At 53.9% G+C, this 138,335-nt stretch overlaps 4 protein-coding genes, 2 long non-coding RNA genes and 1 other non-coding gene across 13 annotated transcripts; 3 read left to right on the top strand and 4 right to left on the bottom strand.

The window, feature by feature from the left end:
• Window positions 1-4,659: 4,659 nt before the first annotated feature.
• CYGB (cytoglobin) lies at window positions 4,660-23,417 on the bottom strand. Of its 2 annotated transcripts, XM_051634814.1 has the most exons (4): window positions 22,881-23,417; window positions 13,237-13,468; window positions 12,562-12,690; window positions 4,660-5,228 (listed from the first exon to the last, which is right to left on the bottom strand). In XM_051634814.1, the coding sequence occupies exons 1-4, from the start codon at window positions 23,021-23,023 to the stop codon at window positions 5,172-5,174; spliced, it is 561 nt and encodes a 186-aa protein (XP_051490774.1). In that variant the 5' UTR covers window positions 23,024-23,417; the 3' UTR covers window positions 4,660-5,171. The 2 variants fall into 2 exon arrangements, with proteins under 2 accessions (XP_051490774.1, XP_051490775.1); XM_051634815.1 differs by lacking the exon at window positions 4,660-5,228 and having other exon boundaries at window positions 7,688-12,690.
• A 12,797-nt stretch (window positions 23,418-36,214) lies between these two features.
• Window positions 36,215-38,415, top strand: LOC127391818 (uncharacterized). The gene is made up of 3 exons (XR_007891135.1): window positions 36,215-36,487; window positions 37,018-37,101; window positions 37,912-38,415. It is a non-coding gene; the product is annotated as an uncharacterized LOC127391818 (long non-coding RNA).
• A 17,789-nt stretch (window positions 38,416-56,204) lies between these two features.
• Window positions 56,205-59,614, top strand: LOC127391799 (uncharacterized). Its single transcript, XR_007891127.1, has 6 exons — window positions 56,205-56,390; window positions 56,930-57,007; window positions 58,017-58,106; window positions 58,895-58,966; window positions 59,249-59,381; window positions 59,547-59,614. It is a non-coding gene; the product is annotated as an uncharacterized LOC127391799 (long non-coding RNA).
• Window positions 56,783-56,857, top strand: LOC127391974 (small nucleolar RNA R38). Its single transcript, XR_007891154.1, has one exon. It is a non-coding gene; the product is annotated as a small nucleolar RNA R38 (small nucleolar RNA).
• A 1,192-nt stretch (window positions 59,615-60,806) lies between the features above and the next one.
• On the bottom strand, window positions 60,807-72,694 carry ST6GALNAC2 (ST6 N-acetylgalactosaminide alpha-2,6-sialyltransferase 2). The gene is made up of 12 exons (XM_051634932.1): window positions 72,431-72,694; window positions 72,033-72,085; window positions 70,825-71,212; window positions 65,609-65,701; window positions 65,450-65,507; window positions 64,635-64,809; window positions 63,738-63,903; window positions 63,513-63,651; window positions 63,231-63,334; window positions 62,986-63,069; window positions 62,241-62,340; window positions 60,807-62,051 (listed from the first exon to the last, which is right to left on the bottom strand). The coding sequence occupies exons 1-12, from the start codon at window positions 72,499-72,501 to the stop codon at window positions 61,884-61,886; spliced, it is 1,599 nt and encodes a 532-aa protein (XP_051490892.1). The 5' UTR covers window positions 72,502-72,694; the 3' UTR covers window positions 60,807-61,883.
• A 5,985-nt stretch (window positions 72,695-78,679) lies between these two features.
• Window positions 78,680-90,211, bottom strand: ST6GALNAC1 (ST6 N-acetylgalactosaminide alpha-2,6-sialyltransferase 1). Of its 2 annotated transcripts, none has more exons than XM_051634641.1 (9): window positions 90,069-90,211; window positions 84,091-84,724; window positions 83,658-83,826; window positions 83,292-83,463; window positions 82,793-82,931; window positions 82,330-82,433; window positions 81,501-81,590; window positions 80,229-80,328; window positions 78,680-79,829 (listed from the first exon to the last, which is right to left on the bottom strand). In XM_051634641.1, the coding sequence occupies exons 2-9, from the start codon at window positions 84,571-84,573 to the stop codon at window positions 79,659-79,661; spliced, it is 1,428 nt and encodes a 475-aa protein (XP_051490601.1). In that variant the 5' UTR covers window positions 84,574-84,724; window positions 90,069-90,211; the 3' UTR covers window positions 78,680-79,658. The 2 variants fall into 2 exon arrangements, with proteins under 2 accessions (XP_051490601.1, XP_051490600.1); XM_051634640.1 differs by lacking the exon at window positions 90,069-90,211 and adding an exon at window positions 88,042-88,482.
• Window positions 90,212-96,221: 6,010 nt separating this feature from the next.
• Window positions 96,222-134,807, bottom strand: MXRA7 (matrix remodeling associated 7). Of its 5 annotated transcripts, none has more exons than XR_007891100.1 (6): window positions 134,376-134,807; window positions 127,942-128,037; window positions 125,765-125,834; window positions 121,821-121,920; window positions 107,359-107,554; window positions 96,222-96,255 (listed from the first exon to the last, which is right to left on the bottom strand). XR_007891100.1 is itself a non-coding variant. In XM_051634646.1 (6 exons), exons 1-5 carry the CDS (start codon window positions 134,772-134,774, stop codon window positions 119,231-119,233), a joined length of 699 nt encoding a protein of 232 aa, XP_051490606.1. In that variant the 5' UTR covers window positions 134,775-134,807; the 3' UTR covers window positions 110,460-112,268; window positions 119,184-119,230. The 5 variants fall into 5 exon arrangements, 4 of the variants coding, with proteins under 4 accessions (XP_051490602.1, XP_051490603.1, XP_051490606.1 ...); XM_051634646.1 differs by lacking the exons at window positions 96,222-96,255; window positions 107,359-107,554 and adding exons at window positions 110,460-112,268; window positions 119,184-119,264; XM_051634642.1 differs by lacking the exon at window positions 96,222-96,255 and having other exon boundaries at window positions 107,243-107,554.
• Between the last annotated feature and the right edge of the window lie 3,528 nt (window positions 134,808-138,335).

Below are 138,335 nucleotides of genomic sequence, written 5' to 3'. Positions count from 1 at the left end.
CGGGCGGTCGCGACGGCAACAGGAGCCCCCGACCCGCTCCCACTGCCCGCCCCGCTCACCTCGGCCTTGTCCTGCTCCTGGTCCTGGTCCCGGTCCTGGTCCCGGTCCCGCCGCCTCCACCTGGACCGGGCGAGGCTTGGGGGCGGCACCGGGGGGCGGGGCTTCCTGGGGGCGGGGCGTCACGGGGTGGGCGGGGCCTCAGCTGTGGGTGGGGCTACCCCCTCAGGGCTCCGCCCCCCCGCGCGCGCTCCCGGGGGTCCCCGTCCCACGGCCCCGGGGCTGCCAGGATCGGGCCCTTGGCACTGGGCGCTGCTGGGACCCGCGGCTGGTCGGGCTGCTCAGGCAGGGCTGGTCACTGCTAGAACTGCTCGGTGTCAGGAGCAGCCGCTTTTAGGACCAGTCAGTGCTGGGACCAGGCCCTGTTTGGACTGGTGGCCGTCAGCACTGGTGACTGTCAGCACTGGTGACCATCAACATTGGTTACTATCAGGACTGGTGACTATCAGCACTGGTTACTGTCAGGACTGGTGACCACCAGCACTGGTGACTATCAGCACTGGTGACCATCAGCACTGGTGACTATCAGCACTGGTGACCATCAGCACTGGTGACTATTAAGCCCTCACCCCCACCCCCCATGGCACTGCTCTTCTGTCATTCCACGTTGCACATTCAGCTTCCATCCCATCCCTATGGATGCCAGCAGGATTTGGGGGGATGGGAGGTGAGGAGTGACCTGGATGCCTTTGGCCTGGCATGGCCACCTTGCTGAGGCTTTTACACCAGAAACACGCCCTGGATTTGGCCACAAAATAAGTTCTTGGTTCAGGACTCGCTGCAGGTCTCAGGCTGAATTTACAGGCAGGAGCAGGGATCCACTCTGCCCCCCCTATTCCAAAGTGTGTTTTCCCCTTTATATTCATCTTACCCACCCAGGGACATTTCAAGCAAGCCTGTGCTGAAACTGCCCCTGGGCACTGCAGTTTGGGTCCAGCTTGGATTCTCTGTTGTCTAGTAGAGTGTTGAGCTCCCACTCACGGTGTGTCCCCCCTCCTCCACTTCTGTGGGTTCTTGCTCAGCAAACTGCTCCCAGTGCCTGGTAGGAAAAAAAAGAAAAAGGCTGGAAAAAGCTTTTGGTTCCTCCCAGCTCCTTTGAAGTTGTGTTTAGAAGCGGGTGGAGGAGGGGAGAGCCCAGTGGGTGCCAGGGCATGGACACCCCGACGCGGGCTGTGCTGTGGGGTGGGTGGATGTTCCCTGCCTGTGACTCAGGGGTGAACGAGGTGGCAAGCAGGGACCTGTGCTGCAATGCCAGGCTCCAACTTCTCCCTGGATGGGGACAGAGGAACCTGGTTTCAGGACAAAGAACAACGGACAAAGACATCACTGCCCTGGCCCTGCTTGCATCCCTCACCTAGGCTTGGACCTGCAGGATGTGCCCTTCCATGGAGGAGCTGGGCAGAGCCCTGTGCAGGCTGACAAGGCCCACAGAGGGAGAGGGAGTTGAGTGGTTGCCACCTGTGCAAACCCAGCAGAGCGTTGGGCAATAAGGAAGTGAGAGAAATGACCAAAAAAACTCCCAGGGCAGCAACGTCAGGGTGTTGTGTCAGCACGCTGGGGAGATGCTCTGCAGAGCACTTCCCTCTGTGGGGAGACCTGCCCCACAGCCCAGCCAGAAAGGTCTCAGCTGGCCTGTCCCCAGAGGAAAGCAGGGAGGGGACACAGAGCTGTGCACCCTGACCCTGGGAGACCCATCCTGCACAGGGTGCACCCTGCAGTGGGGCCTCTGGGTGACTTGCTGGGAGACCCCAGTGCCAGGCCCAGGGCTGGGACATCTTGGCAGAAGCCATCCCTCCCTGCTAGCCCTCCCAGGATGGGATACACCCCTGGACATGGAGATACATTGCTGTGCCTGGCAGGGGGGGGAGATCTGAGCAGCATTGAGCCTCATTACAGACCAAAGTCAAAGTCCTGGGGCCTTTTGAAAGAGGATTTTCAGCAACAAGCTCAGCCCCCCTTCCCCTGGCCTTGTTACCCCTGCAGAAGCACTTTTTCTCAAATAATACAATTATTTTGGGAAGAGGGTATTTGCTTTCAGGACTGCTGTGTTTTTTCCTCCCAAGGATGCTGGTGCACAAACCTGGGTACGGGCTCTTGAGAGCCTGGCAGCAGCTCCAGTGACTTTCCAGAGGCAGCATCACAAGGATGTTTGGGGTGAAAGATCCTGCTTTTCACAACCTTGTAGTTTTTGTGTTGTAAAACCCCCTGTGCTCCCATCCTGGGGCTGCACTTTCCTGTCTTTCCCACACTTACACATCTTCCCAAAACATCTCAGCCTGGCTTCTCCAGGAGTTTTTCTCCCCTTTGCTGGCTCTTCACGACCTCCCCCCCCCACCCCATCTGAGTGTGGGACCCCCTGTGTTGCCTTGAGTTGCTCCCACACGCCGGGTTTGTGTCCCCACAGCCCCTCTGGGACCCCGTCCCCCCATCCCCTCATCCCCTGGTCTTCTCGGGACACAACCCGGGGGGGCAAGCGGCCGGTGCCGGTGCCGGTGCCCGGCGGGGCTCCCAGCGCTGCGGTTCCCGCAGCGAACGGCAGAGGCCGGGCCGGGGCCGCGCTGGGACCGGGAGCTGCCCCGGGAGCTGGACTGGCAGCAGTTTGGGTTGCTCGGCCTCCCCCACCGCTCCCTTCCCTCTCTCCTCCATCTCCCCACTGCCCCATCCCCGTGGGGGACACGCCAGATGTCACAGCTCTCACCCCTGCCCCTTCCACCCCCGAGGGACACCGGTCACCTTGGGATCACCAGAATAGAGGGCAAGGTTGTTTTTTTTCCTACCGGGCAAACTGGGAATTCAGGTCTGGTCCCACGAAAGCGGTGGTGCAGGTGGAAGAGCCCCGAGCCTTTCCTGCCGGCCCGGCAGGGCTGGTGGCAGCTGTGCCACCCGGCTGTGTGGCAGATGGAGCTTGTCACCGTGTCCTCACCTGCCTGTCCCCACTGCTCCCCAGCCACCGAGGAGCTGGCAGGTGGGGGGCAGCACCCATCACCCACCTGTGCCGTGCTCCGTGGCTGCTCTGTGCTCAGTCACCTCTGCAAACACGGGGTTGCTCCTGCTCACCTCCAAGTCCACATCCTGGGGGGCCGAGGGACCCCAGTTCCCATCCTCAGAGGCACTGTCACCCCTGATCCTGACAGAGCCACCCTAGCAGCCCACAGACCCCTCTGGACACAGATATTAGTGGGAAATTTGCATTTTTACAGCACTTCAAGCTCGTTCCTCCCACCCTCCCTCCCTCCTGGCTCAGCCTGCAGTGGGAAAGCATTAAGAAATAAAACAATATCAAATGCAATCTAAGGCAGGCTGGTGGGTGTTTGCCTTTTGGGGTTTCCTTCTCTTTTATTGCTTTCCCAAAGAATAAACATCTGGGAGGGCACTGGGGTGATTTAGTGGAGCAGGAAAGGGCAGGAGGCCAGGAGCTGCCTGCTCCCTGTGGTAAATCTCAGAGGATGATGGTCCAGGCATTTTCCTTCCAGTAGGAATGGTTGCCCAGTCAGATGATAAGGCTGGGAAGAGCCTGGCTTGATGGGGAGGCTGCTTCACCCCCTGGCACTAGGGCTGAGGTGGGTGGGAGCTGCTGGGATAGGGGCTGGGACAGAGGCTGCTGCTTGGGGAGGAGGAGGGAATGAAGTGGGTGAATTCACAGGAGAATAGAGGAAGTGTTGACCTTTCAGAAGCAATCTTCCTCACTTGCTGCTATTTATCCAGCCAGGATATTTATTTTAGGCCAGTCTGGGTGGTGCTGGGCTGCCCTGGTGCAGAGTTGGGTGCCCAGGCTGTCTCCCCTCCAGGAATGCTTCTGGTTTGTGGAGCTGAATGCCTAGCAGGTGTCCCCAAGCAGGTGAGCTGGGGGTTTGTCCCTGAGTGTCCTTGTCTTGTCCACCTCCCCCCTGCTGCTGCTGGGGCTGTGGGATGAGCTGTGCCCGGGCTCAGCAGAGGCTGCAGCATCGTGGTTACCTGCACACCCATCTGCATTCACCTTCAGGGAGGTGACCTGCCTGCCACCAGCTCCAAGCCAAGCTGCATCCAGCAGCTGGGCTGGTGTAGGGAGCAGAGCTCCCACCAACCTGTTCTGTGGACCACCAGCAGCCCCAGCCCCTCCTCGCTGGGAAGGGGAAGGACCAGGGAGGCTGCAGCATCTGTCCCTGCAGGATCCTGTGGGAGGTGGGTGCTTGGCAGTGAGCAAGGCTGGACTGCCAGCAGCACCACGGGGCACACGCAGCCACATGTCTCCTGAGCAGCACCCAGACCTCAGAATATGCCTATAGCACTACATGATATGTAGGTAGAGATAAGATATATAGTTGAACCCTGAATATAAGGGTAATTTGCTGGTAGCAGAGCCCTGAGTGATGCACAGCCCTTGGCAGACAGAGGAGACACGGGCTTTCCTAAGCTGGAAAATAAACCAATCTACCCACCCATGCACTGCTGGCCTTTTTGTCCAGCCAATTTTTGACTCTACCAAGAAAACAATAAGAAGAAGTCAGAGTACCTGTAGGTATGTTCAGAAATATCTAGAGAAAGTAGAAGAAAATCACAGTATTGCTGAGAAAAGTACCCCTGAAACAAACCCCTCTGCTCCATACATATAAACCCACAATATTGTGGCAGAGCCTGATGATTATTTTATTTCAGGAGGTGTCTGGAGCACCAGCCTCCAAACTGATCAAACATACAAACAACAGCATCTGTGGGGCAGTTTTCTAAAGCTTTCCCTTAAAGCAGATATACTTGCCAATGAATAAAAAGGATTTGTAATAAACAGCAATAGACGTCCCATTAAAAACCAAAGGATTTGTGATAAACAGCAATAGATGTCCCATAAAACCAGAAAGGATTGGCAAGAAACAGGAATAGATGATGTCCCTTCTGCGTGGGGACTGGGAATCCTCCCAGCAGCAAAGCTGTTCGGTTTGGGTGATCTCGTTGTGTTTAATGCACTGAGCAAGGGGCAAGAGCTTCTTGCTGGTTTGTTCCCCAAAGAGAGGGCTGCCGGGGCTGGTCAGGGTGGGATGGCACTGTCCCCGAGGTCCCAGGCTAAGGTGCGTGGCCCCAGCAGCGAGCGGGAAGCGGAGGGAAGCTCCTCTCTCGGGCACGGAGCCGGTTCTCCAGCTTCAGGTGTCCGGACCCATCTCGGTGCCTTCGGCGCTGCTGCCTCCACCCGGGGGGTCCTGCAAAACCAGAGGGCGATGTGACTGGGCTGGGGGGGGGTCATGGTATCCCCCTTCTCCCGGCTCGGGTTCCTGGCAGAGGAGCCTTCAGGCCAGTTCCTGCACAAGTGTGGTTTCCCAGTCATCCCCATTCCCTTGGGTCCCAGGGGGGAGGAAGAGGAGGAAGCAGCCTGACCCCCCCCGGGGAGCCATCCTTCTCCTCCTCCCAGCCCTCTCCTCCATCCTCCCTCTGCCCTGGGCTCTGCTCTCTCTCAGAAGTGCCTGGGAGAAGAAAAACCTGGCTGTAAATTAGCCAGGGAGCATTTTTCAATCCGAGATGTGCACTTCCCCCCACACAGCGCTGCTATTTCATCTCTCCGGCTGCCAAACTCCTGGGAATTAATCCCGGCCGGCGCTGACAGCGTTTACATTCAGCACCGCTCAGATAAACCAGATCAGCCGGCGCAGCTGAAGAGGAGCCGGGCACGGAAGGAAGGGCCGGCGGCTCCTGCTCAGTGTCAGCCCCCCGGGCTGGGAGGCACTTTTCCCTGCCTTTTTGTTTGGTTTTGCTCCTGTTTTTTTTTTCTCTGCCCAGGGGAGCAGGAGTCTGCCCCTAAACCCCCCCCCACGGCAAGTGGGACAGCAAAGCCAGGAGCTCCTGGCTCTTATCTTGATGGAGATACCAGAGAAGGAAAAGGGGTATCTCCCTGGAGCTAGTGGGAGCTGCAGGCTGCATCTCCCGAGGTTTGCTCACCCTGAGCCACCCAGCACACAAGGGAGGACTTCTCCTCACCACCAGCTCCCACAGGCTGGTTTTTATAGGAACTTGCTCAGCACAGTTATTGCATATCCTGTCTTTCAAATGTTTCGTGTCCTCCCTGCAGGTGTATTTCTATCTGTCCCTCACAGTAACCTCCTTGTTCTCACCGGGTGCTGACAGGAGATGGACACAGGGTGGAGATGTGCCACATCTGAGCCAGACCTGCAGGGCTGCAGCCTGGGAGAGGGGCTGGGAGCACAGCTTGTGTCTGAGCTACCAAATTCCCCTCTCCCTCCACTCCCCAGCCCATAAAACATCATTGGGGCCACCAAGGTGGTGTCTGGATCTCCTCCAGCTCGCTCAGGTGAGGGCTGGATGCAGCACCCCCAGGCTGTGACACTTAGAAACAAGGTGGGTTTAGCCCCCCCTGGGCACAGGGAAGCACTGAGCCCATCACCTGGGTGCCTGGGCCAACTTTCCTGTGCTCTCCAAGCCTCATCCTCCCACCCCATCTCCTTTTCCACCAGTGTTTGCAGAGCACTGGCATGGCCATGGGCTCCAGGTCACAGTGCAATCATCACAGCCACCCTGAAGTGACAGGGGGTAAATATTAGTAGGAAGTGAAGGGCTGTGTACATATTTTCTCCTTGTGAGGTAATGCTGAAATTCCCAGCTCCTTTTCAACAAGCTGTTGGAAAAACCAGCTCTGCGTCAGCGTCCTGCAGCTCAGCCCAGAGTACAGAGGTCCAGGAGCTTCAGATCCCCACCACAACCTCCCAGCTCCTGAGCCAGCCCAGTCCTTTTGCTGGTGGTTTCCAAGCCAATGTTTCCCATCTGGAGCGCAGCAGCGTGTGGGCTTTGCTGGCCATTCACTTCCGCCTGGAAGCACATACAGGATGTGGTGGAGACTCCAAGGGTAGCTCATTAATTGCATTAACAGCACCAAGCACTTTTCTCCCCCCTCAAAAGACATAGCAGGAGAAGACAGAGCAAACCAGGCAGTTAGTCCCCTCCCGGCGTGGGCTGGCCTTTGGTTCCCTTCTCCATGGAAGTGGCTGGTTGGGCTTGGTTTGGCCAAGCTGTAGGGGACCTTGCATGGCCACCCCAGTCCCTGCAGCTTGGGACAGAGCAGCTCAAGAGGCTGTCTAGGCAAAAGCCACCCCACCACATATCTGGCTGGAGAACATCACTCAGCCCAAAGGGAGACAAGGCAGCATCAGGCTCCCTGAGAGCCTGGGCAGCCTCCAAGGTACTGATCTCTGTCCTCTCCCCTGTCAGACCACCCTTAAGGCCTCATCACATACCATGGAGGCTGCCCTTCAGCCTTTGGATGCCTGTTGGGGAAGGACCCTGGCTGGTTCTGTGCAGCTCATCCTCCCCATGTGCAGTCTGGGCCAGCCAAGGCACGGGAACAGCTCCTGATTCAAGAAGAGCCCTCCCAGAGGTTTGCACAACGTACCTGGAAGCCAAGCAAAGAGCCCAGAGGAGGAGCAGACCTTCTCCTTCTCACCTGAGCCCATCAGTGAGATGCCTCCAGCCACCCTTGGTGCAGGAGGGCAGTGAAGGGCACAGCTCCTTCCTTTACTGCTCCTTCCCAGCTGCAAAACTCCCTCAGCTGTGCCCCGAGGCACCCCCAGACTCCACGGAGCAGCCCCCCACATTCCAGCTCCACCCACATCCCCTCAGGCAGCCCACCAGAAAGAAAGCCAGAAGAGCTGGAGGGGTTTGATCGATTTATCCACTGAAGATACAGGTTTCAGTTTAATAACACCACTCTGCCTGGTTACAAACATACTAAAAACCTACAAAAAAAAAAAAAAAAGAAGGAACAAGTTACACCCATCGTACACGGAGCGGCACGTGGAAAACCAGCACGGAAGCACCCAGACATGTACAGGAACAGTATCTGCAGCAGTTAACAGGAAAGACATGGAATTACATCAGACCACGCTGGCTCATGTCTGTGGGTCACGGTGGGACTGGTCAAGACGTACTAACAATTAGAGACAACTTCAGCTATGGAAAATAATTAGCGTCGCAGCCTGTTAAATAGGTCAGAGCCAGGCGGGTGGTTTTATCCCTCCCTTTGGGATGAGTTGGTCCAAGGTTAGTTGGGGGGGTTTCCTTCCCACCCTCCCTCACATTTGCCTGGCATGGCCCTCCCCAAGTGGTCCTCACACCCACAGATGTGCCCCGGGGGTTGCTGCCCCGCAGGCAGGGCTGGGGAAGGCCCAGTTCCCGTGCCAGAGGCCACCCAGCCAAAATCTGGTCCCCACTAAAGTCACTGGGCGCCTCCCCAGACAGCAGGGAGACACTGGGGTGCCCTTCACTGGGGCAAACTGGAGCAAACTGGCAGAGATGCAAGAGGAGTCCCCCTGCAAGCACGTGGCTGGGCTGTCCTCAGCTGTGGGGGGTTGTGTCACCATGAGAGAAGACCAATGTGGTGGCACAAGGTCCTCGGTGGCGTTGGGGTGTCTGTCCAGCTGCATATGGAGCTAGGCTTGCCATGAGTGCTGGACAGGGGGGACTGAGTGGGGTGGGGTCCCATCCCAACCTAATGCTCCCCGTTCCTCCAGTGCCAAGTTCCCTCCGGCCAAAGGCAGCATCAAACCCAGGGTGAGGGGACACAAGCTGAGTGCTAAGAGCAAGTGTCCCCAAAGGGACATGAATTTGGGGGGGATCACTTTGCAAGTTGGCTCCTACCTGCCACTGCCAAGGAGAGCTGAGCCCAAAGCACACGGGCAGTGCCCTCACCCAGCCCAAGTGTGCCAGAAGGTGAAACGTGAAGCCCCAGCGAGCAGGGCCTGAAAGGGGATAAGGGGGGTCCCCAGCTGGCTGTGGGGGGCTCGGGAGGGACCACGGGGCTGGCAGTAAGAGGGAGCAGCCGTGCAGGCGTGTGCACACACGTGCCTGGAGAGTCCCACTCAGAGCCAACACCCAACCTCCCTTTTCTGCTCTTTCCACACAGCATTTATCAGCCCTGTCACGCTGGAATGGTATTTTTGCCTTTTTTTCCCCTCTTCATTTTTCTCTCTCTCCCCAGATGAGAATTTTCCCCGATTTAAACAATTCCTGCTGGGCTGCGGGCGGCAAAGAGGGGGCGGTCGCTTGAGCTCCGTCTCCTCCCCTCCCCAGGCTCTGCCCCGGCCGCCCTCCCCGCTTCATCTTCCTTCCTACAGAGCTGGTAAAAATAAACATGTTTTTGTTCGCATCGATTTGACCGGCCTGTAATTTGGCTGCCGGGGGTGGGACGGGCTCGTGGAGGGCCAGCAGCTGCACACATCTGGATCTGCTTGAGAAAAATGTGCCTGGAAAACAACCCCCCAGCCCAGCACACGCGTGGGCGCACGAGGTCACGGGTCTGGTTTTTAATAGGGATGCAAAAAAGAAACCCAGAAGCCAAGCCCGGTTGAAAGGTGAGGTGTGGGGGGGAACCTCACTGCTGCTCCCCCAAAGCCAAGGCAGTCGGGTGGGTCAGGCATGAAAGTGGGGACTTCCCAGCCAACCCCAAATTTGCTTCCCCGCTGACCGTGGCCGAGCCCGGTTTTGGTTGTGAGAAGGGAGAGGAAGGGTTTGTACTGCAAAAATAAAATCCCCACCTGGAGAATATTAACCTCCAAGGTTCATGTGGGATCTTTGTCTAAGGATGAAACGACCCTGCAGGGAAACATCCATGGCCCAGCAGCCACAGAGCACGGGGAGTACATGAGCTCATCAAAAACACGCCTCGCTGGCCCCAGGCTTTGGCAGCCGTGGGTGAAGCTGTGCTCAAGAGCCCCCTGATGTGCCCCCAAAATGGTATCTAACAGTCTTGCTCCAAGTGATCACTCTCCAGTCTTGCACTGGAGTGAAGTCAACGACTGAACAGGTCTTTTCCCATCTGCCTGGGCCTAACCCTGCCCCAGCCAGCAGCTGATGTTTGAAAGATGCCTCCTCCAGCTGGACAAGGGCTGAGCAGCTGCTTTGATAAGAGCTGGAGGCATCAGCTGCTGGCACTTCAGGGGTGCAGGCTGGTGGGCTGAATTTCAGAGGTGCTGATGCTAAATGACAGCCCACCCCAGCAGCAAAGTGGCATCACTTGTCACCCCATGCCTGTCCCTTTTAGAAGCCCCTTGACATTGCACGTTGCCACGCCAAGGGCAGCCATGTCTGGCAGTTATTGCCACCCAACCCTCTCTGTACACCCAGTTCATGCTGTGGCTCCTGGCCCCACTGCTCCTCTCCACTTGTTTTACTGTGGGAGATGGGGAAGGAAGAACTGCAAGGCCAGAGAGAGCAACTGTACTAGTGTTAGTGGAGTCCTGGAGCCATTCTGGGACTAACCCTGGGCCCAGGGCTCTGCAGGGAGGCAAGGCAGCACTGGGGAGCACAGCCAAGAGGTTGAGAGCTCTATCCAGACTCCCTTTTGCCCAGAGCCAGGGCAGCAGGTGATGGCACAAAGACCTGGCTGCACCTAACCAAGTCCAGAGGAACGGGAGATGTTTTCCCCCAAGCACACCTGCCCTGCTGCTTTGAGCAGCAGTCCCTGGGTCACTGCCCAGCTGTGGGATGGGCCAGCATCCCAGCAAGAGTGATGGAGGGGCTGGGATTTGCCCCTCCATACAGGCTCCCATGGATCCTGAGAAGGATCCTACTGTTAGAGCCAGCAGAAGAAAGGGGGAAACCCCACAGAGAGATTTTCTGGTAGTGGGCACCCACTGCTGACCAACCCCCCTGGCAATGCCAGGGCTGGGGGACAGAGGAACCTCTTGGCACAGAAGCATAACACCAGGAACAGGTAAAAAAACCCAAACAAAACAAGCCTATTTTTCCTTGGGATGATTAAAAGCACAGATGAGCAAAGCAGGAGGTTCTGGCTGGCTGCTCCAGGGAAGGGAGGTGAGCCTGGGTTCCTGCTGCCCCCTCCAGCAGTGTCCCCATGGGTGCCCTGGGGATCCCATGGACTCACTGCCTGCCCAGCCAACATCCAGGAGAGGAGCTGGTGTTCCCAGAAAGCTCCCAGCTCCTGAGGGCAGTTGGGGAGTGAGGCCAGAGGAAATCTCAGAGAAGAACCCCCCTCTTCCCCTTCAACAGGTAACATTGCCCTGAAGATAAGAGCTTCACATGTAAGAGACATTTTGGGAAACACTGGGTGGCAAGGATGCCAAAGCTTCCTAGCACACCTGATGTGTCATCCCTAATCTTTTGGGAATTAGTCCCCAAAATATCCTGTAAATCCAAGCACATGTGTGCAGGAGGCAGCAGGGCTGCTCCTCCTCCCTTCTTCTCAAAGGAGAAACTGAGGCAGAAACCAAGCAGACTCACCCACAGCTTCAGGAGGAGGAGTTGGTGCTGGAGGCAGGATGAGTTCTGGGAGCCACATCTCAGTTTTGGGAAGGAGCCCTTTGGCAGGCATTGGCAGGGGCACTGCCCCCCATGGAGGGACCCACCTCCTGCAGGGGCTGGTTTCTACCAGGCACTTTACTTGAAGGAACCCAGTTTCACCAGGAGGGCAGGAATATTCTCTATGTAACAAGGTATTTCATTTTGAACAGACCAGGGACCTTTCTTCATGCCCAGGAATCCCTCCTCCTATGTCCACTTCATCTTCTTCTCCCTCCTGAACCCCAAGCAGGGCAGAGCTGCCCCAGCCCCACATCTCCACACCATCCTGCTGCTGGACAGACAGACCTACACATGCCAACTCCCAGGGTGCTGGCACACCACCTGCCACCCTTACCCATCCTCACCCACATCCCTGCTGCCAGCAGGAGCTGAGGGGAGGCAGGTGGGCTCACCAGGTCCCTGCACCTGGCACAGGGATCCCACCTGCACACCATGCTCAGAGCCACGAGGGGAGACAGCCCAAAGGCACCTTCCCTGCCCTCCCACACTGGGGGAGCACATCTCTCCCATCTTCTCCATTCCCAGGAGGGTTTGCAACAGCCAGCCAAGAAGAGGGACTGTGGCTGACAGGAAAGGTGAGGGTGATGGAGAGCCCAGAGGGGCTCTGGGAGCAGCCATTGTCCCTGCCACCCAGCCAGGGGAGCAGAGAAAGTGCAAAGCAAAATTGGCTTTGGTGCCAGTCAGTGGTCCCCGTGAACGTGGCACACCCAAAAGCAAGGAGCTGGGCTGACCCAGGGGCTTGGTGTGGAAAACAAGGGTCAAGTTGTTCATCAGTGGACGGGGCTACATGTCACTGCTGTGCAGCAGAGCTTGGGGTTTTGGGGTGGTGCAAGAGAGGTGCAGGATGTGGGAGGTGGTGATGGACAGGCCAGGACAGTAAGATGGAGCCAACAACCTACAGTCTCCCCTTGCACTCTGCATCCCCTTCCAGCATCCCCTGCAACTGCCTCACCCCCACCCACCCACACCCTTCGTGCTTCTATCATTATTATTATTTTTTGGCTGATTTTGTTTGTTTTTAAAACCCCGTGGAGATCAAATTGTGACTTGGCAGCTGACAGAGCTGACCCTACCGGGCTCACCCAGACTGAGCAAAAGATCTTGAGAAGAGACCAGAGTGAAGTCCTGGGGTGAGCAAAGCCCTCCCTGCCCCTCGCCCGGCCCCGTGGCCGCTCACAGGGTGGCAGTGGGGTACTGAGCCCAGCCCACCTCCTTGTATGCTGCTGTCACATGGGTGTAGATGAGGCTCCTCATCTTGGTCCAGGCACTGTGGGCCTCCGGGGTGAAGTCGTTGGCATATTCTTCAGCAATGACCTCCAGCATGACACCGGTGAGTTTCTGGAGGGAGGTGGGCAGCAAAGGGTGAGTAAGTCACCAGGGAGCAGGTAGCAGCAAGTTTAGCTTTTTTTTCTTCTTACAAAAGCCACTTGATCCTGTTGCTGAGTTCTGGGAATAACAACCCTCTGTGGGACTGGCAGATATTCAGGCCTGGTGACAACCCAGGGGGCAGACAGGGCAGGTAACCAAGACCTGGGCACAACAGGGTGCTGCTTGCAGGTTCAACCATCTCCCAGGTTTGGGCACCCCCAGTTACTGAGTCCCTTCTACCATGCTGGAATGCTGACAGGAGGGACACACAGCCAGAGCCGAGGGGCTGCAGGCAGGAGGGTTTCCCTGAGCAGAGGGGAGGTATGTGAGGCTGCAGCATTGGCTGTGTTTGGGCATGGTGGTCTGGGTGGGACAGCATGGCAGTGGGACACTGCAGCTACATGAGGAGGAGCCCCTACGACCAGCCAACCTCCTTTGGGCCAGGACAGGCAGCACCAGCTCCCTCCCTTACTTCTAAAGCATCTCAGAGATAATTTTTTTACTACCATTCTTTACCTTAAAGTAGACGGGCTCCACTTTGTGCTTGAGGGCATGGGCCTTGCCCACCAGGGCCAGAACAGAGGAGACCTTTTCGGAGTCATTGAGGTTCTCCACCACAGTGTTAATGGCCCCCATCACCCGCCGAGCGTGCTTACGCAGTTGCAAGCTCCTCTCCATCTCCAGGGGATCCTCCATGTGCTTGAACTGGCTGAAGTACTGCTTGGCTGATGGGAAGTTGACAAAAAACCTGCAAGAAAGAGACAAAACACCATGAGGAGGGTGAGAGCAGGCTGAGAGGTTAAAGCAAAGCTCAGAGTGGTGAAGAGGCTGGAAACAAGCTCCTTGTATCTAAGGCAGCCAGGGCTGGTTTCCTTGTTGAATTCCCTGGGAGCTCTGGCATTCAGCTGCCTTAAAAATCAGCAGGTCCATGTCTTCCCCCAGCTTTCCCTATCTGCTACAAGGACATCACAGCTGGATATTGACCTTCAAGGCAGAGGCAAAACAGTTGCTGATCCACAGAGACTCCCCCCAGGTGTGCCAGGTGCTGTACACATGCCCACATACATCCAAACATCTGTCTCTGCTCCCTCCTTCCAAACTGGCTCTCCCTTCCTGTTCCTCCTGGGTGGGAGGCAGGGAAGGGTGGTCAGGAGGTGGCAGACAGCTCCCAGTGCTCTCCCCCATTGTCCCCAGCTCCAGACAGACACCCAGCTGCCTCCTCCCTTCTCCCAGGCTGTCATATCCTCCTCCCCAGGCACCTCAAACCATGTGAACTTATCCCACCCCTTTTCCCAGTCATCCCTCCCTCTCTCCAGGACCAGGTGGGATCCTCTTCCCTACTCACCACTCCACAAATAATCCCAATATTGAGGACTGGGCTCATTTACCACTTCTTCATCCTCCTTTCCCCCCCTCCCTCCCTCCCTTCCCCCGCTCCCTTGGCTTGCCAAAGCTTGGGGGCATTGCCAAGGAAGAAGCAGCGCCTGGAGCACCCCACCACTTCTGTCACTTCCCTGAGGCATCTGGGATCCATCAGACAACCCAAAATAGGTTTTGGAGGTGTGAAGAGTGTGCTGCAGAAAGGGTGGGGGAGGAAGGAAGGTGGAAGGGGGAGACAAGGTGTTGCTTTTAAAAGCTGGAAAGGGGGGGATGACAATCTGCAACAAAACTCCTCTTGTTATCGTGCAGCCTCCTCTCCAGCAAAGCTCCTCCTGACACATCTGTTGGGAGAAATCATTCCCAAGCCCAGCTGCCTCCAGCTCCTGTCACCACAGGGATGCTCAGTCTGGGATGTTCAGCTTGGAGCTGTGGGAGAGGCCATTGGAGCGAGGGGTGGTTGGGGATGGACACTGGTCCCCTGGCTGGGGGACAGAGCTGGTCAGTGCCACCCAGACAGAATCATCCCTGGGATTCAAGACTTCTGCCCTGAATGTTTCCCACCAGAAGAAAAAAAAAAATATTCCTCTGTGTTTTAGTGGAACTTTTTCCATCTGGCCCCAGCATCCTTTTACCCCCAACCCATCCTGTCCCTCTGCACAAACTGCTGCAGCCCCAAGATCAATGCCCTCAGCTTTGACAGTGAACACCCCACTGAGGTCTGTGCTAAGGGTTTCACCATCCCTGCCAGATGATCTTTTCCCCCCTCACCCTCTGTCTCTGGCAGGGATCTCCCAGGTGCTGGGTGGGAGCAGGGATGCTGCTGGAATGCAGACCAGCTGCCCACAGACTGCCCTGACACAGGGGATGGAGGCTGCCAGCCTGTCAGTGCATGCCTGAGCCTCTGAGCCCCAAACCACCAGAAGGTCCCTGAAAAGCTCAGTTTGGTCTCAACTCAAGGGTATGACATTGTGAAGATCCAGGGAAGGAGCTGGAAAAAATTCCTGGTCCGAGCCAGGCTCTTTTGGCAGAAGGGGTGCAGCAAGGAGGGGACTTACTGCCTCACCAGGAATCACAGCATCCTTCTCCCAAGAGAAGGACCAAACCCAGCACCTCCCATAGCACCACCTTTACCTCTCTGCTGCTTTTGGAAGCAAAAAGATGGATTAAACCCCAAAAAGCCCCCGACCTGGGTGAGACCAGGCCAGTGAAGGAGCCAGATATTTGGTTTCCAACCTTTCTCCACTTCACAGACCCTCAAGGTGATTGATCTCCCCCGGGAGCTGAGCCCAGCACCTTTCCTAAGGGATCTGCAGGAGGGATGGAAGCAGTGCTGGAGGGAGGCAAATCCATCCACCCCCTGGCTCAAGTGCTTGACCCTGTGAGCTGTCTGCTCACTTCCATTGACATGGATGTGAAACAGGGAAACCCAACCCATCTTTGCTTCAAGCTGAAAGGCAAATCCATGGCTGGCCAGAGACCTGCAGCCACCTCCTCTCAGGGCTGGAGAAAAGCAGGCACCTCCAGCCTGGAGCAAACGTTGGAGCTGTCAAACTAAGCAAAAGAGGGAAGGAGGCTCACCCAGTGGTAGCTGTTCATAAACAGAGAAGATTAATTTAACACAAAGGTTAAATATAACCAGAGAAAAAGAGAGGGAAAAGAAAGGAAGAAATAAAATCACTCAAACAACAGTGAATTAGAAGAGGTGTCTGTTGGGATTTTTCCATCTACAGAACATTTTTCAAGAGCTCAAACATCTCAGGCTCTGGAATTTTGTTGGCTCGTTACGTGTGTGTGGTTTGGGCTCCTTTTTCTTCATCAGAGTCATTAAAAGGATGATCTCTACCATTGCATATCACACCAGATGATGATTGATAGAAACCAGATGCCTGCATCCCCAGCTCATTACATTTCTCTCGAAGCGATTCCATCCCGCACCCGCTCATTTGTTCTCTGCCAGCTACATCTGGACCCAACGGACAGGATGTCAGCTTTGCTTTTCCTCTCTCTTTTGCCCTTTTAACAACTTTAAGGACACAACCATTCCCAGTAGCAGAGCCAAAGGAAATAATTAAGGTGCAAAACCACTGCAGTCGCTGAGAACCTGTTTTCTGTCCGGGAGGAGAGATGCCATGTCTCCTCCCATCTCTCTGGAACCCACAGAGCAAAACCCTCACCCAGGAACCTTCAAGCCCAGCCAACTCCTTCCTCTCCCAAGGGAAATGAGGAAGGGAATTGCTTGCTTGATCCCCTTGAGCACCTAAACCCTCATACTTCACTTACCTTGTTTACAAATTGTGAGGGGAAAAAAAAAAAACACCAGCAAGCCCTGGAAGCTGCACTTCAAGGCTTGTTTTTTCCCAACCAATGCTTTCATGTTTTCTCTCACCTCGTCCTTCTACGTGGGAGAAGCTCCCTCTAAGCCAGCCTGGAGTCTTTCTGTGTCCCTTTTCAAACCTCTCCTTCTAAATCCTTGCTGTTTGGGTGCCTACAAAGCAGCTGAAAAAGGGGAGGCAGGTGGTGTGTGGGGCTGCTATTTATTATGCCGAGGGCTTCACTCCCCCTGCTCCTCCTGGCCACCTGGAGTCAATTGCCCTGTTCTCAGGTTGGGGCAGGGGGTGCTGGGTGCTGCCTCTGCTGCTCCCAGGCCAAGGTGAGAAAGGTCTCAGCCCTGTCAATGCCAGCACCTGGCAAGACAGAAAAAGGCAAATCCAATGGGAGTAAGAAGAGGATGGGGCTGCTTGCCCTGGCAGTGCAGCTCTGCCGGTGTCCCCTCTCCGAGGGGACATGCACTGCTGGTGGGCAGCATCTCCAGAGTGGGAAGGCTAGAGGGAAAAGGGCCAAGCTCCCAGTCCACACACTGATGCTAAATTCGACTTCTTCTACAGCTGAGGGAGAAGAAGTGTAGCTGGCCTTCCTCCAGGTGAAGCCCACATCCTGCTGCAAAGCCTGGGGAGCAGCCTCCAGCAGAGTGCTGAGCTGTGCTCAGAGCCTGTAGTGCCCTGGGCAGAGGGACCAGGACACCCTGGCAAGGCTGGGAGGGGACCTGGCAGCAAGGATGCAGACAAACACATTTGGGCATGAGCTAGCAACCCCTGGGGGCATGTCCTGCCGGCTCATCTGTGCAGAACACACACCTCCAATCCTCATTGCTGTTGTCTCCCCCTACCATATGTGTGGATTCAGCTCAAAGCCTCTTGGCTGTGTAGATGAACCTTTAGGCTTGGGGTAAGGACAATCTTCAACAGATAAATGAACGATCTAAAAAGCTGAAGTGGCTTTCCCACACCTCTCCAGTTTCCTACAGCCTTTGCAATGCCCTTCACTCAGTGCCTTCATCCACAGCATCATCCTCAGCCCCTCCACGTTTGTGTCCCTGCCTCTCTGCAATGCCAAGCTGCTGTCCCTGCCTGTGTCCCTGCCACCAGGTACAAGTGACATGCTGGGATGACTGTGCTGGCTCCCACCATCACACCAAGCACCCTTCCTATGGTTCTGCCAAGCATGGCCCAGCAGGGTCCAAAGTAGTTAGGAAACAATCCTAAAATGTGACTCCTGCCTCCGAGGCAGACACATGGTGAGGACAGAGCCAGATGAGCCTGGCTACACATCTCCCACACCCAGGGACAGCAGGGGGTTGGGGGTGGAAGACTCCTCCAGCATGTCCAGCATGTCCAGCCATAGCCAGGGCAACCATCCAGGGACAGGATTTGACCCCCCTGTGCCTTTGCTCGTCTTGGCCAGGGATGTCCTTGCAGCTCTTGGGGTGTCAAGTGTGATCTTTGTAGCCCCATGTCACTTGTAAGCACGTCCCCAGCACAGGGGGCATGGGAACAGGTTTTCTCAGCCCACCCCAAGAGCAGCCCCGAGGCTGTGCCTGGTGTGGGATGTGCCACAGGGATCCTGGTGTGGCTGCCTTAGCCACAAAGCAGCCAAAAGGGCTGGTTCCAGGTGCTGTGATCAGAGAGAAACCACAGCCCCATGAACAGGGGCTGCTTCAGGACAGAGCTTATTAAAAACAAACTTGTCCCACTCCCTGTCATGGAGGGGTCTGGTGGTTTGGAAAACGTTCCTCATGCGTGTCCGTGCCAGCAGAGCAGAGCCCTGCTGCTCTGGAGCTCTCCTTGTCTCCAGAAAACCACCTCTCCAGCCTGACCCCAGTGACCAGGTGTGACAAGCCATGGGACAGGGCCACCACCACGCAGGAGGTCGGTCTTTTCATCAGGCCCTTTTCAAAGTGAGATGTGGCAGCTGGGGGATCTCTCTGAGCTGCTTTCCTCTGAAATGTACCTGTCAGCAGCCAGGAACTGACCTTCCCCTCTGGACACCTCTACAAAACACACTGGTTTTGGGGGGCAGCTGTAAAAGGATTTCTTTAAATGCCATCTTTGGGTGGACTCGATGCATTTTTTTAGAGTCAGTTGAGGGAAAATAAACCAACCAAACAAACCCAGTTTCTGCAGTGCCAGACTCATTATTCAGGCTTTTTGCCATTTTAACCTACAACTTCCAATAACATCTGTCACCCAAGCAGTGCTTTCAGATTCCAAAGCTCTTTACAAACTGTCTGAATCCAGGTGTGTTAGCTCAGACAAAGCAGCTGTGGAAATCCAGGGGCCTGACTGGCAATCCTTTTGCTTCCCCTCCTACACCTCCCAGGAGGGAAAGAGCACATCAGGCATGACGGAGAAGGTGACATTTCTGGAAATTTGGAAAGCTAATGGGTCTGGAGTGGAGAAGGAGGGAGAAGTGATGGAGAAACCCCCTGGATGTGGCAGAGCCCGCGGTGGCCGTGGCAGCCGCGCTGCCCGTGCCTGGCATGGCATGAACATTTGGTGTGGATTTGTTTGGGAGCTAAAAGGAACTATCCCTGGGATTTATCCCCTGATGGGATCTGTATAGTTCTGTGGTCCCACATCCATGACCATGGTACGTGTGTGTGGGCGTGGGAGTGAATGTGTGTGCTGGTCAGGCTGGGCTGTGGCTTTAGCCCTGGGATTAGTCCAGGGGCTGCACAGGAGTGAGGGTCCCAGGGCTCACAGCCATGGAGGGTGGGAAGGGGGGTGGGCTGAGCCACCTGAACGTTTGTGTTCCCCAGCACAGCCTTGGAGCCTGGGGTATTAGCAATAATCCATTAGGAAGGTGTCAGAGGAAGGGGGATGCGATGGCTGCGGGCTTGAAGGGTTCCTGCCCTGCCCAGTGAGCCCAGAGCTGCTGAGGGCTGCCCTGTGCTCACCCTGGTGAGGGTGCTCTTCAAAAACAACTGCTCTGAAATTACAGATGGGGAAACGGAGGCACAGCGAGGACTCCGAGGGCATGGGGAGGCTACAGGTGAGCTGCAGCCCAGGGCTTCCAGCTGTGCTGGCCAGTGTGCCTGCTTGGGAGAGACCCAACAGAACACACAGCCCCAGGTGGGTAGGTTGGGGCTCCAGCTCCAGCCCCAGATCCAGCAAGGGTTAAAGGCAGCAGCTGTGAGATGGAGCCTGCAGAGGCCCCTGAGCTCCCGAGGAGTAAGACGAGTGGAGGAAGATGAGCGTGGAGAGGAGACTGTGCTTCCTTCAGCAGGAGGCTCCCCTGCTGAGGAAACTGTCAATTAGCAACATAGTTTTAACCACACATCACAGATTCCCATGATCTGGTGGCTGCTCAGGCCAGAAGTCCCCATTATTCCTGTTGATGTCCCCCAGGATCACAGAAGCTCTGTGAGATCAGGACCCCACTGAGCTGCGGGCAGGACCACAGGGCTTTGCTGTGGCTTCAAGCACTAGCAGTAGCCACAAGGGCTGGGAACGTGCTGCTCAGCTCTGTGCCTCAGTTTCCCCATCTGCCAAGCATGGAAAGGCTGGGAGTGGAGGAGAAGGTTATTGGGCAGGGGCTGAAGGAGGGGCAGAGGGAGCTGGAGTGAGTTCCTGGGGGATGCCAGCACTGCAGCCCTACCCATTGCTGCCCTTTGGGTGGGCATCACTTCACTGCCCCCCTGCCTTCACCCTCAGGGCACAGGATCAGACCCCAGATACATTTTGACCCTTCATGTCCAGAGGTGCTGCAACTCCCAGCCCTTCCCACACAGGCAAAAGCAATTCCCTGCCTTTAGCAGCTCCAAAGGGATGGAGAGGGGATGGAGCAGGAGAGCACAGAGGGACCCTCTGCCACCAGACACAGGCAACTCCCCAGTCAGAACTGTGACAACAGCAAAGTGGCTGTGAAGAGATTTGCCTGCACATGGGGCTGCACCAAAGGGGACTCCACATCTCCGTGTCCCCCTTCCCTCTCCCAGGACACCTTTGTGCACAACACTTTCTGCCTCAGTTTCCCCAGCAAGGTGACGAGCACGCCAGCCCTGTCCCAGTGAAGCAGGGAGGCTGGTGGGAGCAGCTCTCAGCCCCTGGCACATCTAAGCACCCCAAAACACGTTGGGCAGGTCAGGTCACACCATATCAGTGGCCACCCCATGTCCCCTCTCCTCAGCCCTGACCTCTGGAGCTGCTGAATCATGTCTGGGAAAGCAGCTGCTGCTCACTCAGGCTCCCAGTGGCCTCCACACATGACCCACTTCTCCTGGTGGCTGATCCCAGCTGGGAAACATGGCCAGGAGACCAGTGGCCACCAGTGCTCCCGACCCTGGCCAGGCCTGCCAGGCTCAGGGTGAGCTGGCTGGAGCTCATGGTGGGGAGCAGGGCTCAGGGCAGCAGCATGAAGCTCTCTCTGGGGACTGGGTGTGCTGCTGGGGGGCAGCCTGGCCACCCATGGGGATGCAGGTGGGTGCCCTGCTCCAGCCCGTGCTGCTGGAGGGGCTGGTGGCTATCCCAGATCACACCACCATCCCTGGGGACATGCAATGAAAGCCCAGACCTCACTTAGAGCATCTGGCTGAGGGAATGAGTGGTGGGTTTATCTGGGATGTGCCAGGACACACACCATAGTCAAGCATGCAAAGGCTCCCAAGAAGTCCAGGGTCACCCTAAATACCAGCTCAGTCCTGCCCTGTTGGCACATCAGGGGAAAACCCCTCACCTTGGAGCCACAACTCTCCCTGGAAACCAACAAACAAACAAAAGCCTGGACCAGAAACTTGTACTGGGAAGGTTGGAGTCCAGAGCAGAGCTCAGCCACATGGTCCCCACTGCCACACCTCAGGGTCCCTCACCCCCTGCCCTGCTCTGAGCCCTGTGACTGTACATGGGGACACCAAAAGCAACGAGCTGCCCTGGGTGAATCCCCCAGGGCATTGCCACGAGTCCCCCAGCACCAGCTGTGGGCACCCAGCCACCCTCTCTGTGCCTGTAGGTGGGGGGCACTGGGCTGTGATTGTGGATGGGCCATGGCATGGCCTGGGTGAGGGGCAAGGACCTGGACCTGCACAGCTGCTGGCCAAGCCCTGTGCCAAAGCTCATGGGATGGAGAGAAGAGGGATTTTTTTACTTTTCCCCCTTCTCCCCCCTTTTTTTTCCCCATACCTCTGCCATGTGTGGGCTTCAAAACCAGTGCAGATGGGTTTGGTGTCCCGAGCCAAGGGGAACTCCTGGGAATGGGCTCAGCCATCAGCTGGGTCTGAGAGGAGAGGTTGGACAAGGAGGCAGTGGGGAGACTCAGATGTCATTTTGAATTCTCATGGAGGGGTCTTACTAGGAAAATTGCAGAGCTGGCAGTGAGCCTGGAGAGGGCATGTCCAGGAGCCTTTGTTATCTGCACATCCCAGGGGCTCGGGGCTCTCAGCCTCTTGGAAAACTTTATTATTAATAAACAGGGTATCCATCCAAGGGGTTCTCCGAGCACCCACAGCCCCCTGAAGCAGCAGCAAATCAGGAAGGACACAGCCCAGCCTCCTGTCTCCCATCTGGGGTGCCTGGGCAAGAGCCTGGTCAGGGACATCCCTGCCTTGCTGGTCCCCGGGATGGGTGGTGGGAGCTTTGGCACTCTGGAGAGCATCTTTGTTCACCAACAGATCGGTGTGTGCATCTCTTCTGCCCCTCTCCTCGCCCTGACCTGCTCTTCCCTGGCAAATAAGGGGAACAGCCCACACCCCACTGACACCCCGAACTCTGGCACCCGTGGGACTCACACCCTGTGCCGTCCTGGGGTACTCGGGGGGGAGCGTTGCACCCCTAGACAGGGCAAGAACACCCACCTGCCTCTCTCCACCTCCCTGAGATCATCTCCCCCGCTCTGGTTTCGGGAGCAGACTCGGGGGTTGCGAGCTGGGTCCTGTCCCCCCCGTGGCGCCCCCTTCTCCTGCCCCCCACAACCTCCTTCTTCTACCACCAACTTCAGCGCTCTCCTTCCCGCCGACGCTGCCGCCGGAGGGACAGATGGTGCCCTGGGAGACACACCTGCTTGGGTTTTATCTTGGCTCCCAACTTGCATTATTTCACCCTCCAGCCTGCTCCCTGCCCGTGCCATCCGCACGCAGATAACCGCAGGGGGGCAAAAAAAACCCAACCCCCAAAAAACCAAGAACCCTCAACCCACCCAAACCCGGTGCCCCTTCCCCATCACCCCCACACTTCCACCATCCCCCCAGCTCCATCCACGGGCTAAGGTCACCTTAGCAGCTCCCCCCAAAGTCCCCTTTGAGGCTCCCCCCGCTGCCCGGCCCCGAGGTGTGGAAATCCGAGGAGTGCTGTGAAACCCTGCCCGGCTCCAAAAGCACCCAGCCAGCTCCCCTCTCGCTGTCATTCATTTCGCTTCAGTTATATATGTTGTTCTGCCTCTTTCCCAGCTTTCTCAGAGATTCAGTTGGATTTGCTGCTTCCCTTTTTTTATTTTTGGTGTTTTTTAAATACCTGATGAGTATGGAGACCCCGACGTCCTCGCAGTTTGCATAGACTCTGCTCCATGTCTCCTGGATCACCTTTTTTTCTGCGTCTGAAATCTCTTCACTTCTTTCCCATCTCTCAATCTCCATTTCTCCCTGGACTTTCTCCATGAAAAACAGCCGGCACGATCCTCCGGGAAGCCAGGAGGAGACGAAGAGAGAGATGTGTGTGAGCCGGGTCTATATCCTGCCAGAAGAGACAAGGTGTTTGCTGAGCGGCTCTGCCGACGTGTGGATGTCAGGGTGTGTGTGTGTGTGCGTGTGTGTGTGTGCGAGAGCAGCTGCCTCCCGGCGTGTTTGGATGTGTAATTTAAAAAATAAATATCCTGCAGGAATGATGCATGCGATTAGATTTCAGATCCCCTAGTGCTCTCCGTGGCTTCAGCTCGGCTCGGGTGTGTGCGGCTGACTGATGGGGAACTGCCTGAAAGTGTAATATTCAAAGGCATCGCAAGACCAGCCTCTTGAGCAATGTGTGAACGTGAGCTCACTTTTCTCCCTCTCTCCTCCTCTCTCCCACTCCTCCCTCCTTCCTTTTTTTTTCCCCTCCCTGAAAGGGAGGGATGAGGGAGATGTTCTGGGCAACATCAGGACGGGGCTAGGGGGGGAGGAGGTAGGGCTAGAAGTTGTGTGGGTTCTGGTGTTTGGTTTGTTGTGGGGTTTTTTTCTTTCTTTTCTAGCTGTTGTAAACAGCTCAGAAGAAAGTCAGGATCCAAAGTGCTGAGTTGAAGTTATCCCAGCTGCTGGCTGCGCTGAGCTCTGCCCCGGTTCTCCCCCTCCCGAGCTCCCTTGGTTTTGCTGCCAAGTTGGGTTTTGAGGGACGGACCCTCCCTCGCTCAGTGTCTGCACGGAGAGCCGGGGAGAGCGGGGAGCACCAGGCACCCCCACCCACAAGAATCTCTCTGCCACCCAAAGGAGCTCGCGTTCCGTCTCACAGGGGCTTTTTATTCACGAGGAGAATTTGCTCTCCTTGCTCTTGGCAGGACCCAAATGGGAAGGGATCCGGAGTTAAGGCACTCGTTAAGGAATATGATTGCACCGCTCCTGGGGGTGCCTTGGCAGGGCTGAGGAGCACGGGAACACCTCCACGCCAGCCTTCCCGCTGCCTTCATGTGTGTGCTTTTTGGGCTGGGTTGTTTGTTGTTTTGGTTTTTTTTTTTACCCAAATGCCATTTCCAGCTCCCTGACAATCCGGCATATTGAACCCGCAGCACAGCCCGTTTGCACAGAGAGAAGGAAAATCCTACAGAGACTTGTAATAACCGACAATCCCCCAGAGGGGGATCAGAGACAGGAGAAGCAGCCTGGTGTGCACAGCCGCCCCCCTGCACGCCCTCGCAGGGCAGACAGACAGACAGACAGGCTGAGGGTGCAGCTCTGACACCCAGGCAGGCAGGGGCTGGGGGCGGCTGAGCCCCTTTGGGGGCTGGAGCTTTGTTATCGCAGAGCTGCTGAGGCTTTTTGCTGCCTTTCTCCTCAAAACCAGCCTCAGTTAACAGCAGCCAGACTGGTGGTGTCAGCAAATTTGCTCTTGCAGATCTAACAGGAGCTGGTGGAGAAGATGCTCCCCCATAGGACTTTCACTGTGGCTCTCCCACCAACTGTGCACTGGGACAGACTGGGAGCCCCATGTGCCCGTGAACCCCTTGGCTCAGGGACACAAAGCTCAGCCTAGCTGGGATCTGCCAAACCCACCATCATGCAAACACCAGCACAGCCAACCCCACCTGGCTGGAGACTGGGCACCATTCAGGTCACCAATAACACCATCACCAGCTTCCAAATCATCAGATTTCACCAGCCAGCTTAAAATTTGGATTTGCCTCCTGCCCATTAACCACTGGAATTAGCACCAGTGAGCCTGAGCTCAGTTATTTATTAACTACAATGTCCCCAGGTGGCCACCATGCAGCAGAGAAACCCCTCTGACCTGGGCTGACGTGGCTGAGTTTATTGCCCTCCCATCAACACACAGGGCAAGAGGTGCTGTGCTTAGACCCAGCTTAAAACTGCAATGCAGCCCTTTCAAAAAGGGGGAAAAACCTCAAATTCTGACAAATATGAATGCTTAGGTGATAATCTAGGTGGAGCACTGGTTAGGTTGTTACTCAGGGATTGCTTAAAGTCAAGGACTCTTTGGAGCTCTCCTGTCTCGTGCTTCAGCCCATACTGGGCTCACAGCCTGGTGCCTGGGTACGTGGTGAGCCTGGCTGCAGTGGGTGCTTCACCTTGCTCCCCAGCACCAGGAGTCAAAGGATCTTGGCCCAGGAATCTCCATTCAGAAATGTTAAAATACTAGAAAAGCATGTGCGAAGTCCCCCAGCCTTTTCAAGAAGGTTCCTCCTCCCTCTCTGGGGACGTCACATCTGGCCCTGGCAGGACCCAGCCCGGTTCCCATGTCCCATCTGGCTGCAGGAGGTGGTGAGTAAAGGGGTGATGATGTTCTGCTGCCTCAAATCCCAAAGGAACCCCAACAGCCCTGAACTTCTGCATCTTGTCCCAGATGTGGGACATACATCAGGGGCAGGAGCACAGGCACATGCTGTCATGTGCCAGCCGCTGGTTTCCATGGTTTCCCACAACTGTTGCTCTCGAGGGGTCAGGGTTAGGAGGAGACTTGTTCCAGAAGGAGAAAGATGCTGCTTTGACACCCTTGCTGCAAAATCCTGGCTGGTGATGGCAATGGCAGGCAAGCAGCATGGCCCTGCCATGCCCTGACAGCCTGTGCAGCCCCACAGGGACTTGGGTGACCCCCTGGTCCCTTTGGTGCACGGTGCTGCACGGAGGGAGGTGGCAGCCCTGAGGGCTGGGGTGACATTTGCTCGCCCTGCCCAGCCCAAGCTGCCCATGGTGGCTGGCTGCTGTCCCAGCAGGGAGCTCAGCACAGTGCCTGCCACCATGGCAGGGTGGCTCAGAGACATGGGGCTCAGGGATGGGGACAGAGGATGTGGTCCCCAGAGCCAGCGGGAAGGTTGAGATGGAATCAGCCTAGATAATCCATATGGAAGAAATCGCTCAGATTGGCTCAGATGCCAATTCATTTCAACACCCTGATCCCTCTCCCCTCTCCAGTCAAGCATCACAGCTCTCCTGCTTTCCACCTCCTTCCACAGACCTGTCCCTGTGATGAGGTGGCACCACAGTGCCAGCCCTGCCAGCGGGTCCCTGTCCTTGCCAAGCCCCAGCCTGTGCCTTCTGCAGCTTCTGCATGGCGGGGAGAGACCAAGTGTCTCTTCAAGCCTTCCTCCATCTGCAGGGGCTGAGGATGGGTTTCCAGGCTCTCTGAGCTTGTTGTGTGCCATGTTCCTGCAGGGTCTGTACCCACCTGCCGACGGCTTCTCCCACCCCCCTGTGCCCTCCCACATTTGCCTCTCCTCCTCCCCATGCGCTGGGTGCAATGAGAAATGTACTTGGCTCCCGATCCTCGAGTGGGAGGTGAAGGCAAAAAAACCCAAGACTTCAGCTCCACGGCGTGTGGGATGTGGATGATGGCAGATCCCCACCCTTGACTCCTCCACTGTCTCTGGGGCGAAGGCAGAAATCCCAAACCCAAACCCTTGGGGATGAGCCCACCTTCTCTCATGTGTGGGGACAGCCTCATTATTTGGTTCCTGAAGAAAAGCAAGGGACTTCTTGTGTCCCCTGCAAAGTCATCTCCCTGGGACCTTCTGACAAACACTATCAGTTGAGGTGGCCCTGAGAGGAGACCCCCATGAGCTCCCTCAGGAAGTTATTTGGGAAAGAGCTGCCCCAAGCCCTTGGTACTGGCATGATGCTGGGAGTCCAGCAAGGATCCCTTCTCCAGACCCTTGAGACACTGACCTGACCAGAACAGAAGCAATCCTGGGATTTTAAGTGAAATAATGCTGAAGGTACCAATGTGGTAAAGCCAAGGCATCCAGGAGAGCAGCCCTGACTTTTCCCTCTGAGCTGGACAGGGTGGGAGTTGGGAGATGCTGATATGGCTCATTGTCATTTTTGGTCCCACCAGTGTGGCTGTGCAGGGCACGTGTGCATGCCAGGTTGGCTGTTCCTCTTTAGTCCTCCTCCTGGAGCTGCTCCAGGCTGCTGTGCTACCTCACTTGGAGATGCTGAACTTGTCACTGCTGAAACCAAGCCCCTGGTTGCTAGCCCAGCTCACCCAGCATTGCCCCCAGCATGCAGTGCCTTTCTCTCTCCCTTCTTAATCCAGCTCTGCTGCCAACTGCAAAATCCTGGCCTGAAAAGGAATAACAGGACTTTAGGAAAGGGCTTTGCAGCTCCTGCTGCAGCCAGCCACCCTGGGAGGGAGGGATTTAGCCTAAAGCCTGGATAAATGCTTTGTATTTATTACAGGTTTCCTTCTCCTGGCTTCTCTGATCCCAGGAGATCCGTGCACAATCCTGATGCCCCAGCTCTGTGCCAGCAGCACCTGTGGCCTGCAAGCCATCACTGTGGGAATGGGCTGGAAGACAACATGCTGGGAGGTGAAAGGGGGCTACAGTCAACAGGACCCCCCCAGATCCATCACGTGGGGGTGGTGAGCCCACACGGGATGTTGTGGGACCCCAGTTTAATCACACAGCCCTTGTCCACCTCATTGGCACGCTCGGTTGTTAACTGACTCATAAAGACTGGTAGTGTCAAGACCCTGGGATTCCCCCAGCTCCATGTCCTCAACACAGCTGGGAAGAGCTGAATGAGGGAGGTGACAGTGCAAGGAGCTGCTGTCCCCTCCACCTCAGCCCGGGACAGCCCTGAGGAAGTGAAACCCCTGCTGCTTGTTCAGGGCAAAACAGGGGCAGACATTCCTCCTCAGACTGAAACCAGACCTCAGGGGGTGCTGCCAGAGCTCATGGGGAACCTGCTTAACCAAACCAGCCCAGACTCCCCTCCTTACATGGAAACAGGGTTTGTCTGCTTTGGAGTCCAAGTCCAGAGACTGAGGTCTGTGGTGCCACCAAAGTAAAGCCCCCAGTGGGACCCTGCCTCATGCTTCCAGTGCCCACCCAGCTCTCACTCAGCTCTGGAGGGGACCCCAACCCCTGGGGACACTCTGATCTCCAGCCTGACACCCCTGCACATGGAAGCAGAATGATGTGGGATGCTGGGGACACTGGTTTGGGGACCAGCATGGCAGCAGGGCTGGAGTGATGCCTGAGATGGAAGGACAGGGTGGAGAGGCCCAAGGAGGACCGTCAGAAGCAGGAAGCAGAGGGGAGGTGGGTGGATGAGATGGGGACAGCACAGCCTCCTCATGACCTTCTCAAGCCTTCTGTCGGCTTTCCACTTCCCTCCCCAAAAACTCCCTTCTAACCCACACAATCTGAAAAAACCCAGGGATTAGGAAACTCATGGGAAGAAAAGGAAGCAGAGAGGGGCCCTGGGCACAGGGCTGGGTGCTTCCTGGTGCCTGCAGGCAGGGCAGAGCAGGGTGAGAGGCTGCTGAGGCTGCCCTGGAGAGCCCTTCCTACCCACACCAACCTGGTGTGTGGCTGGGAACTGTTGTAAAAAGCCCCACCTGGAATTAGAAGAAATGGAAAACTTGTGATGCAACTGGGAGGGATGAAGCAACAGGCACTTTCTCAAGAAACAGCTGACAGGTCTGGATCACGGTGGGGCAGCCTGGGCAAGGCATCAGCCAGCTGCTAAACTTCCTCAGATGGTGAACAGCCTCTGGTGTCACCACCTTCCCCTTCATCCCTGTGCTGAGCCCTCTTGCCAGCAGGAACCAGCCACCCCTCTGGGAGCACAGCCCCTGTCACAGCCACAGCCTTCACGGTAAGCGAGGATGACAGGGTTACTGGGAAACAAGTCCACACTTCCAAACAGATTCTCTTTGCTGCTCTTTTCCTTCCTGAAGCCGGTCTGAGCGTGGCAGGGGTTGCTCAGGAAAGCCAGCAAGCTAATATATTCATGTCATCTTGCATTTGGTGCCAGGACATGAAGTAAACACCGTCAGGGACCTCGCTCTGGTTCAAAGACAAACCCTGTTTCTTATTCCAATCACATTATCCGTGCTCCCCGTACAGCTTCATTGATTCATATCTTAAAAAGAAAAGCCTTCAAAACCCATTAAGTCTGCCTTGCCATTCCAGCCCTGCTCTCAAGGGCTAGGGCAAGAAGCATTAACTAATCTGCTCACATTACCTTGCCTCTGAACCAAGCATCTCTCGGTGTCAATCAAGAGTGTTTGGAAGTGATCTGCTCCCACGTGGGACCACTTTTGGCCCCCGAGGTCACCCAATGTCAAGCTAGAGGAGGGACCAGCACTTCAGCATTGTCCCCTGCTCCAGGCTCCCTCTGGCACCCAGGGAGCACCTGGGGCTCAGGACACAGGGAAGCAGCCACCTGTTATGGTCCTCTGGTTCTGGAGGGGCTGTCTGGTTATAAAAAAGCCCATGACAGAACCAGCTCCTGTGACTGCTCTTTCTCAGGCCCTCAGGCAGCATCTGGGGTGCAAGAGCAGGGATGTTCCTGGTGTCAGCCTGGTTGGGTCTCAGTGAGGGGAGAAGGGTTTGGAAGCAGAAAACATCCTCCCAGGGATTACGAAAGCCACCCTGCCTGCTGCCAAGGAAGGATGGTCCTTCCAGCCCCTTGGGCTCCAGCTCAGCCAGCAGCCGCTGTTTATTTGGCTTCAGTGATTTCACAACATTCCGAAACATGCTCCTGGGAGCCCCGTGTGCTCCAGCACGGCTGGCTGGGATGCAGGCTGGGCCACCCCCTGTGCTCCCTGGTGCCCTGCGTGAGGCAGCTCTGCACCCTCTGGCCTGACTTCCACTCGGGAAGAAGCTGTTCACTCTCATGTCCATCCAGCTGGAGAACATGCTTGGGATGTTTCTTCCACCTCTCTCCCAAAGGTTTCCCCTCCTGCCAGTGCCAGCGGTGAGGTTGGATCTGTCCCCTCTGCCTCTGGCTGACCCCCAAGGTCAGGGATGGAGACTGTTTACTGGGTGGGTTTAGAGGGATTTGGGTTTACTGACCTTTCAAGTGCTCCTTGTGACTGTTGTTTATAGGGCTTGGAGCACTTTGAGAGGCCATGTCAACCAAGAAAAGGGGATTAACCACAATCATTCCAGGCTCCTGCCATGGCTGGATTTGGGATCTGTCCCATGTCACCCCCATCTTGCTCCCCAGGGTCAAACTGGAGCCAGCAAAAGAGGGAGAACCCACAGGGCTGTGTGCAGGCCCCTGGGCATGGCCCCAAAGGGAGACATGTTCCATCTTTGGTGACCACCAGTGTTGGAACCACCCAGGGTCTCTGTGGCTCGGAGCCCACTGCTGCAGTGACCATTCACCCGAGATCCCTTGTGGGAAAACCCCACCTGGGGGCAAAATCCCTCATGGGGGCACCGACCCACAGCTGCCCAGGAAGCCAGGGCCTGTGGTTCCCTGCCTGCTCCCAGGCTCTTCCCCAGGTCAGCACCTTCATACACCATCAAACTCCATGTGTGTGTGTTCATGTGCATTTATGTGCACACACACAAGGCTGTGTTCCCTGCCCCGGCTCTCTCTCAGAGAGGTTTCTTTCCCATTTCCTCTCCTTAACCTAAACTCACAAAGTCCCTGGACTTCAGAAGATGTTTTGCATTGCAAAGGGCTGAGCTGGCTGGCACAACGTGTGTGAAGACACTTCACTGCCTGTGGATGGGGACATCTAAGCAGCTTGTAGGGCAGGGAAAGACTTCCCTGGTGAGACACTGGAAATGAGCATAGAGGTCTGGGGGGAGACTGTGGGGCTGGAGCTGTGCTGTGGGGAGCAATGGGAAAGGGGGAGGAGGAGGCAAAGGCAGCCCATGAGAAGGGAGGATGCAGACAAGGTCTTGGGATCAGCTGGCTGACACACATCCATGGGGAATTACAGGCAGGTCTGAGCCTGTCAGATTACTGGAGCCAGGAAGGGGGGAGTGAGTGGAGGGAGGTCTGGCAGGAAGAGGGATACTGGAGCTGGAATGAAAGAGAGGAGCAGGGGGAAGGTGAACAAAGAGGGGAGGGGGAGGCCTGCAGAAAAGGGGGAGCAGCAGAGGGGAGCACCCAGCCCTGGTAGTGGTGGGGCTGATGGGGTAGGAAAACAGGCTGGGAGAAACATGGGGTGGGAATGGGTCCCATCACACATCACCCCCAGCACCCACCTGGCTGAGGTGCAGCTAGGGTGGGAGCACCCCATGCCAAAGCCAATTAAGTGCTCAAGGGGTCACGTACCAGCTGGCCAGCTCCCTCCTGTCCGAAGGTCAGAGGAGAGCATTCTCATTTGTCATCTCTTAATTACATCTGATCCTTCTCTAATGCCTCCTAAAACCAGTCCTGAGAGCCTTCAGGTGGCTGCTGGGGAGAGGTGCCTGCCAACTGGGCTGCTGGGTGAGCTGGGCAGGGGTGACAGCCCCGGGCTGAGCGGTGGCTCTGGGAGGGACACGAGGGGCTGTCGGTGCTGCCTGGTGATGGAGGAAGCACCATGTGCACCACGGTCCTGCTCCTCGGCATGGTCATGATGCTGCGGCGCCGCTTCTCCAACAAAGTCGAACCGTACGTCCTCTCCCCTTCCTGTCCTTTCGGGGTCCTGGGGCTGGGTGAGGGGTGGCCTTGGGGTGGAGTATCTCGCTACTCGGCCTAAGACCCATCCTTGGATGATGTGATCTCCTTCTAGTTTCAAGTCCTCTGGGTGACACCAGAGGATGTTCCCTTGTGCTGGGCAGAGGGAGCTTTCTGTAGTGCGCTGTCAACTCCTCTCTGCTGCGTCAGGGTGGAAACGCAGGGTTAGTCCCCCATCTTTCTGGTGCAGAGGGACAGGGCTGAACTCCTGGGTTGCTTTTACATGCACGGATCAAGGCGTTTTCCAAATGGAGCAGTCCAGCATCCTGCTAATCCATCCAGCCTGGCTGCCTGTTTGTCTTCATGTCTTGGCTGGGGAGGAGACTGAGAGGTGCCCTGGGCCTCGGGGACATCACCAGGCTGCCAATGACACCCAGGGGCACCCAGTTGGCAAACCTCCATCTGGCATGAAAGAGCTCCAGGGAGGTCCCACTCCATCCCCGGGGTGCTGAGAGGCTGGGTACGGAGGATGCTTGAGGGCACCAGCTAAACGTTGGCCCACAGAAGAGCCAGCAGCCACCACCCTGCAGCCGTGGCCCTGCTGCTCTGTGCTCCGTGCCCACGCACACAGCCACACACGGCCTGGCTCCGAGGCGATGGCAGGCAGCAGATGGGAAGGGACTTGCTGCAGTCCCACGTCAAGGCGATGATGACAAAGCCGCCACCGGAGCGCTGGGTCAGCTCCCGCCCGGTGCGTCCCCGCTGCGCCACGGGCCCTGCGCCGGCAGCTCCCGCGGCTCCCTGTGCCGTTCGGGAGGGAGTTTTGTTGTCCTCGTTTCAGCACTCGCCTGGTTTCACCTCGGCCATGCAGCAGGAGGTGGGACAGAGCACGGCCCTGCCTGGCTCTGCAGCTCCAGCGCCAGGCTCAGCTCCGGGAGGTTTCCGCTGGAGACGCACAAATCTATTTACCAGCGGAGACTTGGAGACATCTGAAAGTGGGGAGGTCAAATTGGCACTTAATGAGCCAATTAAGGCAGGGGAGGGAGAAACAAGGCTCGAAGAGGGAAGGCATCTCCTGGCTTGTGTGGCCCCTGCCCTCCCTGTGCTACCTGCAGCACCGGCTGAATTAACGAGTCATTAAGTGCCTGAGCAAACACCCGCTCCCTGCAGAGCCAGGGGTGTCCCTGGGCAGGGGGTGCGGGGGTGACTGGTGAGGCTGGCGGAGCAAGCAGCCTGCAGCTCCATCCCCTGGGAAGCTGCAGGGGGAGTGGGAAGTGCTGCCTGCACACAGGAGGGCATGCCTCCTGTGCCTGGGGGACAGGCCACTAGGAATGATGGCACCGGGGGTGGCAGCGGTGGGTGCTGCTGCCCGTGAGAGCAAGTGTGAGCTGCCCTCAGGGTGGCCAGGGCAGGAGCGTGGAGCAAAACACTGAGAAAGCACAAAACCTTGCAGGAGTAGGTAGGACAGAGCCTGGAGCTGAAAATGGTGGGGTTGTGAAGGACACTGGGGCTGCCCTAGCTATCTCTGCTGATGGCAGGATCAGCAGCACTCCCACCACACCTAAACCAAGGTCCCCCAAGCCTGGTCAGACCTTGTCCCCAACTGCCGTCCCCACCACCACCATCACCAACGTGTGGCTGGTGAAGCAGCCAGGGCTGGCTGTGCCTGGAGCCAGCAGCTCCAACCTGGACTCCTTCACAAGAGCTCCTCAGCATGGGACCCCGGGGAGCACGAGGGAGACTCACAGCTGGGTGGGCAGGAGAAGCTTCCTCCCAGCCCTGCTGCAGCTGTCAGACAGGCTCTTGGTCTGGGTGCAGACACCAGCTGACATAGAAGCCAACATGCCACTAGATTAGCTCTTTCGGTGATTAATTGTTCTCACCACCAAAGACCAGTGGCTGTTAACAGGTTTTTTACTTGCTCTATTTTGGACATTCATCTACTTGCCTTTCTCAGCACTGGCATAAATCAGAGCAGTTTCACTGACAGCTTTATACCAGGAGTGAATTTGTCTCCAGCCTTTCACATTTTGGAAAAGTAGAAGAAGCAAGAGAGAAAGAAGTGCAGCCAGCAAGTGGTACAGGTGACCAAGCAGAACGGACTGAGGCTTCAGATGGGTATGGTGGAGGGCAGGCAGCATCCTCCAGACCACGAACAGACCTGAGGCACCAGAGCCCCTATCTAGCTTTGATCCAGCTGGATTTCGATGAGTTACAGGACCAGGCTCAGGCTGGGCATGCACCAGGAAGCCATGCAGCAACAAGACCAGGCTTTTCCCCACATGCACTGACCTGCTGGATTAAAGACATCCCCGAAAACCAGCACATAGTGAAGAAAAAGACAGGAGCCCACATGTTCCGTGGGATAAACGTCCCTCTGGCTCTGACGTCCCCATGTACGAAGCAGAGCATGTGTCCTGTGCAAAGGACACAAATGAACAGCACAGGCAAGATGAGATTATGTGAAATCCCCTGCTCACTTGACCTCCTTCACGTCCCACCTTCTATTTATATGCCTTGGGGCTGTTAGGGACAGCAGGGGTTGTCCTTGTCCCACACTCGCAGGGCTGGGGGGCTCAGCCATGGGTCCATGGGGTTAGGGTTGGCCCCTGGAGCTGGCTGCTGCTGCCTCAACAAGAGAGGCTTGAAGGGTTTCCCCCTAAAACCCTAACTGTGGGTTCTGCTGTCCCCCCCTCGCTGGAGATGAAAAGCAAATTGAAATGCTACCTGGGACTAACCTCCCCATCAGGGGACAGGAAGGTCAAGGGGGACTCCTTGGGCTTCAGAGCTTGGGTTTCCTCAACAAGCAGTGATTTATTCTTTCTTTTATGTGATATTTAACAATAAGGTGCTGGCCAGGAGCCAGGGCTGGTTATGGATGCCTGCTCTGTTTGCCTTTCTCATGCTCTTCTCGTCCAGTCCCTTCCCTGGCAGGTGCTGCTCATCGCCTGCTCCTGAGCGACATTTGAGCGGTGGAGATGCCACTGACCCAGAGCCTGGGGTTTGGTCTTGGTGCCAGTCCAGCACAGAGGGATGCAGGGCAGTGAGCATCCAAGGGAGTACAGGAGCACCCAAAGGAGCCTGCTGGGAAGAGCCAGGGCTGTGAGGGGGAAAGGTGCTCCATGGAGAGCTCTTGGAGAGGGATCAGCTCATGGGCTTGGTGGGGCAGGGCTGGATGATGGCAAAGCAAAGGAGGTGCTTTGGGGAAGTGATATTTGCCTTTGTTGCTGCTTTCTCAGCCCCCTCACAACAGACTGGACATTAATTCCCTGGGTGCCAGAGGGGTTATTTTCCTAGGACTGGGAGCCAGGACCATAGAGAGAGGAACATTTGTTGCTCGTGCTGATCTCTCCCCCAACAAGGACACCCTTGTCGCGCCCCGCACACCGTGCGGCAAGCCAAGAACAGACCCTCTGTACCTCAGGCTGGAAAAAACAGAGCCAGTAGCTTGGCATCATCTGTATTTAACCTTCCAGCTTAGTCCCCTCTGGGAAGCAGGACGTGACCTCCTCATTTCCACCCGGCAGGCACGGCTGGCAGCCGGCGGTGGCGGCACACGGCTCTGCATCTCCGGGCTGGAGCAATCAGGGCACAGCAGGCATGCACTGACAAGTGTCAGCTGAATTTCTCTACCACTTCAAATACATTAGCAAGGCCACAAACACAGCTCCAAAATGCTGCAGGCTCAGCTGAGCTGATAAATAACCCCCCAAAGCCACCAGCAAGAAAAGAACCCCCCTCCCTTCTTTCCACAGGAGACAAAAGCTCAGCATCACTTTGCCCCCTTTTATCTGGATAGCAACCGAGCAGATCCACTCTCTACCTTGCTGTGCTTGAATCCAGTACCAGAAGGGTCAATTCTGTGCCACTTCTGCGGAGTCATTATCCTGTTGGTTATATAAATGTCTGGGCATGCACAAAAGGCAGTGCTGATACAGTGGCTCCAACACCAACTCTCTCCAACACCTGCTTTTCAGCTGGAGAGAAAGCCAAGCACAAGAACATCTCGAGAGCTGTCACACAGAAGGCTGCTGTCTTTCAAGCTGAATGGAGGTCTAAATAGCTCTCACTTCTCCTTTAGAATCTCATTTCTAAATGCAATTAATACTGGCACATGCATAATGAGAGACTGACAAGTGAATACAGACTCCTGCAATAAAGCAGCCAGCCCCAAGTGCTATGTAAATATTACAAATCCTGACTAGAAGCTGACCTGGGGAAGACAGCTTTCTGGTGATTAAACCCAAGTGACAATACCACTGGATTCCTACATCTGTCACAGTACTACCTGCTGATACATAATGAGCTACACTAAAAGAACTAGCTCTTGCTGCTCTTCAATGCAGATAAAATGTCTATTTGTAGAATGTAATTAATCTCTTCTTCAAAATCAGGAACCTTAGTGTCCTTGGTAACAACATGCCAATGACTCAGAGAGTGTCTCTGGCTTTTTCTTCTGATGTTTGAGCGAGTTATTGAAAGTGACCCCGAATTCTAGCACTGGAAAGGAGCTGTGCTTTGGAAGTGGAAAAGCCAGCTGGGTACCTAGAGGTGGGGACAGGTTTTACCCACCCCTCTGGTCATTGCAGGGCTCCTTCAGCAGCTTAAGGAGGTTCCTGGACTTGGTTCAGCCACGTTCCCTCGGATGAGATGAGCTCTGTCTCGAGATCTGGTTCCTGACCCACGGAGCACAATTTCCATTTGCCATCAGGTGTAACCAGGCAGGGAATGACACAGAAAGCAGAGCAAGGGTGAGAATCGCAGGGTGAAGAAGCTGCTCCCTCCTTTCCCCACTTTCCACAGGCAGGAAGTGCTGTGTGATGGCTCTGGGGGTGTGTGTGTACCCGGCTGCTCCCCCGGGTGGCTTCTGAGCCTGTTGCCTCATTTCAGCCAAGTCTGGCAGGAGACAGAGGTTCAAAGATGTCCACTCCCTACCAGGTAGTGAAGATGCAAAGCCATGAGCACTGCTGAGGTAGAGGGATGCAGGGAAGAGTTACTGGCAGAGCCCCTGGTCCCTTTGAGGGTTGTCCTTGGGCATTGCCTGCTCCTCTGGCCATCCAGTTCGAGGTGAGATGTGATGGGGGCCAAAAAGGCAAAGCTGGGCCACTCAAAAGCCCCCAGGGGCCATATCTGCTTTCTATGAATTTCAGTGGGAAGCAACCACTGCTGCTTGTTGCTCACTGACCCCATTCCAAAGCCCAGGGGAAGGATGGGCCGTGATGAAGGGACAGCTGGTTGCAGACAGTGGGTGATGGAGGACTTGCATGATTTATTTATTTCCTGGAAAAAAAAAAAAATCTAAAAGAAAAAAGGAAAAAAAAAATTTTATAAAATCAGCATATTCCAGGACTAACTGTGCTGCAGCAATTCCTTGTGGGACTTGAGGTGCCTGGTCCCCCTGCAAGAGACATTCACCTCTGCCTGCTGCACTCTGCAGATCTCAGGGGCCATGGGGAAAAGGGGGTTTTAGTTGTAACTGAGATCTCAGCTCCTTGGACACAAAGCTACCCTTTCTTGCAGCAGGTTCTTGCTTCCATCTAGAAAGGGCTGCAATCAGCACCACTGCCCACAGCTCATCCCATCTTCTCTGTCCCCAGGGATCCCGAGGGAGAGGGAGAGACCAGGAGAGAGGCTGGTTCTGACCCTGGCACTACGTGACACCACCTTGGAGTGAAAACCAGGTGGGTTGTAGCAGTTCTCTGGGATAGATGCAGCTTTGAGGAAATTGTGGAAAGAAAGTGCTAGCTCGGGGTGAAAAGCCTGGCCTTTTGTCTTTCTGTCCTGCTCACAGACCCTTCAGGCATTTTAATGATGATTTCTTCCTGTTTCACCCAGGATGTGGGGGTCTCTGCCTGCTGGTGAGGCTGTGAAGGCTCTAGAAAAGTATCTGATTTTAGGGTAAAGAAATTAGAGCCTGAAACAGCCAGATTGGAAGGGAAAAACCCATTTTCCCATCACTTTCAGTAGCAGCTCAGTTCTCAGGTGAGGGCCTATCCAGCTCTTCCTCTGTAGCCTCCTCCCCACTGCCTTGATGCCAGGAGCATCTGGCAGGGACAGGGAAGGCAGCAGAGCTGGTGATGGTCCAGCCAGGGTGGGGATGGGATGCATGTGATGTGGGGATTTGGGACTGATGTGGCCTTGTGTCCTGCACAGTGACCCCAAGGGAGTGCAGGCTGGCTCCAGGCTGCCCCTCTGCAGCTCCCAGCAAAGGCAGGGCAGCTCACACCACTGTCTTGGCCTTGGGAGAAAACCTTTCGTGTGGAGAGTGAGGGGACACTGGGCTGGGGCATGTTGAGGGGGTTTGAAGGGAAAACAAGGCCAGGGCTGTCTTTCTTTCCTATTTCCCTGCCCCCCAGCCCACACGGCACTGCTGAATGCCTGTGGACAGCCCAGGAACTCCCCTTGCCCTTCAGCAGATCCCAAAACGCTCATAACCTCATCTGTCTCACCTCTCAGCAAACAACTAATCACGCCTCCTTCTCCTCCCGCAGCTCCTCTGCTCCCTGCAGCCAACACCAGCACATCCCGGCCTCAGCACACGCCAAAACCCCCCAGCAAAACAACCCATGACAACAACCCATACGTCGACTGAGCCACATCCCCCTGGCTCCCCTCCCACAGCTCAGGAGGGACCAGACACCGGGATAAACGCTGGTGCAGCCCAGAAATTCATCTGGTTTTAAGGCTGAGCCCCAGGTGGGGGTGGCCAGGAGCCCCACAACAACATCCTGGGCAAGCTGTGCCGCTACCTGTGGGAATGGGGCCACCAAGCATCCTGCTCCTGGCAGTGGGGTTCACAAACCCTCTGCAGTTCTCCCAGCTTCTCAGACATGTTAATGAAAGATCAGTTTCCAGGCACAGCTCTCGCTGGAGATGACAGCATTAGAGGTGCATCTGTTTCCACTAAGCACCAGTCTCGTGCTGGGTTTGTTTGGCCTGTTTGTGGTGGGGAAGAGTGGCTTTCAGCACTCAGAGATGTCTCATGTCTGGGAGAAATGGGGGGGAGGAGGGATGGGGGTGGGAAGAGATATTTTTGGCTCTATTTAGCCACAAAAATTTGGTTTGAAAAATAAAGCAACGTATCCCTGTTTGCTGCCAAACTGAGGCAGACGATTTGTTGTGCAAGCCTTGATTTGTTTGAGAACTTGGTGTCCTGTTGGAAAAATAAAAGCTCTGATGGGAAAAGTCTAGCTGCATGTATTGATCAGTCATTGGTGGGCTTGCAAACATCAGCTTCACACTAACTGAAAAAAGCAGTTCCCAAAGGTTTTGCCAACACGTGTGAGGCAGAAGGAGACAGGTCTTTGCTTTTTCTTTTGGTGAGTGGTTACCCTGCAGAATCCTTTCTGTGGGCACAGTTGTGCCAGCATTACCATGGCTGGCATGCACTTTCAGTGCCAAATACACCCCTTTTGCACCCAAAATGGGCTGTTTGCTCCTTTCTCAGAGCTGACCACTGCTGGCAGCCACCAGCAGGATGCAGTGGTGGGGGAAGGAGAGCAGCAACAGTGGGGAAGAAGGCTGGGATGTGGCTCCTGCCCGGGATGCTCCTGGCTGATGGCAGCACCATCTCCCCATCCTGGAGCTACAGGGCCACCTCCCCTGCTGAGATAAGGCCAGACTCAGAGACAAGAGCTCCCAGCAGCTTGGTTCTCCACATTAATAATTTCACAAATGCCTACAGAGTTTTCCAAATAATCTTTTTTACCCCTGAAGCTTTCTAACTAAGCTTTTACAACCTCAACTCACTGTAAACCATTTTTTCCCCATTTTTTTTTAGTAAAAGAAATATTATGAACACACAGAATAAAACTGCTGTTATACCTGGAGCTGCCTTCATTTGATAGCAGATTAAAAGTGAAATGGAGAGTCAATAATGCCAGGAAGGGGGGGGGGGGTGGGGTGGTGGTGTCAGGGTATGAATACAATATAGAGGCACTGAAGGCAGTGCAGAAGAGATTGGGAGCTGGAAAGGCAAAAGCTTCTCAGGATTGAAGCCTCAAAAGCAGAATCAGCTCCTCAGATGATATAAATCACCTTGGACTCCCCTGGCATGCTGATATTGCTGTACCATGGCTTTTATGTGTTGATTTAAGGGAAAATAAAGGTCAGGGGCTTAGCTGCAGAGGAGGCACCAGGACTGAGGCTGTTCAGCTCTGGGTGGGCAGTGATGAGCAACAAGGAGGATCTGCAAGGTCAGAACGGGGATGGAGAAGAGCCCCAAGGGAGAAGAGCATATGCTGGATCTAGGATAGACCCCAAAGACTCAGAGAAGAGCCTAGTGCAGCCCCCTGAGGGTAGCTGGTTGGAGCTCAGATGTGTAGGGTTAGCCCAAGCACAGTCACCCTGGGCTTAGGCAAAACCCAGATTTCAGTCTGGCCCTTTCCACCAGTTACACTGACCTTTCTCCTCATCTGGACTAGCACACACACAAAAATCCCTGGACAACATGGGGCCAGCTGGAAATCATGCCTGCAAATATCACGTTGCTGCTGGGAACAGGGTCCCTGCACTCCAAACCTGGGTGTGCAAACATGGCTTACTAAATCAACTGCATGGGGGTGTTGTAGGTTTGGGGGGATAAAGGCTTCCTGAGCCACAGAAAGGCCAGGTCTCTGTCTGGAGACCTCCAAGAGGGTGGATTTCATGAGAAATGTTCTTTATGTACTCAACCAGCAGCAGCCAGCAGCTGAGATAAGAAGGGGTGAGTGTGCCTGCAGCAAGTGGCTGCATGAGGGTTGCCGGCCACAACGAGGTGTTTGCTGTCTGTGCTGAGATCTGTGATGGTCGCAGAAGGCCCTTGGTGGGTGGGAGTGGGAGTTCACTCAACCTCGTTAACTGCTTCCTCTCTGTTGGCCAAAACCACCCTCTGCTTTATGAGAAACAGAGAATGGGTAGTGACAGCCATCACAGGCCAGGGGAGGTGTCACCATCACCAAGGGATGGGATGGTGTCCTCAGGGCCAGGAGGCTGAAGGACGTGGTCCCACCATCACAGTCCTGCTGAGGACATGCTGTTTGTTTGAGGAGGAAGGAAGGATTGCGACATCTCCATTCTTGTTCTTTGCACCCCTGTCCCCACTAAAATACACTTTGGGGGGGGAAAAAACAAAACAAACAACAACACAAAAGAGAAATGAAAGGGCAAGTGGGCTACACCCAGCTGGGGGTGATGGTGGTGTGGGACCAGCAGTCCCACACAGCCTGGAAGAGGGGGTGAAGCTGTGGGGCCTTGCTGGGCCCAGCTCCCCGGGGTTTATCTGACTGTCTGTTTTCATCATTTCTCTGTGAGAAGGGAAAGGGACCACACAGCAGCAGCAAGTCCTGGAAATCTGTGAGGGAGGCTGTTCCCAGCACTCTTCCCTCCATCATGACCCCTGTGTACAGTTGGCCATGGAGGACATATGGCCCTGCATAGGCTCCAACTCAGTGAGATAACACCTCACAATTAAATCCCTAATTACAATCAGTGAGTGCACTTTCCCAGCTCTCCTGTCTCAGCTGCACACATGGCAGACTGAGTGGAGCAGGACTGGGGTCACCACCCCACCTTGACTGGCCTTTCTGGTCCATCCCTTCCATATCAGACACTGCCATCCTCTGCTCCTGCTTCCAAGGCATCCTAAAGGCTGCTCATGCCCTGTAACTTCTCCTTTTTTCAGAATTAAAAAAATAAAAAATCAACCAAAAAACTATGGGAGGAGGGAGGAAATTGCTTCAAGTTTCTTAACTATCTCATGGAACAAAAATGCTTCTTAAGGCTGCTCAGGGCAAGACAGGGTCAAACGTCCCTCGTTATGCTGATTTACTGGGAGGGCTGGGGAGTGGAAGGGGGCAACAATCCAGCTGCTTGTCTTGGTGCACAAGGAGACCAGCCTGGGATGCAGACTGGGAGGTGAGGACTGATCTCCCCAGCAAGAGATCAGGGTGGTGGGTTTACCAGCAGAAGGTACAGCAGGGTGCAGGCTGCTGTGCACCCACACAGGGTGCCTGCACCCCAAAGCAGACCTGACCTGCACTGATGCAGAAGAGAGGCAGGGCAGAGCTTTCCTTGTCCTCAGTTTGGTGACTCTCTGAAGAACAGAGCAGAAGTTGAGTCCTTCACAGGGAGACTGGTACTGGGTCAGGGAAGTTTCCTTGCACCAACCTCAGTCCTTGCTGCCCTTCACTGGGCAGCCTCCAGCTGGGACCTGGCAGAGAGGAAAGGGAGCAGGCTGGCCCAAATTTGAGGGTGTAAATCAGCAGGGTTCCTCTCCAGAGAGAGCTCAATTACATTGATTTACACTTGCTGCAGATTTGGTCCATTCAACCCAATTAAAACTCCAGAGGAAGTGCAGAGAGGCAGGATGTAATTACCCGCCCTGGAATCCCAGATCAGAACAGGAGGCAGAGCTCTCTGGATCAAATTAATCCCTGGTGTAACTCTGCTGAAGTTACACCAGGGCTATAATTGGCCTGAAACACTTTAACTATCTCATTTAATGTTATTCATGCTCTGCTGGAGATGAGAATGTTTATCCTAAATGAGAGACTCTAATGCTCCACAGCAATAATAGAGTGTGAGGCTTATGCAGCTTCTCATTTACAAGGATGCTGGGGAGGCCAGATTGTCATGGAAGACGTGGCAGATCTGGACTCCCCAAATCTTTAACCATTTCCATGACTCCTGCAGTGGCTGGTTTTCCTGTTGTCCTTCCATCAGTGTACCCACCCTCTTCGTGCCCAGGCTGCTTTTCCATCTCTTGGAGATGTTGGAAGTTGTACCCCAGAAAGAGCCAGGGGCAGAAGTAAAAGGAGATGTAAAGCGGTAGAAGAGGGAACAGAAAGCACTGAGGGGCCTTTCGAGGTTAAAGCTTCTATAAATCAGCAGAAGTGAGATTTCCCACCAAGAGATTTGCCTCCCCAGTGATGCTAAGAGGGGATTTCAACTGATGAGAGCTTGCTCCATGGCCTCTCCCTGAGTCACTCCAGGGAAGCAGCCCCCAAGGCTCCTGCAAAAGGAGCAGGGTCAGTGGTGCAGGTAAGAACACCAGAGTCACTGCTGCCAGCTGGATAGCCCCGTGGACAGTGTTTCCAGCCCTGGGTTATCCATCAGGCTCAGAGGATGATCATGGTCATTTGAGCTGCCACCCCAGAGAAGGCCTGAGCACACTCCCCACAGCAGGAGGCTGCAAGGTACTGTCACCATCCATGGGGAAAAATGTCTCTGGAACCATGATCCATCCTGTTCCCCTTCCCGTGGCAATGCCATCAGGCAGCCCAAGCAGGCATCCTGCAGCTTGGAAAGCAAAGCCTGGGGGTTACATTCCTCCCTGCCACGGCTGTGCTCTGGCTGGTGGCACCCTGCCAGGGATGCAATTTGGCCCTGAACCCCTGTTGGGTGCCCTGCATCCCCCTGAGCCAGCCCTGGCAGGTTTCCCCCACTGCAGGCTCTGCATCAGCTGTGCTGTGCTCATGGAGGATGGTGATTATCTGTCATTAAATTGTACTTCCACTCCCTAGGCTGCTTTTAAGACAGACCCCTGGTCTTTCCTCTGCTCCCTTGCCAGTGGAAACCACAGGAAAGGCAGATCAGTTTGTTCCAAAGCAATTTCTAATGCCCTGTAGCTTAGCAGAGGCTTGAGCATTACAATTCATTCTGGCTCCTCTCTGTTCCTCTGAGGATATTAGATCCTTCTCTTGATACTTCCTCACTCTTGGTAGATGTTACCCTAGTTTTAATTTCTAGGGCTTTCAGACTGTTTTTAACAATGCTGAGCTTTCAAGTTGTTTCCTTCAAACTTTCTCCAGCCATGTTTTCCCAGAACCTAAATAGCTTTGATTATTCCCAGATGTTTTTAGTTTGTTAACCCCAGAGTAGTATTGTGTAATGGCTTGGAAAGAAGACTGGCAGCAGGCATCCTGGGTTCTCTGTCCTGGTTCACCAAATTACCTTCTGAGCAGAATATCTAATGGGATTTATCCTACAGAAGCAATGCCATCAGCACCAGGTTATCCTGCTACGGAGTACAGGACTAGAGATGGCTGGAATCCTCTTGCTGACAAAGATAACCCTCTGAAAGCATGGGTGATTTGCTCCACCAAGTTCCTCCTTAACCTCTCTGCTGAGATTTCTAAACAGGATGGCAGGCAGGAAGCCCTCAGAGAAGCCTTTGAGAAGGCATCACCAAGGGCTGCCAGACAGCACCTAATGGGAGAGACCTTGTTCACCTCCAAGCCAGGCTGGACCCAAGCAGTGGCTATCCCTTCCCACCAGCCACCCAGCCAACAGCAGCTCTGCTCAGGCCAAGTTTTCCTTGGCCCAGGAGGATGTGTGTGTCTATCCTGACAGGCCCCAGTGTGGGCAGTAAGGAGAGTTACACAACTGGCTGAGCTCCTCACAAACCTCTGTAACCCTCAGATGCTGGTTATCCTGCTGCTCTCATGCTTAAGTCATTGCATTGCTAAACACACTAAAACATCCCCATTCCCACCAGTAGAGAGCCAGGGAGTAGCTGAGCTGGCAGGAGATAAGATTCTCTCAACCATCCATAAATCTTCCCAAGATCATCCTAAACACCCCTATTTCTTGGTGCCTCCACCCACCCTGCTGGATCCTTCCACTTCCATTCCACAACTCCACAGAGCCCAAGGTTACTGGGATGGATGTGAATGCATCACAAAGCATCTCCCTCCCTTGTGTGGAGGACCACGCCTGGGCAGGGCATGTAACAACCACAAAGGAGGAAAACAAGATGGGAGAAGGAAAAAATGAGGCATCAGGAGAGAATATTTTGTCAGCAGAGGGCTAAGCTAAGGGACAAACTGACCTGCCCCAACATGTCCCCCTGACTGCAGGAGGTGAGAAGCAAAACAGCAGCATTAAGCCCTTCTACAGTCCAAGTAACCTGCAGTACAAAAACCCTACCGCAAGGAAAACATCCTCACCTCTGCCTGAGACAGGGAGCATTCCTAGCACCCAGCCCCACCACAGCAAGGTGCAGTGTAGCACTGAGCAGATGTGCCTGAGACCAGCTCTGCCTGAGCTGGTTGGACCAGGGCTGCACCCAGAGGTGCTCAGGAGAGCAGGGAGGAGGCTGAGGGAGGAAGACCAGAAAGCCAAGCTGAGTGAAGAGCGTCAGTGCTTAGAAAGAGCAACCAATTTGCTTTTAGTACAGCTCATGCCTCTCCAACAGTGCCTAGAATAACAAATTCCTTCCACCCTCCCCGCCTGAATGCTGGAGGAAGCTGCTGAGAAACTTAATTGATTAGCTGGATGCGTGCACAGAAAAAAATCGCCCAGCATCAAGGAAGTCACTGTCTTGACAGTTAATGCCAACACTGGTGGGAGACCAGCTGCAGTTTTTTATCACACAAGCCCTTCTTTTAGCCAGGGAACAAGGCAAGGTCTGTTTTGATGGGGCGACCCATTTTGCAGTGGCATGGAGGGGCTGGAGAATTAGGGCAGTGTCCTCACTGCCTCACCACCCACCCAGGGCTTGCTGGGCAGGTATGGCCCCGTCCTCAGACCCAGCACTTTCAGGCAGTGAAAGGCAAGGCAGCAGGTTCTGGGCTGCCCACATCTCTGCCCCCCTGCTATCCAGCCCCTGAGGTCCTATCAGCCCTGGAGCCCCATAGGAGCAGGAGATGCCCTGAGGGCAACTTCAGCATCCAGGGTGCAGTGGAGAGAGCTAAGTACATTGGAGGAGCCAGGTTTCCAGATGTCTTGCAGCAACCTCCCCAGAAAAGAGGTGTCCAGCTTCTCTGGTCCCTGCAGGCCATCTCCCCACTCCCAGCCCCTGCCTAGGCTTTCTGCTTTGCCCTCAACACCTCTAGCTCTGCCCTGCCTGCCACAGGGTCACCTCCTGTGACTCTGTCACCTCACAGGATTGCTTTCTCCATCTGGCAAAAGAAAACAGGAAGTCAAAGGCCTGCAGGGGCTGTGAACTTGCCTGTCATGTTCTCTGACAGTATCAAAACCTTTCACTGCGTCTGTTTTCCCCAAACTGTCACAGCTTGTCACACCCCTTGTTTAAACCTCTGATCCTGAAAGCTTCCCTGAGCCCTTTGCCAAACACAGAGAGAGAGAGTGGTTTGTTCTCCTAGGAGATTGGACACCATCACAAAAGCAAGGAGGCTGACAATGCCAGAGCTCTCCAGAGCAGGTAAAGGCAGAGCACAACCTGCTCTGTGTGGCTGCCAGAGGTGGGAGGCAGGCAAACCCCTGGCTCCCTCCTCTCCCTCAAACTGCTCAGAGCCTGCTTTTTGGCTCAGGGGAGGATGGAAGGGAAAGGAAAAGGCTTGGCCCTCCTGTTTGCTCCCTGCTGAGCGGCTCTGCTCTCCTGCCCCCTGTTTCCCCTATTGCTGCTATTTGCTATTTGACCTGAGCAGCCCAAAGGAATTTCAGTCACGGTGCATTCCTAGCACAGCATCTGTTTTCTAGAGCAAAATGGGAACAGCTGCCAAGAAACAAACCTTCCCCTGATGCCTGGCACTTCTCATGGGTGGAACGAACCTTCTTGAAACCCCAGGAGAAAAACCACCAGAGCTCAGCTGCAGCAAAACCCATCCCACTCCAGCCTGTCCCCTCCAGGGATTCTTGCAGCATGAAGGGGCTCAGACAGAGACTAATGAGCATCATGATAGCATCCATACGGTACCACTTTGAAAGCTGTGAGTGAGAGGAGCTAAAGAGACCTCTCTCCTTTAGCTGAAGGCAGAGTGCTGTGAGAAAGAGTGCACTCTGGCTGAACCCCACCAGCCCCAGCACCCAGGTGTGCCCAGTGTCCTCCTACCTGTCCAGGCCTGCTGTGTCTATTGTAACCGGGCAGGATGGAGGCAGGTAGACGGTGCCAAGATGGGATATGCTGAGTTCACACACGGGAGTCTGTGAAAGAGCTCTTGAGGCTTGTCAGGGCTCAGTGAGGCTTGTCCTCTAGAGCTGTGAGGAAGCTTGGTGCTATCAGAGTCAGGGTAGCAATGAGCAATGCACACAGGGGCTGCATGGGTTGAGCTGGCTCCCTGATTTCAGGTGGAGGTGCCTGTGCTTACAGGATCACTGCAGGGTTGAACAGCAGAGCTGACAGATGCACATAATCCCTTTCCCTATGAAGGTTAGTATCTCCCACAGGTATTAACCAAACGTAGGACAGAACCTGCAACAATCTCCCTGACAGGCCTACAGGTTTCTTCTCAGATTGCTGTGGTTTTCAGTGGAGGCTAAAGACTGATGATGCACAGAATCTCTGGGCACTGGGAGCAGTAAGGAGCAGTCAGGCAGAGCTCCAGCAATGCCTCAGGGGCAGCAGCATTACTCAGGAATAAGGGGGTGGTCAAAGATAGCCAGAAGGGAATTCAAGAAAAGACTTTCTGGAAGCCTGGGACCAGCCAAGACACTCAAGCAGCCTCAGAGCCCATGGTTTCTTGGCCCTTCCAGCTGATGAAACAATCTTTGCTCTGTGTTTGCTCACATCTTGAATGCAATACATACAGTAAGGTCAGAAATGCTGGTAACCCAGTTTCTGACAGGGCTCCTACCAGCTGACACCTGGTTTTTACTGGTAACCAGATTCCTCCTTCAGTCTCCATGCAGTAGGCAGCCTTCAGACAACATCAAAGCAATTAGCTTTTTCTTGTTTACCCTTATTGAGACCAAGGTTTATCTGGAAAATATCCACTTGCATTTAGTGCTCAGCAGTCTGTCTGACAGCAACAGGCCTGTGAGATGTTCAACTTCACTCTCCCAGTGCATCATATTAGCAGGATGTGTTGGAACAGGCCCAGTCAGCAGCAATACCAGCCAGTAACTTACACCATCTCAGTGGTTCACTCAAGTAAGGGCACATTTTTTTCCACTCATGAAGATTTTTAGGCATGAAATATGTAGAGTTTGGAGCTAGGACACATGTAACACTTACCTACTACAGCCTTAGGCAGTACCAGCCAGTAACTCCAGTTAAGATGCACTCAGGTTTCCTTTGAAGGTACCATGAAGGTCACATTGCAACACACACCACATTCTCAGTCACTGAGAGTCCCAGGAGATTGCTGTGAATGCTGCAGTGACTAGAGCTGCTGACTGCAGGCAGGTCATGACAGCACTTCAGCTTCTAAGTTGAAGACAGAAGGAAAGTCTGATCCCTGAAAAAGCAAGAGTTCATCTGTGACCCAGACTTTCAGCAAGCCAGACTCAGCAAGACTCGACTGCAACTTCTTCCATTTCTTGGCTAGACCAGGCCATTCTGTTACAACAACACAAGCAAAGTCCACTGTTGAAAACACCATCTGCTGAAGAGGAGGAAGGTGTCACACAGTGACAGTCTCTTTTATCTCAGTGTAGGTTCTGCACAGGAGCTGGATGAAGTTAGAAAAGCAAAGGAGACCCCAGCAACAGCTTTCCCAGGTGCTGTCTGTGGGCAGTTTCAGATTGAACTAGAATAGGACTTCAGGGAGGCAGGACAGTACATAAACAGGTCAGTCCCTCACATCACTCTTCAGGCTTCGGTTGAAGGTGGTAGCAGAGTTTTCCCTTTCCCAACTGCACAAAGCCCCAGGCAACAGAAGCAGCCCTGCTCCAGAGCTAAGCTAGCCCAGCTGAGCTCCATCTTTCTGCTTTGGATCAGGTCACTCCAGCCCCAGAAGCAGCAATAGCCAGGCTAGGACTGGCTGTACACAGAATCACTGCATCCATCTTCTCTCCTGTATCTGCACAGAGGTACAGCCACACACAGGTCAGCAGCAGCAAGGTCAGCTTCTTAAACCACCCAACAGGTATTTGAGCTTCTCTGGAAACAGCATCTTCAGGTCACAGCTCAGCACCATCATCAGACTGAACAGCTGAAGCAGGAACATAATTCTAGAGACTGTAGAGAAAATACAGCAGATCAGAACACAGTTATGTAGCAACACAAGTTGTACAAACAGCCAAAACAACTAGCAGCAGAGACATCACACAGCAGCAAGCAACTACCCAGCTATGGGTGCTGAGGTGCTATATATCCCACAGCTGAGCAGGATTGGGCCAGCGGGCAGACCGGGGCAAACACAAGATTGGGCAGGAGCACAAGCCCTCCCCCTGGTTGGGGAGGAGCAGGGCAGGTGGGACTGGGCAGAAATGAGCCCTGATGGGATGGTGACTGGCTGAGACCTCAGGACAGTTGGTTGGGAACATAGTCCTCCTCTGCCCCACCAGGGACCTTGTTCTCATATGTCCTTCTCACAGATGCACCCTCATTTTCCCAGCCTAAATTCTCCCCTGTGCTGAGAAGGATGCCCCCTTCCCCCCAAGATCCCACATAAATGATGCTCCTGCTCTAGGGCAGATGCTCCAGGGCCCAGGATTTGGGATCCAGAGTGTCAGATCCACATGGAGGCTGGAGAGCAGCCACTGATCTCCACAGCCTGTGATACCAAGTCCCTCTCAGCCTGGAGCCAAACCAGGATACAGCTCCAGCTCTTCAGCAGCACAAAGCTGAATTAGTTCAAGTCATGTTGCCAGCTGTGTTTTTAAACAGCAATCACAGAGTTTCTGCTGCTGTAATGTACCAGGTGCTGGCAGTGTTAGGGAGGCAGATGAAGAAGGAGGGGCAATGGGCTGGGAACCAGGAGCCTCCATCTCCTGAGAGAGGTGTCCAGAGAGGTCTCCTGATTCCTGCCCTGCTCACATGCAGGCAAGGTGCCCCCAAAGCACCTTGCTTCTTTGAGCTCCCTGGCTCCTCCTGAGCACTGACCACCATGAACTTTAGGTCTGGGAAAGAAAAACACTGTTGGGAGGACTCACAGCCACTGACTCCTGGCATAGATGCCCTGGCCATGAACTGGGATCCTACAGCATGAGGTGCTGGCCAAACAGAGGCATCAAAGGTGGTGCCAGTGCCAAACTGCAGCCTCTTGGAGGAAGATGTTAGGGAAGCGATTATGAATTTGGAGCCTCTCAGAGACTGTTGGCAGCTGGATCCTCTGGGTGAATAGAACTCTGCCAAAAAATTAAGATCTGTTTCTGCAAAGCTGAAACAGCAAACTTGTTTGTCTTTTCTCCTTCCCCTCCCAACCATGTTGTTTTAAACATTTACAGAGAACTTTATACTGTTTAAATAATGATTGGGGGAAGGGGGAATTGTCTTCACTTTTTTTTGCCAGCTGCTCCAAGTCAACAGCACTTCACACACAACTTCTGGTAAATCAGGTGCTGTGGTTTGAGATATTACCACCCACGCTGGCCTGGTTACCGCTGCCTCAATTTGCCTGCCCCGCAGCTGGTCTGGCAGAATGAACCCCCTTGAGGCCCCCTAAGCCTCAGTCATGCCCCCACCAGCTGCCAGGGAAGAGGGTTACCCAGAGACCAGTGAGCTGCTGCAGCTCCCTCTCTGCAGGCTCTGCTGTGTGTCTGTGCAGGAGGACTGCAAGTGCAGCCCCTGCTTTGCTAGATGAAGCTCCCACCACACAGCCCCCCCAGACAGCACCCCCCCCAAGCTGCAGAGCTCACACACCTATGTGCCAGGCAGATGTGGTAGGACTTTCTCCCCCTGAGGTGGTGAGGAGAGGTGGAGGATGCTGCTGCCACAGCGGAGCTCTCTCGTCGCTGAGCACAAGTGCTACAGAAGATCAGCCATCTCCCGTGGTGCTTGTTCTCCCGCCCACCTCCTTCAGCAGCGAGGCTGCTCGAGATGACAGCTGAAGGAAAGAGCACTGGAAATGTGCAGGGGGAGAGATGGCTGGAGTCAGACCAACCTTTATGCAACAGCAGAAGCTTTGGGTCAACAGCAAAGCGGCAGCACACATGTCGGTTGTTAAGTCAGAAAGTCTCGTCCTTGTGGGGCAGGTCTCCCAAGAATTTGGGGGGTTTGTGTTGGGCTGATTGAGTTTTACTTGCAACCTAGCAGAAGCTGGGGGGGAAAGGACTGAGGAAGGCTGTTAAGGAGAGCTGGAGGCTTTTTGCAGGATGTTTGGACTGAACAAAAGGACAGAGAAGTGAGTACGAGTCATGCTGCTGAAGCAGGATGTGGGATAGAGGAACATGTTTATATAGTCAACTGTGGGCTAATCCATGGGAGGCTTTAGAGACCATAAAAGCCAGCTGCAAGTAGATAGACCACATTCTGTAGGAAACTAGTGGTTAAAACAATGCTACCCTCACTCTTTGATCCAATCTGAAGAGATCAGACTTGCGAGCCTGAAGAGAAGGGTAAGCAGGTCCATGAGTTCTGCCTGCACAAGCAGGGTGGGTAGGAAGAACCATTCATGGTCTCTTCCTGTACAGGAACACGGGAACATCAAGCAAAACTAACAGGAGCCAGGCACAGAACAAACAAAAGGAAGCTGGTCCCTCTCACAGCACAGGCTGACCTGAGCAAGTCCTCCCCACAGGAGGGAATGGCTGTCACAGGTTGGCAGGGGGACCAGGCTAGTTCATGGAAAAGGAAGCTACCAAAATCCCCGTTCCAGAGACAAGCTGTTAGTGGAGGCACTGAACTGCCACCTGGCTCCCAAAATTCACACCCCTCAAATGGTTGGTGGCTGGTATGGTACTAGATGTATCATATGTGATCACTCTGCTCTTGCGCTTCCCTAAGCATCCATTTTGGGCATCCGTTGGACACAGGATACTCATCTGGATGGTCCACATCCTGCTGCCCTCCAGGAGATGTGACCCAGAGGCTGCCCTCAGCAGATCTTCTCACAGGTGACAGGAGGAATACCTGCAGGCCTTTAACCAACTGCCCTCTGTAACCCACTGAGCCCTCAGTTTACTACTTTTGAACTTTGGAAGGTAGGCATTTGGCCTCCTTCCCCTGCAAAAGGGCAAGAAAAATGGCCTAACAGGTCCTGAAATAATGTGACCTTTCATCCTTGAAGCATGTTCTGTCCCACTAGGCAATGAAAGCAGCCGAGATGCTAATCTTCAAATTACCTCATAACAATTCTCTCCTTCCACTGGTATAAATGAGGTGAAGCAAGAGGTGAGCCAGAGATATGGGATTGCAATTCTCCATTTTCAGTCTTCAGCAGTAAGAAATGTTGTGATTTGTACTGTGCTCTGACACTACTGCTTGACCTCCGTGCAGCTTATGCTAATTACTTGCAAGAATATGCTTATTTGCACCATGCCTGCTTAGCATATTTCTTGTATTGAAGCTTGATAAAGGAAATCTTGCTTATATGACAGTGCAGATGAGGTTGGCTGAATCAAGGGCTGGCTGGCTGAGTTAGCCAGGCAAACAGAAATGCTGTTTGTGATAAAAGAGGACCTGAGAAGTTTCTCATTAATATTGCCTGGATATTTTTAAACCAACTTGCTCCCTTTCTGCTTGCCATGCCTTTCATCTCTCAGGCTGACACGGAAAATAGTGAGAATCTCTCTTTGCCCAAAGCAAGGTCAACTCTTAGTTCCTGGTGATTTTTTATCTAGCTTGGCCTTAAAGACCTTCCCTGATGGGAATTTTACTCCTGGTTTCACCAGCCTTACAGTGTGAAGCTTTTCCTACCACCTCTGAGTGCATTTGTGCAGCTATACACGTCTTCCACCTCTGGGTATGCTCTGAGGATACATACTTTAATTAAACATATTAATCCATGAAGAAGCTGGATTCCTGCTGCTATTGTTCAACAAGTGCATATGTCTGGCCCCAGGATTTATCCAAGCATGCACTGCAATGGGAACAATTTGTTGCGTGCTCTCTGTTCCAAAAGGCTCCTCCAAGGAACGAAGCTGTGAAGGCAATCTGGCTAGCTCTGACAAGATGGTCACTTTGCCTAGCTGGGACATCAGATCTGAACCAATCAAGTCAGTCAGTCAGCTTGTCTCCGCTCCCTTGACATGAGCTCCTCAAGTTCCATTCCCTGTTGCACTTGAAGGCAGTTCCTTTGAGACAGCTTCTGTTGCACTGTGCCCAAAACTCAGTTGAGAAAAGGAGGGAGAAGGGGGAAGAACAACTGAGTGGCTGGAGTTGCCATTTCTTCTGCTGTTCAGCACCATCAGGAGAAGAAAGGGGAACCTTTTACTGTCCTCCACCTGCAGGAACCCATGCCAAAGCCCTGCCAGCAGACACCACCATGCTCCCAGAAAACCCATCCCTTCATTGGACAGATATTCTGTAAAGATAAAGCTCTTGTTATGCAGTGTACAAGGTTCAGCCTCTAGGTAGGCCACAGTTAGAGCAGAGCATTTCTGAGCCTGCTAAAATTCTTCCTAAGCACACAGGACACGCTGAGGAGGCTTGGGTTTAAGCATGTATTTAACACTAAACAGAGGCTTAAGAGCTTTGCTACTGGGAGAAGGGAAGGACATTTTGTTTGCAGCACACCTTGTCCTGTGTGGAAAGATGTTGCCGGTCTGCTACCGAGGTCCAAAGGGCCTTTCTGGTATTGCTTGGGACTGATTTGAAGGAACACACCAGAGGCTGGGGCCTCATGGCAAGCTTTTTGTTTGGTTGGCGTTTAACACAACAGATCTTTTCTCTCAGAAGTACCTGAAATACCAGCAAGCAACCTCCAGCTGTACCCCAGGGGACTGTTCTTTGTGCACACAGCAAATACAGCAGAGACAAGGATCAATCCAGCCTCCTACCCCTGCAACTCAGCATCTCCTCCTGCTTCCTACACTTCAGCCAAGCAGGGGGCTGGTGCCTGCCAGATGCAGTCAGTGATGGGGGACTCACTTTTTGATGTGTTCAAATCCCCTGGTTGCTCCCCCTGGCCACATGTCAAAGATGATCACCACAGTTGGGCGTCTCTGAAGGAACAGCTGCTTTGTTTCTCCAGGCTTTGTGGAACTCTATCTGCAGGGTGGGACTGGGACAGGCAGAGAGGGAGATCAAGAGGAAATCTAATTGCTATCAGAAAGCATGGAGAGTTTCTCCCTGGAGGGACTTGCAGGCAGCCAAGAGGGGAAATGGGTGGGAAACAGGGAGGAGGTTTTGTCCTTCAGCGTGGGATCAAAGCCTAGCTGAAGTTGGAGAGGTTCTGTAATGGATTTCTGCTTAGTTGTTTTTCTCTCTTTCCCTTCTCCTGTTCCCTGCTCTAGGGATAACCAAACACTCCACAGCAGGGCACAGACTTCTTTGCAGAGGGTGATGCTGTGGCTTTGCAGGACAGATATGGAAGCACCCTGAGAAAGCAGAAAGCTGGGGGATTCATAAAGCATCTGATTTGCTGGAGGAAGCAATCCTCTCCAGATCCCTCTGCTGGGAAGTTGAGAGCAGCCCCAAAACATTCACATGTAGAAGATCTCCCTGCCCATTTAATAGCTTTCTTACTTGCTCAACCATTCCAAGCCTGGAGCAAGAAAACACCAGAACTGATGGAGATTGGCCACAGGAAACCTATCAAAATTATGTGCAGATTGCCTTTGGGAGCAGCTTTGCAACTGCCCAAGGAAGGTGAATATGTCCAACCAGGGCTATGCAGACCAGACTGTAACTCCCTTCGTATCCCTTGGAAGGTTCCCTGACTCTTCAGCAGAGCCACCATGTTCTGCTGACCTCTGGGAGGCTTTGCCTTGCACTGCAGCTCCCGGGAGAAGTTTGCGTGCTCAGGATGTGCGAGACATGAACGCCCTCTAAAGGGAAGAGCTGAGAAAACTCAAACGTTTAAGTCCCACCGGCGAAGCTGCAGACATGTCGGAGAGCATGGGACATGGGCGAGGCGATGACCACCCCTCTTCATCCAGAGTCCTTGTGCTGCCTCTAAAATACGCTTGGAAACATTATCTATGCACTGCGACCACGAATAACTACAGCCAGTTACAGCACAATTAGTTAATCTCATTCTCCTGAGCTTTTAATTGTTGAGTCAGTTGAATAGTTGGTACCTGGCAGAGCTCATCCATTTATAGGCAGAAGCAGACAGGTACTCTGTGCTTTGAGCAGCTTCCACCCAAAAACCAAGACGATGGCAAAGCCCCCAGTCTGTCTTCTCTCCTTCCAGGACCTGAACTCTGCACAAGACAGGTTTGTAGTTGTTTTGGTTTACTTCAGAAACCTTTTGTTTCCTGGGAACTTTAGGGGCTAATTCTAGTTGCAGGGTTTTATACATTTGCTTATTCAGAAAGCTAAAAGTAGCCAGGCAGACTGCCAGGCACATCTTCCCGGAGCAAAGGCTGCTGCAATGAAGGCTGTGTTAATTATTGCTGTTCAGTATCATCCTCTGCCTTCCCACCCAGGACAAACACCCCTGCAATGGGCTCCTGCAGGGCAGGAAGGTGCTGAAGCTCTCATGTCTTCACTCCAGAGCATGGGGACTTGGAGGCTGCTGCCTCCTGCCCAACCTGCCAGGCTCTGCAGCCAGCACAGGGCACAGAGGGCTGGGGAAGACCTTGTAGTCAGCCACTGATATTGGCAGTGGCTTCTTGTTAACAGCGTGTTGGCATTTCTTTACAGCCTTCTTGCACCACTGTAAAACAAAAACCAAAACAAAAAAGGTGCCTCTTGCCTCCATTGGCTTGTTCAGACAAACAACATGGGTCATTCTGGACAGCAAAGGACTTAGAACTCAAGTTAAATCGATGCTTTGGAAAAACAAAGCAAAACAAAAAAGAATCAGGTTCTAAAATAGGACCAAGGCCAGGAGGATCCAGGCACTAAAAATAAACATGAAGTCATGCTGCTGTTCCCTGGGAACTTGACGGTCTTGCTGGGAGAGGCACCTCCCGGAGTGGGCAGCAGCACTGAGCCTTCTCCTTGCCCTAGGAGGGAACCCTGGAGCAGAGGCACACTGAGCTTCCCAGCAGCACTTCCTTCCAGCTCATGGGATAACAAGAGGTTATACACAATATAAAAGATGATAACACTTTTCACAGAATCACAGAATGTGAGGGGTTGGAGGGGACCTCTGGAGATCACTGAGTCCAACCTCCCCTGCCAGAGCAGGACCACCACAGAACCCAGGGCAGGTCACACAGGAACGTGTCCAGATGGGTCTGGAAAGTCTCCAGAGAAGGAGGCTCCACAACCTCAGGGGAACCTGTCTCAGGGCTCTTGTCACCCTCACAGCAAAGAAGTTCTTCGTGTTGAGGTGGAAATTCCTGTGCTCTAGTTTGCATCATGGCAAGTTTTAATAGTACATACTGGAAGCATCACATACCCAAAGCACAGCACACACATTTACTGGGTAATCTCTGACTAATCCCCAGTCTCCAGCGAATTAGTCTCTTTGAAGTGTGCCCCTTCCTTCATGAGCTAATGCTCGTTCAGCATTTTGGAGCATTTACCGTGCTAAGTACAATCCTGCACGCCTCCCTGGGAAGCAGGGCAGGTGAAGAATGCATCAATGCCATTCACCAGCAGGATGCCGGTGTGAAAGCTCGGAGCACGGAGCCTGTTCCTCTCACCCCCCAGGCTGACCCCATCCACGGCTTCACTGCACCCTCTCCCGAAGGCCCCGGCCGAGGTTGCTGCTGCGGAAGCGGCCTCTGGACGAGTCAACCCTCACAGTGGTGCAAACTTACATCTTTGTCTTGCTCTTGTATCTACACCCAGCGGGCGCGGGCTGGAGGTGAAGGCGCCTGCCCGGCTGGTGGCTCCTCTCTGAGGAACCCTGGCCCCACACACCCCTTGTCCCACCCCGGGCATAGCCTGGGGGGCAGCCCTGAGGGCTGGGCGCCTCGGCAGGTACCCCGGGAGGTACGCCGGGCATTTGGGGGGGCTTGCTCCGCGGGCAGGGCGCCTCGGGAGGTGCCTCGGGGGGTACCCGGGCCGTTCTTGGGGCCCGGGTCCGGCCACGGGGCCGCGGCCCCCCCTGAGGGAACCGGACTGCATTTCCCGTCAGCCCCCGCGCCTCTCGCGAGACCCGCCCGCCCCGCCCCCCCCCTTCCCGCGCTGCCGCCGGGCGGCCATGGCGGCCGCGCTGCCAGGGGGGAGTAGGGCCCCGCGCCATCGGCCGCCATCCGCGGGCGCTGCGGGCCCCAGGGGCGCGGGGGCGGCGGGATGGACAGCGGGGGACGCTTGCGCGCCGTCGCGGCTGTCTGTAGGGGCACGGCGAGGTCTCCATGTCTAACGGTAAGGACTTCATTGCCGTCCCCCCCCCCGTCCCGGCGCGGCGCGGCGGGTGCAGGTGCGGGAGCAAGGCCGGGCTGAGCTGCGTCCCGCGGCTCCAGCCTCGCTCTGCGGGGGTTCTGGCAGCGCGGCCCGGCCCGGGCGGTGCTCGGCTCGCAGGTTCAAAACAAACTGTGCTGGGTTCTTCGGCAGCGGCGGGGGTAGCTCAGCCTGAACCTTCCCTCGGTCGCGTGTACGAGCTTGTTACCCATCGGCCTAACCCAGTACCCGGGCAGAAAGGGGAGGGGAGAGACAGTCTTGGCTGCCCGGGCAAGGAGCACGCTAACCGCAAAGCCAGGGACAGGTTGGAGTTTGCAGAGTGACCCTGCGTGGGCTGGGTTTAACTGCCCTGGGAGCTGAGCGAGTGATGATAAAGTTATCCCTGTCTGAGGTTAATCTTTCCTCTGTGGAAACGTAATTCTGAGGCTCAGCATCGGAGACACAAAAGTAAAAAGAGTGCTCTGTGCCATGAACTAACTCTCTGTCCCCTTGCTCCGTTTCAGAGCATGGCATCAGGCAAGGGTGAAAGCACTCACCTGCCTGGGAAGCTGATTCCTTCACTGGGCTGACAGGGAACGATGGTAAGAAACACCAGCATCTGTCTTGTTACACTCTAGTTTTCTGCTGTTGCTGGGTTGTGGAAGTAAGACTCGTTCTGCTGTGTCAGATGATATCCATCTGTGTCCCAGGGGCTCCTGGGAGGAGATATCAATGCCCAATGGCTTGATTAAGGTAATTAAGCCCATCAAGGCTGTAGCTTTGTTGCAGCTGCCACCTGAGTTGCAGCCCTTTGCTGCTTTGGAGCACAAGTTGAAAGGCAGCTCAGAATGAATGGGGATTTGGCAGTTGTGGGTGGCCAGTAGAGCACCTGCTTGTCAGCATGGTCAAAAATGAGCAAGAGTAGAAGGGATTAAAAGTAGAATGGATTGGATGACAGCCCATTATGGAGACACTTGACACAGCTTGTCTCATAACTGTATTTGTCACAGAAATAGACCTATTGAAAGAATAAGTGGTCTGTGTACTTACCTGGGCCAGTTTCAATCTTGCATTGAGTTGCTGGGCAGCTGCAGGTCACCAAAGGGTTCTAGAAAGAACACACTCTGAAGAACCCTTCCCCAGAAGGGATGTCTGTCTGTCTGTCTTAGGTCTTGTAGACCTGTAGACAGTTTTCATCCTGGATGAATGGATCATTCTGCTGTGCATGGAGGGAGTCAGATGAAGGTGCTTCAGTGGGATGATGAGGAGAGTGCTGGAAACAGCTAAACAGGGTCTAAGGCACCAAAGTCTCAGAGCTACTGGGTTTGTTGTTTTTTTATAAGTAAGGATTTAAATAGCATCCACCACCCAAAGTTTCTTGAGTGAGACAACTGACTGGCAAACCTGCTCCTTTGTCTCTAAGGGACAGGCTTCTGCTGTCCTAAGTTTGTGTGACAAAAATTCCTGCCTCTGCATGGAAACATTCCTCTTTAATTCATGCTCTGCAGCCCAGTGCTGGTTTTTGTCAGAAGGGGTGGAGAAGGAATGAAGGGAGGGCAAACTCTACACCAAATACTGTTGCTAACAGTGTTCCATGCTACTTGTATTGAGGAGGAAACCATCCTGCAGAATCCTGGGGTTGGATCTTCTCCCAAAGAAAGCTTTGGCAAGAAGGCAGCTGCTAAGTTGGGCTTCAAGCTGGTAAGAGAATGCTGCTGAATTTATGAAGTGTTTGTTGGATCTGTACCCATCTGCTGAGCAGATCACTTAAGTCTTTCAACACTTGCCAGGAAAAATAGTCATCAGGAAGAGCACTGGTCACCAGGTCTGCTGTAACTCAGTAGGGCTGGAGGAGTTCTATCTAGTCAAGGGCAGGTGAGAAACTGAGCCTGTGATGTGCTGTTATCCCTGTCTGAGCTCAGCTGTGAGGGAGAAGCGAGAGTTCACTGAGGCTCATGGATTTCCCCTCAGTCTCCTGCCCCTTGCAAATACTCCCCAGAGATGTTGTGGAATCTCCTCTGGAGACTTTCCAGACCCATCTGGATGCCTTCCTGAATGACCTGCCCTAGATTTGGTCCTGCTTTGGCAGGGGGGTTGGACTCGATCTCCAGATGATCTTCCAGCCCCTGAGATGCTGTGATCCTGTGCCTCGGGTGGCACCAGCAGGGCCAGAGCAGAGTCTGTCCCCTTTCCTCCTGCCCTTGGGATGTGTGACTGCACCTCCAGCCCGGGCCCAGCACAGGGCCTGCCAGCACTGCCTCTGGTTGTCATAGCACAGTTTACATCTGTGAAGAGCTTTCCAGCTCCTTATCCAAAACCAGGAGGCACAGCGGCAGGTTAGAGGGCAGATAAAACTGCCTTTTTATCTGGCCTGATGTAGAGTCACTGAGCACACAGGCTGGAGCAGCACTGTGTCTCCAGGGAGCTGGCAGCTGTTCTCTGCTCAGTCATTTCATGCTTTATTTAACAAAATTTGTCTTTGTTTGCAGAAGATCAATAACATTCACTGACAGGCTGAACCAGGCAAACGTGACAACAGTGGCTCCTTAAATGACATCCAGGTTGGTGTCCAAAAAGGGAGGGAATGGAAATGTAAAACCAGCAGGCAGATTGGTTGCTCTGTCTGTACAGCATGTTCCCAGTAGGAGTAGTCACTGGGAAGAGCAAGTGGGGCTTCTGGCTTCCAAGGAGTAAAGGGGGGAAAAATGAAGGGGCACCTGGTGATTAATAGGAAGAGTAAAAACTACTCAGTGTTTTGAGAATAGAGAGGGGCAGGAATCGTTTCAGAAGAAACTTGGTGAGTTACAGTTACAGTGTTGCTTTGTGGTCTCTCCCACCTCTAGAAGCAACAGAAGGAAGATGGTTCTGGAGTGGGTCTGGGAAATGGCCCCAGATGGGTCATGCAGGACGGTGTAAAATGGCCACCTCTGTGTACCTGCAGGCTGCTCCTCACTGGTGGCTGCACCTGCATCACTGGTAAGTTCCCAGTAAAGCCAAAGAGGATTTAGATACTGATGACATTGGCTTGGGGGAGGGAGCAAAGTTTTGTCTTCTGAGACCTGTGCCCTCCATCAGGTAGTGCAGATGAGGAACCTTTCAGCTGACAGTTGCTTTGCTTTGACCCTGTTTTTTTTCCACTAGGTGCTGATCTGCAGTTGGCTGGAGGAAAAAGTGATTCCCTGCTGTCTTCTGATACAGAATAAAACAAATTATGAAAAATTTTGGGAGTTAAAAGTTGTTTGTTGGTTAGTAAAGATTATCTACTGGAACATAAATGGTTTCGAGCAGGTAGAAAGGATGAGGGGCTGAAAGGGTTTCTGAAATTCAGAGAGTTGTGGGCTTACCCTTAATAGCAAAACCTGCTCCTCCCTGATACCCAAAGACTTCAGTGTCTGCAGATGCTGAAGAAAGGCAGTTTATGGTAACAGTGTGACCAAGCTTCTTCCAGCTGAGCTAGGACAGGTGACAGAGTTGGTTCTTCTGGGGCTGCTTCGAAACTCAAGGGTGAAGTGAGAGGCAGCAGCACAGCCATCAGCTCCTTTGTCTGCTAAGCTTTTAGAGTCGTGTTTAACTCCAGGGCTTGGCTACACCCTGGCTACAAAACCTCCCTTTCTGAGCTGGGAAGGGAGGGTGTGTGTCTTTCCTGCTGTGTGCAAACAGCTCTGCCCAGGAGCTGGATGGGACTCCTGGCAGGATGCTGCACCTGCCATTTGCTTTTAAAAACCTGTTCTTTGTGCCCTGTGTGTTGAGGTGCTGCTAATCACCTTCACAGTCACCTGCAGGGGCTGTGCCAAGGCTTGGCCAGAGCTGGTTCCAGGAGGTTTTCGTGCTGTCTTGGTCAGGTGATGTGAGGATCAGGCTCCTTCTTGTCATGGAAGAGGTTTTGCTTAGAGCTTGTGAATAAAAACCAGGCCAAACAGGCTGCCTTGGTACCATCTATGGAGGCTCTGATGTGAACAAAGGTTAATTTGAGACCTGGGAACACAAGATGGGCTCCAAGCTGGAGATTACATCTGAAACAGGTTTACAGACTAATCTGTAATGCTCATTTGAGCTGGCTGGAAGCAGCTGGGACAGGGGTTGAGGCCTCCTGGCTCATGGCCAGATTATCTCTTGCCATCTCTGCAAGAATCTGCTCCTCCCAACCTGAGCAAACAGCATCTCAAGTGGGAAAAGGCTGAACCAGAGATCCCACTGTGCTCAGAGCTGCTCCCAGAGATCCCACAGGGTGCCAGGCACAGCCCTCCCTGCCAGCCCAGGTCTCCACCCAGCTCCCATCCCAGGCTCTGGGGCCACCATTCCCCAGTTGGAGGTCAGTCTTCTACCTGCTGCAGCTCCTCTTGCCATGTGGGGGGTGGTTCTTACCCCCAACCCTGTTTGCTGGAACAACAGAAACGGGCATCAAAGGAAACAATCATTCAACATTTATGTAATTACACAAAGTGGGAAAGTGTCTCAGATTACACCTCTGCTGGGCCGTGTCCACCACCAGCTGGAGCAGCCTCCCCAGCAGGTCCTCCTTAGCAGCACTGGGTTACACAGGGTGGCTGAAGGGTTCAAGACCTTCACCTCCTTCACAGTTGGTGTTTTTTTTGTGGGGGAGAACAAAATTTCCAAGAGTGACAATGGCTTAGACTCACCCAACGAGCTTGGTGGGTTCCCTAGCCCGCCTGGCATGGGGCTTCATTCTCAAAGCACTTGGAGGGCACCACATGGTCCTCGTGCAAGAAGAGCTCAACAGACCCAATGCCACACACCTTGCTGATGTCCCAGCTGAACTGCAGTAACCCTGCTCTTAGCTGATGGCTTTTAAGACCTTTCCTTGTTTTGAAAACACTGTGATGTAGAGAACATGAGAGGACAGCCAGGCCATGGGCTTTCCTGTTGATCATGGAGGCAAACGGATCCTTCAGGAGAACACAGATCAACCCAAGGCTTGCTGGAGTTCAGGCTTTCTGCAGTCTGGGAGGAAGCCACACCACATTCCTGCTAGCTGGATGATCTAGTCTTCTTTCCCTCCTGTCCAAGGATTCATGATGCCTGTTGTGGTCTCACCAGTGATAAGCATTTGAGCTGGGGTGTCACACCCAGGTGATGGGTGACTTCCAACCAGAGCCTGCCACACATACACGTCTCCATCATGGTCTTCCAGCATCAAACTCCCCCTCTTCTGCTTCCCAGCCATGTTTGTGAGGCTGAGAGGTCACAGCCACATACTGTGGTGCTTCTTGGTGCCCCAAATGCCATGTTCAATCATGCTGAAGCATGAAACAACTTTCCAGAGATCCCTGAGGAAATGCAGCATTTCCCTGTACCAGCCTCAGCGTTCCCCTTTACCACACTGTGGTGTGGAGGGTCTGCTCCTTGGGCTGGCCAGCCAGCTGGGGAGAGCCCTCAAGAGGGAGAAGGTGGCCTTTGGGAAGGAGGAGAAGAGCCACAAGAGTCCTTGCCCTTGCCTCCATGGGCCACCCCAAGGTCTCACCGCTGGTAGAGGGTCATGATCCCTGCCCGGTGCAGGCTCCTCCACAGCGCGGCCTCCAGCATCATGTCATGGTTGGCATAAAACACCAGTGGTTTCTTCTCCAGCTCGTAGTAGTGATCTGAGAACTGCTCATAGTTGGAGGTGATGAACCCGTAGGCGCTGACCTGTGGGGAGGGAGGTGGGACAGATGGATGAAGTATGAGGTTAGAGCTCAGCCAAAGATGCTCCATCGCCCCTCCGGGGACAGGGGGTGGCAGATGTAGGACAGTCACCAGGACACGCTGGTCCCCACCAGCAGCCAAAGGGGGGGTTCCCCTGGTCCCCAAGAAGAAGGTGGCCCCATGACCTCTTACCTGGTCGCAGGTGTGGAGAGCAGTGAGGAGCATGAGGGCACCAGTGCTGGGCATGTAGAGCGACCCGTACCGCGTGTTGAGGAGCTCCGAGCGCAGGAACCTGCGGGAGCAGCTGGGAGTCATGGGGAGCCCATGGCCCCCAGTGCCTGCCCAGCAGCCCCAGTGCCTGCCCAGGAGCTCCCAGTGCCTGCCCAGCAGCTCCCAGTGCCTGCCCAGCAGCCCCCACCGTGCACTCGATTACACCCACAAGGAAGGAGCGCCGAGTGAAACAGTGCTGGTGTGAATTCTCTGATGGCTGCTACTAAGGGTCAGCTCAGGCACTGCAGGCTGCTGAAAGGCACCTCCCTGCTCTTTGAAGTCGCCCCAACCCGGGTGCCTGTTTTCATGAAAGGCAGGAGATGACAATCCTTCCAGGCCCTGCCTCTGATCCTGTTAGACTGGCTCAAAATTTCATGTATCTTGGGGAACAGGCAGCGAGGTGAGCGTGGTGGGGCACTGGGAGTCCCCCTGCCAGGAGGGGATGTGGGGTCTGCTGTGGTGGATGGCAATGGCAGGGGACAAATCTCCCTGCTTTCACTGCAGAGAGCAGGACAGAGATGGTTCCAGTGCCTGCAGAGGCCTGGGACTGCACTCTGCTGCTGGGCAGCCGCTGACCTGTCCTGGAGGGAGCAGGGGTGGGAGGCAGGTGGTCTGAGCCCAGCCCGGAGCACAGCTGGGCAGCAGCCGTGGTCCTCCTCATCCTCACCTCGCTCTCAGGTAATGCAAGAAATCAGGATGCAGCAGCTTGAACTTCTCTGCAGATGCCTCAGGTCCAAAATACTTCTGTGGCCTGCAGGGGGGTGAGAAGAAGGGCAGAACTGAAGCCATGGCAGTTTTGGGGCTACTTGAGGTTTATCCCACCAGCAACAGGTGTGGGGTGGGGGCAGGCAAGTCATGCTCCCTTGGGTGTGTCACCAAAGGTGCTGGGAGGATCTTGAGGGGGGTACTCACTTGTCCCCCTTGTCAGTGCCCTCGGGGACGGGGCTGCCCTGGATGGCTGACTTCAGCATCACGTAGTCACGGATGTCTGAGGGGATGAAGATGTAGCTCAGGTCCTGCAGCGGGGACACAGACAGTGGTGGTTGGGGGGGGGGGGAGGGCTTTGGGGCACCACCCACATCAGCAGGGCAAGGGCTGAGGGCTCCTGAGATGGGGAGAAGGTTTGAAGGGGCAAGCCCAACCTCAGGGGACAAAATCTGGGGTGACCTCCCTAACAAGCCCTGGAGTTCTCACCTTGGCCTGGGGGATCTGGGTGAACCCGTACTCCTCGTAGGCGATGAGGGAGTTCTTCATGGTGTTCACCGTGAAGCCGTAGAAGGAGATCTTGGTCCCCACGTCCTCCTCAAAGCCTTTGATCACGGCGCCGTTGAGCCTGCAGGAGAAGGGCAGGATGCCTGTCCAGGGGCCAGCACCTCCCCAGCACCCGTGGCCCCATCCTGCTCGGGATATGGTTCCCACCTGAAGACCAGGTCATGGGCGTCGATGGCCTTGCCCTGCCGCGAGCCGTTGAGGATGCCACCGTTGCCCACCACGGCGCAGCGGACGCAGCCCCCGGGGAAGGTGCCCCAGTTGAAGAGGTGCCTGTTGGCCGAGGCGTTGAGGAGCCGGAGGGTGCTGCCCACCACTGGAAGGGAGCAGGACACGACCCATCAGCAGGGGACAAAGCTGCGTGGCAGCCCTTCAGCTTTGTGCGAGATCACGCCCGGGAGGAGCACACAAGAAAGCTCTCACGAGGAGAGGGGGCTACAAGAGGGGTGGGGAGGCACCAAGCAGACCCTCTTCTTCCAGGTTGGCCCCTTCACAGCCCCCAACACAAGCCCACTCCAGACAGCAGCTGCCAGAAGCTGTGGAAGCACAGGGACACATCCAGGCACCTCCAGCCCTGCGGATGCTGCTGCCTGCGCTGGCCATGTCCCCTCCTGACAATGTCTCCTTGCATCTGCCCCCAGTTCACTCCCCCTCCTGCCATTCCCAGCACTTCCCAGCCCGAGGATCAAAGCTGGCAGCTGCCAGGGAGAGCAGAGGGTGGGTTTGGGGTAGGAAGGAAAACAATCTCCATCCACAACAATGGAGCGGGTTGTCCGAGCTCCTCCGGCCCCAGTTAATTATCAAGCTCACACTGGAGCTTTTATTCCAGGAAAATGTCACAAGATGCAGCAAGTGGCATTTGCAAAGCTGTCCCCTCTGCCCCGTGACCCAGGAGGTGGAGCGGGGAGAGTTCAAGGTCCTTGGCTTCTCTGCCTGCCCCATGTCTTCAGGCCCTTCTGCTGGGCCCCCCAGGCCCCTGGAGCTGCCCCACAACCCCATGTCCCCTTGCCCAATCTGCTGCCACCCCCATGCCCACTGGGTCTGTACCTGCATGGGACAAGCCTTGCCAGCCGTAGGGGACGTGTCGTGACTTCAGCCTGTCCCAGGTCTCTGGGGTGAAGTGCTGGTCCCACATCAGCACAGGGGTGTCGAAGCGGAAGATCTCCCTAAACCTGGGGTCTGCCTTTGCTTTGGCCACCACCGAGTGGAGACACGTGCTGGGCTGGAGGGGAGGAAGACCTTGGTTCAGTCTCCAGCCTGGGTCTGCCTTCCATCCAACATCCCACCTCTCAGCAGGCACCAAGGAGAGGACAAACCCAGGGACAGAAATGCTCCTTGTCCATCTCCCTTGGTGGGTCACACAGGCAAGGCACTGCATCATGCCTCAGTTTCCCCAGCTGCAAAACACCCTTTGGTACCTGGCTCACCAGGGCTGGGGCAGAGCTTAGAGAGACACCTGAAAGCCTGAGCCCTGTCAAAGCTGCAACATCTTCTAGTGTGGGCACCTTGCTCAAGGTCTTTGTTGCAGGAGCAGCCCCAGCACCCAGGACCAGTCCCTCCCAGAACCTGGGTCCATCCTCATGAGTCACCAGCCCAGGCATCATGGAGCTGGAGGGAGCAGGTGACACTGGCTCCAACCTCCACACTGGGGAATTACTCAGGGAGATGCTGCAGTCACACCAGAGAAACTCAGGGAGACCCAGATCCATGGATGGAGGAGGTTGCTCCTCCCACCCACAGACACCTAAAACCCCCTCCAGATCCTGCTGCTCCTCCTCAGATTCTCCACACAGACCCTGAACTGAGAAAACCCATCGAGGAGGAGGTACCAGGGACACTGACAATACTGTGCTAATGGTTACCTGCTTTCTGCTGGGCTTGGGGTCCTCCAGCTTGGCAGGAGGCTTGAAGGAATTCCCACTAAGGAAGGAGGAAACATAGACCAGAGTTAAAGATCCAACCCCTGGGCACCAGGGAGCCCCAGCTTGTGCCAGGACCACCAGGCACACCTTCCCCCTTACCTGTCCAAGCCACCTCCAAGGCTCCATCTGTGGCTGCTGACCCAGTGCGAAGTCCCTGGTGGAGCCAGGACCAGTGGCTCTGGCTGCAGCAGGCTGGGAGAAGAAGCCAGTGGGGGCTCAGCCAGGGAGGTGATACAGAATCACCACAGCTCAACACCCTCCACCCCTGAGAGCCCCAGAGAAGGACCATGTCACCCTCACTCAGCCCCCTTGACTGCTGCCTGTGCCCATCCAGCCTCATCTGTGCGTGCTCCCTCCCTTCCCAGGGTTTGCAAAATACAGGGTTTATGCAGGAAGGGTGGGTTCCACCTCCAGGACCCCCATGTACCAAAAACTGCTCCCAGTCCAGCCTGCAGCTTTGGGGGAATCTTCTTGAGAGTTCTTCCCACCACCCTGAACTTCCCAAGCTGGAGCAGGAGGAGGAGGATGAGGCTGGGACAAGCTGGGCACGTTGCAATTGGGAACTAGAGACTCTCAGGGACCCCCTTTGCCATGGGACCAGCAGTGCTGGGGATGGAGGCAGAAGGTCACTGCCCTGAGCATCTTGGGGTGCCCTGAGCCCCTTGGGGGGCAGGCAGAGCAGACCCCAGGCCGGGCAGGGGAGCAGCCTGGTGAGTGGGAGGTGGGAGCCCACCGGAGGGGAACAGGCTCCCATTCATGCCTGCACAGAAGGGCCCTTCAGAGCCCCCACGGCGCTGCCTCTAGCCCAGCCAGCAGGTGCTCAGGCCAGAAGGGGGGTATTGTGGAGAGGACAAGGGCTCCCTTGTTACAGGGGCTCAGCTTGGGAGCCCGGGGACAGGTAGATGCAGGTGGGGAGCAGAGCTCTGCCTGCCCCCCTGGCGTGACAGGCGTTGGGTTTCTGTTCCCAACACAGCCTCTGTCCACACCAGCAGCACTAACAGCCCTGCTTGGGAGTGGATCCAGAGCCACCTAAACCTGCTCCATGCCCCCCCGGGGGTTTGGCATGGCAGGGGGGGCACAGCCCAGAGCCTTGCCTGGGTGCTGGCACTGGGAGCTGGAGCATCTCCCCAGGTGTGGGTGAGGAGTCAGGGTCACATCAGCTTTAGTCCCAGCTCCCTCCTTGCTCCTTCCCAGCACTGCCAGCTCCAAGCAGGGGATGCTGAGGGTGAAGGTGTCCCCTCTGCCTGGGGGGCTGACCACCACCAGAGGAGCAGGACACCTTTTTAAACCTAGCCAACACATCTTGCCTCAGTGACCCATAAAAAAAAGCAGTTCCCAGCAAGAGCTGCTGCCCTGCAGAGCCCCTGACATTCAAAACACACACATTCTGGCCAGGGGACAAGGTCGCCAGCTTAGCCCTGCCCTCTGGCCATGTCCTGCCCTCCAAAGACATGCCAAGAGCCAACCTCTTGCATACAGGAGTGCTGACACTGGGGCTGGCCCCCCAGCTGGGAAAGGGGTTGGGTGCCAAGCCCCCACCTTCCCTCGCGGCCACCAACTTGCCCCTGAGGCTCATCCTGAGCTGGTGGAGAGGAGGGAAGGCAAAGCACCAGGAAGGTCAACCAAGGTGGGACTGAGCTGTCCCAGGAAGATGCCAGAGCTGCAACTTTCTGCAGGGCTGCTCTGGTGTTATCACAGCAAGCATCAAAAGAAACCCAGCCTGACCAAACCTGCCTGTTCCCTCAGCTCATGGCTGGGAGCAGAGCTGCCCTGGCAGGGTCTCTGCACAGTGAGGCACTGGCTGGGAAAGGCTCCTTCAGCCCATCTCTGCCAGGTACAGGCAGCACAGAGCAGAGCTGGCCTCTCCTGCAGCAGCTGCAAGGAGAGCTCTGCACACTGAGGCACCTTAGGTGACACGAACTGCCATGGGGTCCCCAGGGAGCCACCCCATCCCTGCTTGCTTCTTCCATCTCATGACACAGGAGATCTCCAGCCCACATGCCTCGTGAGCAGGAGCCGATCAACGTTACCAGCACCTGAACAACAGCCCAAGGACTGAAAAAACCTCCCTGCTCCAGACCCAGACTCACCCCCTGTGAAGCACTGAGCTCCCTGGAGCAGCACAAGCCCCTGCATCCAAAGCCCCCTGTTTGGCCACATACTCTTTTTCTGGTCACCACCAAACCCCAGAAGCTGTTACCCTCACTCACCGTGCCCCAGAGCTGCTCACAAACAGCCTCTCCCAGCCATCAGGCTCACGAGCCCCAGCTGCCCTCACAGCCCCTCCCCAGTCCTCCAAGTTCTCCCACTCTTGATGTAGCCCCTTCACATCCCCTTCCCGGGCTCATCCCAGTGCCTGCAGGACAAGGCAAAGACCCAGGCACAGAGGGAAGGTGCTGCTCTGCTTTCTGGCCTGCCAGGGATGCTGCAGGAGTGCCTGGAGGGCTCAGGCTCAGCTGTGGGAGGTGGGTGCAGGGAGGTTAGTTCCTGCTGGTGTTTGATGGGAGCTGGGCCCCACTCCCACCCGTGGTCAGACACAGCGTGGCACTTGCTTGTTGCTTCTTCCAGGACTTGTGCTGACGTGACAAACCCAGTCCCCACCTCCTTACCCCCACATCCCAGCTGTGCATGCTGGAGCCATCACCCCAGCATCGTGGCAGCTGTCCTGGCTGTGGTTGTTGCCCACACCCTGCTGGGGAGGGTGTGGGGTGGCCTGGCCACCCTGCAGATGGCAACTCAGATGGCATGTTGGGGAGCCAAGTGCTTTAACGTCATGGCCAGGATGTGGCAAAGCACCTCGTGATGCTTGGTTGACTCAGATGACAACGCTCCCCAGGACATGCTGATGCACAATGGGGCTGAGGGGAAGGAGTGGCCCGTGGCTGCCCAGCCACCAGCTGTGGAGCCAGCCAAGCCTGGGTACGCTCTCTCACCACTGTGACATTCACTTACATGACGTCTCTGGTCCATGGCCACCCCCTGCTTCCGGAAGATAACACCATGTATGAGTGTTGTGAGCACACACTCCTGCCTTATCTTCAGCAAACACTCCCAGGGCCCTGCAGAGCCGTTTGAGGGAGCCGAAGGAGCAACACAAACCCACCCTTGGAAGGCATTTGCTCCATCCCACCGTGAAGGGCCAAGCATCTTCCTCCATCACCGAGCCAGAGCGGCACAGTGAGGCTGGGCAGAGCTCCACACTCACCCTCTCTGCATTACTAACAATGCCACAAGAGGTCCTGGCAGGACCCCGCTGGGGTTTCCCTCCAGGCAGGGAGCTGGACAGGGCTGTGCCCAGGAGGTTCAGGGACTTGGGTCCCTGCAGCCCCAGGGTAGCTGGCACTGTGGAGAGGGGGGCATTGTAGTCATCTCCATGAGGGTCTCACCACTGCCACCAGCTTTGTGCTGAACTGAAGGGGGGCTCAGCACAGCCACGGGTATCTGGCCCTCGGGTGATTTAGTGCTGGCAGCAGCCAACATCAGTCAGGGGGGTCAGCTTCCTCCTGACTCCCTTTATCCCCCTGTCAGTCTGCACGGAGACGCTGCTCACACAAACCTCCCCGCCGAACCGTGCACCGGTGAGTGACCCCCCTGGACTCTCCCTCTCTGCCCCGACAGCAGCAGAGGGGGACGTGTGTGCCCTGTGATGGGGTGTCAGCCCTGTGGAGCACCAGCCATCCTGGCTGCTCCTCTGGCTGACCCTGTGTCCAGCAGCCGGGCAGCACCGATCCCCCGGCTTTGTAAACACCGGGAATCGGAGCGAGCAGGATTCACTCTGGTTTGGGTCTAGGGGCAGCAACTGGGTTACAGCCAAGGGGGAAACTCCAGGAGAGCTCTGCAGCAGGTTCCCTTGCCCTGGGCTCCTCGCTGGGGCTGGAGGGGCTGACCCGTGGTCCCACCAGTTGCAGAGCAGGAGCCTGGGCTGGCTCTGCAACCCAGCGACCTGGGGCTGGGCAGGTCCAGGCAGGGTCAGGCAGTGGCTGCCATGTGGTGGGGGAACCCACTCCCAGCTCCCATCCCGTGGGTCTCCTCCACCCCTGGGTTGGGCCACGGACCCTCCATTTCCAGCTCCAGCATGGTCTTTGGGTATGCCCCTTCTGGGCCTCAGTTTCCCCTCTCATGGACACCAAGCTCTGCAGGGTGCAGTACAGGCTGATGCTGCTGCCACCTGCTCCACTGCCCACCCAGCACAGCAAGGCTGGCAACAGCCAACCTCTGCCTGGGCTGCTGGGGATATTTCAGCTCTGCAAGCCTGGAAGGAGATGGAATCTCTGCTCTGGGCTGGAGAGGAGGGGCCAAGGAGACCCCTCCAGCTCCCAGCTGGGCAAGAGGGAGCATCTGGATGCCAGGGCAGCCCAGAGCCAGCTGTATCCCTAGTAGCTCCCTGCACAAATCTGGCTGCACTTGGCTCACCCTGAGCAGGACCAGCTCTGGTCCCTGCAGCACCTTCCATTCCTGGGCAGCACCCAAGAGCACCCAGCATGGAGGCAAGAGACACCCACAGCTCTCTCCTGGGACACTGCCTGATGCTTGCAGGAGGGGAGGGCAGCTGGTGCTGCAGGCCAAGGGCTGTGCAGGCTCCCTCAGCAGCACTTCCCAAGGCTCCCTGGGACACCCCAGCACTCCCCACCTGCCTGGCACCAGGGAGGCTCGGGAAAGAGCTGAGGGAGGCTGGAGGACACAGGGAAGGCTGATGTGACCACAAAGGGGGAGATGGAAATTGCTGGAGTTTGGGAAATGCTGCAGCCTCTGGGAGTTTGCAAAGTGTGTGTGTGGGGGGGAGCAGCCATGTCCTGCCCCTGCAGCGGGGGGACCAGGCAGCTCCATGGGGGCCAAACCTCCTCCCTGGGCAACCAGCGGGCTCTGAGCCTCCAGCAGCCCAGCCGGGACACACGGGGCTGGCTGAGAGTCTGGCTGGGGTTTGATCCTGCCGGGGCTGAGCACCTTCAGGCACCCCTGGTCCCAGCAGTGGTTTCTTTGCACTGGGACAGGCTGAACCAACGCGGGGACCCCTGCACACCCCCCCCCCCACAACGGCCTGGGGGTTCCAGCTCCGGGCACCCCGGGGCTCGGCCGGTGGCCGCGGGCAGGACCGGCTGCCCAGGACATGCTCGGGGGGCTGGGGGGGAGCAGAGCCCGCTCCAAGCACATTTCTTAAACCAGCAAACAACCGCGGGCACAGCTGGGAGAACATACACTAAGAAGCCCACCCCAACCACCCCCCCAGTTCCCCTTCCCCATCCCAGTCCGGGACACCTCAGGCTGGATTCACACCTCCCCGCCTCCCACCCCCCTTCCCCGTCCCGTTCTTTTACCTGGCGAGGAACCTCTGGCTGGGGGGTGACCCCACCGTCGCGTAGTAGTGACCGTAGAGGAGGAGGGAGGATGTTAAACAGGCCAGGAGCAGAAGGCAGAGGCGTTTCCAGTGCGGGGACCCCATCCCGGCCACTTCAACCGCGGGAGCAGCGGGAGCCAGCGCTGCCGGCCCCGCAAACTTCCCAGCGCGGTGGGCACTGCTGGGGGCACTGCTGGGGGCACCGCTGCTGGCACCGATACCGGCACCGATACCGGCACCGATAGCGCTGCCTCCAGCCCCGGGTGCCCAGCTGCACCTTGGAGCAGGCTGGGATCTTCCTCCGGAGCGGTGGGAGGGAGGGCGTGAGCCAGAGGGAGGAGGCAGCAAGGCTGACTGGTTCAGACTCGCTGAGAAAAAAAGCATTTTTGAGCTGTTGGGTTTTGTTGGTTGTTTGTTTTTTTTTTTCCCCTCCGATTAAACATTGACTCAGACCAGCGAGGCAATGACCCCCCCCCCCCCCCCCCCGGGGTTGTTGGGTTTTTTCTTCTTCTTTCTCTCTTTTTCACCCCCTCCTTCGCCTGCCGCCCACCTGCAGCTCACAAAGCACCCGGGTTGTTCCTTTTCTGTCGCTTTTTTTTTGGGGGGGGTTGGATCAGATGTGTGCCTTCCCCCCACTGGCAGCACCCAGCGCAGCCCACCCCAGCACCCTTCCACCCCACGGAGCAGGAGTCTGCTCCTCGTTCCAAGTTGAGCAAGAAACTCCAGGCTCCAAAGTGAAGCCGAACTCCCCTGGGGAGCACCCAGCACATCCCTGCACCCAACTCCTCGCAGGGAGCAAACCCGCTGCCAAAGGGGAGAAGGGAATTTGGGGGTGGGGGGGGACGGGACCCACGCTGTGGGGGGGGAAAACTGGTTGGGGGGGGGGCTGCCTGGGGGTCCCTGCCCACTTTTCTGCCCGAACAAATCTCTCTCTCTCTCCCCCCAACCCCCAATGTGGTTTCGCAGCAAACAAAACCGTTCAGGGCTTTGCAGGGAGTTCAAGCAATAGTGGGGGGTGGGGGAAAGGAAAAACGGGTTTGGGAGGTTGTTTTTTTTTGGGGGGGGGGGATATTCTGAATGAAGCTTTTTGATATTTTGGGAAGGGAAGCGCTTCGGGTTATTTTATATATTTTTTTAAATTTTATTTTTTTTTTTAAACTATTTCGACGTGACTTTAGTTCAACTCACCTAAACAAAGAAAACAGCCCCGCAAACTGCTTGGTACGGTGGGGGAAGGGACTCTGCAAGGAAAACAAGCGTTTTCAGTCGATCTGCAGTGATCCCAGGGGGGCTGGAATTTTTAGTTGGAAGCAGACTTGAGGAGGGGGGTGGGGGTGGCAGCAGTGGTGGAGCCCTGATCCCTCCAAACCCTCAGCCCTGCACCCGTGGCTCCCCAAGGACGCACAACTTGGCACGCCAGGGTGTCACCCACCTCCTACCCTTCCCAAATACCCACTGTCCTTATTCAGACCCAGAAGTGGCCGAACCTGCTCCCGAGTCCCACCTGCACACCCCCGGGCTGGTGGCTTCATGGCTGCATTTTCCCCAACATTTATCCCCCCCCCCAAGATCCAACCACCCCTCACTTCCATTCCTCCTGCACCGACGTGTTTCCAATGATGCTGCTTGTTCCAAGGAAGACCCATGCAAAAATCATTTCAGTTTGAGTTTGCTTCAGTCTCCAGTTGTTCACATCCCTGCAAGTCCCTCAGCTGCCAGCCCTGGTCCTCTGGGGACTGTGTGGGGAGGGCAACTCGCCAGCGTCCTGGTGCAAACACGGGAGAAGGATTGTGACCTCGGGCTGGTGGTGGTGGCAGCACTGACCTTGTCCTCCTGGGAGAGAGGACATTGGACTTGGATCAACACGGGGGAGGTGGTGGCCAGGCTGAAAAATAAAGAAAACTCAAGAGGAACGAGCCCTGCTGTTGCCCTGGGGCTGGGGAGGTGTGGTAGGTGAGCTTAGCTGGGCATGGAGCAGCGCAGGGAAGGAGAGCAGGCAAGAAGCAGGAAGGACAGAACTTCACTTGGACACGTAGGGATGAAATAATGTCTAAAGCCTGGAGCTTAAAACTACAAAAGAAGGGCAGGAGGAGGGAGTTAACACATACTCTAGTAGCAAAAGGCAGCTCAGAGAGGATGCAGGTGCAGTGAGGGAAAAATGTTAGGCTTTTTGCCTCTGTGTCCACCAGTAAACATGTTTCCAGCCCCTGGGGGAACTGGCCGAGTCTGGGAGAGGCTCAGGGCCAGGAGAGGAGAGTACAAGAGTCTGGGGTCCTGCTCAAAGGTCCCCCAGCCTGGTGCCTGTCCCCACCTGCTGTGATACAGGGATCACCCCTGTTTGTTCTGACCCGATGGGTTCGCTCCCTGTGACCCAGCACCTCAGCTCTGCAGCTCTTGACTCTGGCCCTTCGTTAATCAAAGCTAATTATTACCAACTGTTCAAGTAAGTCACAAGGGAAATAACAAGGCTTGGCCTGGGAGGTGGACAACTGATGGTCCAGAGCGAGTGGCCTGGGGAAAAGTCAGGAATTTGCCATTTGGAGACATTTATGGCTCAATTATGCAAAAGCTGGTGGGGCAACAGCTTGGATGGAGGAGCTGGTTTCTTCACATCCCTCTCTTCTCTCTGTTCCCATGATCTATGATGGTTTTCTACTGTTGTTTTTTTTTGTTGAAAGGGGTGAGAATGAGATGCAGAGTTCTTCATCTGCTCTACTTGTTTTGTGCCACAATGCCTTTTGGCCCATGCCTCAAAATTAAGTGGTGCTTCATTTAGAAGTTAAATAAGTGTGAAAACCTTTTAGGATTATAGCTACCAAATAAAGATTAGGAAGAGAGCACAAAAGAAACTACAATGAGAGCCAGGAAGCATCATTTTTAGCTTGGGCTTTTTATTCCAGTGATTATTTATTGGAAACAAAACCCAAACCATCCATGTGGCTGGAGAGAGGGAGAGGAAAATAAGCACATTTTGCACCAGCTGGCTGTCAGCCACAGGTTGGTGGAGGGAAGTCTGGTGGTCTTTGCTGGGAGAAAGAGATCTCCAAAAATCTCCTGAAGGATTTCTATACCCTCATTTGCTCAGCACAGGTCAGAGGTGCAGTTAAGAAAGTGCCAAATAAAAAGATCTGCTCCTAGAAAAATGTCCCTGCAATTTGAAATTTGGAGCTAGGAGTGGGTTATGTCAGCCCTGCTGGAGGACGTGGGGCCAGATGGCTGCCTGGGGAGGCACGGCCACCATGTCGTGACAAACTGATCAGCAGATGTCTGGAGAGGTTGACACACAGCCCCTTCCCAACGGGATGTGCAGAGCAGCCAGAACCTGCCTTGGCCAAACCTCCTCTTGCCAGGTCCTGGTAGGAACGGGGCCAGGAAAAGTGCTGCCCGGGCAGTGCTGGGGATGCTCCCTGAAGGATTTTGCTTGGATTTTAGGTGTTGCTGCAACCGAAGTCGGGAGGTGGGAGGATGGTTGGAGGCGGGGAGCCGGGTGCCAGCAGTGGGGTGGCAGCACCCAGCTGCAGGAGCAGAGATGCTGAGGGCTGTGCTCACCCCACAGCAACTCCCAACCTCACGCTGCGGGGCCAGGGGGTGCAGTGACACTGAGCTGAGGTGCCCCCGTCTGGGTACCAACCTGGCAGGATGTGGCCCACCAGGGAAATACACCCTTTAGTCCTCTCCCACTCCTCCCAAAAGCAGGAATGTTGCCGAGAGGAGCTGAGGTGGCAGGTCGGGACCTGTGGTGGCAGTAGGGGGCTGACACAGCCCAGCCCGGCTCTTATGGCAGAGCTGCCTGTGCATGGCAGAGCCCTTGGTCAGCCCTGGACCACTGATGAGGCCGAGATAAGCCAAACCCACAGGTCAAAGACCATCCCCTCTCTGCTGGGTGTGAGACATCCTGTGAGGCTCTGGGTTATGCCCTGGAGGGGTGGAGAGCTTGAGAAATTAGGGTGACAAAACAAACTGCTGCTTTCCCCTCTGTTTTTAGCAACGTTAAAAGAGTCCCTGAGTTCTGCTGAAACGTGGGAGCCTCAAAGCCACAGGGCTCTGGCTCTGTCCCCAAAGCACACAGCTGGGCAGAAGGGACACCAGGCCCTTGTCCACCTGTGCCATCCCACCTGATGGTGCATGGCTGCTGCGGGAGGGGTGGAAGGAGCCCTGGGATATCCACAGGACTCAGCGTGTTTCCAGGATTTACCAACCCAAGGGCTGGATCAGGCCAAGCTGGGAAAGTCCTGCAGCAGCCAGGATCCTGCTGCTGAGCCTGGCAGAGTAGCCCAGAGCACCACAGCCTCTTGGCGTGGGAAGCAGGGGCTGCTGCACCCCCAGGAGCTGTTTGCCTGCAGGGCCCTTGCTGCAGGGTAGGTTCTGGAGGTCATCTGGCCTTTTGTGCACAACAAAGCCACGGACTGCTCCTTTATCTTGTTCTCCCTCCCCTATTATCAATAGATTTTCTGGTCCGACTGGATTTCCTCGCTGCCACATCCCCACCAACAGGAGAATGTCCACACAGCGGAGGTGAGGAGGGTGAACGCCCCACAGCCTGTCCCAAACCACTCTGCAACTGGTGAAGATAAATAACATCTGGTCAGTCACCAGCACAGGTTGTTTTTTCAGCTCACCTGGAACAGGTACATGCCTCTGGCTACACCCCCACAGCACCCAGCCAGCCAGGGCTGCTCAGGAGCGACGCATCCAGAGGGAGCACCTGCTCTGTGCTGGGAAGCTGGGCACTGGTGGCCAAGCTCTGGCTGCTCTGGGTCTCAGTTTCTTGCCTGGGAAGAGGCAGAAGTGACAATCTGCATGTGCCTTGGAGCCATCTGTGGGTCTGGTCTTGGCTGCCAGCACTAGCAGACACCCCAAGCCCCAGGACATGGTGCAAAACCCATCTTATCCCCCTCCCTGGTCAGCCCAACCCTGGGCTCCAGAGAGCAGGGTTGGGCTGGCCAGAAAGGGGGACAAGATGGGCTCTTCACCACCCACTTGTTTTTGAGGTGCATCCCTGTCCCCAGCCCAGCAAGTCTCCATCTGCTTCCTCCTGCTTTGGCCCCAGTCAAGGAGCCACGTGCCTGCAAACACGCAGCAGGACACGGTCCCTGCTTCTGCTAGACTCCTGAGCAGTCACCACAAAAGGGGAAGAGGTGGAAACCAAACCAAAGATTGAAAGCTCTGACAGGAAGGTGACACCATGAGAGCGGTGGATTTGTCTCCTGCAACCTGACAGGGAATATCTGGCAGCTGTTAGCTTTTGGGGAGCCCATGGAGGAGGAGGGCACAGCTGTGGCAGCTCACTGTGCTCACCAACAGCTTCCCAAAAAAGCAGGGCTGGCACTGCAGCATCTTCTCAACATGCACAGTTGTTTGTTTCTTCCTCAAATCCCTGTTTGAATCCACCAGACCCTGGAGCTCCTGGCTGGAAGTAGGGAAAGATGCTGTTGGTCCCTGGCACTAGGTGTTGTGTCTGTGCAGGAGGAGGAGTCGCTGTGTCTGAGGCATCTCTCAGGATGTCAGACCTGATCCCACCATCAGTCCTGCTGCTTGTGGTGCCCAGTGCTGTGCCATGTTGCACAAGCCAAGGCTGCACCTTTGCACCCACTCTGCAGCTGTGAGGGTGGCACTTGCATGTCCCCAATCTCTTCTGTGCATGTCCCCATGTGCCTCAGGTTGCTCCTGGGCCATAAACTCTACGGGCAGGTGGGCGTTACGAAGTGAGGGACACTGGGGGGAAAACAGTCTGGTGTCACAGGGCTGTGCAGGGCACCTGGACACCACCCAGGCCAAACCTGGATGTGCTGACAGGTCCCTGAACAGGAGCTGCCACCTGGTGGCACTGGGACAATGCTGCTTGGCCTGCCACTTGTGAGGACCTGGATGGGGACAGGTGGGGTGGCCCTGCACCATGGGCACTGGCTGTTCAGCCTCGGGCTGCTCCAGCACTGCTGCTTCCACCCTGGGACACACACCCAGCCAGGAGACTTGCTCAAGCCCCGAGTCCTGGTTCTCACCAGGGATTGCTCCAGCTGCTCTCCAGGAGTTTTGCTACACTAGTTTGTGCCAGGCTAGAAGTGGGCTGGGAAATGCCACCTCCAAACCCCCCCAACTTCCCATGGCCACTCCAGAACTGATGCTGCAAGTGGCTCTGGTCAGACACACCAAGACACGTGCTCCAGGGGATGTGTCCCTGGGTATGCTGCACCTTGGCCAGCCCACAGTGGGATGGGACACCTTGGGTGAAGGGGGTGGGAGGCAGAAGCAAAGTGAGGGGGCAAAGGGGTCCCTCAGGTCAGAGCCACTTTTCTGGCTAGAGAGAACATGGTTCAGATCTTGCTGGGAAACTCCAGACCACAGAAAGGCCCCTCTCCAGCCAAGATTATCCCTGGTAACACCAAATGATGCCAGCTGTGTTGAGAGGAAATCCTGGAGGGAATGGGCTCTGCTGGTGGGAAAAGCCTCAGGGGAAGTTTCCTTCCCTTGACTCTGGGAAGCCTCAGCCACAAAGAGGAGCTGGGGACCAGGGGAAAGTGCAGGCTGGGGCCACCAACCCCTTCCCAAAGCCTCCTCACCCACCACGGTCCCCTTGCTCAGTGGGGCTCAGCCCCATCCTACTTCCCAGAGAAGAGGAAAACAAAAGAGGAGGAGGGGGAAGGGAAAGGTCTAAGAGAAACTTCTTCCAACATCTCGGGCAGTGAAAAGCCCTATTCAGGCAGGGAAAATACCCGTGTGGAGTCGGTCACTAGGCAACCCACAGCAATCCAGCCCAGCCCAGCACACGGGCAAGGACAAAGCTGCCCCCTGCCCACCCAGAGCCCAGCTGAGAGTGCAGCAAGGACAGCCTGCAGGGCCTGGGGACACCAGCCACTCACAGCCACTGCCAGGGGCTGAGACACCCAGAGGGGTCCAGGGTGCAGGAGTTTGTCCTCGGTTGGCTCTGGAGGGTGAACAAGACTCCATCAGGCTCCTCCTCCACAGGGAGGCCATCTGCTGCTCAGGGAGGATTTCTGGTCTGCTCCAAAGCCTGTGGCTCTTCACGGGGCCTGTGTTCATGCAGGGCTGCCATACAACATTCCCAACAGAGGCCCAGTGCCTGCTGTGTAACTCCCTGCTCCCCTGGATGTTGTGGGGCTCGTATAAGCAGAGCAGCCAAAAGCAGGCTGCCCCCTCTCCCAGATCACCCAAATGCAGAAGTGAGAAACTGCTTGGCCTCTCCTCAGCACAAGGGAAAAAGGGACAAAGGGACCTGACAAACCCTGCTGACAATCTGCACTGAAATGCCTCCCTCAGGGCCAAGGGGGTCCCTGGAGGTGCTGCTGCCCCCAAGAGAAATGCTGCACAGAAGGAAAACCACTCACAGCCAGAGCAGGGCCACTGGGAGATGCACTGGACCTGCCTGGACACTGGAAGTGGCTTTTTGCCTGCATGTTGTCATGGGGGAAGCATCCAGCCCTTTGTGTATCTGTCTCCAGCACCTGAGATACTTGGAGAGCAGCTGCTGGGACAAGGAGAGACTCACCAGACATTTACCCACTTCCTCAGGGAGGTGTCTGGCCAGCTCTGCTCCCCATCCTGGGATAGCAAGGTGAACAAGTGGGGGATCAGGTGCCTCCACATAAGCTGCAGAGCACCTGGAGATGGAGGCACTAACACTCAGCCCTTTCCTGGCCACATCAGCCACTACCTCAGCCTCTAAGCAGCTGCTCTGGGTGCAGTTAGTGGTCACGGGGGTGTAGGGCTGATGGTTGGTCTTGATGATCCTGAAGGTCTTTTCCAACCTTAATGATTCTGTGATTCTGCATCCTAAATAACCACATTCCACTGAGCTGCAGCGAATAAAAACCAGCTTGGCCAAGGCAGTACCATTTATTTTGCTTGCACAAACCCTTTCAGAAGGCAAACAGGCTGCAACCCAGCCCTTCTCAGCACCGTGAGGAACAGGACCTCCAGCCAGCAGCAAGGATGGATAGCATCCATCCCTGGACTTGGAGAGCTCCTGTCTCCCCTGGCAAGAGGGAAAATGCAGCACTCCTGGCACAGCTGGGAGCCAGAAATGCCAAAGCCCAGCTCAGGAGGGACTTAGCACACCAGGACAGCAACTCAACATTCACATGTCCTGCAGCCAGGTGAGGTCCAGAGCAAGAGGCACCAAGTCCAGCATGCCTGCTGCACCATGGAAAGCATTTTCCTGCCCTGGAGCTGATGGTGGTTCTCCCCTGGAGGTCTCATGATGAGGCCACAGTGGGAAACAGAAGTGAGACTCATCTTCTCTCTAATTTGTCACTTGGAAGTTTTGGTTCATCCTTTTCATCTGCAGGGAGCAGAGTGACAGCAGTACCTCCAGGAATTAAGTCAACCTGAGACAGGATCTGTGTGTCCACATCTATCCACTGGATGCAGAGGGAACTTGCTTAGACAATACCCAGCTCCAAGATGGGTACCACCAATGGAGAGGATCCACTCAGAAGTAGCTCCAGCCTGAGGAGCATCTCCTTGCAAAGACCGAAAACCTGGATGGAGAAGTTGGACAGGACATTGGACCATATGCCACCCAGATCCAGTACCAGTGCCTACAACCACCAGCAACAATCTTGCAGCAGTCAGATGGGACTTCTTTTTTGGTCTGCTGCATTTTCTTGCTGTTTTCTCCTGGTCTGTAGCAACTGCACATTTGTAGAAACATCGTGAGACAACCAAGGTGCTGAAGAAAGGAACTGTTTTTGTGGGGATGAAATGTGTCTGGAAGTCCAGAGCTAACCTTGGCTCTGGTGGTCCTCTGCCATTGCCAGACTTGAGATTTCCCAGGCAATGTCCCTTGCCACACAGTCAGGATCTCTGGTAAAGCTTCATGATATTCTCATCGTGAAGTTTTTTCCACACCTGCTTCTCCAGGTTGAAATCGTGGTTAATGTAGAAAACCAAGCGTTTCGGGTCCTTGTCGTAGTAGTGATCTGAGTACTTCTCGTGGCCCTCCGTGATGTAGCCATAGGCACTCACCTGGGCAAGAGGGAGAGGTACCAAGGAGGGAGGGAACCAAGTGAAACACAGGGGACAGGTCCCAAATGGGGAGAGAGCACAGGACAGTTGTGCCAGTCAGGGCTCCCTCAGGTGACGCTGCATTGGGGTCCAGAAGGACCAGACTATGAGCACTGGTTCCAGAGACCCTGCTCTCCTCCTGCTGCCCCCCTGGGGGGCAGGAAGGCTCTCAGGCCCTCCCCAGGCTTCACAACTTCTATCTGAACTATCTGGGGCTGTTGATCTTCAACCTGCTTGTCTGCAGCTGACAAGAACCCATGTACCCTGAAGGCAGATGGTAGGTGGGGCTGGAGCCAGCCCTGCTCTGCATCCCCCCCCCTTTGCAGGCAGTGCCATGAGCAAGAGTCACTGTGCCCTTACCCTGTCACAGAGGTGGAGGGCAGTCAGCAGCAGGAAGGCCCCTGTTGTGGGTCTGTACAGCCTCCAGTAGGACTTCTCCAGATTTTTAGATTTTAAAAACCTGCAGCAGGAGAGGGGGAAAAAAAAAACCAAACAACCACACAATAAAAGGCACAAAAGAGTTGCTGGGTGTGGTGGCTCAAGCTGGACACAACTCATCCCCCTGTGTGGCATCTTCTCTCTTGGCAGCAGTTTGTGGTCACATGAGGCATTTCACACCAGCCATGAGCATGGGTACCTCACGTGTGTGGGTAGCACTGTGTGCTCAGCCACTCCTAAGTCCACCCTCTGCCCTGCAGTGCAGAAGTGGTTTTGAAGCTGCCTGGTGTATCCTGCTTCCCAGCCACGTTTTGGAGTGAAACGAGACGTAGGAAAGGTGCAGAGGAGGGTCACAAAACCTGCTCAGAGCTGCAGCCCTTTGCACCAGCAGTTGATAGGAAGGTAGAAGACCTCACCAGGAGAGAAAAAAAAAAGCAGCATTTGGGCCCTCTTGGCCTTGGAAAGGACCCAGGGCAGAGGGGAGACAGCAGAATGAGCAGGGAGATGCAAGTCATCTGGCACTGCACTTGCCTTCTCCCAGAAAAGGCACAAGTCCACTCTTAAGGAGACTGAAGGATAAATGCAGGCAAAGCAGGACACACCAGGAGCTCTTCCTACATCTTTTGGTCCACAATTGGCAGATCCTACAGTGACCATGACCAGCAGGCTTATGAAAAGGATGAGAGAGGCAAAGAGCAGCAGCCAGGCCAGGCAATTGGGATGGTGACAAAGTGCCTATTACTGTGTTTGAGGGCACAAACAAGCTCTGAGTCAAGAAGGAATCTCAGAAGAGAAGGGCTGTTACAGACCCTTCCTCCAAGGTGTTAAACAACGGGAACCATGAACTGTTGGTCCTGAACAACATCAACTGTTCTGGCACTTCAGCAACACTCTTTCCACACCTAAAGTTGCAACTTGCCCAGGACCTCTTTTGGATGCAGAAAGCCAAACTACCTGGGCAGCTGTTGCTTCTCCAGCTCACAGATGCTGGATGTCTACCCACCACCAAGATCCCACTGCAGCACCACAGAGAGTTTCAGCTGACTGCATACTGGTGAAGCCAACCCCCCATCTACTGGTGTGGCTGAACTGCAGTTACAAGGGAGTGAGCTGGGAGGAGAGAGACCAGAGAAAGACAGAGAGATGGTGCTGGCCAGAAAAAAAGCCCACTAAAGCACACAGCCCCCAGCTCACCTGTTTTTCATGTATCTGAGGAAATCAGGGTGAACCACCAGGTATCTGTCCATTGTGAAATCTTGATTGAATCTCTCCCGGGGCCTTTTCCTAAGAAGAGGAAGAGGGAGAGTCAGGACAAGCTCCTTTATTTCATCACAGCTGGGAAGCACCAGTCCTGATGCACTCCATGATAGAAGAACCACAAACACAGTGAAGTTATTCTGCAGCATTTCCCAGATTAGGATAAAGCTTCCACAACCTGTGTGCATCACAGAGGGAGAGACCAGGGAGGAGAGGCAACAACAGGAGACAGGAGTAGCAAAAGCATGTGGCTCTAGACAAGAACTGGTGAAATCAGAGCTTCATCCATGAGCAGGCCACCACATACAGACACCAGATGAGACAACTGATTGTGTTCACCCCCAGAGGAGCACAAAGCTTTCTCCAAGCTCTGGCTCCACAAAATTGGAATCAGCTACTTCTAGGAATCAATCATAGAATCATAGACTGGCTAAGGTTGGAAGGGACCTTAAAGATCATTAGGTTCCAACCTCCCTGCTATGAGCAGGGACACCTCCCACCAGACCAGGCTGCACAAGCCTCATCCAACCTGCCCTTGAACACCTCCAGGGAGGGGGCAGCCACAAGGAAGGAGGTGTATTGCTTACAGCAGTACTCAGAGCTGGGGAGGAAAGAAGATATTTCTCCAAATAAATCTGCAAGCACAGGGAGGCTTTAACCTGGCTTTACCCTGGCCTGCACCTCAGCAGGGCTGGGCATTGTGGAAAGGAAGAGGGCACAGCAAAGAGCACCAAACCAAAGGGTGTAGAGGTGGGTCCAGTTTTACCCGTAGTCGTTCAAGAATCCTTTCCTGATGTCCACGTTCAGCAGAAGAGCCCTCAGCCACTCATAGTCTCTAGCTCCCTCTAGGAAGTGAATGTATCTGACATGCTAAGCAAACAAGTGAGCATTAACGAGCAGCACAAGAGAGACACATCCTTTATAAACAAAAAGCAAGCAGGCATCCAGGCTCACTGAGCTTCTTGGGCACTGATCTTTGGTCTGCAGCTTTTAACTATCCCCCAGAAGCAGAAAGGAGATCACATCCGATGTGCAGCTACTTCTACATGCCAAAGAGGTAGGACTGACACAGCAAACAGTCCCTCCAAGGCAGTGCAGGTTCCCTCACCAAGGGCAACACTAAAGTGTGAGCTCAGCCCCTCTGCTCCTCATGCCAGACCAGAGCTGAAGGCCACAGACTAACAGCATCCAGCAAAGCTGCACATGCAAACATCATGGACCCGACTCACTTTTTCCTGTGGGATGTTGCTGAACCCTTTGTGTCCCAAGATCAGGAGAGAGGACACCAGGGAGTAGGCTGTGAATCCATAAAAAGAGGTTTTCGTTCCCACATCTTTTTCGTAACCTTTGATCACAGCTCCACTCACCCTGGCCAAGGAAATCAAACAGAGGAGCAGAGTTGGCAAGTGACCACTGAAAACCCTCACATCCATGTTTATAGCTAGAAAAGATAATGTTAGTTCAGAGGAAGTGTGAGCTACACCTCTTGATCTGCAGCAGTCACTTCCCTCTGCTTTGGAGACAGCTATTTACAGGTCCTCTGTGAACTCAGGTTCCTCCTGGGAGGAATCTTTCAATTCCTTTCTGGTTTTTCACTTCCTCCTGCCATCAGTCATTCTGGCACTTCGGAGTCAGTGCAATGCTAGAAGAGGGGCAGTTATCCAGCCATAACTGCTGCTAGCCAGAATAGCCCAGCTGTGTACCTTCTAAGAAGGAAGCCTGCCCTACCTGAAGACATAGTCATGGGAGTCAATCTCCTGGCCCATCCCAGAGTTATTCAGTATTCCTCCATTCCCCACAACAGCACAGCTGATACATGTTGGCATGCTGCTGTTTCTGTTAGCCAGAAGCAGCTGCTGGTGGGGATTAGGGGGCAGCAGGGACATGACCTCCTTCACCACTGTGAAACAAACATGGTGGAGAGTTAGCATCAAGAGCCTTCAGGACAGACAGTGAAACCACCATAGCTTCCACCAAAAGATCCACCTTGCCCGAGGCCTTTGACATGGAGATGCTGCAAACCTCCAGCTACTTGGCATAAGGCTCTTGTGGGGAGTTTGATGGTCCCATGCTGACATGCCCTGTGGGACTTACATGAATAATTCAGCTCCATGAAGCCATAGGGAGGTGCAAAATGCTCCAGGCGCTCCCACTCACTGTCATTGAAGTACCTCTTGTCTGTGAAGAGGGTGATGTTGGGCAGAAAAAGATCTCGCAGCCAGTCAGACTTGGCAGCTTTGGCCTTCACTGATTCAGAGCAGGTCTTGGAAAACAGTAAGGGTTGATTAGTAGGGAGCTGATAAACCTGACTGAGCATCAGTGTGCCTGTGTGTGAGGGTATTGGAAAGAAGCACAGGAACTCCAGTGGTACATCATCCATTCCCCTTCCCCTCTGAGTCCCCATCACCATGAACATGAGGCATAATTTCAGCACTACATCAACTACCTGGTGGAAAGTCACCTACAAGGAAGCCAGGTCAACAGGGAGGCATCACTCTTGGCAAACACACACAGCCATCACACCTACCGATGGTGGGGACGAGCTGTCCAGCTGGTACTTGTCCTCAAAATCCCACTGTGGCTCAGACTTGAAGTCAGCAGCCCTCAGTTTCTTCCTTTCTGTCACTGCAGCAACCTGAGGAACAGGTCTTACAGTTCCCACTGGTGCAGGAGGCTCTTTTGGCTTTGTCTGGTCTTTGGACATGTTGCTTTCATGAGCTCCCTTCACCCCAGAGGATGGTTTCACTGTTGCTATCTCCTTGTCTCCCTCCACCCTGGTAAGTGGTTTCACTGATGTCTTTTCCTTGGCTTCTTCCACCTGTGGGGCTGGTCTCACTGTTGTTTTCTCCTTGTTTCCGTGCACTGTAGGGGTTGTTTTCACTGTTGTCTTCTTGATTCCCTCCAACCTGGGGGTTGGTTTTACAGTCATGCTCTCCTTGGCTTCCTTGGCAACTGGTTTGATCATCTTCTGCTCCTCTTTTCCTTCCCATCTTGATGTCCTCTCAACCATATCTTGTTCAAGCCTGGTGGTGTCTCTCCCCAAAGTCACCTTTAAAAGGCTCCCTGAGTTCCCATTACCAGAATATCCTACACTCTGGTGCTCTTCAATGCCCACTCGTAGCACATACGGGCCACGTTGGACAAGGATCCATTTCTCGAATCTAATCAAAGGAAAAGCAGACACATCACATACACACACTTCCCACTTAAGGCTGAACACCTTCCAGCCCATTTCTAGTGCTCTTGACTCTCAGCCTCTCTCTGCTCTTTAGAGAAATCACTTCATATGACCATCACACTTGCCTTGGCAACAGCCACTGAGTTTCTGCAGGGTGCTGTATGAATTCAATGTCATTTTCAACTCTGCCACCAAAGTGTGTCTCAACTTCCCACACTATTCTGGCCTGAACACCCCTTTTATCTCCCCCCACGAAGCAAACCCCAGAGGTTCCACACTGGTTTCACTTCACTTGGGTTGCAAAACAGCCACACTGGCAGTAACTGCAAACCAGCAAAGAACAGACTGGGCAGAACCCCTGGCAATGTCCCCAGAGCACTGCGGGATTGGTTTGGAGATCCTGAGTTCAGGACATGGCACAGACCATGAAGGCAGCCATCTGGCTCTCTTCTTTGCCAGCAGAGCCAGAGAATATGCTGAGTTGGAAGGGACCCATCAGGATCACGGAGTCAAACTCCTGTCCCTGTGTAGGACCCCCCAAGAATCACCCCATGTGCCTGAGAGCATCACCCAAATGCTTCCTGAACTCAGGCAGGCTTGGTGCTGTGACCACTGCCCTGGGGAGCTGGTTCCAGTGCTCAGCCACCCTCGGGGTGAAAAACCTAAACCTCCCCTGATTTAGAGTCCTGCCATTTCCCTGAGTCCTGTCACTGGTCACAGGAGTGAAGAGATCTCTACCTGCCCCATCTCTTCCCCTCATGAGGAAGCCATAGACTGGAATGAGGTCACCCCTCAGCCTCCTCCAAACTGAGCATGAAGGTCTCCCAGAATTCAGAAAGAGAAGACTAATAAGTGAAACTCACTCCTGCACCATACATCACTTACTGAGCATTTGGGGCCACAAGGCACTTCTTCCTCTTTTCTTCCCTCTTAGCCAACTCATGCCATGGAATCACAGCACTTACCAGATACACATCTTAAAACAGGAACTTCAAAGCTATTAAAATACAATCTGAAGCTTAAAAATGTAAAATGTCTGAATTTTCAGCAACCACCTCTAATATTGCAGCTGCCCTCTTGCCTGATTCAGAGGCACAGGCAGGTACGAGGATATCACAGGAGGATACAACTGCCAGCAGCAGAAGAGCCACCTGAGACTAGTCTGGGCTGAAACCCACCAAAACATGAAGGCAGAAGTGGTGGGGTTGTGTCCCAAATGTTCTTGCCTGCACGTGGCTGGAGGGCAGAACTGGAAAAAGGAAGGTGAAAAATCTCTGCAGCTGAGCTTTCATGCACATCAAAGCTCTCCAGGACAAACCAGGGGAGTTGTGGCACTGATTCACACTCAGGTTCACCTTTTGCATCACACCTTTGTTCCAGAGCTGTTGTAAATGCTTCTGAGGTGATGAGCAGGAAGGGGAAAAAAGCATCCCTACTGTCGCAAGCTGGGGTAAATACTTGAACCTTGGCCATGCTACTTCCAAGGAAAAGAGGCTGTGGCAAATGGCCTATCAGCTCTTCCTCTGCCTCCCCTCAATCATAACCCAGCTTCAAAGGGTGCAGCAGTCACTCTCATAGGGCTTCAGGCAGAAACTCAGGCTGCTGTTTATCACCTAATAAGAGCAAAGGTTTTGATACAGACTCTAGGTAAAGTGGAATTTGGTAAGGTGGCTTAAGGCAGATCTTAAACCCCTGGATGTGTTGTGTTTTTAAGATGATTAAAACTTTGAAACAAAGGGGCAGAGAACAAATGAAACAGGAGAGTATGGCAAACCACCCCCTCCTCCCTCTAGGTTTCCTGTACTTCTTCACTTGCAGGGCACAGCTTCCACCCCAGCTCTCTTGACACTTTAATTTCAAATACCATGCCAAACATACAGAGACCAAAATGGAAAACCTAGGGCCCTTCACACCCAAAACTTTGCTCCCTGCAGTTAGACCCATGTGGCCAGGGCACCCACAGGCCTACAGGGCTCTCCTCTCCCAGCCAGCATTTTAAATCCAACTGGTCAAAGCAGCTCATCAAGTTTCAGGCTCCAGACTCTAGCTGGCAAAAAACTACAGAAGTTCAATGACATTTTCTGTTGTTCTCTATTTACCAAGTCCCAGAACAGTAAGGACAAAGCTATAAAAATGCTGCTTTGTGTATTTTACATTGCATATAAAGATACAGAAATAAGACTGACTCACAGACAGCCACACACAGCTCATCTCTAGTTGTGTTTTACTTAAGCTGCAAAATTATGATCATTTTCATTATCTAAAACTACAGCAGAATGAAATGGCTTCAAGCAGCTGGGCATGGAGAGACAGTTCTTGTCCCAGCTCTGCCACTGATGGGGTCTATGATCAAGGACAACTCACTTGACTTCTCCACACCTCTCCCCCTTCCCACCTCCCTTGTGCAGACTCCAACCTCTCCAATTTTATAGCTGTCCTTGAGGTGTGGTCTCATCACGGAGATGAGCTGAACACACGCCACCTCCAGAAGAGATGAAGGTGTTTCCAGCCTTACCCCTCCTGTCTGCCCTCACAGCAGCAGCCCTGAGAGGTCCAGCTGAAAACTAATCCCACCAAGATGAGGTGGGAGAGGTGGGATCCCACTATAAGGAGAGGTGGGACCACAGGAGAGCTGGGGGGCAGGCAGCAGTGGTGCTTCCTAAACACAGAACCCAGCACCAACAGGTCAGTGAGCTGTGGTTGTAGGAGGAAAGGCTTCAATATCTGCTGTGCTCATGCAAGGTGCAATGCTGCCTGTCCATGATGCTGGAGGCATTTTACTGCAGTCTACACTGCAGTTCCCTCCACACCTGTAGGATTTACTTGACCACTTATATAAAAAAATATATGTATCTTGATCTGCAGGGCATTGCTCTCCCAGTACGCAGTGGATTTGATTAGGAATCAGATGTGGAACCACTATAAATTCCAAGGTATCCCACCAAATTCTATGTCCAGGAATGCAATCTGGACTAGGGCTGAGTAAATCTCTTCTGGGAGCCACCAGGAAAATACTAGGTAGTGCCCAAGTATGAAAACAGGTTGTGTTAGTAAAGCAAGAGCTGCTTTCTTAAACAGCTACACCAGGAAACACAGGAAAACAGTGATCCAGCAGCAGCAAGTTCTTGACTGTGGAACTTCCCACAGAATGCTCTGATTGTACACAAGGGCTGCTAGAGCAAACTGGTCACCTCACTCAGACCAGAAGTGCAAGTTTCAGAGTAAAAAGACACAGAGAAAGCAAGTGAGCCCAAGCACTCTGCCTAGACAGTGCACATCCCAAGGAAGCAGGTCTCTTACCTGAAAATCCCTGTCTTCATCAAGCCAAACAAGGAGTTCAAATAAACAACAAAGATGCACAAGTGTATGAAAACAATGAGCCAAAAGAGGGCTCTGGGAATTTTAGGAAGCTTTCTTCTGCAGAACCACATGATGAGGATGCCTGAGAGTGACAGAGGCTCTGCTGCTGCTGCTGCCCAGAGGTGCTCACTGGGCAGTGCTTTCTGAAGGTGTGTTGAATGAGAGGGCTGGTCTTCTCTCTGGACTTCCCCACAAGAATGTGCACGCCCTCTCTCCCAACATCCCCAGACACTCTGCACACAGACCCAATGTCCCAGAAAAGACAGATTTGTGCTGTTCCTGCCTACCACCCTAAGCTTATTGCAACACAGAGTGCAGAAAGAAACACCTTTTACAGCAAACAATGGAAGTTGTCTATGTTTTCCTTAACGAGATTAGTGCTGTGTGAGAGGAAAACCTGTACCTCTGATCTGGTGGAAGAATCATTGGGAGCATTTGTGTGAATGATGGAATTAGCCACAGTTGCAGTCAAAGAAACTACCTTTCAGACCTCAACCTGCACAAGGGCTCAGGCAAGATTCCAGGTGTAACTATAAACAGATCTTTATTTCCTTCTCCATGCTTGCAGCTGCAATCCAGAAGCAACCCCTGCCCCCAAAAGCTGATGGCTGGAGACACATCCATTTTACCCTGCGATTGTTTCAAACAAGTCAAAGCAAGAGTCCTTGCAAAACCACCATAGAACAAAGCTTGTGTTTAAAGGCAGATTAGTGCTTGGTAAAGCACTGGAGAACAGGGCTTAGAGTCAGTCTCCTCCCTCTCTAGCAAAGCTCAGCTGCCTTTACAGCAACTGGGAAAACTGAAATCCTGCATTTCACTTCTCTGAAAGGTGCCAGCTCCCTCACAATCTAACCCTGCTATTGCTGACAAGCTTACTACACAGACCTGCCTGCAGCTCAGGTTTCCAAGGTGGCTCAGGAGTGTGCCCCTCAGCTCTGAGCTGCTTGTACAGGTAGCAGAGATACACACTCCTCAGCTGCTCCTCTTGGGAGCTCTCAGTCAAGCCTCCTCCAGCACCATCTCCAGGATTGGTCTTTGGCTTTTGAACTCTTGCCCCATCACATCACAGGGATCACTGAGTGGCCAAGAAATGACAGCTATGTCAGTTCACCATTACACCGCGACATGGATGGATTTGAGGCTGCAACTAGTCGTAGAATTCAGAAGAGCTGGATCCCTCTGGTGCCCCCTGTGGTACAGCATCTTGAAAGTCAATTGGTTTCAAGGGTGCATCTAATACATTTCAAGTTTTATTCCACAGAACATCAAGATATACTTCCAGAATCTCATACCTGTGAGTCATGCCACCATGGACAGACAGACAACTGCCTTCTACACCCCTTCCCTTAGGGGGAACCTACTCATTTAGGGTTTGTAGAGCACAACCAGGCTTTGCTCATCAACACTGTCAGTTAAAACAAAGCTCCACTGATGCCATGTCCACAAAAAACATCCCAAGGGCAATGAAGCCCTGCCACAACCCTAGGGGTTTGCACTACACTTGATTTGAGCCATGGGCATATTCAGAGCTGGGATATGTTGCTTCTCATTGATGGGCAGCATAATCTCTCTCTCCCCATCCCACAACAACTACCTCATCCTCTCTTCTATGGAAGCCAGGAGTCTGCCCAGAGCTCCACCAGAAAACATCTCCCCACCAGCAGACAGAAAGATCAACATCACAGCCAGAAAAACTCTCACGTGCAGATGTACATGCCAGAGATCACGGGCTGTGTGAACTCAGAGGGAGTTAACACTGACAGGTCAAAGACAGATGCTGATATTGCTTCTTACAACATGGGCTGGTTTTGCACAGCTCTTATACAAAATTAAGCTCAGATATAAACAAGCTTTTGCTGACAGTATCACTGATGTCAGAAGCTAGCACTCACTCTGCTACTGAACACACAGAGCACTGAAGATGTTTGCTCCAAGTTCCAGGAAAGCCAGCCAGGTTTCACACCTACCTTGTACCCCTCCACACATGACAGCAAAAAGCCACAAGGAATCCTGTCCAAGGCACAGCAGTAACTGCATTCCTTTACTGTCCATACTTCCTGACAAGTTACTCTCTCTGGATTCAAGTACAAGACACTGGTCATCAGAAGACCTAGGAGAGAAAAATTAAACAATAACACAGGTTTGAAAAGCCCTTGAAGAAACATAAGGGAGGCTGTTAGTCCAGGGTACAACCCTGCCTCCATCTACAGCAAAACATTTCATCATTGCTCAAACTGAGCCTGGAATCTGTTGAACAATTACAGGCACTGAGAAAAATATCAGCCAAGGTATTGCCATGTTCCTGGGCAGCCCCTCATTAGCTCCCAGCAATTCCAGATGGGCTACAGGTCTGGGTGTGCAGCAGGCAAACAGCAACTCTGTTCTCAACAAGATGTCCAGCAGCACATTCTTACAGGAACAAGGACCAACCCTGAAGCCCTGATGTGCAGCATAAACAGCAATGGCTTCACTTTACCCTTCCTCCTTCAAGTCCAAAGCACCTCCAGGCACACTGCTTGGAAGAAGCTGCTTGTGTGCATCTACAAGGCATTTTTTGTTAATAGGGTCCCAAAGGGAAATTCTGGAGGCAACAAACATTTTCTTTCAACTTCCTTCATGTAACATTGCTGCAAAACCAAGAGCCATAAGGGGTAGCAAGACTCCTACCAACAGAAGAATCCAGCTTGCTTTGATTTTCAGGAACTGTGCTGGCAATTGTTGGGAAGATGTCTGTAGTACTGTCTGTTCAGGAAAGACTGTGTGAGGGAATATCCAAATTTCTGGCAGGCACATTAGCCAGCAGCAGGCTTGCTATGCAAAGCACATGGCTTTTGACCTTCTTGGTGTAAAAGAAAACCTAATAAAACATATCAGGGAACTGCTTTTCACTTCCTTGGCATATGATTTTATCAGCTTTCCACCTCCACTGCTGAAATCAGTCTGTTAAGAGGTCAGGCAGCCAGGCTGGTTAGCTCAAACATGAAGTCAGAATGGGAAATGGGAATGTACTGTAACTCCTCAGGGGAGGCCTGGTGAAAACTGAGGCCAAGAACAGAGCTGCTCCCTTGTAAAGCTCTGTAAGAAGTGTGATCCCTTGGATACACAGGGTCCCCAGCCCACAGGCAGGGAGATAGTAAGAGGAGACTGCAACTAACAGAGGGGTTGGCAACTCTGAAGAGCCACAGGCCAGACATCAGCCACCTTTTCCAAAGGAGAGATTTTCCATGTTTCTCTGGCAGTCCTACCAGCAGCCCCAGGAGATGCTGCTTCTCTAATGCTGCAGAGACTCAAGCCAAGCACAGCATGTCCAGCTACCAACACGCTCACACCAGCAGCTCTTCTATTCTTTAGAGCTGTGAAAACTTTCTTTTAAGCAAGCCCCACCTGGGAGCTTGAAGTGAAGATGGTTATCTGTTAAGCCTTTTCCATCTCCAATTGTGTATTCAATTCCACATGCATGTAACTACATCCTCAGTTATATCCTGGACAGATGAAAGGCAGATTAGCCTTTCTGTTCATTTGGTACTTGTTTGTTTGGTTTTTTTACATAAACTTTACCTCCATTATATCTTAATCTGTGTGTGTTGTGGGTGTCAGCCACAGTCTGAACTATTGCCAAGAAATTTCTGTGTGCACCTTCTCCAGGGGGCTGTGTATCAAATCTTGCTTACCTGCTGTGCCCTGTGTGCTTCCCACTTTCCCATGGCTCTGGGCTAGGGAACAGGGCATCCCAAGATGTGCTTTCAGGACAGAGCTGTTCAACAAACTGATTAAGCTCCACTGCAGGACAAACTAGTCTTTCAGTGATGTCCACAGCATACCCAAACCAGTCCTTGACTGGAAAGCTGTGGAATAAGGACCTGTTAATGAAGCTGGTGATGTTTGGACCTATTCAGGGTGACTTGATACAAGAACTGAGTTCTAACTGGGAGAGAAAAAGAATGACATTGCCTGCAGCATGTGACTGCTCAGGGGTCATGCCTGTGGGTTAGCAAGGGCTAAGCTAGCAAAGGCTTGGCTTGGAGATCTTGGAGTTCTTGTTTTCCCCTCCTAGTTCAGAAGCCACCTTCAGAAGGCACATACTTTCAGGCTGGGAATCCAGGGGAAAAAGAATTACAAGAGCAAATTTTGCATGGTTATTTGTCTTGCTTTCACCAAACAAAACTGATAGCCCAGCAGCTTCCAAGCTTGCCTTGATTCCACACTCACTGGCCATTTTTCAGCAAGTCCATTCTCCCAAAACCACTGAACAAACACCCAGACATAAGAGGATTTACTGGAGCCAAGTCCCCACCCATCCTGCTGCTGCACTTGCAAGAATACCCCTGGTTCTGTCACTGAGCAAAATCTCAGAAAACTGTACCAGCAGGTGGGGAACAGCTTAGTGAGCCACCTGCTCTGTGTTCTCCATGGGCTGAAGTGCCCCAGGAGAGAAAGAGACAGTGGTTTTCATGTTGGAATGTTAGCAAGTGCCTCCTCAGTGTCCACATAGAAGAGCTGCAGAGAATGGCAAACTTCAGGGGTTTTTATTAGTGCTGTTTTGTCTGATTGGCATCCAGACCCACTCAGCTAATGCCCCAGGAAAGAAACTGCTTTGAAACTGTGTCGTAACACCAGGGCCCAGTTTTCTTCAACATCTTCATCAACGACCTGGACGGGAGGATAGAGTGTACCCTCAGCAAGGTCACTGATGAAACAAGACTGGGAGAGGTGGTGACACACCAGGGGACTGTGCTGCCATCCAACGAGGTCTAGACAGGCTGGGGAGCTGGGCAAAAGTGAACCTCATGAAGTTCAGCAAGGGCAAGTGTAGACTCCTGCATCTGGGGAGGAATAACACCAGGCATCAGTACAGATTAGGGGTCATCCTGCTGGAAAGCAGCTCCATGGAGAAAGACCTTGGAGTCCTAGTGGACAGTAAGTTATCCATAGGACAGCAATGTGCCCTTGTGGCCAAGAGGGTCAATGCTATCCTGGGGTGCATTACGAAATGTGTCCAGCAAGTCTAGGGAGCTTCTCCTCCCCCGCTGCTCTGCCCTGGTGAGAACACACCAGGGTATCCAGTTTTGAGCTCCCCAATTCAAGAGACAGGGATCTACTCAAGTCCAATGGAGGTCCACAAGGATCACAAAGGGACTTCAACATCTCTCCTGTGAAGAAAGGCAGAGAGACCTGGAGCTGTTTAGTCTTGAGAAGGCTGAGAAGGGACCTTATCAATGTCTATAAATATCTGAAGGTGGGTGTCAACAGGAAGGGGCCAGTCTCTATTCTGTGGTGTCCCATAAAAGGACAAGGAACAATGAGTAGAAGCTAGAACACAGGAAATTCCACCTCAACATGAGGAGAAACTTCTTTACTATGAGGGTTATGGGATCACCGGGACAGGCTGCCCAGAGAGGCTGTGGAGTCTCCTTCTCTGGAGACTTTCAAAACCCACCTGGATGTGTTCCTGTGTGGCCTGCCCTGGGTGATCCTGCTCTGGCAGGGAGGTTGGACTAGATGATCTCTAGAGGTCCCTTCCAACCCCTGACATTCTGTGACTCTGTGATAGGGGTCCAAGCTGCAATATTTGCTCCTCTCCCACCCAGGAACACATGCAAGCTCCTGTAGTCAGCACCCACATAGCAGAAAAGACCTTGCCTGGAGTAATCACTGGGAGATGGGGTATAAACACTCTGAATTTGGTCATATTACAACCTCTGGTTACTGGAACTTGGTTTAGCTCTTTCTGCAAGCACAATGACTGCTCAGCTGTTGAGCATGTTCCTTATGACCACAGCTATGGGTGTTAACCTCTCTGTACTGAGTGAAAGAGACCAAGTCTTCCATCCCACTGCTCTTCTGCTTCTCCAGCTCTTCACCATCCACCCCATCCAACTGAACTGGCTCTGCTCCCAGCATTTCTTCATCAGAAGAATAATGAGCCACTTCATTTGAGAGAACTTTTTTTTTTTTTAAAAAAAAAGAACCCAACAGAAAAACATAGTCCCAGCAACAATGGCTGGAAACCTCAGCTCAAGTTACAGAGGCTGGAAAGAACCAGGGCTCCTTTATCCAAATGCCTCCCTCAACAGCCTCTTCTCTGTGCCACCCCAGCAGGAAGCCCAGCATATCACTGGGAGCTGACAGACAGAGACAAAACTGACACCACTTCAGAGCTGATCTCCTTTAAGATCTCTTTGATGGAAAGGAAGAAAATACTCTGTTCCTTGACTAGGAATCTCTCAGAGAGCTGCTCCCCCACAGAGCAGTGCAGAACTGCAGGCAGGTAAGGAGGTAATTTATTAAATTCATGGCTAGTTGGCCCCACATCAGAAAAAGAGCCTCTCCAGCTCCTGTCCCTGACAGTTGCCAGGAGCATTCTAAGACTCTCCAGTGCTCCAGAGAGAGAAACACATGAATCACAAAGCCCAAAACCCTCTCTGTACCCCTGGCAAAAAAGAAAATATAGAGGCCTATTATCTCAGCACTTCACATCTGGCTGTAAAAATCAGGCCCTGCACAGATATGAATTACAGAATCACATCTGTGCAGGGATCTACTAACTGGAGAGCCAGAAGTGAAGTACTTTTTCCTAAAGGTCTTTCCCATATTCTTCCCACTGACTTCACATCAGAAACAATCCCTCTTGACATCTGGCAGAACAAATGTGCCATTTGGCAACCTTTGGGGAGAAAAGTGCTACAGGAATGCAAGCTGTAAGGCTGCTTCTTGAGTGGTATAAATCATTGTGTCCCTGACTTACACTTGGAAAAAATGTGGCCTCACAGAGCCTTCCTCTCTGCTCCTGTTCCATGTTTCACTTCCCTTCTCTCTGTCTATTGTCTTCTATTTAACAGCTGTTCTGCTTTAAGATACCTAGAGGGTCCCATGCTACTTATCTCCATCCTACTCCCTAACAACTTGCCAGAGGCTTTTGCCAGTCATGGACAGAACAATTCTCCAACAGACCAGTTGCACAAAATCTATCAATCCAATCCTGGGAAAACCCCAGGCAAACCAACTGTTGGGCAGGAGAGCAGCACACTGTGCTGCTGTAGTGGAAATGTGAGATCCCTGTGCTCAGGAAGGGTGTGCCATTCTCTCTTGGTTCTCTGGGAGCTGCTTAGTTTTTGTTCAACTGGAGTTTGTCTCACAGGCATTAGATCTCTGGGAAGGACACTCTTGTTGCAGTCTCAGCTGAGGCCAAGAGGATCAGCCAGCCTGATTCTAACAGTGCTGCACAATTATTCCTCTCTTCCCACGAGTTGCAGTTCCTAAAGATGGGTGTCATACTAGTGAAAGTGAGAGAAGTCAGGCAGGACACTGAGTGTGTTTGTCCCTGGCTGAGCAGCCTGCATCTCAAGCCTGGCATCCCTGTTTTTAGTTATCAAACAAGAATGATCAGGCCTACAACAGGAACAGACTAAGCTGTGCTGTTAACAGGATGATGTCAAATTCAGGTGGTGTCTGGCCCATGTGCTGATCTCTGCCAGCCTGCCCTTACAGCTCTCTCCTCTGTGGTGGGCACTCTGCACTCACTGAGACACTACCCAGCCCTCTGGAATGAGCTCCTCTGCAGAGCCACAGCAACAAAGGCTAGAAGAGACATCTTGAAAGGTCATCTCGTGCAGGTTCAGGCTTTTATGGTATGTAAACCAGCCCTGTGACTCCAAGCAGACGTTGGTTGGGGCTTGTCTATCAGCACCTGAGGTTGCCCTCCCTCTCTTCAAGCAATCTGTACCACTGCATCTTACTCATAGACTGTCATCTAGGGCACCCCAACCTTCAGCTTGGTCAATGTCTGAGTTCATATTAACCCTTGATATTCTAATTAAACACAAGCCCAGTTAATTAAAATAATTGGTATCTTAAGAGTGAACACACAATCAAGAGCAAGAGGACAGTAAAAGCTCCTTATAAAAATAGGGACTGTGGAAAATTACTCTTCTGGTGGTTCAACTATGTGTGTTATTCTGTGAAGCCACGAGGTAAAGCACTTGGAGAATCCAAGAGCAAATAACAAGCCCTTGGGTTTATAAGCTTTATGAAGTTTATGACAAAGCATTTGTAAATTACCTTACTGTGTCTCCTTCAGTTGATAATGAAAGGCAGTCATTGCTGAGAGGAATGAGTCAGGCTACAAAACCACCCACTCTTCCAGACAGAAGGCCTCTGAAATAAACAGAAAGGAGACAAACCAATAAAAGGCACTTAATCACATTAGAATTCACCCAGGATGGTGCCAACAGTGCTGCTTTTGCCCAGAGACACGTGGATATCTTTCTGGTTTTTGCTTCACCTGCCACTGGCGGCTCCACCACCACATCAGAACCCTGATGGCTGAAGCCACCATGGTCCAGCAGGTCCCAAGACTAAGGTGGGCTATTTGCTTTGCCACTGTCAAAGTATGACACTGCTGCTCAGGAGGTCCATCTGTTAAAAAAAAAATGGGATGTGTCCTTGTTTAAGCCCCACAAACACATCAAATCAACTACACTACTTATGAACTGAAGTTCAGCTCCTCCCTAATTGACAATGTAATCTGAGAATTAGCTTGACCTCATTTGTAACTCTCATCCTCAGAACACACAGTTTCCTTCTCTGCCAAAACAAACAGGTGGCATGTTATTTGTGCAGTTTCACATGGTTTTCTATCTCATCTATCCAGCAGAAAACCCCATAATGAATTATTATCTTGTTGTGTGATTAGTGTCCGAGTTCTCTGTTAAGCTGTAAAACAATTTATTGCCCAGGGATGGCAGTTCATGGGAAGACTTTTACTAGAATGTTAACTGGTTCTGTTGTTTACTGTTCCCTGTGGAATGCTGCAGTCACTGCAGTCAGTCAGCCTCTCCTTCCTCTTCATACCAGCATTTGGCAAGGTCTGGCCTCACCACTTCAAGTAAACCAGAAGGCTGCAGTTCCATTTGTGTATAAATAAACAGCACATTCACTGTACATACCCCAGGTACAAGTCTGCTACAAACTTTGGGGTGCCCCAACAGTCTGGAAAGTCAACAAAAATAGTGTCTTAAGGCTGCCTGATCTTGTGCCAGGGACTCTGGGTTGATATGCTCAGTCACAGGTACCTGCTCTACCTGCCTGCTCTGCTAACTGCTCCCAAAATGCCAAAACAAAGACAGGTTTGGTAGCCACCAACACTACCAGGGTTTTCTGGCCAGCCTAACCAAGTCCCACCACACCTGCAAACCCTTGGTCACCCATTTTATTAACCTAGTTTGACTTGGAACAGAGTCCAGATGATCAAATTTTGTTTCAACACTGCAAGTGGCCAGTGGAATTGATGCACAGAGAAGAGATGAGCAGAATTCCAAACAACAGACCATCCCCTTACATCATCCCTTCCTAAATCCACCCTGACTTTAAATAACACACCTGTCAACACTGCCAGGTGAGTGACCCAAGAAGCCTGCCCTCCATACCCCAGCCAGCTCTTTCTCCAAAACTAGCTGTACTCAGGGATATCTTGGGGTATTTTGTGCTCCCAAAGAAGGAAAAACAATCCAGAACATGAGACAAGCAGCTATGGAGTGTCCTGACATCCAGTAGTTCTGTTTAAAGAAAGAAGGTTTGTACCAGGAGGTGCTGGATCACAGCTCTGCTAGCTGACCACACCCTGGTGTCCCTCTAGGTTGAGGAGACAGACCCTGCTTGTTCTCTCACCTTAGGGCAAGGTGGTGGATCAGTCCTGGGCTTCCAGATCCTAACCCCAAAGGGCTGCATCTGCCTGTCCCCACAGACATGGCACCAGCCACTTTTTCTCATCAGGGTGTGGTCAAGGGGTTGCTAGAACTGCAGAGGGCAGGATAAACCCCATCACATTTTGACACAATCACCAAAAGGTTGTTGTCTTCATCTCTGTCCTCCAGAAAGACAAACAGGGTTGCCAACACCATTGCTAAGAATTATTAGGATTTATAGACTTGCTTGGCATTAGTAGCTAATTTGCTGAAGCCTTCCACCTAGGTACATGCTGAACTTCTGTTGAGCTTCTCCCTAGTTAAGGAGGAGAAGGCCCCAGAGCTGATTCAAGCTGGAAGATAAGGAAGTTAAAGCCATTGGCAGAAGACACAACCTTGGAGAGAAGAAAAACAGCCCACTTAGAGACAATGATGAGGAACAGGAAGAGCCCAGACCCTAATATTACTATTAGTCTGGAAACTTGGACTGTCAGGGTATAATTGCCCAGGGATTTCTTTATTCAGGGTCCCTCTGCAGAGGCACTCAGCTTGAGCTGGATCTACCACTGAACCACTTAATTAAACTACTTTTTGAGACTTTGTACCAGCAACTCTGCTCTGGGAAAACTACAGTTGAACCTGAGGTGAAAATAAGTCTCAAGAGTGAGAATGTCTACGTGCCAGGAGCAGAATGGGGCACCCATGAGCTCACAGGGGTCACCATCACCACAGCACATCAGTACAAACATTACCAAGTGTCATGCATGGTGAAGATCATGCCTGGGTACAGAATATCCCTGTGCAAACAAGAGTAACACACCCTCTATGACTAAAACATTCACCAGAAAGGGCTGTAGGAGCTGGCAAAAAGGCTGATGGGAGCCAGAGAGACATTCCTGCTGCTCCAGGGGATCCCACCCAGGCAGGGTCACTTGGCTGCCAGGACAGAGCTTTGTCTTAAAGGATCCTGGGACTGAGGGGCCTCCCAAGAGAGCCCTTCTGCTGGAAGCCAGCATAAAGGTACTGGATGCAGGTCCTTCATCTTCTCTGCCTTTGCACCCCAAGTTTTCCAGTGATAAAGTCATCACTTCCCACCACAGCCAGCAGTGGAGCAGCTCCACTAGCAGCCTAGCATGGAGGAAGGGGCTCCCCAAACAACTGCAGCATCTCTGCTGAGATGACAGCTGAGCTGCAGGTGGAACAGCAAAGTGCAAGAGCAGAGGAACCATCCCTGATTCTGTCTGCACGAGTTCTTGGTCCTCAGAAAAGGAAACCACTTGCTAACACCATGGTTAGCAGGATCTTCTCAGCTGTGACTGCCACTGTCCCAGGCAGAACCTTTCAGTAGTGAAAGCTTCCCAGGAGGTCTTTCCTCAAGAGCCACGGGTGCAGAGTTCTCTGTTTATGACTGTATCATACAGGAATTCCTCCATGCTGCAGTAAGTTATGTTCACATCAGATTTTGTCCCCTAGTTTTTGCTCTCAGATGTTGATCTGACCCAGGAAAGAAGGGAAAGCTTGGGATCAGCTTCCCCTGCAGATCTCAGGCAGCACAAAGGACTGCTGGATCTTCCAGGTGGCTGAATGGTGTGTTCAATCAAGCAGCACCTCTATGGTGCTGACAGAAGTTTTAAAAAAAACTAAGAAGGTGTGTAGGGCAGTGTGCAGTTTCCTTGGGACATTTTAGGGAACCATCTCATCCACCCACTCCCAGCAATGCCAGTTTAACAGTGCCACAGTGGGGCTGTTGAAACTGTCACAAAACGAGCATGAAGGACTGAGGCCAAATGCTCTTGGGTGTTCCTGGGCAGCTTAAAAATAGCTGGAATCACAGAACCACACAGAACCACACAATCTTATGGGTTGGAAGGGACCTCAAAAGATCACCCAGTCCAACCCCCCCAACAGAGCAGGTCACCTAGAGTACAAATCCCTCCCTAAACCCAAGCTTTTAGAATGTTTCTCCTCGTATTTCAAGGTCCCTGGGTTCATCCATGGTAGTTCTCCCCTTCTTCACTAAGGTCATGCAGCTCTAACCTGCTGGGATAGCAGAGGGGACACAGGAACCTTTTCTTGCAGCACAAGGACACAGCCCACAAGGCAGGAAGGATCAGCAATGCCCAACCTACAGCATTCCTGCAGTGCTGCCTGAAATAGAAGTCTTCTTTGCTTGTGCCAAAAGTCAAACACCACCACCACAAAGCTGATTTAAAAGTGTGGGTGGGAAAATTTCAGCAGAGTCTCTACAGACAAAAGCTGGGGTTTCTGTTCTCTCCAGCTGGTTTCCACTGGTCTTCCTAGTGCTGAAATGCAGGTAACACCTCATGTAACTAATCCAAAGCTTCACACCACAGTGGGAAAACAATCAGTGGAAGAGAAACAGACCACAGCTACCCTGACTGCTTCAACACTGAAGTATAGAAACACAGGGAGATCTGTGAACAAAAAGCCAAAGCAAATGGGAAGTTCAGAGATCCACAGGTGTGAGTCTCTCTCTTGCCATTCTGACCACACACAGACCAGATCTCAGAAGCATCCAGAAACTGTAACTCCTCCATTTTGTACAAGACACAGCTCTGACTTTTAGGACAACTGTCAGATGCTGGGATAAGCCTACAGTCAGTCATTCCACCTGCCTGCAAAGTGGGAGTGTTGGTTTATCCATCCAGTCAGATGTTCATTAAGTCCCTCTTCCCTCAAAAGGTCAGGGTCTTCTCCATTAGCTGCTGGGCTATAATGTTTCTCCTCCAAAATGAAACAACTGGATTTGAAAATGGTCCTTGCTGACATGAAAGGACACACTCCACACAGAGTGGCAGCTAAAGGGAATTCAGGGTGACAGGAGGGCTTAGAAAGATCCTGTGTTTCAACCAGGAATCACCACCCCAATCCTAACAGCTTACACTGAAATGAGAAACTAAGGCATGAATATGATGCTGTTACTCATCTGAACTCAGGGTTTGCTTCACATATGAACCATGTGCACCCTCAAAGTAAGATTCTTCTGCCCTCTGCTTTCCCCCACATGAGTAGCAGCCAATCTCCAGACCTTGGCTAGTCCCAGCCATCCCACCAGAGAAGCTCTCCACGAGCTCAGACTCAGGTGCAGGAACACAGACACTGCCCTGAGCCACTGCCACCACGTGTGGCTTTCCCAGCTGCACCCCACAGCCTGGCAACGGCCACCAGGAACACCCACTGCCAGCTGACTGCAGCTTTCTCTGCAAAGTTCTTCTCTGCTACCAGAATTTGGGGTATGTGGAAACAGAAAGAAGCTGACAGCCAAGTGCCCTGATGCTGCAAGGCACTAAAAATTCCAAGTATGACCTTTCAGAAGAGTTACTGAACCAACATAGCCACCATCACTCACTAGAAACTAAACACTTTTCATCACTTCCTTTCCCACCCTCTCATTTCCTTAAAACCAGCATCTTGAGTTATTCTCTACTTCCTTTAATTCTCTCTAGCCAAACTCCAAGATCTGAGTCATGGGCAGAACTTGCAAAACTATTCCTCCCACTGCTCAGGTCATTACTGTTTCCTTTCCAATAAAAGGTGGTACCAGTGTTGACAGGGAGAACAAACGAGAGGCAATGAGATCCACAAAGTCCTCTCCTTGGTCAGGACCACACTTGTATCTTCAAGAGAAAGATATAAGGACATGAGAATGATGCCAAATATGTCCCAATTACCCACTTCAGAACTTTGCTGCTGCTATGGCAGGCAAACAAAATTCCAACTCAAGGCCTGGCCTCTGGAGAGGTGGTTTCATCAGAGGAATGTGCCTTCTCTTCAACCACAGATTCCAAACCCAAGCTTTTCCTCCAGTGACTCCTGGCAAGTTTATTGCACTTGACTGAGCAAACAAATACTCATCCCACAGGTGAAGCAAAGTTTAACCCTCAGGGGTGGAGGATTGAGGGAAGTTTTAAATGAGACTTTTTTTTTTTTTAAGAGGAAAATTCTTGTCCTGATGAGGAGGAATTGCTCAGAGGAGTTTTTCCATCTGTAGTCATGAGGTAAAAGTTTAGCCAGTCTCAGGAATGCTGGACAACAGGCAGATCACAAGATGCAGGATTGGTGAGAAATGTGCTGAGAAAAGGATTCTGCACCTCCTTCTGAGCCCTCTCTGGGGCAGAACAGCACTTGAAGACTGAGCAGGACCCCGCTGCAGTTTGTATGAAGCAACAGCACCATCCAGTGGATAAACAGCACTCGCTTGTGCTCCCCCACCATCCCACCTTTACCTGCATTTATCGACAGAAAACAGAGCATTTCAACTTCCTGCCCAGCGTCAGCACTTCAGGGCTGCCCTGACATCAGCCTCGGGTGAGAAAACCTCGGGGGCTGTGTCAGGAGGGTGGTACAAAAGAGCTTCCAAAAGAGCTCTGGCAGCAGCAAATCCTGCAGCACTGTCTGTCCCTAAGTGTCACCTCTCCCTGCACCAGGGCTGTGACTGGAGAGGAGGAAAAACTGGTCCCAAGGGAGGTAAGGACTGGTCATACCTCCTCACCCTTGGATCTTCTCTCTGGAAACAACCTGGCAGCCCAATGTGCTGCAGGGACCCGTGGGTGAGCACACAGGGAAGGCACAGCAGCTCCCAGCAGCTCCCAGCACTTCCCAGCACACAGGGAAGGCACAGCAGCTCCCAGCCCTGTCTGGCCCAGTCCATCCTGCCAGTTTTGGAGATGTGGAGACTGCTCAGGATTCTCCAGGACCACAACACCTGGCTGGTGTGTCTCCTTCTACAGCAGCATCCCTAACAACTTGGCTTCACCCTTCCCCACAGTCCCAAGCCCCACAGGAGCTGTGACAACACCCCCTCACGGAAAACAAGATCAATGATCCCCCTTTTTTGAGACAAAGGGGGATGCCCCAGCTCCTCTTGGTTAGTTTCTTGTTCCCAGCACAACTCAGCAGTTCCCAAACTGAGCAGTTCCCAGCATTCCCAACAGCTGAGCACACCACGACTCACTTCATGACTGCATTCCTGACCTACTGTGGGACTCCAAGAGAGATTTCAGACAAGAGGTTTTTCCCCTTTGCAAAAAAGGAGTGTCCCACCTCTGGGATCCAGCAATCATGCTGAGAAATGCCTCGAAGGAATTAATTCCAAATACTTGACATTGTTTGCAAAAAAAAACAAAACACAAGATTCAAAAAATCCCCAAACTCCCCTGAACAGCACAAAAGGCAACACAACATGGAAATAACCCTGTGGGTGGAAAAAGCAGAGGGTTTGTGTGGGTCCAGCTCTTCCCAATCTGTAGTTATTCTCATTTCCTTCCCAGGAAAAGAGAGTGGAAAGCCATTCCCACCAGATACTCCTGACAAATTCACAATATTCCTCCTAATCCACTCCAGACTTTTTGAAACCTGGATCTCTGGGGCTCAAGGACTGCCTGAGCTTGAAGACTTGAAAGACACCCCAAAATACTGAGGGTGTAGCCAATCAAGACTAAGGCAACACAATCAATTCCTTATCTGCAGGGTTAAGAGCCTTAACACTGGATTAGACTAAAGCACGTTTAGTGGGATTTCGGGAAGACATGTAAGTAACAGCATCAGGAAAACGTGGCTACAAAGCACCTTGGCAAAGCTGTGGGAAGAGCCCTTCCTGCCCAGCAGGCCAGCGATGGCGGCAGCACCCACCTGCCGCTGCTCTGGGCACTCCGAGAGCCACCAGCCATTCCCTTCCCGAGGCGCCAGCACAGGCAGCTCCCCAAGCCAGCGCTGCGGAGGGATTCAACGCTGAACAGCTTAAACCACGGTCACCTCGACTCACCTCACCGCGCTCCCACAACCACCCTACTCAAGTGAACGTCCCTGACGCCTTCAGCGGCGCCAACGACACCCGGCGCACCCATCACCCGGATGCCTCCCGGCGCCGGCGGGCACGGCCGAGCCCCGCCGCCTGCCCCACGGCAGCCCCCCCAGGCACCGGCAGGGCTCCCCGGGCAGGACAGGCCGCACCGAGCGAGGCCTCGGGCCCATCTCACCAGAGCCACCCCCGGGCCCGCCCGCCGCCATCTTGGCGCGGCCCCGCTACGGCAGCCGGAGAGGGACAGCCCGGCCCGCCCGGCCCGCCCTACGGGTGCCCACTGGGGACACGAATGTTTCACGGCGGGCGCTTCGCGGGCGGTGCTGGGGCTGCTCCTCCCCAGGGCTTGAGAAAGGGGGGTTAGAGGTGAGATGTGCTCACCTGGTCCGTGTCAACATGGAAAATGTGCTCACCTGGTCCGTGTCAACATGGAAAAATCACAGGGTGAAGAATAATCCTTTCTGGAACAACGTTAGAGTCACAGAATGAAGAATAATCCTTTGTGTAGAGTATCTTTGCTTGTGCTGCCTGCTTTTGTCTGGTGCAACAACATGTGTGGCTTCTGCCTGCATTGCATGAGGTTTTTGTGTTGTGCAGCAGACACTGGGCAAACATCTTAAGGTTATTGTTTAGCATAGACCGGCTTTGTTGTTAACCATGAGAACAGCATAAAACAGATTCTTGGAAAAAATTAACACGAGCCGACCCTTTTCTCGAAATAGTAATGCATAGGTATTGGTCAAAAAGGATAAAAACTGAGAGATGAAGCCGTTTGGGGCACGTCTTGGTGGAGCAGAGGCTCCCAGTGCACCCAGCTGGCTTCTGTTTGCTTAATAAATTACTAGTTTGAAGAAAGATCCCACTTGGGAACGAGTCATTTATCACGTTAGAGGTGCAGCGTAGTGTTGTTTTCACATCCTAGTGTTAGAAGCAGAGTGTTGGGGGTTTATAGATACATATATACACCCCGGTGTTAGGAATAGTTTGTTGAAGAGAAGGGAGATCTCTGCACGTGCCAAGGACACCTGGGGTGGTGACAGTCCAAGAAGCTGAGGGGCTGAACTGGGCTCCATCTGGGGGATCCCAACACGGAGCAGGATCGATGGCCAAGACCAGACCCAACGAAGCCCCTCGTGTCCTGCTCCCCGGGGCAGGAGGGCACCAGTGGGTGCAGATCCTGGTGGTGGTTGGGAAGGCAGCCACGGGGGGGAGAAAGGTCGGAATTAGACCTTGGAAGGTACAAAGTGACCTGCTGGGATGGGATGTGTGAGCAGGGGCGGGAAACCTGCGGGATCATCAGAAGTGTGGGATGGGCTGTAAACCCTGGAGTGCCCGGGCAGGGGGGAAACGGGGAACTTTGTGTGGGGAACAGGGAATATAAACTGTTATGCACTTCACTGTGGGTGTGCCTGCTTGTTTAGGTCACCCGTTCTGGCAAGAGTGGGAATAAACTGTGCTTGGCTGAAGGGTCCGTTCGGGCCTGTTCATCACCAACATTTCTCCTGGGGGAAAATGTTCCCCCAGTGGCCCCACAACCCTCCCCTGTCCCCCCCACTCCCCCCGAGCCTTCCTGCAGCCACCTTGGCATCCCACAGCCCAGCACCAGGCTGAGGAAAAGCAGTTATTTAAAGGATAATACCCAGAAGCAGGGGGGGGATCCTGCTGCAGCAACTGATGAAATTTCCTGTATAAATATTGATAAGCCTGGATGGAAAAGGAAATGAGAAGCCAGCCAGCCAAGCCGGGACGTGTCCCGTGGCCCCAGGCTCTGCTGCCCTCCATCCTGACACAGACAGGGCCTTGGGCTCCTCTTCCTCACGCAGGGACAACATTCCTCCTCATCCCCACGGGTTTTCCTTCTTAAAATCCCTTTGTTTTCTATCTCGGGCACCAGCTTTATTGAGCTTCATTCTCCTTGCTTAAATTTTGGGGCTAAGTAAACGGCAGGTCTTTTTACCACTGCCCTGTCATCAACGGGAGCTTAAGGTGTTGGTGACACTGCTGGGGGAAGGTGTGGGCAGGACAGGCTTCATGCCACCTGCTCTTTCCTTGTTCAGTGTGATCCTTGGTAGCTTCATGTGAAGCTGAGGAGTTTAAAGACTCATTTTTTTTCCCTCCAGAAAGATTCCTGTTCGGAGAAGGTTGGCATGTAAAGGAAGTATAAACCTGGTTTTGGAAATCTTCTGTCAAGTCTGCAAGACAAAGACTAAAAATAGCAAAACCTTAACTCTCCTTTTCTTGCTTTTAATAAGAAAAGATCCTGCTTTCAGTTTTAAACTAGGGAGAAGTCCAACATAGACATTTCCTACATTTTTTCCCCTTGCACAAAGGAAACTGAGGCCTAGGGACACAGCAAGCTGGCAAGTTGATGCTTCACATCCTGAGAGTTCTTTTCCCACTTAATTCTTTCATGTTGAATAAGAGGAGATGATTTTTAGACATTCAGTTTAGATTAAGTCATGACTGGTAGTAAAAACCAGCTGGATTCTGATAATAAATATGTGTAGAAGGTCTGGCTGAGCAGGACCAGCCCCACTGATTAATCCCCTGGTGTTAAATAACCAGGTGGCCTGAGCTAAATGTTTGTCCCTTCATCTATGTGAAAACAACTAGGAGCTTAAATTATTCTTTAAATAGTGTGGTTGTAGAATATATTGTAGTGGGCAACAGTGACCAGGTAAGGAGATATTTATCTTCCCAGACTCAAAAGGATTCCACAAAATCAAGCAAACCTCATCCTGTAAGAGATCGTTCCTCAAAGCTGGGTCAGAAAGTGTTGCCTCCTTTGGTCAACAGTGATGGAAACTGAGACAACCCTGCCTGCCAGTGGAGCTTGTAACAGGATTTCATCGGAGGGAGAAGCACGTCAAGAAGACACGGGGTTGAAATCAGGAATGCTTGTTGATTCACCCCACCCAAACCACCAGGGCTTGCTCCAGACTGTTCCAAAGCCTCGATACGTTCAGGGAGATTTCCCCACTTTGCTCCTTGCAGTTTTTTTACCCGAGGAGAACAGGATCTGCACGGGACACAATCTCGCTCGTAGAAGCGCCGGCCACTTTTCTGCTCCACTTTTTCCAGCCTCAAGGGGAGATGTTTGTGTTTCCAGGCAGCTGCCCTCTCCTCAGGCGTGACCAGGGGGCAGCCAGAACCCACTTGGATTTGCCTTAAAACCCCAGCATGAATGTTCCTTCCACAGAGAGGAGGATGTTGCCCCAGCTCCCGTGGGTGCAGCAGTGCCTTGCCTTGGGCTGTTCCTTCTCTAACTGGAAGCCTCTCTGCCAAGAGAGCTTGTGCAGTCTCCATCTTTGGAGGTTTTCAAGACCTGAGAGTCTAAAGCCCTGAGTAACCTGGCTTGACCTCACAGCTGGTGCTGCTTTGAGCAGGAGGTTGGATTAGAGACCTCCTCAGGTCCCTCCCAGCCTGAGTTATTCTATTATTTCCACCTATTTCACATCCATCATCTTTGGCTTTCTCAATTAGCAAACTAATAAATACCAGGTTTGAAAGCTCATGTTTATGAAGCATGGGCAGAGAATAAATGGTGAGTTTATCTACTTTGTAGGACTGAGACATAAGACCCAGCCAGAAAGGGGTAAAAAAAAATCTCTGTACGAGATTAAAATCCCATGGTAACTCTTCAAGGAAAAAAGGATAAAAAGGGTGAGGAATTACAAGTCTTTTGAAATATCTATCACAGGCCTATGTATGTTTGCCAGACAAACTGGAACTGCAAAATAACTACCCAAATACCTTTCTAGCACTACAGCCTCCAGTGTGCTGCACAATAAGGGCCAAGATGACTTTTGGGCATAGTCTCCACTGGCTGTAGGGTTATATATCATACAGTCTAAGCTGCTCCTTCATGTCTCCTTCAGACATCTCTCCAAAAGTGTCACTTTTTTCCTTCATGAGCCTGAAGATGGCAGCCAGCTGCTCTCTCTGAACCCTGTCAAGAAGAAAAGGAGAAGTAGGAATAGCCAGTCCCCAGAAGGCACTTATTGCAAGAGCACCGTGGTCAACTGAAACACCAAGCCAAATGCAGGTCATTTTACAAGCCCTTCCTGGCTGCAGGAAATCTGCCCACATGGGATGAGGTTCTTCTTCCTCCACCTTCCCATCTGTCCAGTCATCCTGCCCATCCCTCTGCAGCTCTTTCAATATGGAGATCAACCAGACTGCTTTAACACCAGCCTTGGAGTTCCTCAGGGCTTCTCTATGCTCTGACTTTCAGGATAACTCGACATGTGGAATTTCATGAAGACCAACATGTCCCAGTTTAGCAGGCTCCATCAGGAAACTGGATTAAACTTCATCAGCTCAGTGTCCTCTCATTCTGAGTGTGCAGATACCCAGTAATTCTGGAACAGCTGTTGCATTTTAAATACCAACCCTACCTTAGAACTGGAGACCACACCTTCCAGTGTGGACATCACTTTAATCAGCCACTGGAAGATAAGATCACAGATAGAAATATGCTTGGATGGAAGAGTTCATCTGCCAAGGTCCCCTGGTGAGATGGACTCATGCAACAAGGGGATCCCTGGGTAAGCAGAGCCTACCACTGCACCACCCAGCTCAGATTTCCAGCCCTACAAAGCCCCATGGTAGAGGATTAACTAACACCTTTCTCCCCTGATATCCTGATTTTTTGCTGATCTGAAGCAGTTCAGCAGTTTTATGTCCTGCAGCACAAATATTGGGGGCTGTCACGGGGCTTTACTTGAGGAAGCTTTAGAGGAAGGCTTTTATTGGGCACACATCTACTGGTCATCACCACAGACACAGAAGGGTGGGCAGCACAGAAGTGTAATTTGTTATCAAGGAGCTCATGAACTGATGCAACTGCCAACAAAGTCCCCTTTTAGGGCAAAAATGAAGGTGCCTCCTGGCTGGGGTAGGGCTGGTTCCCACTGGCAGACTCCCACCCAGTTGGGATCAAGCTGCAGCATTGCCTGGCACACCTCCTGCCTGACTCTCCTGTGGGACATCACAAGATCTAATGAGGTTGGAGAAGCAGCTTCTGTGACTTCCTAGCTCATTTTTGCCCCTGTCTGACTGGGGGGCCAGACTTCAGAGGGAGCTCAGAGCACAGATTCGCCACAATCCCAGCCCCTCCTGCTTCTTTAGCATCTTTAGGCTCCCCATCAGCTAAAAAGACAGACTCTGGCTTTTCCTTCCACGTTTTCTCCCTGTCAAGTGTCCTCTGTCCCCATCACAGCCAGCTTTCTGCACAGGGCTTTTATACACTGTAATTAATAAATGTAAATGCATGCCATTAATTAACCAGGGATAGTCTTCCTGCACGTCCTGTGTGGGCAAGCTATTAGCTTGAATAGAAATACCTCTTGAGGGGTAAATCTAAAGCACAGTGGTTGCTTGAAAGAAGAGATGACAGCACCAACACAGCAGAAACAACCACCCCATGAACAAGAGCAATGGAAGGAGAGAGGAGGAAGCAGAGGAGCCTTTGAGAGCTGAGCTCCTGCTGAGTGCGACTCTGCCTCTTCCCCTCTCCTGGGCTGAGCCCCAGCAGAAGCAGGAACAGCAGGGCTGCCCTCCCAGCACCACTGCAGCAGGCAGGGCAGGACAAAAAGCAGCTCCTGGCAAAAAGAAAGCTCATTTACCAGTTCTTTCCTACTGCAATTAAAATGCAGTTGTCCCAGGGCCAGACGTCCCCGGGTAACGATGCGGGATCTTTGGGTCACGCAAGCTCTGGCCAGAGGCTTCTGAGCTGCCTGGATGTGACTGTCTCTGCTGTTTTGTGCTCACATGAACAGCATCCAACTGCCCTTTCCAGACGGGAGGAAGGGAAGCACGGTCGTTTGTGATCAATATTTTATTGTAGCTCACCAGGCAGCACGTGTTCCAGCCTGGTGTAGAGACATTCAATCCCCAGCTTGGCCTCACACTGGTCTGCATCCCTTGCTCCCCATTTCAGACATGAACACTGCTGAAACCTCCCCAAAAGGCCTGTTTCCCTGTCTCCAAACCTCCAAAATCCAGATCTCAAACAACGTTCACTATTTTTTTAAAGCCCAACATCGAGGCATTTTTGGCTGTCCCCTCCACTCGAAACATCATGAAAAACCAGAAATAAAAAGGAGCTGTTCCTGCTGTTACTTCTCTGTGCTGCAAAAATCTGCAACAAAGGGAGAGCAAAGCAAAGATGAAGAGAGAAAAGAGCCTGGGAAGGAAGAGGAAAGCATCAAAAACATGACTGATCTCAAAGAGGAGCTTCTCCTATCAAAGGAGACCTCGTTGTATTTTTTGTTAATGATTTAGATCAAACCTGCCCCATTCACAAGTACAATCATTCCCTCTTCCCATAAGTGCTGTCCTCAAAACTACTTGGATCCAGGAGGTCAAATGGGATTTTACTTATTGCTGACAAAACAGATTAATTAAGGCTCTTCAGAGCAGCCTAATTCTTCTTGATAGGCAATTGAATTTACATACTTAATTCCCTTGGGCTCTTTTCAGACAGTTCAGGCCAAGAATGTTATGATTAACTGGAGGTTTGGGGCAGTGAGCCATAGGTGTGTTAAAGGAGATCTCTGCTTTAGGAGCTGCTAAGCACCCATGTCCAGAGCAGCTGAAATCCTGGGAATGTTGCTAATCCCTCCTGCAGCCAAACAAGACCAGGATCTTACTGCAACACTCTGTTGCTCCAGCAGAAATACAGGAAAATCCCTGACTTTTACCACTCATCTGACTCAATTGGTAAGGAAGCCAGCGGGATAATTCCTGGGGGAAGAGGCAGAGGAAGGCAGACTGTCCCTCTAACCTAAAAATCCCAATTTTCAGCACCAATCTCTTGAGGGAGGGGACACGAGGAACAAGCATAAACCAAATCAACTATTCAAAGGTTTATTGGACCAAACGAAGGCAATTTTTACAGATTCAAGCCACTAGAATGACAGTCCTTTGCATCAGAGCCACCAGCAGATACAAAACAAACAAAAAACAAAAGTAAAAAAACAACAACAAACCACCCAGACAGCCCTTGGAGTTGAAGAAACACTTGGACTCGCTGCCACTAGCAAAAAAAACACCACAACGACCCAACAAAATAATAATCTGGACTCAACTCTTCGACTTTGCTCGATGTACATATTGCCATGTGAGATAAACACCATGTAGATAAGGCATTCTTTGCATAGTTGGGTGCTGGGGGTGGGGGGGGGGGGGTGGGGGCACCGAGGGAGGCAGCAGCTGTACCAGGGGGTGCTGAAGCAGAGGGTCCAGATGTGCCTGAATTCGTATGCAAACCACTCGCAGTTGGGAAGGGGCAGCCCAGCTTCTTGGAGAGCTGAAGCCTCCTGCTCTTCTTGAAATGGAGCCCCTTTCCTGAAAGAGTCTGCCAGCCCCAGGCCCCGGGAGGGACAAGTGGGTACGAGGTTTCAAGTATTGTCTGCATAGGAATTAAAAAAAAATAATAATAATTAAAAAAAAAAGGGGGGGAGGGGGGTGGGGGGGGGGGGGGTGGGAAGCAGCCTGTTGGGTTTCTGATATGTTTGTTGGCCAAGTTGTCCTGCAGGGAGAGAGAAACTTTGAAGGACACAACCCCCCCCACACCCAGCCCAGTGGTTCTGCAGCAGGATGAGGGGACGGGGGTCTTCTTCTCCCTCTTACAAACCAGCTGGGGTTGCTCTCCAGCTGCAGTGGGCACAGCCCCCCCAGCTGAATTCCTCTTCTGCAGGTGGCAGAGCTGAGGAGCAGGGCTAAGCTCTGGCTCCAGTGGACGAGCCACAGGGGGAGGAAGAGGGCACGGGAACAGCAAGCAGGGAGAGGAACGGGGAGGGTGTCTCTTCCAGGAGCCCCCACTGCCTCGTCCTGAGCCAGAGGGAACCCCTGGTACCACAGCTACCTCCTTGGGTCTCTCCTCTTGGGAACCCAAGTAGGGAAAAGTGAGAATCCAGATATTACCAGCAGCCAAAGCACGCTCTCCTAAACCTCCAGCACAGGCAGAACAGCTCAACTATCAATCTTTGTCAATTCTCTAGTCTTCTGTCTACCTACAGAACAAGCTCTCTGCTAAAATAATTACAGAAGCAAGCTGGGAGTCGGTCCAGCTACCATCTGCTGTCCCTCACTTGGACCCCACTTTGTCCCTCCACCCCCCAGAAGAAAGCAGGGTCGTCCAACATTTTTGAAATCATAGGCAGTTCCCACCCCCCCAGCCACAAAGAGGAGTTTGGCCCCAGGAAGAAACAACTTGGTAGTCTGATATAAGGTCCAGGCTGGTCTGGGAGGAGTTTTATGGTTCACCTGCCCCCATGAAGGAACAAGACAGATCTCAGGGCAGACCTAATACATGGTAGAACACAACTAAGAGACTCGCTGCATATTTCAAGTCCAATCTGGGTTCTGTTTGGGGGAGAGGGAGGAAGGTTCATCCCAGTACCCTAAACACAACTCAAGCCACTGGTTGGGCCCAGCCCCAGTCCATGGAGCCACACAACAGGATCTCCTGAAACTTGATACCACGGGAGTTTTTGAAGAGCTCAACTTCAGACCAAGAGGGGATCCCAAGTTTTGAGGGTTTATGGATTTCTCTTATGGGTGTGTTTGGTTGGTTTTGGTATTTCTCTCAAGCCTTTAAAGATGCCAAGGGGTGCCTTTAGGAGGAGGCTAGGGACAACTTCGTATAGTCTTCAGTTCTGCAAAGAGAAACAGGGAGAGAAATCATTTCAGTCATTTCACCCCTCAGGTTTGTTCATTATTATTCACATAAATCAGCAGGGGGAAAACTCTTGTGTTTTGGGGGAAGGCAACTTCCCACCTCAGGGCAGAACATGCCACTGTTTGCAAACCTCCTGCCTCCAAGGAGGAGGCTCTTGGCTTCATCAATTGCAGCAGGATAGTCAAGAACCCAATCAGAGGTGTAAATCTGGAAGGAAATCTAAGTTACAACCCTCTGACCTACTGATGAGAGCTGGAGAAGCCCAGCTCTTTGGAAGCCTTCACTGGCTCCAGGGGTACCTGCCTCACTGTCCTGTTGCAGAGCCTCCCTGGGCTGCTGGCACCCTTGTCCAGCCCAGATTCCTCCTCCCACCTGCAGCCAGATGAGCCAGGGATGAGTCCTGGTTGCACAGGTCAGTGTGTGCTTGAACAGGTCGACCATTCTCCATCTTCCCAGACCTGGGTCTGTTCAGGGGAAGAAGGCAAAAAAAAAATCCCCAAGTCTCTCTGCAGGTCACCAGGCCTCTTTTTGATGGGAAGCTCTCCCAACGTCCCAGGGAAGGAGGGTGAGATGATTAGATGTGTTGTAGGGGTGGCAACATCCAGGCAGTCCCTGAGGTCTTTCAGCATGTTGTTAGCAGTGCCAGGGCTAATAAATAAATAAATATGGGGTCCCTTGTTCTCAGCTTCAACCCTCTGGATGTGCTGCCCTTGCTGCCCAGCACCTCTCCTGGCCCACCATCCACAGTGGGAAACCCCTCAGTGGTGTTTTCCACCAGGCTGGGCAGCTGCCCATGGACACAGAGACCTGCACTGAGTTGGAGGGAACCTACACCACATGTTATTAAGATTGTGAACCTTCAGGTTTTGGTGGTGGTGGACGTGGCAGGGTTAGGGTAGTGGTTGGACTCGATGATCTTGAAGGTCTTTTCCAACCAGAGTCACACTGTGACACTGCTATCTGGGCACTTCCCAGCACACACAGATGCACCCCCAGTCCAATTCCTCCTGAATTCCGTAGGATTCACTGTCTGTAACATCTGAACCCCGTGTAAAAGTCCTCTGCTCCTGCCAGCCACAGCATGAGGGCAACTTACAGCCTCTTCCTCACTCTTCTGCCCAAGGTTTTCTTCTCCAGCAGCCTCCCAAGTGCAGCCAACGACCCAGATCCTGGATCCCGGATGGGAGATGGAGGCTGGAGCATCACAGGGGACCAGGGTTGCTGGAGCAACGCTGCAGAGGGCTGGGGGGCAGCCCATCAGGACAAAGGAAGGAGGTTCTCCGGGGTGGATAATCGCTCCGTGGGGCTCATCCCGCTGAAGTCACGCAGGGCTAATCAGATTTCATGCCTGAGGGCACCAGCTCCTCGCCCTGGGGGCCCAGGAGGAGAGACCCTCTCCAGCAGTTGGAGCAGGGAGGGATGGAGGATGTCGGGGAGGGTGGATGAGGCTCAGATGGAGCCTGCAGCCCCTCACGGGGATACTCACCTCCAGGACAGGGCCGGGTGTGTTAGGAGGCCTCCCAATAGCTGGGGTGAGAAGATCTTAAAGCAAGCATGAACTTATTGGAGGGTGTCTGTTAGAGCCATTCCCCATCTGCACAGCAGGGATATCCTCTGCTGCTCCTGGAGCAAGCTGCCAGGGGATTAGACTATTTGCTAGCCCATTACTGGGGACATTGGGGCCATTTAACCCACCAGACTGAGATGATCTTTCTGCCGTGGAGCCTGAGAGACTTACTTAGCTTGGGATGGAGGCTGGGAGCCACTGCTTATCCTTGGCTCTTCTCTCCTTTCCATTCACCTTGGACTTGGAAATCAACCTGGTCAGCGTGTCCCCCAGCAGCACATCAGTCAGACAAGGTTAGGGTCTTCTTTTGCTGAAAGCCCAGATCCTCTCTTCAGATCTAGGATATCCAAACCTCTGCTCAGGCCCCAGCTGAGGGCCAAGTCAGTGACACACCCAGCGTGTCAGCTGGACATGGTCCTGTGCCAGGAACAACTGGGGAACAAGGAGCTCAGACAACAACGGGTCCTGGATTATGAGGAAGGCTCAGGTACTGAAGGTTTCAGAAGATCGTGCTTCTCCTGAAGCATGGGAACCATGTGTCCTTCTGATGGCCTCAGAAACATTCCCCTCCAACATCAGCACAAGGGTGTGGCCTTCTTGCCTTTGAGAGCAGAGACAGCATCCCAGCACTGACCAGCAGGCTGGGCAGGTGGCATTCCCAGCTGTGTTTATCCCTCGCACATGCAAAATCCACAGCAGGTGGTCAGGAGATCCTGTAGCCCATCCATAGACTATAGCTTTCCAAAGGAGTCCTGACCCACTCCAAGGAGATCCTAGAGCATCTTGCTGTAACCACCTCTGATCACTGCTTGTGTCCTTTTCAGGAACAGAAAAGCTGGTTTTCAGAAGTGTGGAGCATTCCCTGCCCCTTTCCCTGGCAGAGGGAGCAGGTTTCTCAGGAACATCAGTCCTCTGGTCTGAAGTCCTGGCAAAGAGGGCAGACAGCACTCCAGCTGCAGACTCTTCTCACTCCAGACAGGCCAAGATTGACCCTTGAGGGTCAAGAGCAGTGAGGAAAGGCCCTGGGCACTGGGCAGACTTGGCAAGGTGTGGTCAAGCTCAGCTCAGGCACTTCCCTCCTGTCTCACTGCTGGCTGGTCCCAGCACCACCACTTCCCATCAGCTCCCATCTCATTTCTGGGAGTGACCATAATCCAGCCCTGTCCAGGACTGGAGTACTGCAGGAAGAACACGAAGAAGGACATACTAAATCTAAGTTTTCCCAGTGGTCCCAAAAATCTGGGCCAGTTGCTTCAGCCAACAAGTAAATCATGGGGAGAGAGAAGAGGGGGAGACAGTCAGTGCTTAGAAAAGAGAGGAGCAGGGGAGGGAGAGGTACCAGAGGGACCCTCTGTCACAACGAATCCAAATTCCTCCAGTGGGATGGAGAAGTCAAAAGGTGCAAACAACCTTGGGCAACAGCTGCTGCTCCTCAGGAACACTGGGAAAACAGTCAAGGCTGCTGGAGCCTGTGTGACCAGGGAGCACAAGCCCCGTTGCCTTTAGGACAGGGACTCATCACCCCCTGAGCTGACCTTGCCCACCACTGGTGCAGGACAGAAGCCTCCCACATTTCCCAGTGGCTCAAGCTCCCAGCCAGCCCAGCCAAGGGGCTGCAATCCCCTCTCTCAGTGCTGTGCCCAGCCCCTGCTGCAGAAGTGGGGAAAGCCATGGATGGGCCAGCCTGAAGATTCCCTCCATCACTCAGTGTCTGGGCTCCAGCTCACTGGGTACCAACCAGCTGGGTGCAGTGCCCAGGTCCCCACAGCCCTGGGTCTCCCTGGAGAGGCAGAGCCAGGATCCCAGAGGCAGCAGACAGAGGAGGGTGAGCTGCCCATGCCAGGCAGGATTAAGCAGAAGCAGATGAAGACCAAGTTGTGAGCCTTGTGTGAGGGACACATGGAGAAGCAGCCACAAGCTGGGACAATTCAGGACCTGAGCCAAAAGAAAAAAAAAAAACAAACCCTGGAGCTCAAGCAGAGTTGCTGCCTGGGCTGAAATCTCCTGCCAGGGCAGGGTCAGAGATTCCAACCCTGCAAAGGCTGTAGGGGAGCTTGGAAAAGTTTCCTCTCTGGGATGGGAGAGGAGGGGATGGGGAAAGGACTTCCTGGCCTCCCCTTCCCTGGGTGTTGGAGGGAGGCATCCTGAGTTACTCAGTTTTTAGAGCTGCTGGGGATTAATGACTCAAAACAGATGCTCTATAAATAGAGCCAGAGCTGCAAGTCCACTGACATCTTGATGGTCAGAGGGGGTTGGACTAGATGATCTTTCGAGGTCCCTTCTAACCCCTAGGATCCTGTGACATTTTCCCCAGGGATATGGTGTTGGCAGGGAACAGCACTGGGCCACCAGGATGCCCCCTCCTCATACCAGTGGAGTCTGTCTCCTCTGGAGGGAGCATCAGAGCAGGGGGAGCTCAGCAGGGACCCCCAAACACACAAGAGGCAGGTGGGAAGGAACCGTGCCTGATGTGCTGGGGGTTCTGTGGCTGAAAGCAGCCTTGGCCCATGGTCAGTGCCATCCCCATGGCTGGTGGCTCCAGTGAAGCTCCAGCCTGACCTGGAAAGAGTCCCATGGCCCTCGGGTTTGTGGTCCCTGTGCTGCTCCTGCTCCCTCAGCCCAGGGTGACTATCGTGCTGCAGAAGACGAAAAGCAAACGAATAATAAAACCCCCAAAGTAAGCCCAAACTTACCAGCTTCCCTCATCCAAAAGAAGCACCATGCTGGACAGGACAGGACAGCAAAGCTGCTGGGTGGGTGGTGAAGGTTGGCAAAGGAGAAGGGAGGAGGAAGAGGACCAGATCCCATGCTGAACAGAGGGGGGGGGGCAAGCAAGCAAGGCAGGGCTGGTGATGGCAATGCAGGGGTGGGCAGGGACAGATGCCAGTGGAGAGCTCTCCCAAAATGCAACCTCCCCCAGCCCAGTCCCCCCACTTATTTTTGGAGGGCCTGTAGTGGAGATCTTCAAAATAGGTCAAGGTCTGTCAACGCAATCATTAAACCCCTGCAGCTGCTTCCTGCCCTTGTGTGCTCCAGAGCTGTCATCATGAGCATTGTCTTGTTCAAAACCAAACTTCAGCACGATCCTCCCTCAAGCCACAGCTGCATTCCTGCTTTGATCCAGGATGCCTGGCAGAGCAGGGAAAGGTCTCTCCTCCCTGCCATTCCCTAGAGCCAGAATCTGTCCTGCCTTGCTGAAAGTCCAGGATCCAAGCCCAGCTTTCTTCATAACCACAAGGTACCCTGAATCCAGCTGGGGAGGAGAGAGGTTCCAATTGCTAAATTTCCAGCAAGAAAAGGACCAAGCATGAGATTTACAGCCATCCAATTCCCCTTGCATGAATTCCAACTTGCAGCTGAGCCCTGGGCTTGCATCTAGTCAGGACTCAAGCAGTGTCTCCTCAACCCGTCCATGGCTGGCCAGGAGATGAGAGGACTGAGAGACTTGAGGAGAATTCGCTCCTAGAATGGGTCACCTGGGTACAGAAACTGAGCCCATTAGCCAGAGAAGTTGGGCAGCCATCCCTACCTTCTCCTCAGTCTTAGAGAGACTGGAGTGTGGTCTGAGGGATCACCTGCTCCATCCATGGCTGCACCTGTGAACAGCAGAGCGTGTCTGAGCAGTTTGGTGCCACTCAGACCCTGCTCAAGGGGTCTGCAGGGCTGCCCTAGCTGAGGCCCCCCAGCACAGCTTCTGGCTCTCCACCCCCACCTCCTCCTCCATCCCAGAAGCAAAAGAGAGGACAGAGAGGAGAGACCTTTCCATGGACCATCAGAGGGGATCTACTCCCTTTTCTCCAGGCAACACACCTAGCAAAGAGTGGCAAGGACAGAGCACAAACAGCTCAACCCCTTGACATCACCAAGGCCCACCAAGACTTGGCTGGGACCTGCCTTGTGGAAAGAGAACCCAAGGGAGTCATTCCTCCTGATTGTTTCCTCTTTGACTACGAGTGGAGCCTCATTGCAGCTGCCAATGCTCAACATTTCCAACTGCAAAAAAAAAACCCCAACCAACCCACTAACCTCGTTCAACCTCAAGGGAGGTTTGAAGAGCAGCTGCCAGAGACCACTTCAGCCCACCCGTGCCCTGCAGGCACAGTGGGGAGCCCTTCATCTTCCTCCCTCAATCTGCAGGAGGGTGCCCAGCCAGGACAGCAAGACCCAACAGTCCCTTGTGCCTCCTGACCCAGCCCTGCCTGCCTGGGCACAGGCTGCACTGCTACCCCTCACATGCCCCAGCCTCAACTACTGCTTTGCAGCTTGGCAGCTACAGTTGGCATCAGATGGCCAAAAGCCTCAGGGCCAGAGGAGAAGGATTTGGGAAATACACTCTGCTGGCTCGGGGGCTGCATCCTTCCCCTGCCTTCTTCCCCTTCCTGCCCAGACTATTTGTCTCCCTCAGGGGAGCAAACTCTTTGTGCTTTCTGCTCTAGGAGCCCTGGTGACCCACCAGGTGGGATCAAGCACAAGCACCACCTGAGCAGATGTATTTGCAAACAAGAGTCACTGTCCTGCTCCCTCGCTGACAAGTCCCTCCTGTTTTTTAAGACTGAAGTAACCAGAAGCAGGAAGTTGCATCACTCACTAAAGGTCACATTCCTTCCCCTTTTCGTCCAGATTTAGCACCAGTTTGAAGCCACAAAACTCAAGTGAATACCAGGCAAGACAGTCACAGCTTCTGAAGGGATGCAGGTTAGAGCAGATGTGGGTTTTTGGTTAAATAACCCAATCTGCTTCATGCCTGGTCTCTGCTGGCTGAAGCCCTACAGCTCAAGTAATTCTTGCAGTGGCACCTCCAAAATCAGATTAAAAAAGATCCCAGGACCACAGAGCAACACAAGTAGCCTCAAGAGGGTCTGGGGGACCCACTTGTCCTTTTGGGGATGTTGCTGAGAGGCTGCTCCGTCCTGGGAACCTGTTGGTCCATGGGAGAGCTGGGAAGCTGCCAGGGCTGAAAGCAAAGCCTGTCTCAGCTGTGGCCACACAGCACAGGACTGACTGGCCACTCACTCAGCAACCCTGGTTTTCCCAAGGAGGAGACAGAAATCATCGTGGGATGTCCAGCTTCAGGCATCCAAGAGGGAAGAGGTGAGGATCCAACTGTGAGAGTCCCCTGGAGAGCCCATGGAAAGTGAGATGGAGGTAGAAGGGAAGTGGCCCCAGTTATGAGGAGGGAAGGGGGAAGGACATGGTGGGGAAGGTGGGACAGGTCATCAACTGCAGCTCAGAAACAAACCCTCCCCCAGAGACCCAAAAGCAAGAAACCACATCAGCAGATGTTACCAGTGGTACCACTACTTCTAAGAAACAGCGTGTCCTTACCAACAAGATTTGCAAGAATGTTTGTGGCCGAGGACCTAAGGTACTTGCTACAGAGATGTGAGATCAGAGGTCAGCTCAATCCTGCAACATAAAGGTGGCAAACCTGGGTCACAGCAGATCAGCAGCATGGTCAGGGTGTGTGGAGCTAGGGAGAGGGGTTGGGACAGCTGAGGGAGAGGGATGGGATGGTGGAAGGAGAAGGATGAAGGGCTGGGCTGAGCTGGCCTGGGAGCTTCCCTGGCAGCAGCCCTTGCCCTCTTACACCACCTGCCAGGCCTGAAATGAGAAGCTGCTGATGCCACAGTGAAGATTATTTTGGGGGGGAAGTAAGCCAGCAACAAAGCAAGACCCAAAAAAATAAAATTCACAAAGCTGCCTTAAAGAAAGAAACAACACGAACATGGCAGAGAGGAAAAGGAAGGAGCAGTAGGAGAAACATGCCTGCCAATAGCCCTCAGCATGGGTGGCTCCAAGGGACCTCATGGCTGGGCATGGTCCATAAGTCCTAGGTGGGTGTCCTGCCTTGGGACCACACCAGACAGACATGGTCAGCAATGCCTGGGAGGTCCCACATGCCCAGGCAAGTCCCACCACCCCCTGGAGCTGGTTCTACAGTCCTAAGTACAACTTAGGACTTACAGACTACACCTTAGAGGGTCTTAGGACCCTCTCCCACTGCTGCCTGTAGCCAGTGTCCCCTCAGTGTCCCCAGGCCAGGCAACAGCAGCACCATCTTTTGCCACAGAAGAACCAGCCCAAGGTCCTGCAGGACTCCTGGCCCTGAAAACCTGAGGAGCAATTGCTTGGCTGGTTTGGATGGAGCTGCTGATGCAAAGGGCTTGAATTTGCCTGCTGCAAGTGGCCTTCTGGTGCTCAACAGGGTCCTGAAAAGCAATTCCCAGGGAGCCCCAGGGGTTTCACTCACATTCACCCAGTTCATTCCACCACCACCCTCCCCAGGTGACAAACACAATGACACCAACAGACCTGCTTGGCCTTTTAGAGGCTGGGGGCTTCAGGCATGTTGAAGATAACAAAAGGAAGAAAGAAAACAAGGCTTTTTCCTCATGCCACCAATGCAGAACCAACCCAGTGCCCCAGGAAACCAGAGGTTATTTCTGTTGCTGACCACAGAGCACACAGCCCTTGCAGATCTTTGCTCCTGGAAGTGCTACAAGGCAAGTGAAGCCCAAGATCTGAGGACAACTGGGAGCCCAGAAGCCAGGAAGAATGGGAAGAAGGCATCTCTTGCTGGGAAAGTCAGGTTTAATGTGGAGAGTCCTGCATGGAGCCCTGTGTGCCACCTGAGTCTCCCCCAGGACCAGAGCAAGGACACGTCCCTGCCAGCCCAGGATTTACTCTGCCTGCCACAGTGTCCTGCTCACACCATGGAGACCAACCCTGGCCAGCCCAGCCACCAGCAAGGTGGAGATGCTGCTCAGGGGCCTCCAGACAGGGCTTGCCAGCAGGATCATGCCTGGCCCAGGGGGGATGTGATCCCTCCAGCCTTGCTTTCCCACCCGTGTTCACCTTTCCACTGCCAAGCCTTTGCACCACTCCACTCGTGGTGGCAGCCAAGCCCCAGCACCATGGGCAAGGGCTGGCAGATTCCCCCAAATCATTCCAGGAGGTGCACACCCCAGGGGAAGGGACTGGGGCAGAATTGGGTCCCACAGCCCTTAGGACAGTAATGGAGAGAACATCTCCCAGGCTTGTGGAGCCACCACTGGGAAACCAGTTCCCTGCAGCTGATCCAAGAGGGATGAGCTGCACCCATCTGCTGGGGAGCAGCCTGCCACAGAGCCTGCTTGCAGGGCAAAGCCCCTGGCTGGGGGGGTTCACATCTCTGCTTTAGGATGAGCTCTAGGTGCCTGGGAGCTGAAGGACTCCTCCTGCACGTGGGCAGAGACCCACAGCAAGCCCACAGGCTGGCTTTGGATACAGCTTTGCTGCTTGAGCTACAGGGGTTGATTTCCCTCATACAGACTGAAGTGGGGAATCTTGAGCTGGAAAGCTGGTTTTCAGTAACAGGGCAGGCTCTGCCTTGTTCAGGCACAGCTCAAGCTCAGGAGGAAACTTCAGCAAAAACAGGAGGTGGACAATTCTCCTTTTCTACCAGGGAAAATCCTCACCATCACTGGCAACTGAGGGGCCAGCCCTGATGTGGACATTTGTGGTTTTAGCCCCATCCCAGTGACCTCCAAAACTCCAGGCTCAGTCACTTTGTTCCAGTATTCCTCAGCCATTCCCACCTCCTCAGTTTGGAGACCATCCACAGTGTAAGGGGAGGAGAAGTGTCAGAGATCAGATCCTCAACTGATGTAAATTAATACAGTATTAATGGGATCAGGGGAACTACACCAGCTTTCATCACCTGGGAAACTTGGTCTAGAGCACCCAGAGGAGGAGCTTGAGCAGCTCCATGGGCCAGAGTGTCTCCATCTCCTAAATCACCCTTATTTTATTTGTTCTCATTCCTTCCTGGGTTGGGGAGGTCTGGGCCATGGTGCAGTGAGACACTGAACCCAAGGCTCTCAAGGTAGTTTGGGAGGAGAGAGGACTGAACACACCCAGCTTGCTTCAAGAGGACACCAACCAGATGGCCCTGGGCAAGAAGAAAAAGGAACCTCAACGTACCTTTGTTCTTCCTCAAGCTCTTCTTTGGTCATCATGGACTTGTACTGGTTTCCCCTCAGCTTTCCAGGACTGTATTTAAAAGAGAATGTCTCATCTGCAGCTGGAGAGTGGGAGAGACAAAGAAGACCAAGAGATTGTCTGAGCCAGATCCCAAGAGCAACGATCAAGAGCAGTGGGCTTGTTCCCTTGAGCTTCTCACTGACCCCTGCTCCCACACATGCACCCTAAAAGCTACAGCCACCCCAAAAGATACTTCCAGAGTCAGCTCCAGGCTCCAGAAAGCCTGGGCAGTGTGAGGGAAGCTGTGGGCAGCAGTGGAGGGCAGAGGTGCTGCTGGCCAGAGGACAGCAGGAGTGTCACTGCAGCCGGCCCAGCAAACCTGCTGGCAGCAGCCCTGCCTGAAGCAGATACAAACCAATCCTACAGCACAGGAACCATATGCTACTGCTCTCTTTGGATTCAAAGCTTTGCAGGCCCATCTTGGCTTATCAAGAGATGCTAATCCTGCCCTGATTAGCTAGCAGCGTTTTCTGCTTCTGCTCTCCAGACCTGCATTCCCCTCCTCTCTCCCTCCCCTCCCTCCAGGGGCCCTTTCCCATGCTTGGGGCTCACGGATGGTGCCATGAGAAGAGCTGTCCCAGGACAGAGAGCCCAGCAGCTCTTCTGCAGCCCGTGACACAGCCTGTGGAAAGAGGGGGTGCCAGACTGCAAACCCCAGGGCTGCAGACAGGGCTGAGCTGAGGCAGCCCCAGGAGCACCAAAACAGCTGCTCCAGGCTCCTCTGCCACCATCCAACGGGAGCTGAGGAGGAAACAAAGGTCTTTTTCTCCAGGCCTGGATGCTCTCCTGCCCAGCCTGCCAGCCTCAGCCCTGTGCTAATTAGAGCACTGCAGCTCCCAGGGCCTGAGCCAAAGCTGATCCTTTTCCAATCGGATTTTGTTCAAGCACGATTTGCTTTTAAAAACCTCTCCCTTGTTTTATCTTCCTACAGCTGGGAGAAAACAACAGGAGTGGAGGTCAATCCAAAGGGTGGAAAAGCTGCTGCTTCGGGTAGTTGCCTTTCTTGGTTATCTGTGGCTGTTTATCTGTGGGCCTTTATCTCCCAAGGACTGCAGGACTTGAGCCACCCAGCACTGCTGTTTCCACCTCCACCCAGAAGCATCTGCTGTTTCCACCAACCCTCACAGCCCTGGAGATACTTCTAAGGGGTCCACAAGAAGAAGACATTACTGTATTATCTGCCTGGCCCTGAAAAATTGCACATTATCCACAAACCAAACATCCAGGATGACACCTCCCAGCACTAGCTAGATCCTAAGAGTGGTGAAACTCCTCTGACCTCCGTGGCAGGAGAGAAAGCCCCAACTTGTGCATCTATTTCCTGTCCCCAGCCACCTAGGAAGCCCCTTCCAATCCTCACCTCTGCTATTGCAGACACCACATTCCTGGCAGTCTCTCCCCTCTTCCAGCTGCCTAAGTGGAAAACACCCCACAGCCCCTCTCCTCCCTTCCTCACACCAAGAAGGATTCAACATCAGCAGCTTCCCTTTTATCTTCTGCTCAATACTCCCCTTCAGGAGGAGTTTATCCCTCTATCCAGGATCACCTGCTTGCTTTAGGGATTTTCTCCAGCCCCAAGCTCACGCACACACTCAGCTGCTGCCAGGGCCCTCACAGGCCTTGGGGATCCCCCCACGAAAACCCAGTCAGAGCTTCATTTTGTGGGTGGGGACACTGGGGAGCTCAAGAAGAAGCCGTTCAAGGCTGCGTGGGCAGGTGTGGGGCTGGTTGTGCTGAGCACTGCAAGGTCAGTGCCAGGGCTGGGCTGGGAAGGGAACAAACACCTCTTCCCAGCTGATATTCACCTTTCCTCCCTTCTGTGTCCCTGTTCCTGGGGAGCTTCCCTGGGAATTCTTGGTAGATTACTGCTCAGAGTGTTTCTCCAACCCCAAACCACCACTGAGTTCCCAGGAGAACAACAAGGCAAACCCTTTCCCTCCCATCTGCACCAAGTGTCTGAACAAAAGCAAGCCTCAAGACTCCCATCCTGCAGCCCCAAACATTCAGCTCCAGCCATATCCCACTTCCCTCAGTGGGAAAACCCTCCAGGACCAGCAGACAAACAAGTCTGGCCAGCTGGAAACAAGCAGAAATGCAGCAGCTTATCAGCCCTTTGGGTGCCTGTAAAAGTGCACGGAAAGAAAAATTCAGCTGGTTGCTGCTTTGGGAGATATAAAGAGAAAGAAATCATAATTAAAAAAAAAAAAAAAAAGAGGGTGTAACATCCTGTTTCTTACCCAGATGCAGGAGCTGTTTCGTTACCTTTGTATAGCTCCCCTGATTTCAAGGACAATTAAGATCATTTCCCTCACGTGGGTATTTTTTAGCCAAGTACATGGAGATTTGGGATTTTGCCTGTCCCAAAAAGGGCAGTTTAATTGCCACCCCCACCCCCCTCCCAGAAAAGAATAAGAGAGGAGGGAGGTGAGGAGACAACCCATCTCCCTGCCCACACGTTGTGGTTAGAAAGGAGCCACTGGGCTTGCTTTGGAAACCACTGGATGTTTTCTGAGCTCAGGAACTTTCCTTGCAGACTGAAAACAAACTTCAGGAAACCCAGGGAAAAAGGGGAGGTTGGGTTTTCACGTGGACAGCAAGAACACTACAGAAAATATGAGGTGACCTACTTAGAGCCTCCGTGAGTTCCTATTAAAGAAAATATTTGTCTTTCATCTCTCTGCCCTGTGATCCTCGCTGCTTTGGAGGTTTTGGCCAGTGTGGCTGGTGACAGAATCCCCGTGCCATCCCTGTGTTCCTGAGGGGTATCTCTGCTCATGGACTGGCTGAGCAGCAGCTCCGTGGCTTGAGTGAGGCCAGGAACCAGCAAGGTGCAGGAGAAATGGTGAAGGAAGGAGCCAGGCTGCTCCCCAGCAACCAGGGCACCAGCTTTAGCCCCAGCTGCACACTGCTCACCCCCTCAGCACCAGGCTGGGCTTTGCCCAGTCTTGTTATCAAACACCACAGAAATGGTGTAAATAATTCAGGAGAGGAGTCTGTGAGGTCTGCAGGAGGTGCCTAAGAGGGACACAGGGCTAGTGATGACCATCCCTGCCTGATCCTGAGGCTCAGCTGCTTGGGGGTGCTGGAGCAGCCCTGCAACGGGGCTGAGCCACAGGGTGCAGAGCCTGGCAGAGCAGCAGTGCTGAGCATCCATCGGGCAGGATCCACCCAGCATTCCTCCAGCCAGGTCTCCCTCAGGCCTGCACGGTGATGTCCCGACCAGCGGTGCTGCCAGGAAGCCCAGCAGGGTGGGGTAAGTGTCCCTGGGGAAGCCCATCTCCAAAGGCGCTTCCCCCACCTCGCGGGCAGGGCTCCCAGATTAACATTCTCTGTGGCATTAGGTGTAATCCTCCCGAGCCAGGGGATTGTCACACAGAGCCTTGGAAAGGGCAAGAGGAAAGTGGGGCAGGGAAGGGGGAACACCCCAAGTCCTCCTGCTGCCCTGGTGCCCAGAGCCACCCTGGCCAGAGGCTCCTGGGGACATCCCAGCATCTCCAGGGCTGCTCAGGAGAGCAGAGTCCCCTTCAGACACACACTCTTGCTTGGCACCATCTGTTCCATTTTCCTATAAGCACAGCAGTTGTCACCCCAATTAGTCAATTAATCATTTTCCAATCGACTAATTGGCTGATCAGTTAAACACAGCTCTGACTAAAGCCCCCTGGAGATTGTTCTGGATGTGAGGAAGGAGCTTTTGAGGCAGCTTCATCACGAAGCTGCAAACAGCCCGAGGGGCACGTGGGGCAGCACGTGGGGCTGCTGCCAGGGCAGGAATTTCCTTGGCATTTCCCAGAGGAAGGAGACCATCCTCAAGCACTCAGAGCTTCAGCCCCTCAAGCCCACCCGTACCCTCCCTGCAGGGTGCTGGCTTGCTCAGCACTCACCATCCTCATCCTCCAACTCTCTCACCACCAGCTTCTCATTTTCTGCATCCAGATCTTCCTCCTGGAGGAGTTAAAAAACAAAGCAGCCGTGAGGAGAAGGTGCTGTGCTAAGTAACCCAGGGCACCAGAGCCCACAGGGCAGAGACTAGAGCTCCTGAAGCGAGGACTGGGTACCTCTTCCCTACCTCCATCATGGAAGAGGCCAAAAGGATGCTCACTAATGAGTGAGGACCATTAGTCTGCCTTCTTCTGGCTCTTCCGTGGGGGGGACTTGGCCTTGCTTCCTGCAATCCCACCCAAAGACTGTGAACTGCAAGTGCCTCCCCATAGTCAAGGGGATATTAAGGCTTTTAGGAAGTACCTGCTCGCCTGGCATCCCCAGGTACAATCTTGTGCACCCCCCGTGCCCAGGGACATGCAGGGGACCAAGCCATGAGGATTCCTGTGTGCCCCCAGGGCAGGTTTGCATGGACCCTCCCAGCACTAGGAGGACACAGGTCACCAGCAGCAAAAGCCACCTTAGAGCCACCAGCCCAAGGGCTGCTCTGAAGCACAGGAGCATTTGCCAGCTGGGGCTGGTGCTGGAACCCCCCAAGACCCCACTGGCTCCTGCCCAGAGCCCCCCCTGACCCCTCATTCCCCCAAGACATGCCTGCTCTCACACTGCAGCAGCGTGGCTGATCTCAGCAGCAGCCTCTGGCCAGCACTGCTGTTTCATTTGAAACTCAAAAGCAGTGTTGGAAGTTTCAGGGGTTGCCTCCTACAAGCCACAACAAGCTTTATCAAGGCCAGATTCCTTCCCCTTATGGTACACACAGCAGAGAGAGATGCAAACATCAAGGAAGGGGGGGAGCATTCCAGCTCTGGAGATAAGACAGGGACACATGGCAATGCCCCCATGGACCTACCTTCTTCCCACAGAGCACAGCACCCAGCACCTACCCCTGTGAGCTGAGCTCAGAGGGCAGCAGCACCCTGGAGCATCCTCCTGGCCCCGTGGGTCCCATCCCCAGTGCTGGGGCTGAGGTGCAAAGGGCACAGAACGTGGGAGACAAGGGGAAGGAGCATGGATGGAGCCTGGCGAGCTGCCAGGCTGGTGAGCCCGAGAGGGGAAAGTTGGGGATGAAGGAGACCTGAGGGAAACCAAGGTGGTGGGAGAAGGACCCTGTGCAGAGCTGAGGCCTTGCAGTGCACACACAGCTCCAGAAAAACCTCTGGAGTGCTGGGTGCAGCCCTGACCCAGAGCTGGGTTAGTTTGTCATCGGTGAGGAATGCACATTATTCACAGCCCTTTGGCTTCTCCTCACCACCCTGCCCTGCAGCTCCCCAGAAGGACAAGCTGCCCGGGACCCCCACCCCCTGCAGCCACGGCTATTTTGGGCCACGCTTCCAAACATGGGCACTTCCCACCAGGCTTCCCCTGGGAATGGCTGGGAGCAGGGCAGCACCCAGGGGAGCAGGGAGGGGATGCTCAGTCCTGGCCCCAGGGGACCCAGCCCCATCTGTCTCTCCCTGTGAGCTGAGATGCCCCCAGGGAGAGCTGAACCTCTGGGAGCCAGCACAAGAAAGGATATTTAGCCTGGCATTAGAAACTGAGCATTTCTGGACATTTAACAGTGGAAGCAAATAGGAAATGTGGGGTTCAGTCTTCCAAAGATGGAAAATAGGAAAAAAAAAAAAAAAAAGACATTTGACAGGAGCAGCAAGGGAGCCACCAGGGATGCCAGGCTGGCAGGGGACAGCAACATGCCATGGCTGTGCAGGGAACCCCCAGCTTCTGGCGGCCAGTAGCTCCCTGCAGCCCAACATTTTTCTGTCTGGATGGCTGAGGAAGATGCCAGCATCTCTCCTCCCCCCCATGCTGCAGCCCCAGCACCCCAGCTGTGGGGGGCCACTCACCCCCTGGCACCCACAGCCATCACTGAGCCACTCTGGGGCTGCCTCAGCATGACCCCACGCCCTGACCCCCACCCAGAGCCAGGCATCACTCCTGGCACATCCAAGAAGCACATTTGCACCTGGAGCACAGTTTCTCTCTGCATTAAGGGGACCAAGCCATTAAAAGCCCACCCAAGCCCCTCCCAGGAATGCAGCTTTGCCCCCTCCATGGCTCCTGCTACCCCAGGACAGTGTCCCACTCACACCCTGCTGGTGGTGCCAGCCCCTGTGCCACTCACCTCTGCCTTGCTGGGAGGGGCTGCATGGCTGGATCCACCCTCTGCCTGTCCCATCTGCTCGAGGCCGGACCCAGGTGAGGCACCTACAGGTGGGATCTGGAAAAAGGCAAAAGCTTTGAGAACAAAATACCCCTGAGCCCTCTCCGTGCTCAACCAACCAGCACCACCAGCACACGTGGACACATGTCTGCAAGGTGGGACCAGCCACCCTCCTTGCCCTGGTGCCCTCTGATCCATGGTGAGGAACACCAGAGACTTTCAGAGCTTAGCCCTGGAGCCAGGGTTTGGAGCTCATGAGCTGCCCTCTGCAGCAGCCCCACCCCATGAGACCAGGAGCCTCCCATGGGTGAGGGGGAGCAGCTCCAGCTGGGCTGCCTGGCTGTCCTGGCAGGGCTGGAGGCAGCTGCCAAGGATGCTGATGCAGCAGATCAGGGCTAGCAGGAGGGATGAGGAGAGGAAGGGTCAGTTCATTAACACTTGCAGGGCCCGCTCTGCCTGCTCCATCACCGGGCAATACCCCCTTGAAACTCCTCAGAGCGATCTGGGGGGTTTCCCTGGGGAAACCACCCCTGGGCTGGGGTTTCCCTGCCCTCAGCCCCACATCAGCTTGGAAAGCAGCACGGCCTTGGCCCCCCCTGCAAAGTTTGCCTTCCCCTGCCCTCTCCCAGCCACTCTCAGCTGAACCTTCCCCCTCTGTGCCAGGAGAGCAGCCCTGGAGCAGGACGCGCGTGGGCAGGAGCCGGGACACAGCGTCCGGTGGCCTTGCAGCAAAATAGCAGTGAGGGCTGGGAGCAGCCTCCAGGCTGGCTTGAAAACCAGTCAGCAGAGACAAAACCCTCTCTCTGAGCCTGGCTGTGCCTGCAGCCCTCCCTGTCCGGAGCACCCTGACACCCACAGGGAGCCTGCCCCAAATTCCAGGGCTCCCCAGTCCTGCCACAGCTGGTGGGTCCTGCTGTGCTGGTGTCTCCTCAAAGCTTTGGGGTAAGAACAGCCAAGCCAGGGGTTGCTGTGCCCTGGGATGGCTACATCCAGAGCAGGGCAGTGTCCTGCAGGTGAAAAATGGAGGAGGAAGGTGCTGGGGCAACGCTGGGAGACTTGACAACCAAAGAGGAGAGACACTACAGCACCCTGGGCACGGGGTGAATCAGGAGCAGGTGGCAGGAGGAGCTGCTGGAGATGCATGGACCGAGTGCTCCACCAGCCTGTGAGCCAACGTTTCACTGTGGTTGCTCACCAACCAAGAAAGCCTTCCCACAGGAAAAAAAAAAAAGGCAACCAGAAGCACTGCAGGGTGACTGCCCACGTCATTGTCTGGGAGCATCTGGAGAGGACATGACACAGGCCACCCAGGCCAGCTGCTGCAGCAAGCAAGAGATGGCACAGGGACATGCTCAGCCACAGCTGCCTGGCCCCACAGCCACGCAGGGCTGGGACCCTGCCCCACGTGGGCTCCTGCCTGTTCCTGCCCACGGGCAGGGTGGCCCCACTCCACAGCACACCCCGTGGCGTTGGGGTGACACCTCTGCCCAGCCTGCCACGGGCTCGGGAAAGCCCAGCAGGGTTAACATCCAGCCAGTGGTTTTCCTTCGATACCAGGACAGCAGCACCTCTGTCTCGGCCTTTGGCAGCCCTTGGCTTTAGAGCTGAAGCATTTGCTGGATCATCAGAAACAGCTCTTGCCCTTTAGCTCCCACAGCCCCACGGGCGAGACGCCCGCGCGCGACAGCGGCTCCAGCAGCAGCAGCTTTGGAGCAGGAGTGAGGACAAGACCTCCAGGGACATTTTGGGCTGCACTGACCACAGCTGGCTCCAAATCACTCAGGGGAAGACAGCTCGGATGCAGGAGCTTGATGGTGTCCCCTCAAAATCCCCCTCTGTGGCTCTGCCACACCAGCCCTCCCAGCCCTACAGGAGATGGAGGCTGGGCTCCCCATCACAGCATCATCTGGTTTTCAGCTCATTTCTGGCCATTTCCTCCCTGTTTCCTCCATCCTCAGCACAAGCCTCTCTGAGCAATGGGTTTCCCTCCTCAGAAAGGACACAAGGAGGCCACAGGGCTGGTGTGTTCCTCTCCCTGTCCTCAGTTACAGCCCCAGCTTCTACGGGCAGGATGGGGGCAAAAGAGTGACCCACTCCAGCTCTGGGAAGAGGGAGGATTCCAGGCTGCAAAGCTGGGGGAGAAAATTGTCTTGGATTAAACTCCCAGGCCCTGTGTGTTGCCATTTATGGCTGCACTTTCTGCTCCAAGCCTGATGCAAGACATTGCAAGAGGGAAAGAAAGCAGCCAGCCAGCCAGAGAAAAGCCAGGAGGAAAAGGGGAAGGAAAAACCCTTTATATATATAGATACTAAAAAATAAATAAATCATGTTGGGCAGAGGCCTCTGCTCCTGCAGGACACCAGCTCTGTGCCAGCTGCCAGGGCTCTATCCAGCCCAGGAGGGACCCAGTGACAGCCTGACCCTCTGGGACCCACTGGGGGACACACCACATCAAGCCTTGACACAGCCCTGCCCCACACCGTGTCCCAGCAGCAGCTCCAGCCCCACAGCTGGGATGGAGGGAAGAGCATGACCCGCACCCAGGGCTCCCCAGGGGGTGACACACACCCCGTTTCACTTCCCAGTCTGCAGCCACTGCACAAGACAACGCTTTTCTCATCAGCACAGGCTGCACTGGGGCACATCCGAGCAGTTATGGGTCCAGCAGGAGAGCCCCACAGCCCCCTGACAGGGACGTGTGTCACTGCCAAGGCTGTGACGAGGGGTAGCCCATCATGTCATTCCTCCTCAGCACTCTGCGGGGACAGCAGAGCTCCTGCTCCAGCCCCCAGGCAGCCTGCACAGCCGCCAATTAATGCCAGACTAATTAGGCATCCTCTCCCCTCCGGCGCAGGGAAGGCAGGGAGGAGGTGTTAAAGGGGCAGACGCTGGCTTCAATTTAAAGGGAGCCCCCGCTGGGAGCTGGTGTGTCCAGGGGTGCTGGGAGCCCCAAGAAGGCACAGATGGTGTGGGGAACACAGGGGAAAGCTGCGGGGAGCTTTGCAGAAGAGGTGACATCCCCTTCATGCCTTTGCTATCTGGTGGCAGCATGGCACCCTGAGTCGAGGTTCCCTCTTGCCAGGTCACCTCCAGAGCTGTCCCCTCTCTCCCCAGAGTCACCCACTTGACCCTGCTCTCTTTGAAGCCACCAGCTGCAGTTAACCCTTGGCAAACCAGCCAGGCTGCTGTGCCTGGCAGAGATCCTGGCACTGCTTTCCAGAGCATCCTGCCCAGGACAGCATCCCAGCAGCAGCTCTGGAGCACCCCTGAGCACCCTGCCCTGTCCCTGCCATTTCCAGGACAGAAACGCTCATTACAAACAAACAAATAAACAAACAAACAAAAATCAAAGTTTTTCGGACAGTTCCTCTCGAGAACCAGACTTGGCAGCCCCAGTGACACTGCAGTTCTCTCCCAAAAGCTTTTCATGAGGGTATGGCTTTGACAGCACTGCCTCATCCACTAACGAGCTGGGGATGTGAACAGACAGTGACACACTCATTAACTTTTTTTTCAGTGATGGGAGCCAGCAGAGACAAGGGGAGCCAGTATCGAGCAGTTAATGGAAACAAGGACTCCTGGGCTCTACCAGTGCTTCATTTTATAGCCTTGGGCACGATCCTGCTGGTTCCCACCCGGGGAGGGGCAGGGAAGCCTCAACTGGTTGGAGCAGCACCCTGCAGGGTGTCCTGGCAGGAGGAGGGAGCAGCAGGGGGGCTGAGCTCCATGGTGCCCCAGCTCAGGGTGCTCAGCAGACCCTGGTTCTCACGGGCAGGAAGAAGGGAAGGCAGGAAGCAGCAGGGTGCAAGCTCCAGCCACTGAGTAAACACCCCAAGGCTGCTCAAGACGAGTGGGTTGGTCCAGCAGCAGTTTGGTCGGGTCGTTGATGCAGTGAACCCAGTGCAGGACGTGCTGAGCATATGAAAAAAAGGGGAGGGGGGGAGAAACCCAAAAGGACCCTCTGCTTGCTGATGTACTGAGGCATCTGAGAAGCCCTGGGGCCTGCAGCAGCCTGGAGGGAGCAGTGGATGGTGTTGGGAGCCTCATCTGCTGAGTCACAGCAGGGACGCAGCCCTCGCCCAGCCAAGGCCAGTGTGATAGGGCACCTTCCCACCAGCAGCCTGCAAAGCTCCTGCTGCTCTGCCCAAGGCCAGTCCCATCCCTGCCTGTAACCTCTGCTGGGCTTTGCCCTAAGCAGTGCTGGAGGAGGAGGCAGAAACTTTGAGGATATTTGCAGGGAGAAAAAAAAACAGACCAGGGAAAACCCAGGGGAGACTCTGCAGAGCTGTGGGCAGCATCCCCCTCTCTGCCCAGAGGATCAGCAGCCAGGGCACTGCTCCCCACTCACTCGTGTGTGCTGCCTGCTGTAAACACACATTCTCCCTCTGCTGTGCTACCCAGCACCACGGGACTGCCATCCCTGGCCAGGCAGCCTGCTCTGAGCAGTCCCAGCAGCCATGAGCTGGGCCAGCATTTCCAAACACTTATTCAGCAGCGAGAAGCATCCGTCCCTTTTCCCACTGCTCTCCACCACCACCCAAATCACAGCCACCTCCTGGTCTCCATCATTCCCAAAGAGATGCTGCTCAGATCCAGGGAAACTTGCCCTTCCTTGCTCCTACAGCAAAGTAACCATTTCCCAGGAGGAAAAACTGGCCAGGAGCCTCCATCCTCCACCCATCCAGTGTCCTCCCAGGACACTGGGAGACATCTCCAGTGTCCCCTTTGCTCTGCTGCAAGAGGGGCTGAGGGCAGTGCAGCAGAGACCCTGGTCCCACAGAGCCCAGCCAGGCTCCTGGGGGACACAAGACTCCCCATGCCTTGGGTATGGACTCACTTCCAGGCGTACAAACCCCTGTTCCCTGTGCCTGAGTAGGGATAAAGGAGCTGAGTCCTTCTCTGAAGGGGATAAGCATTGCAGCAGTGCCTGTTCAAAGACATGGGGACTGAAGAGGAGCCAAAGGGGAGGAGAAACATTCCTGAGAAGACTTAAGCCAGTGACACAGCAGAGGAACCTGTGAGCTCTGGCAGCACTGGGTAAGGCCATCTGTCCTGACAGGGTGCTGCACTTGATCAAAGCGCACTGGGTGCACCCCAGGCCCTGCAGCAGCTCTGCCCAGGTGGCCAGCTTTGCTGCCAAGCTAGTCCAGCTGGCTAACAGACACCCTGGGGCTCTCCAGCTTAACAAAGATCCCAGTAATCAAAGGCACCAATAAATCACGGCAGAGGGACAGATGTGGCTTCCAGGATGCTGGGATGAGGGAGGGAGCTGCTCAAGAGCTGCACTGACAGCAAGAGGTGCCAGGAAAGGGAGAGCTCCAAGGCTCAGAAATGACAAGGGGGGGTGAGGAGCACAGGGAATCAGACCCAGGTCCCAGCAACTCAGGACTCACCCTGTGCCTTCCAGAACATCACGGTACAGAGGAGGCTGTGCAGCCCCCCAGGACGTGCCCAGTGAGTCAGTAGTGATGCTCTCCAAAGCCAGGGCTGTCTGCTCACTGCCTGGCAGCCTGGAGGCAGCCCTGAAGGATGACAAATGCTGCTAAGAATAGCCAGCAGGGCCTGGGCCCCAGGCCTGTGGCTCCCCAGCTGGAACTCACTGCGCACGGACCTCGCTTTGCTCCCAGACTTCTGAGCCACCTTCTGCCTCACTTCCCCCCACTGGGACAAGGGGCCACTCTGGGAGAAAGCCACCAATGCTGGGAGTGCAGGCACCTCAGGTTGTCACCAAGTCCCATCCAAGAGCAGAGGACTGGAGGAGGATTTACCAGGCGTTTGTAGGCATCGCTGTCCCCCCAGACCCCCCAGTTCAGCCAGGGAATGAGAGCTTGGGGCCAGTGTCCTGCTGGGGTTGGGAGGGAGGGGAAAACCTTCCCCTGGGGCAGGCTAGCCTGGCAAGCCAGGACAGCTGGCTGGGGACAGCACAAGGGAACCCTGTGCTGGCAAGAGGACAGTCTGCAGCAACCCACAAAAAGAGAATGCAGATGGGAAGAATGAACACAACACACACACACACACACACACACCCAGCACCTGGATTAGCTCTGGGAGAAGGAAAAGACCCCCGGGGGCTGGGATGCACAGACAGGGGAGGCTCCCACCATCTTCATTGCCTTGCTTATTTGTAAGACCATACCGGGGGGGGGTGATGGTCGAAATGAGTCTGAAACCACCCCTACCCCCCAGCCACACGCGGGGGACAACGGGCTTGTCCCCACCCGAGGGCAAACCCCGCTTCTACCGAGACCTCCCTCCTTTTAGAGGCAAACCCGGGCGCTGCGCTCCCGCCCCGACCCCCGCGGGTCCCGGCCCTTCCCGGGGGGAAGGGAGAGACGTTCCCGGGGGAACCCCAGCAGTGCCGGGAGAGGAGGGGTTGGGCGGGAAGGCAGCCTTACCTCGCTCTCCGCATCCTCCCGCTGCTCGGGCTCGCGGGGCTCCGCGGGCGGCTGCCGGGGGATGATGCTCTCGGTGGCCGCGGGGCCGGGCTCGGTCGCGGGGCCGGACTCTGCCGCCTCCTCCCGCTGCTCGCCAGCCGCTTCCTTCCCCGGCTCGCCCGCCCCGACCTCCTCCACCGGCACCCGGCCCCCCTGGTCCCTGGGCTCGGCTGCCGGGGCCGCTCCCCCCGCCGCCCCCTCGCCCTCCCGGGCCGGTCCCGCCGCTCCCGGCTGCCGGGATGGCTCTGCCGGCCGCTCCTCTTCGCCTCCCCGCAGCCTGACGAAGACGAAGGCGAGGACGATCGCCAAGACGGTGAAGAGCAGCGAAACGGCCACGTACAAATCCACGGCCAGGTCCATCCCGCCCTGCTCAGCCGAGCCCGACCCGACCCGACTGCGCGGCCGCGGAGGGTGCGCGGGGCTGGGCAGGCTCTCGGCTTTACCCGGCGTCATCTGCCTGGGCCCTGCCCACAGCCCCGCCCCCCCCCCCCCCCCCCCCCCCCCCCCCCCCCCCCCGGCACCGGAGTCGGTAGCCAGGGCCATCCCGCCCCCGCGGGGATGCGCACCCGCACCCACCCGCAGCCACGGGTGGGCTCTGGGCAAGGGGGGCAGCGGGGGTGATGCCAGCGTCCGGCTCGGGACGGGGGGATCTGTCATTGGAGACGCTGCCCTGCAGCCGGAAAGTCATTGCCAGCCCGTTCTGCTCTGCTCACACGCTTACACCGTTGGTAACGGGCTCGGAAAGGTCTCAATGTCCTCAGCTCTGTCCCCCCCACCCGGGGCTGCTGTGGCCACCGCAGCTTGGGGAGCTCGGCAGGGCTGCGGGGAGCTCGGGGAGGGGGCGGGAATGGCCCCAGGTGGTGCTTAATGAGCGTTTGCACCTTGTTAGCCCTTGGCTGGGGAGCAGAGGAGCTGGCAGAGAGAGGGAAAGCTGTCCTGTCCTACACTCCTCGGTGAGGAGCTTCAGAGAATCACAGAACGGTAGGGGTTGGAAGGGACCTCAAAAGATCATCTAGTCCAACCTCCCTGCCAACAGGATCACCTAGAGCACATCCCACAGGAACACACCCAGCAGCACATCCTCACCAAGCATCACTCCACCTTCCCCGGGAGCTGCAGGCCAGATCTGTGGCACATCTGTGCCATAAACCACCCTCGCACCCACGCACTACGTGGGTGCTGAGAGCAGTTGGGCTACAAGAGCCTCCCCCTGTGCACCTTGCTGCCTGGGGGTCTGAAAAATAGGAAGGTCAAAAAAAATGGGGTGTGCCCAGAAGTCATTACAAACTGGCAAGGAGATTGGCCAAGGGGATGTCAGGTCCTTCCAGACACTGCCACCAAGGATTTCCTGCCTCTTGAGACTGCTGGGAGGATTAGCCAACCTTTTACAAAGCAGGCTGAAATTAGAAGGCCTAAGCTACTCCTGTCAGGGTAAAACCAGCACGGAGCTTTCTCCCAGCTGTGTGCAAGGGGAGCTGACATGGGAATCCATCCCCAAACTTTCCTCCAGGGAAAGGGAAAAGGCTTTCAGTGGTATCTCCAGGAGCAGAGGTTTTTATTGACTGGCTAAAAACAAAGCATGAACAAAGATAGGATTTAATCCCCCCCGGGGTGGGAGGAAGGAATTGAAGGCATGATCTTCACTCACTGTGGTTTGTCTTTATTGGTAATCCTATCAGGCAGGCAATCGTTAGCATATGGGTAATTGTATTCTTAGTAACAACCAAACCATGCTACTTACCTTCCCTTCTCCTGCACTGCTTTGCATTTCCTGGGCCCTGATCATCAGAGCTGTTTCAGAGCTCAGCCAGAGATGCTGCTGTCACAGCACTGCCTGCTTCAGCAGCTTTTTTTTTTTGATGTATAGTTGGTTCTTTCTTCTCCCTTCCTGTCCAAATCCACTCTTTAGCTTGATGAAGGTGCCACCTGCCAAAAGTTGAATCATAGAATGCCAGGATGGAAGGGACCTCAAGGATGAGCTGGTCTAACCTTTCTAGATGATACTACAGTTGATGTGAGGTGGCTCAGCACCCTGTCAAGCTGAAACTTAAAACTGTCCAATGTGGGGGAATCTACCACTTCCCTTGGGAGACTATTCCAATGTCTGACTGTCCTCATGGGGAAAAAATTACCTCTTGTGTCCAATGGGAATCTCCCCAGGAGCAACATGTGCGCATTGTCCCTTGTCTTTTTCATGTGACTCCTTATTAATAGGGAGTCTCCATCTTCTTGGGAGCCACCCTTTAAGCACAGGAACATGGTAATAAGGTCTCCCCTTGGGCTTTCTCTTCTCAAAGCTGAACAAACTCAGTGTTCTCAGCCTTTCCTCATCTGGCAGGTTTTCCAGTCCTCTGGTCATCCTCTTGGCTCTTTTCTGGACCCTCTCCAGCCTGCTCACATCATTTTTGTAGAGCAGGGACCAGAACTGAACGCAACACCCCAGCGTGGTGTGACAAGCACCGAGTAAAGCAGGATGATGACTCCTTTATCTCTGCTGGGGATGCCCTTGGTGATGCAGCCCAGCATCCTGGTGGTTTCTTTGCCACTGCAGCACACTCTGCACTCCTGTTGAGCCTGTTATCCACCAAGACCTCCAGGTCCCTTTCCACAGGGCTGCTCTCCAGCCAGGTGGATCCTAGTGTGAACCATGCTACTGGGTGATGTGTTCCCAGCTGCAAGACTTTACCCTTGTCCCTGTTGACCTTCATAAGGTTCCTGCTAACCCACTCCTCCAGTCTGAGCCCACTCCTCCAGTTTGAATCACTAGATGGAAGTAGAGGAAAAACACAAGAGACATGACAGCCAGGACTGCTCCACCAGACCAGTACAAAGGGGTATAAATAGTTCTGGAGAGCAGTGAGACTAAGATTCTCTCTTGGGAAGTTTCTGGAAGACCCTTCCAGGGGCAGAAGGAGTAAAGAGCTTCAGCTGAAGGTTATATGGCAGAGTGTCTGACAGCACAGGGTGATAATTGATGAGAGCCTGGCACAGCTGTGTGTTTAGGGAAGCATTTGGAAATCAGCAGTTCAACAGGCTTGTCTGCATTTCTTCTGGTTTTAAGTAACCTTGGAGCTGAGCTCACCACCTGCAGTAGCCATGAAGGTATCACCCCCAATCCAATGCATCACTTGCTTTTGGAGACTCCCCCTGAGCCCTGGAAATTGCTCACAGCTAGAGAAAAAAACAGGATTGGGGTCTTTCCTCCTGTGCTCACCCAGGCTGTCACATTTGGGGACACAGAGAAAATGTGGACAAGACTGCCAAAACCCGTGTGACCTGCTAGTGGGGTGACTCGGGGTGTTCTGGCCTTACCCACCGACGTACAGATCTGTCAGGGTGCCCTGGATTGCTGCAGAGAGGCAGCACATCTCCTGCTTTTTTCCCTGGCACTGTACATTTTCCATGGCTCTTGGCTGAAAGTCTGTTAGAGGCTGTTTGCCCAGGCAGGAATGCAGCAGCATGTGGCTTGCATTAGCTCAGAGCAGAGAGTGAGCACTTCAGCTCAGTACCCTCCCAAGCAGGATTTATCCCTGCCTTAAAACAAGAGGCAGTGGCCCTCACAGCTTCTTCTGAGATAGGGCTCTTGGATGGGGAAACCAGACAGGAGCTACAGCCAGAGACAACCCTTGGCAGCTTCTGCCTCTGGACCTGCAGTGGTTCACTATCAGGTTGCTGGAATCTGCCAGACTCGTGGGAGTGCTGAGAACTGCAGGGCTGAGGCACCTCTGGAAAACAGCACTCCCGAGTTCTGGGAGCAACAGCCAGGAGCATCAAGGAAGCCTGCAAGACCAGCAGCCCCAGCCCAGCCAGTGTCTCACCACCCTCCCAAGAGAGCACTTCTTCCTGCTATCTCCTCTGAACACCCCTCGTTCAGCTTCAAACGGCCAAGCCCCATCCTATGACTCCACGCCTTTATAAAAA

This window comes from Apus apus, chromosome 17 (assembly GCF_020740795.1).
Source record: "Apus apus isolate bApuApu2 chromosome 17, bApuApu2.pri.cur, whole genome shotgun sequence".
In the NCBI taxonomy this organism is placed as follows: domain Eukaryota; kingdom Metazoa; phylum Chordata; class Aves; order Apodiformes; family Apodidae; genus Apus; species Apus apus.
Note: the sequence above shows the minus strand (reverse complement) of the source record. Positions and strands in the feature narration are given on the sequence as shown.

Bases quoted from the DNA above. Each gene is read 5' to 3' on its own strand.
- CYGB (XM_051634814.1), bottom strand. From the start codon at position 23,023: ATGGAGAAAGTCCAGGGAGAAATGGAGATTGAGAGATGGGAAAGAAGT. The intron at 12,691-13,236 runs GTAAAGAATGGT...ACCTCCCTCCAG, and splicing joins TGGAGCCCGTCTACTTTAAG to AAACTCACCGGTGTCATGCT. The intron at 5,229-12,561 runs GTGGGCTGGGCT...CTGGTTTTGCAG, and splicing joins TGACAGCAGCATACAAGGAG to GACCCCCCGGGTGGAGGCAG.
- ST6GALNAC2 (XM_051634932.1), bottom strand. From the start codon at position 72,501: ATGATTTTTGCATGGGTCTTCCTTGGAACAAGCAGCATCATTGGAAAC. The intron at 65,508-65,608 runs GTAAGGGGGAAG...CTCCTTCCTTAG, and splicing joins CTTGGAGGTGGCTTGGACAG to TGGGAATTCCTTCAAGCCTC. The intron at 63,070-63,230 runs GTGAGTACCCCC...ACCCCCCTGCAG, and splicing joins GGCACTGACAAGGGGGACAA to GCCACAGAAGTATTTTGGAC.
- ST6GALNAC1 (XM_051634640.1), bottom strand. From the start codon at position 88,172: ATGTGGTTCTGCAGAAGAAAGCTTCCTAAAATTCCCAGAGCCCTCTTT. The intron at 84,725-88,041 runs GTAAGAGACCTG...TCCTTTGATTAG, and splicing joins ATGAAGACAGGGATTTTCAG to ATTCGAGAAATGGATCCTTG. The intron at 82,434-82,792 runs GTGAGTCGGGTC...TTGTTTGCTTAG, and splicing joins GCAACATCCCACAGGAAAAA to CATGTCAGATACATTCACTT.
- MXRA7 (XM_051634642.1), bottom strand. From the start codon at position 134,774: ATGGACCTGGCCGTGGATTTGTACGTGGCCGTTTCGCTGCTCTTCACC. The intron at 125,835-127,941 runs GTGAGTGGCACA...TTTGTTTTTTAA, and splicing joins CCCCTCCCAGCAAGGCAGAG to CTCCTCCAGGAGGAAGATCT. The intron at 107,555-121,820 runs GTACGTTGAGGT...TCTTCTTGACAG, and splicing joins GAGCTTGAGGAAGAACAAAG to GGTTCAGAGAGAGCAGCTGG.